The following is a 144,179-nucleotide window of genomic DNA, read 5'->3' as shown; positions in this document are numbered from 1 at the left end:
CTGCACGCCCTCCACCAGGGATTGAGCCCGAAACCTGGGCATGTGCCCTGACCAACAATCGAAACCTTACCTCTAGGTTCATAGGTCAATGCTCAACCACTGAGCCACCCTGGCAGGGCTCCCCCACTTTCTTTGAAAACAAAAAGGGGGGAGGACTTAGCTTTGATTTTCTCAGAAAAAAAAATACTACACAAACTACTATTGATTAGGAAAACAAATGTGCATGAAATTTACAGTATTCCTTTCACTGCTTGCTTGCTTTTTTTTTTTTTTTTAATGTAGAAAAGACCCTGCTGCTTGAAATTGCTGCCAGGTGGGAACAAGAGTCTCCTGGATGGCCAGCAACTCTCCCCCCTCACAGCACAGACTCTGAAGCCATTCTTCTGAGTGCTGCTGCTCTTTGCAGCTGCGCCCCTTCTTCCAGGATAGTGTGCCTGCTGTTCTCCATGCTGTTAAATCAGCATGTCCCAGGCTGATTAGCTGTTCCAGGCCAGCCATCAGCTTCTATTGCTTTAGGGTTGGTTTTTGTTTTTGTTGTTGCTGCTGCTGTTGCTGCTCCCTTGGTGTAATTAAATCCTATCAATCACCCAAGTCTTTCCAGTGTTTGTGAAATAGCGGTATTAGTTTTAGGAATGAGAACCTAGAGGAATTTACTGTAAGTAATAAAAGAACGAAATTTTAGGAAAATATGTAAAGAAAATTTAGGAAGCATGGATCGCAATAGAATTAACTTAAGTCATCCTATCCCTCTTAAGTAGCTATGTGTGTAGTTTAATAACACCCTATAGAATGAAAAGCTATGGGTGATATTTATAGGCAAAAAAACAATCCAATTTAAGTTCTATTTATTATTTTAAATAAATAAAATCTATTCAACAGTAAACAACATAAATGTTTAAAGCAAGATAACAGCACATTCAGAATCATTCTACTGTTTCATTTGAGCATGACAAGCAAATCATTATTGAGTGTAGTTTTCACACCACCAGAGGGTCCATCACTTCTGGGAACCAAATATCATGTGACATGTGCACAGAAATCTGGGCACCATCTTGGCTGAAATTTCAATGAAAAGGCTGTTTTTAATAAGCACAATCTTTTCTTTAGAAAGTTTTATTCACTGATCCATTCATAATTCTTCACGGTCTGAGATTGAGATAGTCATTCACTAGAAAATATTGCAACTGATTAACAGATACATCAGAAATTGTAATTTTACTTTTTGATAATTCCCAAGGGAGTTATTTTTAGTAAGACAAAACTTTGGAGCAACATCACCTTTATATTTGATTTCATATTAAAAAAATAAAAACTTGTATTAGAGAAATGGTTAACTAAGCTTATTGTGGTAAACATTTCACTATTATATGTGTGTCACATCATCTATTGTATACTTTAATTTACACAATGTTATATTTCAATTATGTCTCAATAAAGCTGAGATAAAAGTAAATGGTTTCAGAAGTAAATTAATTCTATTGAACAAAACATCTCATCATTCCATAGCTGCAGTTTAAATTTTATTTAAGAATGCATAATTGAATGAATACAAAATAAACATCAACATGCTGTAAATTTTTTTATAACACTAGGTTTTTTTATTCAGTAGATGGACTTCAATGTGAATAATATAGGAAGATTTAAAAGAAAATACAGTAGAGGCGATAAACTGCAACTTTTTAAAAAATTCCCTAAATGATGGAGAGTTATAGACCCTGGAATATTTATTCTAAAAACAAAATGATGTGAGTTGGAAAGGAAGAAATTGAGGCTTTAATAATCTTCCAAATAAAATAAGACAACCATGCTGTACAAACTGAGATTGGAGGAGATAAACACCACCATTCCTTTAATGTGGAAACAACAGAGTATAAAAACATTTGTTACACAGTTTGCGACACAGCTGGTCAAGTATTAGGTATCTCTGGATAGCTCTAATAGCATCGAAGACATGGGGAGTAAGGATAATCTCAAAAAAAGATGGCTTAGGAGATACTATATTCCCTTTCTTTTCCTTCCTTTCTTCCTCCCTCCCTCCTATCCTCCCTCCCTCCTTTCCTTCCTTCCATCCTTCCTCCACTCCCTTCCTATTTCTTTATTTTTTCCCCACCTACCTACTTCTCATCCTTTCTCTCTTTCTTTTCCAGTGCCTTTTACCAAGTGCTATGGGTCTTATGAGCAAAGTCAGGTCTTCAGACACTCAGATCTTGTGTCTAGGAAGGAGCTTTTCCAGTAAAGGGATATGATTGTCTGTCAGTTGAAATCTGAACATTTTAAATCACATTATTACCTAAGAACTGGTTGTTTAACTGAGCATGTTTAAAAAATGAATTTGGTACAATATGATGACATTTAAGTATGTGTTGTTGTCAATTATTATTTGTTAAATGCCATGTAATTATTTATTGTAATTTAAAATAAAATCTCTTAAAATTTATTCTTTCTTATTTTACTTGTATCAGATTAAATTCTTTTATAGTCTTTCTGACATAGCAAAATAAGCATTTTGAATGTTTCTAATCCCTAATAAATGATATTTTAAAGGATCTCTTGCTATTTCACTGTTATTCTTGGGCTTGGTCCACTGATTTCCAAATGTAACATTTCATTATTGTTTATTTTTCATTCCTACCATGACTTTCTAATACTATTTGTGCCTACTGAAAAAATGCTCTAAAATACTGTTTGGTTCTTCTTTAAGGAAAAACATTTTCTTTTCTTAACTCATGGTTCCATAACCCATACCAGCTTATTTTGGTAAAGTTCTGTGATATTAGTTTTGAGATTTAGCAGAATCTCTCTCTCTATTTTTTATCATATCTTGGTACTTTTAGTAATGTCTAACTGCTTGCAAGGTGTCTCATTTTCCATTTTGCTGATGTTTCAAAAGCTACTTATTATCAAGCAATACCTCAGTAAAATATATTAAAAATATCATCTACCATTAAATCATTCAGATTATTAAAATCCATTTAAAAATCTTGCCTACCAAAATGTACATTCCACGAGAGCAGGGATCTTTGTTTTATTCATCTATATAACCCAAATGCCTAGTATTTGGCACATAAGAGATGCTCAAAAAGTATTGACTGAATGAATCGTATGTATTCTTTTTCACAGTAATGTTCAAAATTGTTTTCTTATTACTGTGGACTGAATTTCATCCCTGTAAAATTTGTGTTTTGAAGCCCTGGTCCCCAACCTAATTGCATTTGGAGATAGGGCTTTAAGATATAATTAATGTTAAATAAGGTCATTGGGGTGGGATCCTAATCCAATAGAATTGGTGACCTTATAAGATTAGGAAGAGAGATCTCTCTTAATATCTATCTTTGTCTCTCTCTCTTTCTGCCCACCCTTCATGTGTGTAAAAGGAAAGGCCATATAAGGACACAACAAGAAGGTGGCCATCTGCAGCCCATAGAAAGAGTCCTCACCAGACACTGATTCTGCTGGCACTTTAATCTTGGATTTTCTGGGTTCTTTTCTTTTTTTAATTGAATTTATTGGGTTTTACATTGGTTAATAAAATTATATATGTTTCAGGGGTACAATTCTATTACATCATCTGTATATTGCACTATGTGTTCACCAACCCCAATCCAAGTCTCCTTTTATTACCCTTTACCTTTTCTATCTCCTCCTACCTCCTTTTCCCTCTGGTAATCACCATACTGCTGTCTGTGTTTATGAGGTGTGTGGGATTTGTTTTTCTTAATCCTTGCATCTTTTTCACCCAGTTCTCCGTCGCCCTCCCCTCTGACAGCTGTCAGTATGTTCTCTGTATCTGTGAATCTGTTTCTATTTTGTTAGTTTATTTTCTTCATTATATTCCACATATAAGTGAAATCATGTTCTCTGACTGACTTATTTCATTCAGCATAATATTCTATATTCTCTAGATCCATCCATAATGTCACAAAAGGTAAGATTACCTTCTTTTTAAAGACAAGTAGTATTTATTGTGTAAATGTAGCACAGCTTTTTATCTACTGACTAGTGGCCTGGTGCATGGATTTGTGCACATTGAAAGGAAAATCATTAGAAGAAATATTTTAATGTTGCTATTTGCCCTTTCTCTGTAATGGAAGTTTCAGAGCCACTGCTGGTTGCCGTCTGCAGGGTCATCTGCAGGGCGACTGGCAGGGCAAATCAGGACTCATGCCTGGCAGCCGGGCGGCAGCCCTGCTCCCTGCTGCAGCAGCTGGGAGCCATCTGGGGGGCTATCCACCTTGACCTGGCGCTGCCTGCTCACCTGCTCCACCATCCAGTCGCAGTCCCGCTCTTGTCAGGGCCCACTGGGGCTGGCAGTGCCTCCACTGCTGCCCACTGCCAGCGCCCTGTCGGCGCCACCCACCAAGTTCCGCACTGCCCCCTGGTGGTCAGTGCATGTCATAGCGAGTGGTCGAACCCTCGGTTGACCTCCTGCCCGAGGGGACAATTTGCATATTAGGCTTTTATTATATAGGATAGACACTTGGGCTGCTTCCAAACCTTGGCTATTATAATTAACACTGCAATGAACATAGAGGTACATATATTCTTTCAAATTAGTGTCATTTAATTTTATTTGTTAAAATATTTTTATTGAATTTATTGGAGTTACATTGGTTAATAAAATTATTTAGGTTTTAGGAGAACAATTCTATAATAAATCATCTGTATATTGTATTGTGTCTTTACCACCCAAAGTCAAGTCTCCTTCCATCACCATTTATCCCCCCTTTACCCTCTTCTACCTCCCTCCTTTCCCTCTGGTAAGCACCATACTGTTGTCTTTGTCTATAAAGCTTTTTTTCCCTAATCCCTTCACTTATTTCAACCAGCCCCCAAACCCCCTCCCCACTGACAGCCGTCAGTCTGTTCTGTATCTGTCAGTTGGATTTTTTAGCTTCTGTGTCAAAGTAGCTTTCAAATGATTAACTCATGCCTTCTTACTTGCCTTGTGTGGCTACCTTTCATTGAAGAATTTATCTTTCATCCCTTGTTCTTGCTTATCCCTACCTTCAACTGCGTGTTCTTTTAAATTCTATGAGAAAGAGTCCCACACCTATAGGTCTAACTCTCAACTATTGTATGACCTATATATTCACATTTCCAGCTTCCTGCTAGAAGTCTCCACTGGAACATTCCATCAACACTTCAGGCACACAACTGATGCATTGTTTGCATTTGGACATATAAATAACTATGTTATGTGTGGAGTTCTAAGAACACAGGGTGAGGGATGTAAAGGTGTAGGTTAAGGAAACAACTTCTAAGGCTTTGTACTAATAGTTTTTTATTCTATGTCCAAAACAAAATCCCCCCTATAGACTACTTCTATTCCTATCTCTTTTATCTCAGACTTATAACACTGATCCTATGAAAACAGGGTCAGAAATCTTATTTGTCACTGTCATACTTAGAGTGCTTCAGTCATTTCTCATTACCTGAAGAAAACAGGTCCCACTTTAGTCTGACCCTGACCTACTGAAAGGAGTTTTTAGGGGTAAAATAGGCAGGTTTAGGGAGTTTTTAGGGATGAGGGGGTCCATGGGGAAGGAAGGCATAGTTGGTTGGGTAATTGGAGCTGCCAAAAGGCATACATTCACAGGAAAAAAAAAAAAAGAGGTGCCAAAGGATAAGGGGAGAGGAAGACACCCATTCACAGAAGATAGGGAAAAGCCACAGGGTATGGGGAGAAAGAGGAAACAAACTTTCACAGAGGATACAGAAATGCTAACAAATGGGAGAAAGGGGAAAACAGATTTTCATAGGAGATAGAGAATTCTACCACTGAAGGGGGAGCAAAAAAGGAAGGCACTATGTGGGGTTTGAGCTTTGAAGCTGATATTCTGCAAAAGAGTGACCAATAAGAAAGGAGCATCAAGAAACAAAGAACTGCAGCCTTTATAAACCTTAGGAAAAAGGACCTTAGTGGGTTACTCCCTTTGGGACCCCCTCCCAGTGTGGGAGTCTGTACTTGTTTCCAATAAGTTTCTACCCTTCTCATCTACCACCTTTTGTCCGTGGCTTCATTCTTCAAATCCAACTTGACAAGAACATGGGAAAGAAACCACCCTTGCATCCTGCTCAGGATAAAACCACCCGACTCACTACCTTTCTGGCAATTCATTAGCATTATTTTATTACCCTCTAAATTTACTTCCTCAGAAATAGACGTGGGAAATCCTAAATACAGTACATTTCAAAATCTGGATCAATTGACCTTTATAAAGCCAATCATAGATAATTATTTCCTCTTCAGTCTCCTGAAGTGGCTTGCCCTCCTTTAGAGCTCTTTAGCACATAATATCTGGTCAATGTTAGACCCATTCATTAGTTTTATTTCCCCATTAATTCTAACACTTCAAGGCAGCAGCCACATTTTATTTACATAACCTAGAATTCACACTATTTAAAAAATTTTATTATATCTTATATATTAAAATGTAAATGCTGTGGAAAGGAACAACATGAAAAACGTGTATAATATTCAAATTTACATGCAGTTTTGTTCATATATTTGATTTAACTGGGTCACTGAGATGCTTTTAAACCCTAAAAAAATTATTTTAGGTGTTTTCCCTTTCAACAATTTATATATATATATATATATATATATATATATATATATATACATATATATATATATATTGTGTGTGTGTGTGTGTGTGTGTGTGTGTGTTCAAGTATAATTTAGATGCTTTTAAAATTTGTAAAGGAGGAAAATAACACTGCCTACTCATTTAATAGATAATAAATTTGTAATACATTTTGAGCTCTTTGAACTAAAATCTGTAGAGATGCTAAGTATTTTTATTTCATATCATTAGCATTTTGTCTGGAAACCTCTCCCCCCAGGCACATATGGGATTTTTATTTTTATACATAAATTTGCATACATAACTGCTTCATGATCTTTCACAGACTATAGTCTTTCGACATTAACTTGACAAATATAATCAAGTCATCAGTTTCAGTCTGGCTTAATGATTTTGAAACTTCTTAATGGAGATATTTCCATATCTACTGAGTCTTCAGTTCTCTCTTTCTCTCTACCCTCCCCCTGAACTCCAAATAGGTACTTAGTCAGTAGGAACTGTAGATTGGCACAATGAACACAATGGTTTTCAAAAATAATTTACATGATTTTGTTTAGCATTTTTACATAACTCCATGCGAGCATTAAAACATTCAGAAATTAGTTTATTTGGAAAAGAAATCTATGATGAAAAAAAGAAAGAAACTAAGCAAAACACCACGGGCATATTTCTTAAAAGAGTGACACCTCCTCAATCAGAGCCTCAGGCAGATCCTTCAGGAGGTACTCCCAAAGAAGGCATTGGTATCACAGGAGATGACAGCTCCATGTTGTTATTACCCGGAAGACCTTCCAGTGGGAAGAGAGGTAGAGGTGGAAGACAGTGATATTGATGATCCTGACCCTGGGTAGGTCTAGAATAATGTGTGTGTGTGTGTGTGTGTGTGTGTGTGTGTGTGTGTGTGTGTGTGTGTGTCTTACTTGGTAACAAAATGGTTTTAAAATTTTTTTTTAATTAAATAGTAAAAAGCTCATAGAAAAAAAGATATAAAGAAAAAATATTTTCATACAACTGGACATTGTGTTTCTCTTTTAAGCTAAGTGCTATTACAAAAGAGTCAAAGCTTTAAAAGTTAAAAAGTTTATAAAGTGAAAAAGTTAGAATAAGCTAAGATCCATTTATTACTAATAAAAGAAAAAGTTTAAGTAAATGTATTGTACCCTAATGCACAGTGTTTATAAAGTCCACAGTGGTGTACAGTAATGTCCTAGGGCTTCACATGTACTCAGCACTCACTTGCTGACTCATCCAGAGCAACTTCCAGTCCTGCAAGATCTATTCATAGTAAGTACCCTATATAGATATACTGGGTTTTTTTTTAATCTTTTATACCATTTTTTACTGTACCATTTCTATGCTTCAACATGTTTAAATATATAAGTACTTGCCATTGTGTTAAAATTGCCTACTGTATTCAGTACAGAAACTGTACAGGCTTGTAGCCTAAGAACAATAGGATGTACCATATAGCCTAGGTGTGTAGTTGGCTAGACCACCTAGGTTTGTGTAAGTGCACTCTGTGATGTTCACACAATGACAAAATCACCTAGGGATGCATTTTTCAGTCTACATCATCATTATTAAGCAATGCATGACTGTATATAGAAAATCCTAAGGTATCTACTAAAAAACTATTAGAACTAATAAATGGGTTTAGCAAAGTTGCAGGATATAAAGCCAATATATTAAAATCAATTGTGTTTCTATGTATTGGCAATGTGCAATACAAAAAAATCAAATTGAGGGGAAATTCCATTTATAATAATAACAAAGAATAAAGTACTTAAAAATAAATTTAACAAAAGAAGTGCAAAACTTACATATGGAAAACTATAAAATGATGCTAAAAAATGAAAAGAAGACCTATATAAGTAGAAAGACATCACATGATCATGGAACAGAAGACTTAATGTTAAGATGCAATACTTCCCAATCCAATCTACAAATTCAATGCAATCTCTATCAAAATACTTGCTGCACCTTTGCAGAAAATGAAAAGCTGATACTAAAATGTTTACGAAAACAAATGCAAAGGACCTCAAGTAATAAAAATATTGAAAATAAAATAAAGTTGGAGGGCTCACTATTTCAGATTTCAAAATTTAATGCAAAGCAACAGTAATAAAGATTGTGATATTGACATAAGGCTAGTCCTATAAAGCAATGGAATTGAGTTGAACATCCAGAAAACAAAAAAAGAACCCTTAAATTTATTGTCAATTTTTTACAAGGCTGCAGAGATAATCCAATGGGGAAAGATAGCCTTTTTAATAAATTGTGCTGCAATAACTAGATATCCACATGCAAAAGAATGAAGTTGGACACTTACCTACACCATACATAAAAATTATCTCAGATGGATCATAGATATAAATATAAGAGCAAAAGCTATGAAATTCCTAGAAGAAAACATAAGAATAAGTATATGTGATCTTGAATTAGATAATAGTTTCTTACATATAACATCAAAAGTACAAAGAAAAAAAGATAAATTATCAAGATGAAAAACTTTTCAAAGGACATCATTAAGAAAGTAAAAAGGATAACCCATGAAATTAGAGAAAGTATTTGAAAATCATATATCTTACAAGGAACTTGTATCCAGAATATAGAAATCACACTTACAATTCAAAAATAAAGACAAATAACTGAAAACTTATGTCCACACTAAAACCTGTGCACAGCAGTTTATGGAAGCTTTATTTATAATTACCGAATTTGAAAGTACCCAAGATGTCTTTCAGTATGTGAATGGATAAATAAACTTTGGTATAAGCATACAATGGAATATTATTCAGCACTAAAATAAATAAATAAACAAACAAACTATCAAGCCATGAAAAAAACATGGGAGAACCTTACTATCCCCAAGTGAAAGAAGCCAATCCAAGGCTACATACTGTATGATTCCAACTACACAACACTCTGAAAAATGCAAAACTATAGAGAGAGTAAAAAGATACACAGTTGTCAGGGGATTGTGGGTGGTGGGGAGTGGGGGTAAGAAGGATTAACCGGTGAAACACAGGTGATTTTTAGGATAGTGAAAATACTCTGTCTGATATCATAATGATGGATACATGCCATTATATATTTTTCAAACTCATTAAATGTAAACACTAAAGCAAACTATTGACTTTGGGTGATTATGATGTTCCCATATACTAGCAGATTCAAAAATTTGAATAAATGTGTCACTCCAGTGGGGGAATGTTGACAATTGGGGAAGGTATGCATATGTAGGGCAGGAGATAATATGGGAAATCTCTGCACCTTCCCTTCAATTTTGCTGTGAACCTAAAACTGCTTTAAAAAGTAGTCAGCCCTAACTGGTTGGCTCAGTTGATAAAGCATTGGCCTGTGGACTGAAGGGTCCCAGGTTCGATTTTGGTCAAGGGTACATGCCCAGGTTGCGGGCTTGATCCCCAGTAGAGGGTGCGCAAGGAGGCAGTTGATCAATGATTCTCTCTCATCCTTGATATTTTTCTCTCTCTCTCTATCTCCCTTCCTCTCTGAAATCAATAAAGATATATTTTTAAAAATAAAGTCAATGAAAAAAATAAAGTCAAAGAAGAAAAGGATAAGTAACCCAATTTTAAAAATTGAATCGAAGAGGCATTTTTATAAAAAATATATACAAAGGTCCAATAATCACATCAAAAGATGCTCAATAATATTAATCACTAGAGAAATGTAAGTCCAACCACAATGAGATACTGCTTCACACCCATAGGGTGGCTAAAATTAAAAAAAAAATACAGACAATAAAAAGTGTGGGTAAGGCTGTATAAAAATGGAAACCTCCTAATTGCTGATAGAAATGTAAAATAGTGTGGACACTTTGATAAATACTTTACATGTTCCGCAAAATGTTAAACGCAGAGTTACCATAAGATCCAGCAAGACCCACTCCTAGAAATATGCCAAAAGAATGGAAACATATGCCCATACAAAATCTTATACTTAATGTTCATAGCAGCATTATTCATAATAGCCAAATGGTGGAAATAATACAAATATCCATCAACTCAGTAGTGAATAAACAAAATATAAACAGTATATCCATATACTGGAATATTACTTGTCAATAAAGGAATCATTTGGTGATAAAAAAAAGGAATTACTGATATGATACATGCTACAATAAAACTGCTATTAAAATTGAATTGTAGAATGTAGAATAGTTCTAAAGAGGAAGGGAAACTTTTATATCTTTTTTTGGCTTAATACTACAAGTTTTTTAACATCTAAGATGTCAGACATTTATTCATTGCAGATTATCCCATTTACTGTTTGCCCTTATAATTATATCTAAGTAATTTTAAAATAAATAATTTAATTAATTCTCTTAATTCTATTGTATCAAAACCAGTCATGCCTGTCAAATTTGTCAAACCACGATCAAATATATTAACATTAGCAAAAAGTGCAAGAAATTCCTATTAATTACTGGAACTACAGTTCCCTTAAACTTAGAAATACTATATTAACCAAGTTATATAGCTTATATAAAATAGAATACAGTCACTCTAAATTTCAAAATAAACCATTTGCTTTGCCAATGGTAAAAGAAAATTAACAGCGGCAGCAACAAAAATGATATAAATTGTTTTTCCTCCTCTCACATTAGATTACTTTCTTTCTTTTAACATAATTTCACTAAAGTCTTTATGCAAATGTCAAAAAATAAGCTCCTAGATGTTTCTAAACTTGGAAAAGTAGCCACAGACAGTTTGTTTCCAATATCATAAAATCTGCTAGCCTATCCAGTAATGATCTATTTATTTGTTAGCCACCTGGGAAGTGTGGGTGATGTGGGCTGTCCAACTATCTTTTTATTCAGTCCTTGGAAAGGAATAGTAGGTGCCATGCCAAGGTTCCTGTGGTATTCTCCTAATACCAAATAGTGTTTTGACTCCCCATCAGCCTCATCTCTTAAAGCTGACAATTTCAGACCACAGTCATTAAATAATACTATGACACATAAGAGTAGTTACTGCAGTCTTCACAGAACTGTGGCCAGAACAATAAAAATGTGAAACAGATGACAGCAAGCTCTAGTTTTCTCTTTTAAGTTGCACAGTATCCTATATAATAAAAGCTTAACCTTTTGCACTCGGATGTTGAGTGTGACTCAACACGGTTAGCATGGGTAGCAGCTCAATGAAAAAAGCAAACGAGTGCAAAGGGTTAATATACTAAGTGTCCAGTTGTCTGTTCAACCAATCAAAGCGTAACATGCTAATGATATGCTAAGGACTCTCAACCGCTTGCTATGATGTGCAATGACCACCAGGGGGCAGACAGTCAACCGGCTGACCAGTCACTATGACATGCACTGACCACCAGGGGGCAGATGCTCCGACCGGTAGGTTAGCTTGCTGCTGGGGTCTAGCTGATGGGGACTGAGCGAGACGGGCTGGACACACTTTGGAGCTCTCCTGCAGTTCCTCCCCAGCTGGCCAACCTCCCAGAACCCTCCTGGCCCCCATCATGCATCGGTGGGGTCCCTTGGCCTGGCCTACAACCTCTCGCAATCTGGAACCTCTCAGGGGATGTCAGAGAGCTGGTTTCGGCCCGATCCTGCAGGCCAGGCTGAGGGACCCCACTGGTGCATGAATTCGTGCACTGGGCCTCTAATATCTATATAATCAAGCCATAGGCAGCAACATGCTTCAACTCATCCTTTCCTAGGGTTCCATTAAGAATTCCCTGAATGAATCAGATTGATGAATTATTTAAGCTATTAAACTACAATATAGGACTCATAATACAGTCTCATTTATTTTTTTAAAACCTTTCTGGTTAATCACAAGTCAGCATATCTCATGTTGATTAATTTAATTAGGTACTTTTAAAATGTCACAGTCATCCAGAGGCTTTTGAATTATGAGGTTAGCCTAAAAAGCTAAACTAAATGGAATAATCAAATCAGTCACCCAATCAGAATTTTAAAAAATGTCTTTGATATCTTTTAATTTTATTTATGTAGTCCTAGAATAAGGTTGAGAGTAATTATATTGAAATACATACATAATTTAATTTTGAGTAAGACAATAACAGATTAATATGGGGAAATGTTTTTCTTCCTAATCTAGGTATATTAAAAACTCAAATGTAAATTTATTTCCAAATTTTATAGTAGACTAACTTCTAGAGAAAGGCTTAGAAGAGCCTGAGATTTCAAATTAAAAATAATAGTTCAGTCTCAGTGATTACTAGTAAATCAATAATCATTTGTCAAATGCCTGTATGTGAGATATTATTCATGGGTAACTGAATATTAACTGAATAAATCCATTCAATACTGATAAAATCAACACTTGAGTGTTTCTACATGGCAGTACTTTCTAGTACTATTCCCATTTTACAAATAAAACTAAAACACAGACAGGCTAAGTCACTTGCCCAAGTCCATACTGTTGGAAATGCAAAGCTGAGATTTGAATAGAGGCAGTCTGATTCTGAAGACCTCATACTTCACCATTAGGCTATTCTGGCCATCCTGCCCTTAAACTAAACCCAGTGTTGCATTTTCTCTCCACCCTCCCCTTCTTCTCCTCTCTATTCAGTTATAGCACTATATAGCACTTGGCTTCACAATTTTCTTTCCTTTCTTTATAGTTTCAGATGTTTCCTTTCTATTTTTCCTCTCAATCCTTTTTTGTTGGCTGAGGCATTACTATTTTCAGGTCATCTATATACATAAAAGCCTAAGCGACTGCCCAACTGTTCAATTGTTCAACCGTCCGACTGGTAGCTATGACACACACTGACCACCAGGGGGCAGACACTCAACGCAGGAGTGGAAACCACAGTCATGGAAACATGGAACAGACTGATGAATCTCAGAGGGAAGGTGGGAGGGTGGGAAGAGATTAACCAAAAATCTTATATGCATACTAGAGGCTCAGTGCATGGATCATGCACTGGTGGGTTCCCTCGGCCTGGCCTGCCGGAATTGGGCCAAAACTGGATCTCCCATCTCCCCTGAGGGGTCCCGGATTGCAAGAGAGTGCGGGCCAGACCGAGGGACCCCACCAGTGCACGAATCCATGCACCGGGCCTCTAGTTATAATATAAGATACATTACAGGGCCCTGAATCTGGGTGGTGCCTTCATAACCAGATCCTGTTTCTTCATTTTTCAGATTGCTCCTGAGGCCCCAGAATGGCAAGAGGCTTATACAATTGGCAGATGTGTCTACTGACTCATCAGTGAATTGCCCAGGTTGAGCAACTAGTAAAAGATTCTCATCTTAGTGTTTGTTCATTTCGACAGTTTGCAGCCTTGGTGTTTAGAGCAATTCATATGTCAGACAGGAATAGTATCAGTCAGTATTTTTTATTGATGTCTCCAGAAAACCATCTAATTTCCCAAGGGTTGTGATCATATTAGTCACACATGTTAGGCTAAGTCATACTTCTTTTCTAAAATAAAAAAGCAAGAGATACAGTAATCCCCAAGGCATACATGCTTTAACAACAAAAGAAGATGTTCTGGGACTTGGTAAAAACTCAATTGTACCAAAAAGCAGGCAATGCTTATGCTGTGAAACTTATCCCTTTTTAATCAATGAAAGCAAACAACGCTGATATTTAATGTTGCCATAAATTTACAAAAAGTTATTATTTATTTGTTCCCTTCCTTGTTTTTCTTTTAAATTACAGTTTACATTCAATATTATTTTGTATTAGTTTTGGGTATACCTCTTCTTCATTTTTATTCTTTCTATTTCTGTTAGAAATGAATTTTATTTTAAAAAAATTTTTTATTCATTTCAGAGAGGAAGGGAAAAGGAGAAACATCAATGAGACATGGATCAGCTGCCTCCCACATGCCCCCTACTGGGGATCAAGCCTGCACTCGGGCAATGCCCTGACTGGGAATCAAGCCTGGGACCTCTTGTTCCATGGGACAGCGTTCAGTCCACTGAGCTACCCCAGCCAGGCATATATTATTCTTTAACCTATTCTGAGAGAATGGGATTAACACTATTAATGACATAAATTTTTTATGGCAGAAAATGACCCCATAGTAACCCAAAGGAAGAGGAGGACTCTGGGGTTCAAAGAAATCTGTTCAGTGACCCATACAAGTTCAGTCTGCAAGGAAATAGCAGAACCAGGCATAGAAAATATTTTTCCGTCTTAAATTGGTGTACTCTCTATCCACTGGTTTGTCTCCAAGTGCACGAGGGAAGACAGAAGTCACTGATAATCCCTGTAGTTTCCTACTTACAGGATTGGTGCTAGGGAATCTGCATTTTGATAGTTAAATCTGTTGCTTCAATTGCCAGTTCAAAGGCCAAAAATGTAAACATTATCCTGTGCCCTAATTCTACCTAAATTTTTTTATTTTATGTTGGCAAATTACAGGTGTCATTGGATAAGGAATATGATGCCCAAATGTTGAAGGCTTAGGAGTAAATTTTAAGGCAGCTGCAGGCCAAGAGTGAGAGGAGTAATTGAATCACCAAGACTACATTTTGGCTGTAAGTGCCCACTACAAACTATGTTTTCTATTCTTACTACAACTGTCTTAACATTTCAAACTAGGCTGGAAAATTAAAAGCAGGTTTCTTTATAACGTTTCCTATTCCTACAGAAATCCCAACATTTAAAAGAAATGTCTGTTACCTGCTATTCTTGACACTTCTAATCACTGTCCCTGAAGGAAATTGGCAGTGAAAAAGAATAAAATGGGAATTTTCAAAATCTAATAGTCAATTTAAACTTATTCTCTGTCTTAGAATCAGACAAACAATTTTCAGGATTTTTCCCAAGGCATTTATTTGCTTGCTACTAGTTTCAAATTCTCCTCTGTTGGAAGAGTTTCTAGCTGTAATTACTGATTTAGAGATGTTTCCTAGTTTGCCTCTAAGAAGTGCTCATCTTTGAAATTTAGCTGTTAAGCTTATACCCTACTGTGATCACATCAGAAGCAGCTTTGAAGTTTTATTAGATGTTATAATTACCACTTTTTAAATCTGGCACTCTTTAGTTAAATTATGTAGCTTCAAATTGAGAATATGATTTTAAACTGTAATTTCTGTGTAGACATGAACACCTGTTTACTGACTTGTCAGTCACTGTGTGAAATCTATAATTGACTTATTTTTACTCAAAAAATGATCAGGCTGTTTTTACACTTACAATCAGTTCCTTAGGTGAGAGGATGTTGCACACATATAGGTTATCAATGAACATCTATGTAATTATTTGTTGTTATGAGTTTTGGAGATACATAGACCAGCAATCAGACTCTGACTCTCTCTCTTAGACATTTTCTCACATTAGGCAAATTAGTCAACCTCTCATTCCCTGTATTAACTAGGAATAAAAAAAAAGCACTACCTTCATAGAGTTAGCTTGAGAATTGAATGAGATAATTTATGTAAAGCATGTCTTATGGTGACAAAATCATACTAAGTGCTCAACTTAAGTTAGCTATTAATAGATGAAGGAAAGATAATAAAATATATTTTCATGGTGGTGATGTACATTTGAATGGCAAGCTATTGAAAACAACTTAAATGTGCACCTAGAGGAAATTGGTTAAAAAGTATATATGGAATATTACTACAATGAAATATTATACCATCATTAAAAAGGGTAAGAAAATATTTTAGGTACTGAAATGGAATTCACTATAAGAAATGCTGTTACCTAAAAAAAAAAAAAAAAAAAAAAAGCCCTGGCTGGTATGGCTCAATTAGTTGGGTGTCATCCCATGCACTAAAGGGTTTCTGGTTCCATTCCTGGGCAGGACACATGCCCGGGTTGCAGGCTCAGTCCTGGTAGAGGATGTGTAGGAGGCAGCTGGTTGATATTTTCCTATCACAATGATGTTTCTCTCTTTCTCCCTCTTTCTCTCTAAAAAAAAAAAAAAAAAATCAATAAAAAAATACAAGAAACAAAATATAGGGCAGAAGGGGAATAATATATTTTGGAGAGATCGCACAGATGAATCAAACACAGACTTTCATCTTAAGGAGCTTATTGTCTACCAGTGGCCCTGTGCATGAAATTTGTGCATGGGGGTGGGCGTGTCCCTCAGCCTGGCCTGCACCCTCTCCAATCTAGGGCACCTTGGGGGATGTCTGACTGCTGGTTTAGGCCCGATCCCTGTGGGATTCAAGTCCACTGGCTCCTAACTGCTCACCTGCCTGCCTGCCTGATTGTCCCTAACCACACCACCTGCTGGCCTGCTTGCCCCCAACTTCCCCTGCCCCCCGCTGGCCTGATCACCCCCAACTGCACCCCCTGCCAGCTTACTCACCCCTAACTGCCTCCCATGCTGGTCTGATCGCCCCCAACTGCCCCCCCCCCCTGATGGCCTGCTCACCCCCAACTGCCTCCCCGCCTGCCTGCTCATCCCAAACTGCCCCCCCCCACCGCCCCGCTGGCCTGCTCACCTCCAACTGCCCTCCTCTGCTGGCCTGATCACCCCTAACTGCCTCTGCCCTGGCCCCGCCACCATGGCTTTGTCTGGAAGGACTTCTGGAAGGTCTCCCAGTCTAATTAGCATATTACCCTTTTATTAGTATAGATAAATATTAAATCAGCCTGCTCATTTCTTAGTAACAGGAAATCTATATCTATAGCTATCTATCTTTTATATATTTTATAAAAAATATATAATTTGTACATAATTCCTTTTACGCACACAAAGACTTTGTACTTATCTTGAAAAACAGAGTATATAAAATTAATTCTCATTTGTAGGAAACACTTTTTTTTACTTGTTCCTAGAAAAACTTCATTCAATTATACATTGATTTCACCCTAAAATCATTACAGGGTAGGGAAGATTCTTAAACAAGATACAAGTATGCACCAAAGTGTAAGTATTTTTACATCTGAATATATCAAATTAACAGATTTCTATATTCAGAATATATTAAAAAGGAACTAAAACCAAAATTAAAATATAAAAATATGTTAAGTTAATTGATATGAAGTCCTTGGAAACATGCTAGCTCAATATGTTAATAGTATCAGGCATTTTTAGGCAATGGAATCAGAAATATAAACGCATAGGAAAGCTAAATCATATATTTCTTCAATGATATTTAATTGAACTGTACCTTCAGAAAATTACATAAGTCCTTCATGTACAGCTTAATGGATTCCCACAAACTGAGCACCCATGCTCAGATAAAGAAATAGAGTATTATCTGATTCCAGAAGCCCCTCATTTCCCCACCCAATTATAACCGCTCCTTATTGCCCCGAGATAGCTCCCATCTAACATCACACATATAGTTCAGTTTTGCCTAGTTTTCAACTCTATATAAATGGAATCATGCTGTATGTATTTACATTTGTTTTATATTCTGTACAAAAATACACCACAAACTTAGTGACTTAAAACAACACATTTTATCACCTCCGAGTTTCCATGGGTGAAAGTCCTACATTGTGTGGCTGGATGTTCTGATCAGGGTCTCACACGATTGAAATCTGTCTGGATTTTGAGGTTCTGAAGTTGACCTACATTATGATTAAAGTTAGAAGAGCTCCAGGAGCCCATAGAGCTGTGCCATACATAACAGCTGATGGAGAGTTGATGGGTGTGGAAAGCTCCCCACATATTTGGTTGCCAGAAGCATAGTAGAGGGGAAAAAAACAGTTTTCCTTTCATTGGTATAGAGAAATTTTCACAAACACTCCCTTTTTCAGAATGTAAGCTTTTGTTGTTGTTGTTGTTGTTGTTGGGGTTTTTATTTGGTCCCTGCCTCATCACTGTCTATTGGATGTTGTCAGGGAGGGGGACTAACTGGACAGATAACTTTTCTTTTAGCCAGAACCATACCCACCTCTGCTGGAGAGAAGATTCATTGCCCAGCTGGATGCAGTAGCTGGATGAAACTGTTGTTTTTACTCCTCAGAAAGAGGATGCTTATATTTTGTGTAGGCAAAGAAGGGTTTGGATGCTGATTTGGTGGCAAGAAAGGCAGAATGTGGCCAAGATGGCTAGCTATATATCAAAGATTCATACTCCCCTTAGCACAGTATAATCGTTGCTGGTGAGCAGCCTTTCAGCCAGAGATCATATTTCCTAGATCATAGTGCATCCAGAAGGAACCATCTAATTAGTTCTTACCAGTGGACCAAAGGAGAACATGTCCTATTATTCCGGGGAGAGAAGACCAAGGTATGCATATGTTTTATTTATTCCTGCTTCCCATCCACTGAATGCAGATACCCTCAGGCCTCAGATAACAGTGGAAACATAAGGGAGGAGTCTGGGAACTTCCTCAGCACCAAGAGAAAAGATGCCTTTGGAGCCCCCAAATCGCGCTCTTTATGTGAAAGAGAAATGCATTGTTATCATTGCAACTAGTAGCCCATTTGCAGGAAAAATCCTGCAAGCGGCCACTGCGGTTGCATTCGCTGCCGCTGCTGTTGCGGCCACCTCGCCCGCACCCGCGCACCACTGCCACCTGCCCCGCCCCCCCCCCACCCCGCCCGGGCTTTCCTTCTGGCAGCCATCTTGCTTTCCACTTTTCTTCCGTCTTCCTTCTAAGTTGTCTTCGGTCTTCACTCCTCCCTCCCTCCACATATGCAAATTAACCACCATCTTTGTTGGGTAATTTGCATACTCACCCTGATTGGCTGGTGGGCGTGGCTTTGGATGGTGGGCGTGGCTTGGGCATAGCAAAGGTGTGGTCAATTTGCAGATTACTATTTTATTAGGTAGGATGAGCAACTGAAATTTGGAAAGTTTGTTCAAGCATATAGTGTTGTCCCTGCTAATACAATACACATATGAAGATTCCAGGGAGGTAGATATGAGTCTAGAGCTCCGTGGAGAGGTCAAGACAAGAAAAGTTAATATGCTTGTGAAAACATAAAGCTAGAGATCAGAAGGAGTGATGAGAACTAGGATCAAGGGTCAGCTCTTAGAATCCCAATATTAGAGGACAGTTAGAGAACCTGATGTCTGTAAAGGATTCTGAAACTACCTGTGAGGTAGAAAACAAAAGAGAGGTATATTCCAGAGACAGACACTAAATTATTTCTAGAAGCAGAAAGTGATTAATGATGTCCACAACTGCAGAGAACCCAATAAACATAAGACTAATAATGAATGACCCATTGAATTTACTCACTTGAAACCTGTTTGAGACCTTAACAAAAACAATGTTAGTAAATTTGATGGGAACCAAAGCTTGATTTGAGTAGGCTCAAGAATTGGGAAGGGGGAAAATAAAAAAGATAAAGGGAGGGCGCAGACAGGATGGAAGGCAGAGAAGGATGTGGAGTCAAGGAAGCTAGTGCCGAGATAGTATACCTCCGAAAGGATCTAAAAGATAGGAAGAAGTTACTGCAGGAGAAGGCTTGAAAGGAAGAAGAGACAGGATCCAGAGCATCATGGTAGGGTAGCCTTGTGGCAAGAAGGAAGGCACAGACAATATGAATATGGATGGATAAGGCTTTATTGATGTATTGATTATATCTAGTTTTGACTATTTTTTAAAAAATAGATTTTATTAATTTCTTACAGAGAAGACGGGAAAGGGATAGAGAGTTAGAAACATCGATCAGCTGCCTCCTGCACACCCTCCACTGGGAATGTGCCCACAAGGTACATGCCCTTGACTGGAATCGAACCTGGAACCCTTCAGTCTGCAGGCTAACACTCTATCCACTGAGCCAAAAACTGTTAGGGCTAGTTTTGACTATTTTTACAATAAAGTAAGAAATGAGGGTATCATTAAAGGGAGTGAAGAAAGGAGTACTAGAAATTGGAAGAGAGAAGGTATAAAAGTGTCATCTCAGAAAGTGTAAAAGTGAAACTTCTAGTCCAGTGGTCGGCAAACTCATTAGTCAACAGAGCCAAATATCAACAGTACAACGATTGAAATTTCTTTTGAGAGCCAAATTTTTTAAACTTAAAATTCTTCTAACGCCACTTCTTCAAAATAGACTCGCCCAGGCCATGGTATTTTGTGGAAGAGCCACACTCAAGGGCCAAAGAGCCGCATGTGGCTCGTGAGCTGCGTTTGCCGACCATGGTTCTAGTAAAATATAATAGTACTTCTGGGCAATTTTGAATACCAGTTTGAGGGCTTTATTCATGATTTTTATAGTGAAGGTAGATAGCTGGATTCAATAAAAGAATGGGATTTTTTGCTAGTGCATATAACAGAGGGACCAAAAATTCCTTGTATTGCTCCCTGTGGACCTTCCGCACAATCCCGGCTGCTTGTGGACTGCATTTTACTCATCTCCAAAAATGGATGCTGCCATAGTAACAGAGGACAGGGAAGCAATTCTTGGAATCTTTTTGTGACAGAATATATTTTACAAATCTGTGTATATAAATTACCTCAAAAGAACAGACTATTTATAAAAACTAAGCGTGTCAGAACAATAACAAAACAAAAAAACTGTAAGGTAATCTAACACCCTCATTTCTTCCTAAGACCTGGGGAAGACTTGCACATCCTTCTCTGCCTTCCATTCTGTCTGTGTCCTCCTTTTATCTTTTTCATTCTCTCTGTGGAAAATATCATCTAGAAATATGAGAGATAGAAAGATGAGAGACTTTTATTTCTGGCAATTAAGAGTTTAAATCTTCAGAAAAACCTTCTGAGTATAGCACATATAAAATGCTGGGTTATTTAAGGCATTCTTTTTGGAGCAAAAAGTAAAAAAAAAAAATTCTTATAGAATAGAAACAATAATAATACAAAAATTCATAGGAGCGCCTGAGAGTTAAAGTTGGCAATTGCCCTGAAATATTCCCTCCCTCCCTTCCCGCCCTTTCCTCCATCCTTTCATTCTTCACCTCTCCCCATCCCAAGTCTCCCAGTTTCTTTTTCACATTATCATCTATCCAGGTGGTGGTTGTGCTCTGCCATTGCTGCTTGTGACGTTTCAGCATCAATGATGCTTTGCCATTGTGGGTCAACCAAACCCATTGAAACCTTCATTGAGTCTGTTTTGTCCTTTCACAGTTACTAAAAAATACAATGTCATTTCCAGAAATTCCTTTTTTTCAGGTCTTCTTTTGTTTCTTTTGAAGTACCTATTATGAATTCCTTTTATCTGAAGGTATTAGGTAACAATGAAATTACCAGTGCTGATAACTGCTCCAATATTCTGCATCTTATCCTAGACTTTTAGTTTGCTACATATACTAGTATTCAATGGATTGGAGGCTTTTGTTTTAGTCATGCTCTTTTGGATATGTATCTTTCTCTTAGTCATCTTTAAGTTAGATGTTTCTTGTATGCAGAGGACTTATATTTGTGTTATTTATATTTGGCAAGCAGACACTATGATGCATCACTTGGAAGTGCCTTCATCTTAGACTCTATAAAATATTTTCAATAAATTGGGAGTTTGTTGTTTTTTCTAATATTAAAAATAATTGATTAAAGCATGCTAAAACCTATTATGTATCTGAATAAATTTCAAAATAGCATATTTCAGACTATAATTGCAAGAAGCTAAAGATCAAGAACAGATTCCTACATTTAATGGAACCTAGCTGAAATTGCCTACCAAAATAGATGTTTATTGTAACTGAAGAGCACTACAGAAGTCCCTGTTGTGGGGGGAGAAGGGGAGTGAGTTGACCATCTTATATGATTTTTTTTCAAGTTCTAAAATATATGGTAGGCTATTGCAAGCTGGTTTTATAAAGAAAGGACCCATCTGCTTCCCAGACATCATTTAAAGAGTCATAAAGATGAAAATAAGAAGGTACAATAGTCCAAGGATGATGTTTTTATGTTGCATGAGCAAAAAGCACAGAAAAAAAAATTATGGATGCTTTAAAAGCATTTTCTAGCAAGTCAACTGAGGCCAATTATATTATTGTTCAGCAAATACTTATTCCTTATCCCCCTACTTCCTTAGGAGGAAGATACCTCCTTGTACTTTTGATGTTGATCTTCTCCATATGACTTGTTTTGGTCAATGGAACATGGGTGGAAGTGAATGTGCACAAATCCAGATATTAAATGTAATTACCTATTTAAACTTAATCAGTGGGTGAGTTTGACATTTCCCAAAATAGCCACTGACCCTCCTTCCTGGGCCTCAGAATGAACACCCATACAGTACAATCAACTCTGAGGCAGAGTCATATAAGTTGATTTATACACTCTTGAGGGTGAGAATAGGAACTTATCTATATCCTGGTATAATAAAAGGCTAATATGCAAATCGACCAAATGGCAGAATGACCGGTTGCTATGATGCTTACTGACCACCAGGGGGTAAACACTCAATGCAGGAGCTGCCCCATGGTGGTCAGTGCACTCCCACAGAGGGAGCGCCACTCAGCCAGAAGCCAGGCTGACGGCTGGTGAACGCAGTGGCGGTGGAGGGAGCCTCTCCTGCCTCCATGGCAGCACTAAGGATATCCGACTGTGGGGAATGGGCCTGAGCCATCAGTTGTACATCCCCCGAGGGCTCCCAGGCTGTGAGAGGGCGAACTGAGGGACCCCCACCCCGAGTGCACAAATTTTGTGCACCAGGTCTCTAGTATATACATAAAGCTAATATGCTAAGTGTCCGACCATCCAACTGGTCACTATGATGCACACTGACCACCACGGGGCAGATGCTCAATGCAGGAGCTGTCGTGATGTGCCCTGACACTGTGGACCTGGAAACCACAAAACAATACTCAGCTTCCCCCAAGTGGGACACAGGTCCTGCCATCCTCCTGGAGCGATAGCCCACCAAATCACAGCCAACACTGCTGAGACCCCATGGTGCAAAATACGGCCCACAGCCCAGCCTAGCCTGGAAATGGTCACTGTGGATGCTGGGTAATGACATCATGTAGCAACGCCCGACTTCCTCTCCCTAGCAACTAGCCTCCTTGCAGTTTCTTCAGCCCAGGAACATGACTTGCTTTATGGCCAGATGAAAACATTTCACACTTTAACCAAATGTCTGTGAAGTGTTTTCCCATGCCTCATCTCATTTGATCTTCACAGAAGTCCTAGAGTAGTTAGATAGGAGACTTAGTGGAATCCTATTTGTTTATCATTAACTAGAAAACGGAGATTTAGAAAGTTTAAAAACTTGACCTGACTGAAAATAAGTAAGAAATGGTGGACCTTGAAAATGACTTCAGGTTTCCTCACTGCACAGAATATAGTCAAATACTGCTGCAGTTAAATATTTTACCCTTTGTTCTCCTTGAGTGACCTACAATAATAATCTGCTTCATGTTGATATTTACTGCTGTGTTGCTGACAGTTACCTGAAAGAGAAGTTGGGGTGCTTCACTGGGCTGGAAAAAGTTTAGCTACATCAGAAAGCAGGTCTAACTACGCAAGTTTATTCTATACTTATAAAAGGCTAGTTGACTTACACATGCACTATACATATAAAGCTCTCGCTGGCACCAATTGCACACGTGTGTTTCGATCTGTCATTGTTGATCGTGAATTTTGTTGACACTTCTGTTATAGAGAAAGGGTGAATAGCGATATTAAAATATGTCTTCTAATTAATTTCCTTTCAATGTGCACGAATCTGTGCACCGGGACACTAGTTGTTATAAATGCTTTCTATGCAGACAAGATGGACTAATACAAGTACCTGTTGACAATAGAACTTCTCTGTGTTTACTCACTACACCCTTGATCCTTAGACGCTTTTCTAGTTATAACTTAGGTCCCTGCAATACTGGGATTAAATCAATGGAAAGTTTCTCTTACGACTTACTATGTCTACTTGAAGACTGCTTACCAATTGTTTCTCCAATTCTGGCCTCCTCAGACCTCTGACTTTTCATTTTATATCTTGCCTTATTCAAGGTATAATTTTATACTAGTTAAAAGTTCTCTATTTCTGAGGATATTTTTATCTTAGTGTAAGTATCTTGCCAATATAACTTAAGTCATATATATTTTGAGCAACTGATTAACCTAAATGAGAGAAAAGAAATATAGAGTAAACAAGATAAATACTTAACCATTAGCAAAGTGATAGGTTAAACTCGAACATATCAGATATTAATAAAAATAAACTAATTTATCCAATTAAAATATTTTCATATTGGACAACAACAACAAAGCTAACTGTATGCTACTTTCAAGAGACTCACATAAAATATAAGGATACTGGAAAATAAAGAAAAAAAGATGTATTGTATAAACATAGCCTAAAATAAACATTTTTCTAATATATTTTTATTTTTATTTTTCTAATATATTTTCCTAATATTCTTACTGATTTCAGAGCAGAAGAGAGGGGGATAGAGAGAGATAGAAACATCAATGATGTGAGAGAATCATTGATTGGCTGTCTCCTGTATGGCCCCCACTGGGGATTGAGCCTGCAACCCTGTCATGTATCCATACTGGGAATTGAACCGTGACCTCCTGATTCATAGATCAATGTTCAACCACTGAACCCCGCCAGTCAGACATAAGTTTGAGTTTCTTATTTTCAGGGGAACATTGAAAATCTAGAGAATGCCTCTGTTTTCATTATTCAGGAACATATTAAATTCTTTTGAGCATTTGCATGGTCAAGGAGGCATAAAAGGCATTAAAGTGAAGGGACATCATTTTTAGGAGTTTGGAATATACCTAAGACAACTTTGGAAAGCTTGCTCATTTTCCCTTAGGATGACCTCTAAAATATGTGAAATCATAAAGGCTATTATCAAAATGTATAATCACAAAATGTAATAAACCAACTATAGAACCTTCAAGAGAAAACTGTCATCCACAGAGTTTGGTTAACCATAGAATTCCCAGAGAACTTTACTTAACCTCACAGTCTAGTTTGTAGTTGGTATATGCCATAAAATGCTATTTCCTTATCCAAAACTGGTGTTTGCAAAAAAACTTATGAAAAGAAATGTTGTACATAGTGTACTGACTAGGTATTTCTGGTGAAATTTAAAAAAATACATTATAAAACTTGAGTTAGATCCCTAGTATTTTATCAAAAACAAGCATATATACCATTTCTGGACCAGACCTTAGTTGATACTTTAATTGATATGGGACCAAAATTTCAGATCACTAAGATACAGAGAAAAAACAAATTATTTTATTCTCTATGGTCCTATTTATTTTTTTAAAGTATTTTCAGTTATAATAATTCTAACTAAGAAGTAGAAGTTCTGGACAAAAGTAAAATAAAACAAAAAAAAATCTATTTGAAGGCATAAGAAAGCTGCCAAACAGCAAAGATTTGTCAGACCAATGCCCTAGAGAGAATGGAATTTCAGAAAGATGAATCTAGGACCTGTCAACTCCAAAAGCAACTGCTGAAGCTACAAAAGTAAGCACAGGCTGTGATAGACTCCTAAAGTTCCAATGACAGAAACTAAGTTTTAAGGACCATGTAGAAGGAGAAAGCCAAGTAAATATTGCAGGTTTTATGGGAGAACACTGGAGGGTCCCACCCCAGGAATCAAGAGTGAATCAGACATAAGGCTCAAATCAGAATTATTTCAAACCCTGACTAGATTAAAATGACCTGAGAATTCTGGTACCTTAGTAAAGGAAGTGAAAGTAAATTCTCTCTGTGGAAAATATCATCTAGCAATATGAGAGATAGAAACGTAGAAAATACATTTTTTAAAATATATATTTTATTGATTTTCTACAGAGAGGAAGGGAGAGGGATAGAGATTCAGAAACATCGATGGGAGAGAAACATTGATCAGCTGTCTCCTGCACACCCCCTACTGGGGATGTGCCCGCAACCAAGGTACATGCCCTTGACCGGAATCAAACCTGGGACCTTTCAGTCCGCAGGCCGATGCTCTATCCACTGAGCCAAACCGGTTAGGGCAGAAAATACATTTTTATTTAATTTTTTATTTTTTGTTATTTTATTTAATAAATAATAAAATAAAATAAACAACAACAAATATAGAAAATACATAAAAGAGCACAAGAAACCTGTGACAAGGTAACATGGTGTATCACATGTGAAATTGCAATCCCAGAAAGAGAGAATAGAGGCAATTGTATAATAGCAATATTTGAAGAAATAACACCTGAGTTTTTTCCAAAACTGGTTCTCATGATTGTGGATGAAAAGTGGCAACATGCTAACCAGAAAAGCTCAGGGAAGGCTTGTATGGTGGCCTTGCAAACTCAGAGACCTAAAGTAACCACAAAGGATGGTCTGAAATTAAAACCTTTTAACTAAAAGAATTTTATGGCAGGCAGTCATTTCCTAGGCTAGAATCTTCCTTAACAAAGGTCAATCTTTACCTTAACTAAGCCTGTCTATTGTCTTTTGCAGCTATGATAACATTCCTTTGTAATGTCAGGATAACTCCCCTTTTCACAGACCCCTCAGGGTACAACAATGCACCGTGTCTGAGACCATACATCCTCATTGTTGTTGTTATCACGTTATTTATTACTGGTAACTATACTGTACCCACCTATGTAAAAAATGTATGTGTCTATCATTTTGTTTTTCATCCAATCCCAGAAGTTTCCCTGCTTTGCTTTCTCCCACCTCCCTAATCTATCACCAGTGGATTTCATGTAACCCACTTGTGTCTTCTCTTTCGATTGCAATCTTACCTAATAATAGAGAAATATGTAAATTGACCATACCTCTGCCACGCCCACAGCCAATCAGAGTGGGTATGCAAATTAACCCAACAAAGATGGCAGTTAATTTGCATACATACCTGGGTCCCGGGAACCTCCTTGGCACCCAGGACACTCCCAGCTGGCCATAGGAGGGGTGAGGGAGGGGCCCTTCCCAAGCCTAAAGCCTGGGGCGGAGGCTTTAGGCTTATGAAGGGACCGAGCCTGCAATCGAAGTGGCCCCCTGCCCAAGCCTAAAGCTTGGGAAGCCCGAGCCCGAAATTGGAGGGGCAGGGGGGACCCCCTGCCCAAGCCTAAAGCCTCGGGTGGAGGCTTTAGGCTTGGGAAGGGGGCAAGCCTGCGATGGGAGGGACAGGGCACCGGGGTGGGTGCCTGCCCAAGCCTAAAGCCTCAGGCAGAGGCTTTAGGCTTGGGCAGGGGCCGAGCCTGGGATCGAAGGGAAGGGGAAAAAATCAATGGAAACATATTCTCAGGTGAGGATACAAAGAAAAATAAATAAGGAAATGTCATATCCTAGGAAAGACACATCTTGAAAATGCCTAAAGAAAGTTGTCATTTTTTCATGGTGAAGGGACTGGAGTCCGTGTTGATGAAAATATCTTGGCAACTCTGGTGACTGACAGTGGCTGCAGCAGAGGGGTGATGGGGCTGGCGCCTTCCCTGATCAGCCCAGTCACCTCCCGCAAAGGGAGGCCAGACTGCGGCTTAGATCTGCCCACAATGGGGAGTGGGCCTAAGCCATCAGTAGGACATCCCCTGAGGGCTCCCAGTATGTGAGAGGGGGCAGGCTGGGCTGAGAGACCCCTCCCCAGTGCACGAATTTCGTGCACCGGGCCCCTAGTGAATAAAATAAAGTGCAAAACTGACATTCTCTGGAGCATTATCTCAATCCATTGAGATTATGCTTCCCAGCAATTGTCTATAGTTTAACTCAAATAAACTCACAAAAAAATCTCTATAGGTTTCATTGTTTCTTACAATGCCATGATCAAAAGCTGAGAAAAATCCCCTTGTGGATCTGAGAGGGAGAAGGAAAGAGTAATCTTTGTGAAAAACACCCAGAGCCGCACTCCTTAACAAAGACCTACTTTGGGTGTTGGGAGAAATCTTAGCACAGTCTTATCCCAAATGGGGGAATGCCGGAAACCGAACATTGAGACATTGGAAGTTAAATGTGAAAAGGGAATCCGGAATGCTTTGGTCAACCTTAATCGCTCTGAATGGTCAGAGCTAGTCATTCATTGTTTAGCTGAGACATTGGTAGTTAAAGCAACTCTCACCTGTTAATCATATGTAAATTTTTGCTGATTGTCTATTATTGGAATTTCCTGCCTAAAGGATATGGGTATATCTCAGAACCCCAATAAAAGGGATGGCAAAGGCCAGAGCAGTAGTAGTCCTCCCACTAGAGGTGGGCTCTCGCCTGGCCCCCCATTTATCCAAATTGATTCTTTTCTAGCTTCTTTTCATTTTGATTGTGGCCTTCTCCAGAAACCGGACCTGAACAGGAACCCTGAAACACGCGGGATGTGACAAGGGATTCCACAGGGGAAGGGCATTTCACTTTAGTCTCCTAGTCTTCCTATCTCACTCAAAGGGAAAAACACTTGAAAAGGTAACAGTCCAAGGAAACAAGTCCACTAAAAGACTGAGATTTAATCCTACACGTTGCTACATGCCAACAGTACTTCAGCATAATTGACACCATTGTAACTAACCTAGTTCTTAAGGAGCAAAGGGAAGACCAAATATTATAGGCATGTCATTTGTAAAGCTTTTCCAGGAAACTGTGGATTAACACTCCCCAAGGAGCCACCAGTTTATTCCCCACAGACATTGGGGGAAGTGACTGGACTGGGAGAGAACAGACATGGTAAGGTCAGGTTAAAAGAGGGAAGGTACTTGTCTATCAGTCACACCTGGGAGCAGATCATTGGCCAGAGTAGAAGTGGCCACTGCAAGCATGGGAAGATTTGGAATATTTAATCTCCTAAACAAAGAAGTTCGCTATCTTGGTATCTCTTGGTTTCTCTTGGTTGACTCCTGGCTTGAGGGCTCTCAGGCTCCTGCATTTGCACACATGGCTCATAAATATTGCAGGTTTTATGGGAGAACCCTGGAGGGTCCCACCCAGGAATCAAGGGTGAACTAGACATAAGGCTCAAATCAGAATTATTTCAAATCCTGATTAGATTACGCACACAATGGACTAGTGGACTGCCACTAGCCTAATGCTGTACTGGACCCAATTCCAACATGGAATAGAAACTCTAGACACTGGCTTTGCTTTTAGCTGTACTGAATCCTTGCACTTCTTCCAAGGCTGGATTAAGGGAAATGGGACTTTGGAAACCCAGGAATGTAATGCCATGCAAAATAAAAATCACTTATACTCCTGGGCAAGTCTCAGAAAATTATTTTTCTTGGAGATATTGTCAGGACCCCACCCACAGCACTCAGTGTGGAAAGGGATACCCCACTTCCACTGGTAACATAATAACGACGGGCTATTGCTGAAAGAGCTTTGAAACAGACTCTCCCTCAAGAGGAGTACTTAGGGAAGCCTAAAGTCAACAGGGAAGAAATAAAGAGGACATTCAAGGCATTGGAAGCTCTGGTACATACAGCTACAGAGACATTAAACACAACTGGATTCCTAACCAGATTAACATAAAAATTTCACACTGAAGACTATGTATCTGTCTTATTAACTTCTATATTATATCCAGCTATTAACAACAACAACAAAAATTACTAAGATATGCTAAAAGGTAAGGAAAGCCCTAGCTGGTATGGCTCAGTGGATAGAGCGGCCTGCACACTGAAGGGTCCCAGGTTCGATTTTGGTCAAGGGCACATGCCCGGGTTGTGAGCTCGATCTTCAGGAGGGGGCATGCAGGAGGCAGCCGATCAATGATTCTCTCTCATCATTAATGTTTCTATCTCTCTCTCTCCCTCTCCCTTCCTCTCTGAAATCAATAAAAATGTAAAATAATAATAATAAAAATAAAAGGTAAGGAAAAAATCTGAAAAGACAAAACAAGCATCAGAAGCAGACTTAACTATAATAAAGATGTTAAAATTATGAGACAGGGAATTTAGAATACTATGATTAACATTAAGTTCTTAAAAGGAAAAAGTAGACAACATGCAAGAACAGATGGGTCATATAAACAGAGATGGAAACTCTAAGAAAGAATCAAAAGGAAATGTTAGGAATACAAAACACAACATAAATGAAGGATGTCTTTGGTGGGCACATCGGTAGCCTGGACATGAGAAGGTCAATAAGCTTGAGATAGGTTGACAGAGACTTCCCTGAAGGAAATGCACACAAAAATAAACAATAAAAAGAACAGAATAAAATATCTAAAAACTGTAGGACAATTTAAAAGGTTGTAACACGTCTAATTGGAATACCAAATGGAGAAGAAAGAGATAATGGAGCAGAATAAATATTTAGATTAATAATGACTAAAAACCTCCCAAAAGTACTGACAGAGAGCAATTCACAGATCTAGAAAGCTCAGTAAACACAAAGTAGGTGTTCACTCAAAAGAGTACATGGGTCAATCCAGTAGTAGGAAGAACATGCATTTATATTTATTATTTTAATTAAATTTTTTTTTGGAAAAAATAAGCTTTACTAATATTGAATATATAGCTTGACATGGGTGCCCTCGTTTTACCTTAAGATATGTCTTGAATTCTATATAATAAGAGCAGAATTTTGGGTGGATTGGAATGATGGTTCCAGAACACAGAGGGCTTGATAGAAGAGTCTTCCCTTGTCCCTTTATTTGAAGTACTAGGAGCCCCTTGCAGGAAGATTCCTGCAAGCGGTTGCTGTGGCTGCGCACGCACACCACCGCCGGCCCGCTCGCCACCACCGCTGCCATTGAGGCCGCCGTGGCCTCACGCGCCCCGCCCTGCCCTGCCTGCCACCACCACCGCCATTGAGGCCACTATGGCCTCGCACGCCATCAGCACCCGCCTGCCACCGCTGCCACTGCCGTTGTGGCTGCGCATGCCGCCCGCGCTTTCCCTCTGGCAGCCGCCTTGCTTTCCGCTTTTCCTCCCTCTTCCTTCTATGGTGTCTTCAGTCTTCACTCCTCCCTCCCTCAGTGTATGCCAATTAACCGCCATCTTTGTTGGGTTAATTTGCATACTTGCTCTGATTGGCTGTGGGCGTAGCGAAGGTACGGTCAATTAGCATTTTTCTCTTTTATTAGTGTAGATATGGTAATATATCAAATGTTAAGTGTGATATAAGTAGATTTATGGCTTATATATCATTTTATGATATACTAGAGGCCCGATGCATGAAATTCATGTCGGGAGCGGGGGGACCCCCTCAGTCCTCTCCAATCAGGGACTCCACGGGGGATATCCCACTGTCGGTTTAGGCCCAATCCTGAACCAGCAGTCAGACATTCCTCTCGCAATCTGGGACCGCTAGCTCCTAACTGCTTGCCTGCCTGCCTGCCTGCCTGATTGCCCCCCTGTGGGCCTGGTTGCCCCCTAACTGCCCCCCTTCTGGCCTGACTGCCCCCCAACTGACCCCCTACTGGCCTGGTCGCCCCCTAACTGTCCAGAAAAAAGTCGGACGTCTGGAAGATGTCTGGTCACCCAGTCTAATTAGCATATTACCCTTTTATTCGTATAGATGATATCTACACTAATAAAAGAGAAAGATGCAAATTGACCATACCTTTGTGATGCCTACCAGCCAATCAGGAGTGAGTATGCAAATCAACCCAACAAAGATGGTGGATTAATTTGCATACACAGGCACCGAGTGGCCGGGGGTGGGACGCAGGCATTTTGCACCACCCCAGCCGCTCCTGGCCTCTGTGCAGCGTGGGAAGGCAGAAAGGCGGCTCCGGCCGGAGCAAAGGCGGTGCCGGCAGCCAGGGGAAGGAAGGCCCATTCTTGCATGAATCTTCGTGCATCGGGCTTCTAGTATGATATATGGTTTTAACTAAAGTAGTTCTCATAATATGTATAAATGGCTTTATAATTATTCCAAAGAAATCAGTGCTGGATAGTGATACTAGCAAAGCACACAAGGAAACAAGAAGACAGTGGAGCTGAACTTTCTGTTTCCTGATAAGAGCTCTTTTTATAGTTAACAATACTGTATTATATACTGCAAAGTTGCTAAGATACTAGATCTTAAATGCCCTCACTACAGAAAAAGAAATGATAATTATATGACACAGTGGAGATGTTAGCTAAGGCTATGGTGGTAATCATATGGTAATAGATAAATGTAACAAATTAACATGCAGTACACTTTAAACTTACAAAATGTTATATGTCACTCATATCTCAATTTTTTTAAAAAAGAGCTCTTTTGTCAAATGTATTACAAGATGAAAACAATGGCAGCCTAATCAGATCTTAAAAGGTTGGGCAAAAATGTTCAAAATTGTCAAGGTGATTCTTTGAAATATACTTTCACATCCACTATCATCCACAATTTAACTTAACTCTAAATGTTTAATGCATATTGATTTATTATGTTTTTGTGATACTTCTTTTTCAGCTATCACCATCATCAAAATCAATCCTATATAATAAAACCCTAATATGCAAATAGACCAAAGGACAGAATGACCGGTCGCTATAATGCGCACTGACCACCAGGGGGTAGACACTCAACACAGGAGCTGCCTCCTGGTGGTCAGTGCGCTCCCACAGGGGGAGCGCCGCTCAGCCAGAAGCTGGGCTCACTGCTGGCGAGCACCACGGTGGTAGAGGGACCCTCCCCCGCCTCCGTTGCAGGTGGGCAGTAAGGAGCGAGGGGTCCTGGACTGTGAGAGGGATGTCTGACTGCCAGCTTAGGCCCAATACCAGGTGGCATCGGGCCTAAGACGGTAGATGGACATCCCCCGAGGAGTCCTGGACTGTGAGAGGGCACAGGCCAGGCTGAGGGACCCCTCATTCCCAGGGAACTTCTTGTACCAGGCCTCTAGTTTTCAATATAAGCTTCATTGGCTGTAAAATACTCGGCGAAATGTGAATAGTCCTGGATATTGACTATATTAAGGAATTTTCTTGTTATTTTTTTCTGTGATAATAGGTTGTGGCTTATTTTTAAAAATACATATTTTAAAGAAATATATATTGAAGCATTTACAGATGAATTAATTATATGAAATCTTGAATTTGTTTCAAAATAATCCAGGGCAATGGTCAGGAGGAGTGTGAGGTATGGATAAACCAAGATTACTATGAACTTATAAGGACTTAAATAGATGACAAATGCAAAGGGGTGTGTTGTAATATTCATCCTACTTTTCTATCTATTAACCCTTTGCACTCGCTTGCTTTTTTTCGATTCCTTTATTCTAATGCTAACCATGTCGAGTCACATTCGACATCCGAGTGCAAAAGGTTAAACATTTCCATGTTAAAAAGGTAAAAATTTTTAATTTAGAAACTCATCTTTAATTTATTGTATCACATAGAGCTAACAATATTTTCAAATAATAAACTATATTCAATAGCATTGGTCTCACTAAATTATTATTAAAACAAATATATATTCAACCACAACAACATTTTGGTGCCATTAATGCTCCAGGGCTAGCCATTTTAGAGATAGCAAAGGCTCAGCAGAATTCTGACAGGTGGCTCAGTTGGTTAGAGCAGTGGTCGGCAAACCGCAGCTTGGAGCCACATGTGGCTCTTTGGCCCCTTGAGTGTTCTAACGCCACTTCTTCAAAATAGACTCGCCCAGGCCAAAAACTGACTTCTGCGCATGGGTCATGAAGTTTCAATTGCACTGTACATGCGTTGCCCGCACGTGGTATTTTGTGGAAGAGCCACACTCAAGGGGCCAAAGAGCCGCATGTGGCTCGCAAGCCATGATTTGCCGACCACTGGGTTAGAGCATCATCCTGATACTCCAAAGCTGTGGATTTTTTCCCCAGTCAAGGCACATACAAGAATCAACCAATGTATGCATCAATAGGTAGAACAACAAATTGATGTCTCTCTCTCCTCTCTCATTATTAAATAAACTAGAGGCCCAGTGCACGAAATTCATGCACGGGGTGCGGGGGAGTCCCCTCAGCCCAGCCTGCACCCTTTCCAATCTGGGACCCCTTGGGGGATGTCCTACTGACGGTATAGGCCCTATCCGGGGATCAGGCCTAAACCGGCAGTCAGACATCCCTCTAACAATCCTGGACCACTGGCTCCTAATTGCTCACCTGCCTGCCTGCCTGGTTGCCCCTTACTTCCCCCCCTACCAGCCTGGTCACCCCTAACTGCCTCCCCCCCCCCAACCCCCCCGCCTGCCAGCCTGGTCGCCCCACGCAGCCTGCTTGTTCAGTCATTTGCTCGTCCCTCACTAACCCCCCTGCCGACCTGGTCGCCCCATGCAGCCTGCTTCTTTAGTCATTTGGTCATCCCTCACTAACCACCCTGCCGGCCTGGTCATAGGCAGCCATCTTGTGAGGGCATGAGGGTCAATTTGCAAATTACCTCTTTATTATATAGGATAAATAGAAAATTTAAAAGGCTCAATAGAGCAGTCTTTGATATGCCAACTAACCAAGCCAAAACCAAACCTTCTCTATCTGGTTTATACACCCCGGAAGCAATATTATTCTGCCTTAGCCATAGTAGAACCAGGTGCCAGAACACTAGGGACCACTCCTATAGCTCAAAACCTGAATAAAAATATTCCAATTAGGCAGTCATAAACTGTCCACTCAGCATAGCTTTGCCTTCCCCATGGAAACTTCAATTCTGGCAATGGCCTAAATCTTTCCCAGCTTTAGTCTCCTATCTATGCGTCACCCTAATGGCTTTCCTATGTGGTCCTGTGTGGCATACCATGACATCAGGGCCTAGGACCTCTGAGTATAATTCACTTTGGTGTTTCTTGAGCCTCACCTCTGTGGCTTCTAGTACAGCATCTGTCTGACCATCTCATAAAAGAACACGAAACAGGAGCACATACAAAAAAAAAAAAAATGTGGAGGTCTTAGAAGTCATATAATCCCCAGTCAACAAGCCCAATGTAAGACTTCCTTCAATAGTGTCTTGCCCTGTGCTTGAAGAATTCTATTATGGTTTTAAACTCATCACACCCCAAAGAAGCTGACTGCATTGTTGGATTATGCTACTTGCAATAAACAATCCTTAAATTGGCACTTGTCAGTGAAAGAAGAGGAATGAAGACAGGTAGTATCACATAATTAACTTACTTTTTCAGCAGTTCTGAATTATATTCACCTTACTTTTATATTTAGAAGTGCTGAAAAGTGAGTTAATTTCTTTTTTATTTTTTTAAATTTCTTTATTGATTAAGGTATTACATGTGTCCTCATCCCTCTATTAACCCCTTAACGCCCACCCCCCACTCATGCCCTCACCCCCCTGGTGTTCGTGTCCATTGGTTAGGCTTATATGCATACATATAAGTCCTTTGGTTGATCTCTCCTCCTTACCCCCACCGTCCCCTACCTTACCTCTGAAGTTCTTTTTAAAAAAATATATTTTTATCGAGGAAGGGAGTGGGAGAGAGAGATAGATTCATCAATGATGAGAGAGAATCATTGATTGGCTGCCTCTTGCATGCCCCACACTGGGATCAAGCCCACAACCTGGGCATGTGCCCTGACTGAGAATTGAACCGTGACTTCCTGGTTCCTAGGTCGACGCTCAACCACTGAGCCACACCAGCTGGGCAAGTGAGTTAATTTCTTGATCCCTGAAACATACTGAAATGATCTTGCCTAACTTCTATCAGTGCTCCTGAGTAGATTGTCTTTGATAAAAAGACTCCAGGGCCAATTAGTCCAGAGCAACTTTTCCTCACTCTGTCATTCATATCACCTACCCCATGATATATGCACTGATCTCCATAACCATTTAATTCAGAGAACTGAGCAAAAACTTGATATATTTGATTGAATTTGGAATCTAGGGGAAAATAAAGTATTTCCTGTAAAAACCTTCCCTCCATTATTAGCAAATCTGAACAGGGCAATGTGAAAATAATTTTCTCTGACCGAACCAACAACCACAAAACATCTGTTTTTACTGCTTCTTTCCCAAATTGGAAATGGTGACAGCTGTTGCATTCTAATTCTCTGGTTCATGAAACCATTCAACTATTGATTGACCTCTGTTTGACTTTCATATTGCTCTATTGAAAAGAAAATATGCTTCTTGGAAGAATAACATCAGTTTTAGTCACTTCAAGATTGAATTATAGGCAACAAATAGAAATATTCAAATTGGTCTGTAAACTAAAATTTAGAGAAAAAGGGGGAATGGAATGTAATGCCTGGCTTCACACAGAACTGAAAATAAAAATAAATATAAGACATCTGTTGAATGTGTTACACGTACATCCACCCTGTATCACAGCAGCAGTTCTAAAAATACTCACCGTTTTGTGCTGGTTTGTTTTTAAATTTCAGCTCTATTGAGGCATAATGGGCATCTATTATTGACTCGCAGTTCTTGTTGCCATCCTCTCTTATGCCCCTGTGCCTCCTATCCTGCCTGACCCATTCAGATGCTCAAGCATTGGTGAGCCACGTGGGTGGCAGCACTGCTCATCGTTATGTACCCATGGGCTAGAGGTTATTTGAAGTTGAGTAGAGATTCTGTAGCAGTATCAGCCAAAGTGGTTCAGAGAGGTGTTGGTAGGATGAAGAGACAGCATTTAATAGGGTCAAAAGTGTAATGGATATATCAAAGTGAATGCGAAGTCTGATGAGATGGGATTGAAAAATACTAAGAGATTACTAGAAGAAGAAACAGTTGAAGATAGTTGTAGAGTCTAGTTTATATTTAATGGTTCAGTAGGTCTCACAGACCTCTTTTAACCTGGAGCACTGAGCCTGCTGTGGAATCTGGCTTGCCAGGAAGGATACAGTCACTCAACTCACCCCTTCCTCCTTGCTCCATCCGTCATAACCACAGACATGCCTGCCCTGGAGTGTGGGTGTGAGGTGAGAGGCCTTTGAGTGCCCCTCGGGCCCATACTCTAGTCAGGCCCTGGAGCTGAGTGTCAGGACTGGTTTGGGACAGAAGGCAATGTCCAAAAGCTAGGCAGAATTAAGAGTGAAGATTAATTACAAAGTGCAAGAAAGTGAAGAGATTGATAACAATGAATCCCTGGTATGAGCCAACTAGTCTTCCACTTTGTAGCAGTTTCTGTCTTCTTGAATTACCCTCTGCTCTCAGCAGAGCATGCTTTAATGCAAGGTGTTGAGGGGTGCTTGGCCTTGGCTATATAAAAGAGTACACTGCCGTGGGGAGTGCTTCCAGGTTTGGGTGGGCAGATGGCTGGGAAAATTTGGGGATTATGATTATGTACAAGGGATTCAAGCCATGTGATTCAAAATACAGCTTTGCTTCTGTCTCCCACTGTCCCATCAAATCTGCCCCGTAAGAGTAATCCTGCTCCTGCCTGTGTGAAAACTCAATCCCTCTGACTTCACTGGTCACTCTTCAGGAAGAGTAAGCCCTATGACCTTCTAACGCGGCAAATATAGTCACAGCTCAGAAATGCAGTATGTCTTAGGTTATAATCCAAACTTGAAATTTTATTTTAACATAAAATCTTCTCACTTACCTTCAGCTGAAGCCTTCTTTGAGCTGCTCACCTACAGTGGGAAGTGGGGCCTGGTCTTCCCTTTCTCTTTGATGGTGTCCTACTGTCTCTTCTATTTTACAGCTTGTTGTCATTCCCAGTTTCTCAGTCCTTCCTGTGTTGAAGGGAGATGGTGGGGAGAACAGGAGGACAGATTGAGGGAGGCAGGGGGATCATAATAATCCATGACATTTCCTTCCAAAATCTTCTTCATGAAATTCTTGGAAAGCCCCTCCCCCTTATTTTTCATTTTTTTTTTTTTCTGATGTGAGGGTCTTATAAATAAGTATTGGTTAGTTCCTTTGAAATTCTACATTCCAGGAAGTCTAGTACCTCATGTGTTCCAGTGCTTCCTTCAAAAGTTGGAATTCAATATAGTGTTAACAACTATGTCATGGGGTGTTGGTGTCTTCATCAGTGGAGATGCTGTAACAAAGTACCATAGATGGCGTGGTTTACAAACAACAGAAATTTATTTCTCACAGCTCTGAAGGGTTGAAGTCTGGGATTGGGGTGCCAGGATGAGTGGATTCTGATGAGAGCACCCTTCCTGTTTGCAGACTGCTGGCTTCTTTTAATATCACTGGCAGAAAAGCAAGGAAGCTCCCTCAAGCCTCTTTTATAAGAGCACTAACCCCTTCTATGAGGGAGTGAAAGAATTATACAAAGGAAGTTTAGAAGAATGATGAAGGCTTGAAATGGCACACTGTCCATTATGGTAGCAATGGCAGCAAAATGGACTTTTGGGTATAGACAGACTTACCCATCCAGTCATTGGAAACTTTAGGCCTCTTCTTAAGGAACATTTAAATTTTCAATTAACAAACATAAGTAAAAGTAAAAATTCAGTTCCTCAGTTGCCTTAGCCACATTTCAAATGCTCAGTATCTAAATGTGGCTAGTGGTGCCCTAGACCCGTGGTCGGCAAACTGCGGCTCACGAGCCACATGCGGCTCTTTGGCCCCTTGAGTGTGGCTCTTCCACAAAATACCACGGCCTGGCCGAGGCTATTTTGAAGAAGTGGCGTTAGAAGAAGTTTAAGTTTAAAAAATTTGGCTCTCAAAAGAAATTTCAATCGCTGTACTGTTGATATTTGGCTCTGTTGACTGAGTTTGCTGACCACTGCCCTAGGCAACTTGGCTTAGTGGATAGAGCATCGGCTTGCAGACTGAAGGATCCTGGGTTTGATTCCGATCAAGGTCAAGTACCTAGGTTGCCAGCTAGACCCCTAACCCTGGTCGGGTGCATGTGGGAGGCAACCAATCGATGGGTGTCTCACATCAATGTTTCTCTCTCTGTCTCTACTCCGCCTTTCCACTCTTTCTAAAAAATAATGGAAAAGTATCCTCAGGTGATTAACAAAAATAAAATAAAATAAAATAAAATAAAATAAAATAAAATAAAATAAAATAAAATAAAATAAAATAAAATAAATGTGTCTAGTGGCTACTATATTAAACAGCACAGATAGAACATTTCAATCATGTAGATATTCCTATAGAAAAGCACAGGTCTAGAATACACTCTTTGGAAAGTGGGGCATTTGTGTAGGTCATTTGTTTTTGTGAAGGCAAGGTGTTGCTACTCGAAATTGAAAACTCATTTTCTAGGTATACTGCTCTTCCTGAACTCTGGCCTCTGGAGGCTGGACTTTTGGGTGGCCAATAAAGAACACCCCTTTCTTCTCCTCCTAAGTACACAGCAGTTTAGAAATAAGACCCAAGAGACAGTTGCATGCAGAGAAGAAATTACCTTAATTACTGATAAAATTAATTAGAGAACATGGCTTTAGATCTTTAGCAAAATGAACTTTTGAAACTAGACAGACTTCATTCACTGTATTCATTGGGAATCCAGGCCTCTGGAGGAACAGGAACATTTACCAGCTTATAACCTTGCCAAACTCACTAATCCTCTTTGAGCCTTAGTTTATTTATCTATAAAATGGGAATTATATCTACTTCAACATTTTGTGGAAAAAACTAAATAGATTGCTATAGTGCTTAGAATAGTGGCTGGCACACAGTTCAGTGCAATGTATGTGTTTGCATTTATTATTATTGCACAATGGAGGATAGCTCAGGATGCACCCTCTCTGCCAATAGGATCCACAGGTACTTCATCAAACATGCTTAGCTCATATTCCCTAGTTCATCAGTTAGGTAAGTGAGAGGAGAAGGGATGGCTAGAAGTGATCCTTTCATATTCTCAGTCCTGAGTCATAGAGCCAAAATCTTCACTCTATCAAAACAAGAGGAGTGGAGTATAGGTGTTTCCCCTAACAACAGGCGCATTCTTGGTATATATTTTTTCTTTCTGTCCTCACTCAAATAAATCTAGAAAATGTTGTATTCCCTTCTTTTCCTTATGTCTGCAATGCCAAAATCAAACCCATGACCCAGTCTTAGATTTTAGTATATGAAAATGGGAATAATAGCTTGTCTAAACAGTCACATATCTATTTCTAATCATTATGTGACAAATCTTAGAAAATCTCATTTCTATTTAACAAGGGCACCATAGGCTTCTAACTGAACTGAACTGTACATGTGTCTATTCATGTCTTTTAAAACACTGAAATAAACTAAGATCAATCAGTGTGTCATCTATAAAAAATCCTGAGTTAAATTTTGGAAACAAAAAACAAAGACTTTATAAAATGTCATTTCCAGAAAAGGTCTTAAGTTTCAACTTACTGCGTTTTTTATTGTTGTTGTTTTGTGATCTTGTTGTTGTTGTTTGTTGTTTTTTGTTTTGCCACTGAATCCTTTCTTCAAATGAAATCTTACTTGAAATCTAACATGTATAAGAGACCTGGCATGACAATCGCCCCAACTTCCCCATTCTCTCCCCCTCATCTTGATTGGCTGATGCACTCAGAGGATCTATCAAGGTCTACTGTGGTGACCATTCATATTTAAAACCGAAATTTTATATTGTGAGTTCCATGACCTTAACAGCCTTTTCGTTTTGTTATTGTTGTTTTTGCCACTTTATTTCCAGTGCCTGGCATCTGACACAAACTTTGTGCTTGTTAAATATTTATCGAATGAATAAGTGAGTGAATAGGACTTGGACTAAGTCACACACAGCAAATTGGTGAGGCTGAGACTTAGTATATAGTGAGTGACTAGATAGACATTGGTGATATTACCAGGATAGGAGATAAAGAAGGACAAGTATGGAGAAAAAGATGCCGAGATCACTTTTGGATATGAGAGCTTGAGGTACTTATGGGGCATCCAAGTAGAGGTATGAACAGACAATGAGCTATTCAGTTTATGCAGCTTAGTCTTGTCCAGCACTTCAATGCCTCTCTCTCTTAAAAATATTTATTTATTCATATTTTATTAGATTTACTGAGGTGACATTGGTTAATAAGATATAGGTTTCAAGTGTGCAATTATTCTATGATACATCATCTGTGTCTTTAAAAAAAGGCTTTCACTCATTTTACTCTCAAGCACTATGCTACTCTGGAGATGTTTCCAGCCTTCGCATAGTCACCAGGGCAGAGTTTCTTAAACTTTAATGTGTAGCAAATCACACAGGGAATCTTGTTAAAATGCAAATTCAGAAGGTAGGGCCTGAGCTTCTACATTTTTAACAAGTTTCCAAGTGATGCACCACCTTTTCTGAGTAGTGAGGCATTGCAAATCCGTGAAAATGGCACTAAGAGCTGGTTAGCATTTTATTTTTTATTTTTGAAAAATTTCACAATCTTTATAAGTAAAGACTGGGGAACTTGCAAAATTCTGTTCTTTCTTAAAATAAATTTCTTCTCATAAACTTTGTTTTTGCACTTTGAAGAATGTTTAGATTTTTTTACATGTTAGTTTTGAAATATAATATGGTTTTTAATTCATAATTTAAGATAAGATCTTTTTAAAAATGTTTTTATTGATTTTAGAGAGAGGAAGGGAGAGATAGATACATCAATGGGAGAGAATCAACATCAATCTGCTGGGATCTAGCCCACAACCTGGTCATGAGCCCTGACCAGGAATTGAACTGGAGATCTCTTGGTGCATGGGTTGACTCTAAACCACTGAGTGACACTGGCCAGCCTCGAGATTAAACCCTTAATTTTAATAGTAATCCTATAAATTTCTTATTCTTTCAAAGATGTGTGTGTGTGTGTGTGTGTGTGTGTGTGTGTGTGTGTTTTAGGATTTAACCTTAGGTTAAAGCTAAGTTTAGCAGCTGTTATAAATAATGCAACTGACAGGCAGGCTCTGGAAGTAGGTAAATTCAAGACATTTTGATACATTCAAACACTTAGAAAAAGTAGCAATCGCAAAATAGTGACCTAGTTTAAAGCTAGGCAGAGGTATTGCTATTCAGCTATTCTTATCCTGCATTATAGAGATGATCCCATTCTAAAACAATAGAGATTTTTATTGGAAATCAGTAGCCTTTCTTAGCTATCATTAGATTCATTTAAACTGAATGAGTAACTTAGGTATCAGCTGTACCTTTATCTGTAAATAATTTTCCCTTTACTATGATGTTTTATAAAAATCTATTATTTGTTTTCCTTTTTTTTATTCAAAAAAATCTTTAGTCAATAATCTATAGTAATAAAAGGGTAATATGCTAATCAGACAGGACATCTTCCAGATGTCATTCTGGATGTCCTTCCTAATGAAGCCGGGGCTGGAGGGAAGCCAGCCCGGGTCCCGGGTGCCTGTGGGCAGCCCAAGGGAAGCCAGCCAGGGTCCTGGGTGCCAAAGGAAGCCGGTGCCAGCAGCCAGGGGAAGGAAGGTCTACTCTTGCACAAATTTTCGTGCATCAGGCCTCTAGTATGGTAATACTATCAGCTCTACAGCAGCGGTTCTCAACCTGTGGGTTGCAACCCACAGGTTGAGAACCGCTAGCAGGGTCGCCTAAGACCATCGGAAAACACAGATATTTACATTACGATTCATAACAGTAGCAAAATTACAGTTATGAAGTAGCAACGAAAATAATTTTTGTGGTTGGGGGTCACCACAACATGAGGAACTGTTATTAAAGGGTCGCGGCATTAGAAAGGTTGAGAACCACTGGTCTAACCACTGTGATGTATACCTGAAATTAATACAAAATAATATTGAATGTAAAGTGTAACTGAAAAATAAAAATTTTAATTTTTTTTTTTAGGATTTGTTATAGTTCTTGATACTGAGAGACACCTGTGAATTAGAAAAAGATCTTGAGTTCATGAAACTTAATTTGTGGGACAACAGAGACAATAAAGAAGTAAATAAATATGATATTTTCATGTCAAGATATGTACTAGTTAAAATAAAAAAGAGCAATGAGCTAGAGCAGCGGTCACCAACCAGTGGTCCATGTACTACTGGTTGTCCGTGAGGTCTGAAAGGTTGGCGACCGCTGAGCTAGAGATTATATTGTGGTAGGGGGCACTCTTAGATTGTGTGGTATGGAAAGCTCTATTTAGGGTATAATATCTGTGTAGAAATGTAAGTAAAATGAGGAAGTGAACCATAATAATAAGAAAAGAGAGAACAGCAAAGTGAGAACACCATATGTAAAGAATAAGCTTGGTGAGTTAAAGGAGATCAAAGTCAGTGAGATCAATGGCACAAGGGAGGGGAAAGTGGGAGGAGATGGAAATTGAACTACGGTAAGTAGTAGCTAGATCAGGCAGAGTTTTGAAGACCAAAAGCAGGGAGTCTGGATTTTATTCTAAGCATGATGGCAAACATAGGGTGTTCCTCCCCAAAATGTATATGCACTTTGAATGATTATAGAGTCACTGTTTATTAACATACTGTTAATTTTCAAAATTTAAAAGAATCTATAGAAATGAATAATATTTTTTTTGTCAATGCCTGTTTTCAAACTGATGACCATTCTGGTCCAGGCACTGCTGATAACCAGAAGCAATGGAATTGCAAACATCAAGAATCATTTCATTCGATATTTGTGGGCCCCCAATTCGTCAACTGTAGTTATCATTTATGTATCCCCATAAAAAAGTCTAGAAGATAAATTTTCTTTGTTCAAAGCTTAGTCTGGTTTCACCCATTATTTCAAATCAGTTAAACCTGAAAAGGAGCGAAAATTCATGTATATATAGTTTGGATAATTATACATAAATGCAGTGTTTGTACTTCAACTGTGTTTTCAAACTTCCAGTAGTATTTTAGGATGAATTTCCTTTGTTCAAAGCTTAGTCTGGCTGAAAAGAAAGAAACATCAATTGAGCTATCAGCTGTTAAAGTGTGTATACATGTTCTTGGGACACCTTGTATTTATGGTTTTAAACAGAAAATAACATGATCTTATTTATTCTCCCCTATGAAGTTCTCCTATATTTTCAGATTAAGAAATTCATGTTTCTCTTTAAAGGCACAACTCAAATGTCATACTCATTATAAAGCCTTCCTTAACGTTCCCAATACTTTTTCTCTTTAGTGTTTCCATTTGTACATTCCACTACCATAGTACATGCTTCTACTATAATACATTTCCTTAATAAGGTATTTATCACCTGTTTCCCACTTGACTTTTCCACTAAATTGTTAGTTCCTGTATGCCTAGTTCATAGTGCAGTACATAGCACACATTAGTAAGCAAATGATTACCAATGAACAAATGAGTATTTGAATTGTTTCCAAACCTATGCTTCTCGTCTTAATCTTTCTATCAAATTCCATTTTCAAATGCCTATTGGCATTGCCAACTGACTGTCCAGTTTTCCCTCAAACTCAACATTGCAAACTCATTATCTCATTCCAATTTCATATTTTTGTGTAATAACATCTTTCTAATTTCCTTGGTTAGAAAATTTAGAGTACTATGATTCTTCTGATGCTGGGATTTATTTCCTTTATTTCATTTACTCTAGCCAAGGTTCAAACTTTCATCACTTAATTTTTGAAAAAATGCAATGGATTTTTGGCTGGCTAGAGGTTATTCTGACTCATTTATTTTCTATTCAAATTCATACTGCATATCTCTGCAAGGAAATTGTCATTGAAGTCTTATTTTATTCATAAGGTCATGCATTGTTCTATTTATAAAGTATTTTGGCACACTTATTATGTGTATGATATGTGCCCTTCTGTTGTATAAAACTTTAATTAATGTTCATGAGAACTAAGTGAGATAGTATTTTTATCTCCATTTTACAGGTAAGGAAAATAAGATTTAGGTATCTTAGGCCACCTGCCCACAATCACAGTTACACCAACAAGGAAATCGTAGAGCTGAGATTTGATCACAGTTCTATTAGTTGGGGATACTGAGCTCTGCTTAATCACTTAATTAGTGAGTAGTATCTCAAGTTTAATTCCTGCTTCTCTTTACAGGATTTCCATGATACGGCCCACCAATCTTACTTAATTTCCTATTATTACTGAACTTGCATCCTCTACTCCACATTTCAAATATCTTTCTAGTTATCTCCTGTGCATTGACCTTTTCACTTCAATTAGATTGTAAGCTCCCTAAAACCACTCTTGTTTTAAATTTCTTTGAAGGGCACAATAAATTCTCATTGAATACAGCAGACCCTCAGTATCTACAGGTTCTGTATCCAAAGATTCCAGGAACCCGGATGGAAAATATTTTTATAATGCTATATTGTTGCTGACATATACTATGTAGTTAGGCCTATGATGGTTGTGTCTACACTGAACATGTACAAACTTTTTTTTCTTGTCATTATTCCTTACATGATAAAGTGTAACAACTATTTACATAGCATTTACATTGTATTAAGTATTATAAGTACCCTATAGATGAATTTTAGTATACAGGAGGATATGTGTAGGTTGCATGCAAAAACTATGTCATTTCATATAAGGGCCTTGAGCATTCCTGGATTTGATATGGGGAGGGGCTGGAGTGGGGGCTCCTGGAATAAATCCCCTTCCAGAGGGCTGTTATTGATAAAGTCGTTAGCACAGTCCTTGACACATATGCATGCTTACTAAATGGTAACAATGATTACTACTGTGGGAGGTTCTGATGCATCAAATTGAAGTTCCATAGGAAACCATAGAATTCTGACCCCTACCTCAACCCTAAGAATTTTTTGCTTGTTTTTCTTATGATAGAGTAATGTTTTTCCAAGCTAAGTTAGTACACTTCAGTCTCTTCTCACCCTTTTTACCAAGCAGTGTCAACAAGATAGACATCAGTAAGCAGCAACATTTTATCCACCCTTACTGAGTTCTTTCATTGGAGGCTGCTTTAGAGGACATAAAAAAAGGAATCACTGTAATTTTTTTGAGGTGAATGGTCAACGTGCTTGCTATCTATCAACCAATTTAACTTAATTTTATGGAGTGTACTAAGTGTCCAAGATTTCCTGGCTCGAGTTTCTGAAGTACAGAGCCTCACACAATCACATCTTCGCTTCGAATAGAATTGCCCCAGATCCAGCGACAGGACTACGAGTCTAGCCATCTGACCTTGCAGTTTGAGCTGCAGATACTTCCAAAGCGGCAGAGAAAAGAGGTAGCTCAGCTGCGCCCAAAGCCTCCACTCCAAAGGTCCCGCGTTCGGCCCCGCCCCCAGCGAGCGCGGCCGCGTCACGTGACGTCAGACGCTCTCTCCCGGAAGTGCGGCTGCGGAAACGGTGGGGGCGTGTCTCCGGGCAACCCCGCGTGTGGTTACCGGAGAAACGCGGGAAGTGGGGCCCTGGCGCGGTTCTCTCCACGCTTAAGGTTGTTTTAGTTCCTGCGCGAGCGGGTAGCCGGGCCGAGGCGTCTGGTGCGACGCCATGGAAGTAGTGGAGGCCGCCGCTGCTCAGCTGGAGACTCTGAAATTCGGCGGCCTCGGCTTCGGGGGTGGGCAAGGTGAGGCGGCGCCGTCCCCGGACACCGTTCCTGTCTCAGAGCCACCGCCGCCGCCGCCGCCGCCACCGTCGGATGAGGGGGCCCCCGACACTGGGCAGGACGCGGAGGCTCAACTAGCCGGGGAGCAGCCGCCTGAACTCGCGCTGAGCACCGCCGTCGGCGGGCCCGAACCGCCTCCTGGAGGGACGTGCGTCACCGGCCCGGGCGCTGCGGAGCTGGTGCCGACGCCAGACTCCCTGGAGACCTCGGACTCGGATTCGGACAGGTCGGGTGTCCACGGGTCCCGAAGCTGCTGGGAGAGGGCCCGTGTGACCGGCGGGAGGAGCCGGGGCCCGCGTGGGCCGGGGCGGGAGGGGAGGTCCCTGCAGTTCCCTGCACACGTGTTGACAAGTCGCTCGGACCGCCCATTTCTGGTTGTTCACTGCAGATCCCTTGGTGAATCTGAGCCTAATAATCTGCTCTCTCTTCCCTAAGTTCGGTAGTGTAAAAGGTGCTATGCATAAACCGTAGCATTTTCCGTTAAAATAGGGAAACCTGAGGATATTGGATTATTTCCTTAATATTTAGCTCGGCGTGTGCCCTTGGTGGTTATGACTTGAGTTTCGTGTCAGAGCTGACTTTTATTCTTCCATCAAGTTTAACGTGTGTGCTTGTTTTTGAACCAGATGAATGGAAAGAGTAGTTAAAAGGATTTTATGTTTCCAGATTGGCTCCTTGGCAATTTTGTTAATTCTGACAAGCCTTGTGGGGAGCTTCGTGAAATTAGCAAGACACTGTTATTTAGTAGTAGTATATGCTCTGATTCGGTTTCTTAAGACACCCCCCCTTCCCCGCCCCACCCCTTCGTGTGTTTTAAAGATGAAACTTCGGTGGTGGGAGAGGATTTAAGTATGTGGGATGTTCCTTGCCCACACTGAACATGGTCTACAAGTATTTTGAGGGTGTGGTGTGGGATGCCGAACACAGGTGAAGAAAATAGACATGATCCCTGCCCCACATCCTATTGAGAGGGATGACAAATATGAATAATCATCAATAAATAGAGTTGATGAAAATTATCGTGAAGGAACAAGCAAGGCACCGAGAAAGTCTTCGGAGTGCCCAATCCTGTAGGACACAATGGGCGTGTTAAAGTTTTAATTCTAAGTGCTGGCGAAGCTGTTGAAGGATTTTAGGCAGAGCAGTGGAACACTCAGGTTAACATTCTAGTAAGCTTTGCTCTGCAGAGGAACAGTTGAACTGGGTTCCAGAGTAAAAGCTGAGAAGCAAGAGTGGAGCTAGTTGAAAGGTGTTGCATTGAGTCCATGAGGCGACCATGATTGTGTCTGGATTAAATCACATTGATCAGGCTTGCTAATAGATGTGTCACTGGGCTAGACAAAGAGCTATCAACTGGGTGAACTGTGGTACTGTTTACTAAGATAGGAGTCGGACACCAATGGGAATGTTTACTTTGGACAGTTAATTTAAGATTTTTCTGACAGTCAATTGGAGATGTCAGGCAAGCAGTAGTAGTATCATGAATTTAGAGTTTGAAGGACAGTTCTGGGCTGGAGATGTACATTTAAGCATCATGATTTCAGGTAAGACTAACTTTTTTTTTTTTAATATATTTTATTGATTTTTTTACAGAGAGGAAGAGAGAGGGATAGAGAGTTCGAAACATCGATCACCTGCCTCCTGCACACTTCCCACTGGGGATGTGCCCGCAACCAAGGTATATGCCCTTGACCGGAATCGAACCTGGGACCCTTGAGTCCGCAGGCCGACGCTCCATCCACTGAGCCAAACCGGTTTCAGCAAGACTAACTTTTTATTATGGACATTTTCAAACTTGAAAAAAAGTAGAGAGTGATATAATGATTGCACATACAGTCATCACTGGACTTAACAGCTTCCAATATTTATCTAACATTTCTAACTTTTTTTAACCTAGTAGATTTAAAGCAAATCTCAGTGTGAATTTTCTACTGTGCATCTCTAATTGATAAAACACTTTTTACATAACCACTATGTCATTATCAACCTTAGTAAACTTAATTCTAATTCCTTAATATCATCTAATGCTTGGTTTGTATTTAGATTTTTCTGGTTGTCTGAAGGATGTCTTTTAACAATTGATTTTTTGAATTAGAATTCAAACAAGGTTCAAACTGTGCATTTGAGTGTTATGCCTTTCAGGTCTTTTTTAAGTGAAGGTCATATTTAAAGCCATGAAGACAAAAGACTGTACATGAGAGTGGAATACCCCTGTAGCATAGTGCATAACAAAAAATGGGAAATTTTTGAGGAAGTGAGTGGAGAACCATGTTAGATGTTGCTGAGAAGTTAAAATGACAGAAAGGTGTCTACTGGACTTGGCAACGTGGAGAATATTGGTGACCTTTTAAGGAGTGATGATGATGGAAGCCAATTTTGGGGTAAAGATGGAGTGAGAAATAAAGGATTAGAGACAGCATGTGTTAACAGTTCTTTTAAGACATTTTAAGTGGAGAAATGAGTCCATAGCTGGAGGGATTAAACAGAGGTACTACAGAATGTTGGTATGCTGATGGGACTGCTCTGGGATAGAGGGAAAAATTCATAATACAGTAATAATAGGAAGGAGTTCAGTTGCAAATGGGATGTATTCCAGAGCCTATGTGGTAAAATTGGCCTTTGCCCTTTCCCCCTTTAACAGGAGAAAAGACAACATTTGCCAAAGCTAATGTTTTGTTTTCAAGCCCTTTCTAATCCATCTGGGAAGACATGGTTTTCAATGAACTATGGTATAATATTGGACTGGCTCTAGTGGGCAGTTTGAAAAAAGTGCCACGAGAGATAGGGAAGGAAGTATATAATTGTACTTTGGGTGAGGAGTGGCTTCAGAAGAGGTAATATTGGGTTGAGCCTATAAAGAAAAAATAATTTCTCTACATTGAGTGCATTGTAGTCAAAGGAAATAGCACAAATAAAGGGAAAGTTGTATGAGCTTTTTTGCTAGGTGTGTATGAGAAGTGATAATGAGATGGGATTATGTAGGTTACCAGGAACCTGATTGCAGGGGGCTCTGAGGTGTCATAATAAGGAGTATGGCCTTTAGCTTGTACACAGTGTAGATTATGGGAAAAAATTTAAGGTTTTTCTCAGTTTTAATATTTTCTCAATAAAAAATAGGAAGAATAGTCCAAACCTTTAAAGCCATTACCTTGATTTAACAATTATTAACATTTCAGAACTATTATATTCACATGTATATGTTCTTGAGCCATTTTAAAGTCATTTACACGTGATACTTTATCCCTAAATAGTTTAGCACACATTCTCTAAGAGGACACTCTTACATAATCATTATCACATGTAACATAATCTTACCTTATAATAGACAAATATGCAAATTGACCGCACCTTCGCTATGCCCAAGCCATGCCTACCAACCAAGCCACGCCCACCAACCACGCCCACCGGGAAATGGTTGCAGGGACGTTGGGGTGTGGCAGAGCCCAAGGCCGGGAAAGCTTCGGGTGGAGGCTTTCCCGGCCTTGGGCACCAGCGGGGAGCCTTCATGGATCGCAGGAAACCACTGGGGGTTGGCTCCTTCGATCCTTAGCAGGGATGTTGGGTGCGGCCGAGCACAAGGCCATCGCCCGGGGCCAAGCCCCGACCCTGTAAGAAGGCAGAAGGCGGTGGCCACAGCCAAGGCCTGGGTCCCCGGTGCCGGCAGAAAACTGGTGCAGGCAGCCAGGTGAATGAAGGTCTATTGCACAAATCTTCGTGCAAACGGGCTACTAGTCCTATATAATAAAGAGGTAATATGCAAATGGTTGTTATGCTGTGACGCTACAGGAGGGCGGGGCAGCGAGCTATGTGTGGCGGTGAGCTATAAGCGGCAGTGGGCGGGGCAACCAGCTGAGGCACGTGGTAGCAAGCTACTTGCGCACAGATTTGTGCGCAGGGCCACTAGTTAATAATAGTTTTCTCATATCTAATGTCCAGTCATGAATGGTTATTTATTTTTATTAAATTATTGGATGACATTGGTTAAGATTATATAGGTTTCAAGTGTACAGTTCTGTGATACACAATCATTATATTGCATTGTGTGCCCACCACTCAAAGTCAGCTCATCTGTCACCATATATTTGATCCCATTACCCTTTACTATCCTCCAAACCCCCTTCTCTTTGGTAACCACCATACTGTTGTCTGTGTTTATGAGTTTTGTTTTTCTTGTTTGTTCATTTATTGCTTTAAGTTTTATATCCCACATATGAGTGAAATTATATGTTTCTTAACTTTGTCTTAAGTTACTTCTCTTACCAAGATATTCTCAAGGTCCATGCATGTTGTTACAAATCACAGTATTTCATCTTTTCTTATGGCTGAGTAGTTTTCCATTGTATGTATGTACCACATCTTCTTTATCCAATCATCTATTGAAGGACACTTCGGTTGCTTCCCTATCTTGGCCACTGTGAATAAGTCTGCAGTGAACATAGGGGTTACATGAATGTTTGTTTTAAATAAAAATTTATTCTTAAGGGAGAGGGAGGGAGGGATAGAAACATGAATGATAAGAGAGAAGCATCCCTAACCGGTTTGGCTCAGTGAATAGAGTGTCAGCCTGCGGACTGAAGAGTCCCAGGTTCGATACTGGTCAAGGGCATGTACCTTGGTTGCGGACACATCCCCAGTAGGGGGTGTGCAGGAGGCAGCTGATGGATGTTTCTCTCTCATCGATGTTTCTAACTATCCCTCTCCCTTCCTCTCTGTAAAAAATCAATAAAATATATTTTAGAAAAAAAAAAAAAAAAGAGAGAGAATCATTGCTTGGCTGCCTTCTGCACGCCCCCTACTGGAGATCGAGCCCTGACTAGGAATCCAACCTGGTCATGGGTCCAGGCTCAACCATTGAGCCACACCAACTGAGCATAAATGACTTTTTTAAAGCAAGAGTGTGAACTGATTAAGATGGAAAGTCATGAAATGCTAAGGGTAACAGCAAAGCATCAATAGGGTGAAGGGGTGATTGTTGTGGGAAGAGACTAGTATTTACATCATTTATACAATTATTACAGAAAAGCAGGTGAGAAATAAGCACTTGAAATAGAGGAGTAGCAGTGGAAATGGGATGAAGTGGAATAGGAGTGATGTTTACTAATCTGAAGATAGGGTTTTATCATTGACTGAGAATGTAATAGCTCAGAATGATTCCAAGGTTTCTACCGATAGTGACTGGATTAAAGACTAAGCAATAAATAAAATGGAAGCTCAAAGAGAAGAGATTTAGTAAGGAGAATACACTTTTTTTTTTTTCTTTTAACTTGTTGCTAGTGTGAGGTAACTGTAGGTCATTCATACAGAGGTGGTCAGTATGTGCCAGAGATTAGGGATGAAGCTTAGAGATATCAGTGCTGAAGATTTAGGAGTTATCTTCACATGGATGATAATTGGAAACATTGTAGGGCATGAGATTATCCATAGGAAGAGTAGAGAGAGAGAAGAGAGTAAGTATGAAACTTTTAGAAACAGCATATAAAAGGGAATGCAGGAGCCCTGGTTGGCATTGCTCAGTGTTAGAATGTCAGCCTGCGTACCCAAGGGGGGGTGGGTCTGATTCCTGCCACCACCCCCCAAACCCTAGGACACATGTGGGAAGCAACCAAAAGATGTGACAGAGACATATCAATGTTTTTCCTTCTCCCTCCCTTCCACTCTCACTAAAAAATCAATGGAAACAAATATCCTTATTTCTTGGGTGAGGGTTAAAAAAACAAAAGGGAGTGAAGGGGGTAGTCAGCAAACAAACTTTAAACTTAGAGTAGGTTTACTGGTAACAAGAATTGCTGTGGAAGTCATGGGCTAAAGGAGTTTACAAAGAATAGAATGGTCAGCATGGTTCGTAACTTGAGTTTCCAAGTTGTCTGAAGACTGAGAAGAAACTATTGGCAATTAAATGGTCTGGTGACCAATGAGAGAAGTGCATTGCCCAGAGTTCTCTTTGTCAGTGATTTGGCACATGCTTAATTATATTATGACAGATGTGTGATGTGTGAGACTATTGTAATTGGGTTGCAGTCATAGCAGGGGTTTTGAAATGTTATCAGTGGATTAAGGACTACTTTCCCAATACCACAATCAACTTCAAAATGCTAGCTTTTGAATTGTATCAGTAACAGTAAACATGTAGTAAAGTAGATATTTCCTAGTTGAATAAATATATGTTAATGCCATCATATTACTGTTTTACTAAGTTTAAACTTTTCCTTTCCTACAGTGAAACAGATTCAGATAGTTCAAGCTCTTCCTCTTCCTCATCATCATCCTCTTCTTCCTCTTCCTCTCGAATATTAGTTCCTCCAGTGCTGTCAGATGGAGAAGACGATATACAAGTTGAGAAGGAAAATAAGAATTTTCCTCTTATTAAAACAAAAGATGAATTACTTCTTAACGTAAGTACTTAGATTTGTTAATAAACCTAATTTGGATATTCTAAAATATACTGTGGTACTAATATTGATCTCATTTGCTCTGTATCTGACCCATACATTTGAAAACTTCTCAATTTTATTGGGCATACTTTTGCCATGCCTTACTTTTCTTAACTAAAAGAGAGGATTGTCAGACGATTGATCTGGATAATTTATTTCTAAGGTTGCTTCTAACTTTAGCATTTGGTAATTGTTCTTCTGGGGTGTTAACTTTAGCTTGCTACTTTCCATTTTTTTCATCTTCTCTAGAAGATATTTCTTATGTAAATTTACAACCTTGCTTTTTTTTTTTTTCTTCTTCTTCTTTTTTGATCCATAAGTCAGGACATTTTGCTCAGTTACAATTAAAATCAATCTTTTAATTGACTTGCACTAAGAAACATAGAAATTGAAATTAAATGGGTGAGCTTATTAGGATTTCTACTGGAGTTTTTGAAGTGTTTTTGTTATTACAGTAAGAGAAAACTTGTTTATTATAGAATGATGTTTTTTGGCACTTAATAGGTTTTGTTTTTAAGGTCAGCTCTTGTGTGGTTATTTTCTCTTAAACTGTAAGCTCTCCCAAGGAGGAGGATAGTAGTCTGGTGGTGGGAACCTCAAGAGGGACATCTTCTCAGAATTTTAGAACATAGGCTACATTGTCACATATTTATTCTCTCTACTCTCACATGTCCTTTGTTATTATTAGAGCTTTTTCAGTATTTAATGATTACTAATTATAATTATTACATAACAAGTGATTGAAATAGTTTACTGCAAAATTTGAGGGGAAAAAATTGAAAATCCTAGAGGCTCTTGGGCACCTTTTCATGACTTAATTCAACTAATATTGTTTCTTTTTCTCCACACACAATAAAAATGATCATCTTACTTATGCTTATATATTTAAAACTCTTGGGTGCTTATGCAGCTTCATTAGTGGTTCATGTTTTAATCCTGCAGTCATTGACATCAGTGGTCTTTTTACACAAAGGCTCTCCCAACTGACTATTTTCTGAAAGTATCGGGAGAATTGTGTGATCTTTCCCCTGTATCTTGCTCTTCTTTACACCTATGTTTTCTCTTAGAGTACAAAAATCAACAAATAAAAGACCGCGGTACTTTTGTATATGTATGTATATTGTCTTAATTTTCTTACTAGATCTGTAATACTTGCCTTGGGACTGTCTTGAAATTTAATACAAAATCTTAGTCTACTTATTATTTTTCTAGATAGAATGACCATGTTTTCATCAGAAATTCAAAAAGCGTCCAGGGCCACAAAGAGGCTGGGAACCATGTTCTTTGACAGATTAAGTTTATATCTGATCTTTAGAGCTTCTGTGGTGCCCAGTAGAGTGCTATACAGGTAATGGGTTCTCAGTCAGTATTAATAGAATGAATTATGAGTGGATAGGTATCTTTCATTCATTCTTAAACTATTATATCACACCTGCCATATGCTAGGAGAGCTATAATTAAGACCTATCCAGTTTCTGCTTTCATAGTGTTTAGTGGAGAGAAACAGACAATAAATAAAGAAGAGACAAATGAATTTAATTATGGAAAGTGTTAATGAATTGTGTGAGTGTATGTTTGGCTCATATCAGAAAATTACATTTTTCATGGGAATATATGTTAGCTTTTAAAACTTGGAACATTGGCTTGTTCTTTCCTTACTGTGCCAGTACTGAGGGATTTTTTGGGACGGATGAAAGAGCAATTACAGTCTTTACTTTTCAATTTTGTATTATTATTATTTTTTTAACATCACAGTATACTTTTAAAGGCATTTTGCATTGTGCTCACATTCCCTTAAATGTTGTCCCCAAGGGTTCTCAAACTCCAATCCAACCAAAATCTCTGGGTAGAGGCTAACAGTTTGGCGAAAAAACACAGGTGGGGGTAGGAGGCAGCGAAAGGAGAAAGTAGCCTTCCAGTTAAAGATCAGCCCTCAGTTTAAAGTAACATATTTTGCTCAAGAGCTTTTTATTTTATTTATTTGTATATATTTTTATTGATTTCAGAGAGGGAGAGAGATAGAAATATCAATGATGAGAGAAAATCATTGATTGGCTGCCTTCTGCACGTCCCCCTACTGGGGATCGAGCCTGCAACCCGGGCATGTGCCCTTGACTGGAATCAAACGTGGACCCTTCAGTCTGCAGGCCGACACTCTACCCACAGAGCCAAACCAGCTAGGGCCAGCCCTCAGTTTAAAGGTTAGCTTCGGGCAGGTTGGCCTGAGGTGGAATCATGGTCAGAAGGAGAAGCAATTTTGTATCTTGACTAGCTGTTCACTTTATATTTACACAAATAAACTTACTAGAAGTTCTTGGTCCTTTAGACCACTCTGTTGCTACAGATAGGTAGAGGAATGAGTTCCCTGGTATGCCCTAAATTACTTGACTTAGAGCTCTAAAAGAGTGTGTTAGGAACTCTCAAGTTTAAGGGAAGAGAAAGACTTAGACCCTATTACCAAGGATGGTTTGGCTACAGTATTCAGTATCCTTAAGACTGTTTTCTCTATTGCTCAGTAGGTGTTTTTCCGTGGGCCTGGCAGTTTGGCCACTGATTCTCCTGTATGAAAGTCATGGGAAGGACTTGTACTGGTTTACCTGGGGCCTGGTACACAGCCCTGAACAAATTACTGAGGCTAGTGGAATGATTATCTCCACTGCTTGGGCATGATTCATAAGTCCTGTTTTGTGGGAGAGTGTGTAGGAAAGCGTGTGCTTGAGAGAAAGCACATGGGCGAGTGTGTGGGCTGGAGTGAATAAGAGCAGTTGATAGGAAGGGAGTATGAATGTGTGTATATTTTGAGGAGGGTAGGGGTTGAGTGGTGGTATCAACCCCAGGCAGACCACAGGAATGGGTTCTCTGTCACAGGAAAGGGAGGATTAAATCCATTTCAGAAGGGGATCTGTCAGGCAGTAATAGTAGTTATCCTCTATAGAGGGAAAAAGGGAAACATTTGGAAGAAGTTATCACATATGACTTAAGTTGCAGATTTATAGTTGTGAACAAGAGACTCAAATTACTTTGAGAGAGGAAGGATTTGCTATAAACTTGCATTGGAGAGCCATTAAGAATAAGGGCAGCTGTGGATAATGCCCTAGGAAGAGTTTCCTGTTTTGTTATAACTCTAGCTGGTGTTGCATGTGCTCTTTTGTTCAGGTCTCGTGGTATAGTAAACACCAGCTAGAGTTAGTGCTAACAAAATATACTTTCTACAGAAAAGTAATGAAATATTCTATCCATGTTGTCTTTGCTTAAAGGTAATCATAAATTAAAATGGGCCAAGAAGTTATGCAATTTTAGCGCTTGTGCTGGATCTTTAGAGATATCTAGAACATAGATATGCCCAATTTAACCCAGTTTTATGTCCTGCCTCTTTATAAAGTGTCTCATTCTATGCAGGTGTCTATTGTTCTTCAGACATGCTGAGCTTAATTTTTACCTCCATTTAGTCTGTTTCTCAAGCAGGAATATTGCCTCCTTGGATCAGGTTTATTAAACTTTTTCTGTTGGAAATTTATATGCTGCTGATTTGCTACTAACTCTTGCAATATTCAAGTGTAAGTATGTGGAAATATATGGGCAAAATAGCCTCGAGATTGTTCATTTAGAATTAAACTTTAGGTAGTTACAACAGTCCCTTGGCAAGATTTGGTTATAACTTGAATGAAGAGCAGGGGTAAGGAGAAGAGGAAATGAGGGATTAGTCACTTAGGGTAGTAAACACATAATGCAATATGGAAATCATGTATTATAGAATTATATACCTGAAACTTGTATAATTTTATTAACCAGTGTAATCCAGTAAATTTTGTTTGAAAAAAAAGGAGTAGTTAACTATAGAAGCAGTGGCGAGGAAGAGTCCTAATTGGCTCTTTTCATAGTGCTATAATTATATAATATACTAGAGGCCCGGTGCACGAAATTCATGCACGGAGGGGCGTTGTCCCTCAGCCCAGCCTGTACCTTCTCCAATATGGGACCCCTCGAGGGATGTCCGACTGCCCATTTAGGCCCGATCCCGGTGGGCAGTTGGACATCCCTCTCACAATCCAGGACTGCTGGCTCCCAACTGCTTGCCTGCCTGCCTTCCTGATTGCCCCTAACCGCTTCTGCCTGCCAGTCTGATCACCCCCTAACCACTCTGTTTGCCCCCAACTTCCCTCCTCTGCCAGCCTGGTCACCCCTAACTGCCCTCTCCTGCAGGATTGATCACCTCCAACTGCCCTCCCTTACAGGCTTGGTCCCTCACAACTGCCCTCCCTTGCAGGCCGGGTGCCTCCCAACTGCCCTCTTCTGCTGGCCATCTTGTGGTGGCCATCTTGTGTCCACATGGGGGCAGGATCTTTGACCACAAGGGGGCAGCTATATTGTGTGTTGTAGTGATGATCAATCTACATATTACTCTTTTTTTTAAAAATATATATTTTATTGATTTTTTACAGAGAGGAAGGGAGAGGGATAGAAAGTTAGAAACATAGATCAGCTGCCTCTTGCACACCCCCTACCTACTAGGGATGTGCCCGCAACCAAGGTACATGCCGTTGACTGGAATCGAACCTGGGACCCTCCAGTTCAAAAGCCGACGCTCTATCCACTGAGCCAAACCGGCCAGGGCTACATATTACTCTTTTATTAGATAGGATAGAGGCCTGGTGCAGGGGTGGGGGCCAGCTGGTTTGCCCTGAAGGGTGTCCCGGATCAGGTGGGTGTTCTCTTGGGGTGTGGGGCAGCCTGAGCGAGAGGCCTGTGGTGGTTTGCAGGCCAGCCATGCCCCCTGGCAACCCAAGGGGAGGCCCTGGTATCTGGAATTTATTTTCCTTCTACAATGGAAACTTTGTAGCCTGGAGCGGAGCCAAGCCTGCTGCTCCCTCGGCCGGCAGCCATTTGTGTTGGGGTTATAATTGAAACTTTGTTGCCTTAAGCGGGTGGGCCCGGCCAGGGTGTGCGGAAAACTTTGCTTCCCCTGTTGCCGCCGGAAACCCTGGCCTGCTCTCTCAAGTTCCATTCTGCCGCCATTTGTTTGAATTTGTTTACCTTCTATAATTGAAACTTTGTAGCTTGAGTGGAGGCTTAGGCCTGCAACGGCTATGGAAAGCTTGGCTTGCTCTGTTACCTGGGAAACCTTGCTCTCTGTGGCTGTATCCATCTTGGATGGGGTTAATTTGCATACTCACCCTGATTGGCTGGTGGGCGTGGCTTGGCTGACGGGCGTGGCTTATGTAGCGAGTGATGGTTAATTTACATATTACCATTTTATTAGAGAGGATTATCATGCATACGGTTAAAGTGCGACTAAGAATTGATGACATTTTTACAATTATTTGGTAGAGCTTTTATCTTCATCCTATCTAATAAAAGAGTAATATGCAGATTGACCATCACTGCAACACACAATATAGCTGCCCCCGTGTGGTCAAAGATCCTGCCCCCATGTGGACACAAGATGGCCAGCAGGGGAGGGCAGTTGGGAGGCACAGGCCTGCAAGGGAGGGCAGTTTGAGGCGATCAGCCCTGAATGGGAGGGCAGTTAAGGGTGACCAGGCTGGCAGAGGAGGGAAGTTGGTGGCAAACAGGCTGGCTGGGGAGCAGTTAGGCATCAATCAGGCTGGCAGGGGAGTGGTTAGGGGGTGATCAGGCTGGCAGGCAGAAGTGGTTAGGGGCAATCAGGAAGGCAGGCAGGTGATCAGTTGGAGCCAGCAGTCCTGGATTGTGAGAGGGATGTCCCAGATTGGAGAGGGTACAGGCTGGGCTGAGGGACATGTCCTCCCCTCCCTGCACGAATTTTGTGTACCGGGCCTCTAGTGGTATATAAAATCATTCTTAGATTTGATGAAATATGGCCTCCTTGTTAGTATCCTATATAATAAAAGCGTGGTATGCAAATTGTCCGACCAGGGGGCGGGGCGGGGCCGGACAGGGGAAGGGAGGGAGGCCCTGGCTGGCAGCTGCGGCAAGCAACCAGGGGAAGGGAAGGAGGCCACAGCCAGCAGCTGACAGCCAGTAGGGACCCTACCAGTGTATGAATTTCATGCACTGGGCCTCTAGTCAAATATAATACTAGAATTAATCGTTTTATTGAAATGAATTATAATTATATTTTACTTTTATATTTATGTGTCAATATTTGGAGGTATTATGAAATTTTTTTCTGTGACAGTAATTTTGGAAAAAAACAGGACAAGAGCATTGTATTTATTTTTAAAAAGAAAAATATAAAGACGCTACAAAGAAGTGTTGACTTTATTTATTTTTGTTGACAGTTATTATAGATGTCCCCCAATTTCTCCCCCTTCCTTTGCCCCCCTCCTCCCAACCCCCGCCTCACCCCAGGCCTTTACCACACTATTGTCTGTGTCCATTGGCTACCATGCATATCCTATATAATAAAAGCCTAATATGCTAAATGTCCAGTCGTCCATTCATCCAATCAAAGCGTAATATGCTAATGATATGCTAAGGCCACTCAACTGCTCGCTGTGACGTGCACTGACCACCAGGGGGCATATAGTCTACCATTTGCTATAATGTACACTGACCATCAGGGGGCAGACACTCTGACCAGTAGTTTAGCTTGCTGCTGGGGTCCGGCCAATTGGGACTGAGCTAGACAAGCCAGAAATGCCCTGGAGCCCTCCTGCGGTCCCTCCCCAGCTGGCCAACCTCCCACATCCCTCCCTGGTCCAGATCGTGCACCTGTGGGGTCCCTCGGCCTGGCACCCTGGTGCATCCTCTCGCAATCCGGAATGCCACGGAAGATGTCGGAGAGCCGGTTTCGGACCAATCCCACAGGGCGGGCCGAGGGATCCCACTGGTGCACGAATTCGTGCACTGGGCCTCTAGTATGTATATAAGTTCTTGATTGATCTCTTACTTTCTCCCCATTCCTCCCCTCTGAGATATGTCAGTCTGTTCCACACACTCATGCCTCTGGACCTATTTTGTTAGGCAGTGTATTATGTTCATTAGATTTCACATATAAGTGAGATCATGTGATAGTTGTCTTTTTCTAGGTGGCTTCACTCAGCATAATATTCTTCGGGTCCATTCATGTTGTCAGCAAAGGATAAGAAATCAGTCTTTTTTACAGCTGCATAGTATTCCATTGTGTAAATGTACCACAGCTTTTTTTATCCACTCATCTACTAATGGGCACTTGGGATGTTTCCAGATCTTACTAGTAGCTATTATAAGTAACGCTGCTATGAACATAGGGGTATATATATTCTTTCTGATTGGTGTTTCGGGCTTCTTAGTATATATTCATAGAAGTGGGATTGTTGGGTCAAATGGTAGTTCCACTTTTAATTTTTTGAGTAAATTCCATACTGTTTTCCATAGTGACCACACCAATCTTTATTCTCACCAGCAATGTACTAGCGTTCCCTTTTTTCCGCATCTTTGCCAGCACTTGTTTGTTGATATATTGATTATGGCCATTCTGGTAGAACAGAGGTGATAGCTCATTGTAGTTTTAATTTGCATCTCCCTGATGATTAGTGATACTGAGCATTTTTCTTATGTCTATTGGTCATCTGTATGTCCTCTTTGGAGAAGTGCTTATTTTTAAATTGGGTTGTCTTCCTTTTGTTGAGTTGTATGAGTTCTTTATATGTTTTTGGAAATTAATCTCTTATCAGATGTGGCAAGTATGTTTTCCCATCCAGTGGGTTCCCTTTTCATTTTGATGATGGTTTCTTTTGCTGTGCAAAAGCTGTTTTGTTGATGTAGTCCCACTTGTTTATCTTGCCCAACTTTTATTTTTTAGATGAAAATATTTAATGGGCTAGTCTTAATCTGAGTTTAGTGTTATACACAATAGAGTAATTAATGGGGGCAATTAATTACTTAGCTAAAGAAATAGCTGAGTTCCATGAAATGTTGTAAAGGTATTTTTCTGAAGAAGCTGATGAGTTAGACTGTTATATGTGATCATAGTAATCCATTCTTTTATCCAATATGCTTTATCAGTTATAGGGGAAAAACATGTTTCTAATAATGGCTCTCAGTACTCCAGGGATTGTATTCTACTTTCCAACCATATCTGAAAAGTGAAGGCATACCTAATAGCATCAGGTAATTGGCAGCTACATCCATGTCCTTTATTCTTAAGTAATATGAGAAAAGTGGTCAAATAATTTCATTCTGCTTTCCTCACTTTTAAAAATTCTCCCCAAACTTGGGGGGTGAGGGCATGTACGGGTGTGGGGTGGGGGTGGGGGGTAATGGTAAGATATGTACACATATAATACCTCAATTAAAAAAAAAAAAAAGAATGAAAAAAAAAAATTCTCCCCAAACTAGCAACCTAGTTGCCATTTGGAGTGATTCCTTTCCCAATACCCCCTGCTGCTGCCCTTTTTTATATTTGTGAGTGAAAACCCAAATCAAGGTTCTTTAAATAATTTTGCCTTAGATTACTGATTTTTTTCCCCTCGCCTAATAATATGCCTTCAGAGAGCTAGGGAAGTATGAATGTCATCTTTTCAGAAAGCCACTTTTGACCCATTAGCATTAGCTCCTTCAATTTTTGTGCTGGAAGATGTAGGTACCCATTTTTTGATGGGTGTATCTACAATTTAATTTTTAATAGGGTGGAATTTTAATGTTATTTGCTACTACTCATTTGAATATATTGCTTAACTGAATGATCTTGTAGACCATGCAGATGTTGAGAATCAGGATACACTAGTATTATAATTACACAGGCAATAATTGGTCTTTCATGGATATTTCAGAAGTGTAGGTTGGATCTTGCATTTCTTTAGTACTATAGATATCAGTATCTATTATTACAGAATCATAGTCATTTTGTTGGGGTCTCATATATAATTATATTTATATACTCTTATTACATGCTATTAAATTTTTAAATTTCATTATTAGCCATTTTTATGAACTATTCAGAAAATAGTTCATAAACTATTTTTTGCTTAGTTTCTTCACTATTTATAAGAAAACTGATATCCAGAAGGTGACTTGTCTAAGTGAGGAGGAGCAGAACTCTAGTAATATCGAGGTTCCAGTCTGTTATATTTTTAGTACTTGGGGAGTTGTGCTCAGTAATATTGTCATTTGATCATTTAAATTTCTGATTATTTGGTTTCTGACTAATCTACACTGATAAAAGGGTAATATGCTAATTAGACCGGGAAACCTTCCGGTTGTCCTTCTGGACAAAGCCATGGTGGCGGGGCCAAGGCAGAGGTGGTTGGGGCGATCAGGCCAGCAGAGGAGGCCAATTGGGGGCAATCGGGCTAGCGGGGGTTTGGGGGGAAAGGCAGTTGGGGGTGAGCAGGCTGGTAGGGGATGCAGTTGGGGGCGATCAGGCCTGCAGGCAGAGTGGTTAGGGGCGATCAGGCAGACAGGCAGGTGAGTCGTTAGGAGCCAGCGGTCCCGGATTGTGAGAGTGATGTCTGACTGCCAGTTTAGGCCCAATCCTTGCAGTCAGACATCCCCCAAGGAGTCCCAGATTGGAGAGGGTGCAGGCCAGGCTGAGGGACACCCCCCCCCCCCAACACACACACACACCCCGTGCACAAATTTCGTGCACCGGGTCACTAGTAATGTATATTTTGCATATCTTATCATGTGAAGGATGATTGTATCATCTAATAAAAGCGTTCTAAAATTCTATTTGCTTGGGCTGTATTGCCTCTTAATAAAGCCTTTGACTTGGAACTATAGAGCATCTAGGAAAATTAATTGGATTGCTTTACTATGTTGAATTCCAGTAGTTCATTTGCCAAATGCTATGATGTGTCTGGGATTTTTGTTTCCATATGGCCTTTTCTTTTGCTAATGATATGAATGAAATATTTTTCTTCTTTTAGTTGCCTACTCTTTGTTATTATTGTATATAGAAGTGTTGAATATGTCCAGAAAAATTATTCCTACTCTTGATGCTTGAGTCTGTAAACATATTAATTGTATTTAAATGATAGCATAGATATTTATCCATGCAGGTACTATACATCAAAAACATATTTAGTTTCATTTTAATTTTGGGAAATAACAATTATGAAAATAGATGTTTATCACAAATCTTTGTTTCCCAAGTGGAATAATCAGGTTAGCATTAAGACTTCATAGTCATATGGTGTATACTGTTATAATGTGGTCTTAAAATTATACCTGTATTAATGACTGAAAATAGATTGGTGCTATTCATACCTGGTTATGTTTTGTAATAGAGGACTTTTGGATGTGTGACAGTATAAAGCAGTGCTGTCCAATAGGTAGGTATTCCTGCAATGATAGAAATCCACTCTGACTTAATGTGTTCTTAAGCCTTTGTCTTACGCTACTGAGTACTTGAAATGTGGCTAGTGTGACTGGAGAGTGCATTTTAAATTTTATTTAATTTTAATTAATTAAATTTAAATAAATATAGTGTCTAGTATTGGATAAGCAGAATAAAATTAGTTTTTCCCACCCACTCATCCATCTTTCCATGAGGCTAGTAGGTTCATATTTTAAACTTCACCTGCAGTAAGTAGACTTCTTCTGTTATTTTCAGTAGGTTTGATTTTTACTTATTATATGATGAAGGACCTTTTTCTATCCTAAGTTTTCCTCATCACCTCTACCTGTAATTTTTTAGTTCATCTGTGTGCATTTTATTTCTGATTCTTTGTTATATTTTATGTGCATTGTCAAAATGGTAGTGTTCTTGCCAAATTTTTTTCCGTATTGAAGTGTATCTGTTTCTCCTTTTCTCTTCTGTTACACATACACATCCTTTCCTCACTCACAGAAAATCGAAGTGATTGCTTTTTTTATTTCCTTAAGGAGACTATGAGACCTATGAGACTGAGGCAATTTATTTATTATCTTACCTGAGGCAGCTGCTGTGTTATCAGGGAACCAGGTGTTAATCTGATAATTATAATAAAGTTTGCTGCTGTAAACCTGAGGTATCTATCAGTTCTGGGCATTGAAGCTTCTTTCCAAGCCTGCCTTTTTTACTTTATTTTTGAGATGTTGGTTTGAGGTTCTTTTTGTTCCTCAAGAATTCTCTTGAATTCTAAGAATTATATTTTCCATATCTGATTTTTGCTTTGATTGAAAAAGACTGATCTCTTTGAGATTTTGTTTAGCATGGACTAATGAAATAAGTCCATTTATTTAGTAAATATATACCACATACCTCTTCTGTGCTAGTCATTGTCCTGGATCCTATAGCAAGGCGCAAGACTGGCCAGGTTATGTTTTTGTTGGATTTGTTGTCTAGTTAGGAAAATTGATTTTAAGAAGTAAACAAATAGTATGTTAGACAATAATGTCTAACAAGAAAAGCAGCAGGATAATTTGATAGAGTGACCAGTCTTATTGGTGTAGTAGTTCAGATTTAGCAATTAGGGAAGAGAAGGTAATATTTGACATCCAAACATCAATACAAGATCTTTTATTGCCCATTTTGACATGGCAATCAAGGAACTTTCCCTTTGAATCTTCTGAAGTTCTACCTCTAAACCTGCCATAAATCTTTATAGAAAGCACATCGCTTGGGTGATTTCTTGATGGAGTTTGGGATATTTTTCCTCTTTTGTCCTACTTTTCTGGCATGCTCATTTAAAAGAAACAAATGTATCTTTTCTCCCTTGGTTGGTCCCAAAATGTCTGCCATTTTCAAAGCAGATACAATATACTGCTTGATTTAACTGGACTTTCAAGGGCAAACTCTGTAACAGGCTTTCAACCTGGAATTGTACAGGCTTCGTTTCACTTATTAATCCCACTCAAGTTGGACATGTTTCATGTATAATATGTAGTTCTTTATATAGCTTTTGTGTTGTCCAGATATTTTGGATAGAGATTTTATGCACAACACTTTTATAGGTAGGTCGTTACTATTAAAAGGCAACATAATGCCTTCATTGGCTTCTTTTAGAAATGCTCAGGAAAGTGTATATACATGTGTTAAGAACGTACTGGGATAATTGAACTGGATTAAGAGTATGGTGGTGATCACAGATCACAGTGCCTGTGTTTTCCCCCCTAAGTTTGGTTCTATATGAAATCAGATATCTTCCTCGTTTGTAGGCAAAACTTTTATTCCTGTTCATACATCGGTCAAAATAGGATAGAAACAGGAATTAAGGGGGCCTGCCAGTTTGTTTTTGACCATAAGTATTGAAAGGGCAGAGCAGGACAGCACAAAATGTACTGTACCCTCCACCCTGTGTAACTATGTATATAACTCCTTTTTCTTAGAAAACCGCGAGAATGTAACAATTGCATGAACCTGCCAATAGGAATGTAGAGAGGTGGACTCAGTCCACCTTAAGCAAGCTGCCCAGTGTGCCTTTGTGTAACTGGACCCCTCACCCTACCCCTGACCAATCATAAACACTCTCCCTGCCCACTGCTTGAGACCCCCTTAAAGCCTTTGTGTTGGCGAGAGAAGCTCTCTTGGTCCCCGGTGAGCGCTGGAGATGAGAGCTCGTGCTAGCACGAATAAAGGTTCTCTTGCAGTTACAGCGGGTCTTGGCTCCTTCCTGGGGGGTTTTTGGGGATTCTGAACACTGGGCATTACAGTATCAGTCCCTACACACTACAGATACTCTGGCTTTGTGCATTTTCCCTGTATTCCTCGTGCTGGATGTTTCATAGACATCCTTAGAGCAGAGACTTCATCAGACCGTATAGACTGACCTGCTCAGCTCAAAGTAAATTATAATGATCTCAAAAGATGACATAAAAGCATTTGATAAACATAAAACTTATAAGATAGGAATAAATAGATGAATACTTTCTTAATCTTATTAAAAAAGAAATTCCAATAAAAATGCATCTTTATGCTAACCATTTGAAAAGTTTCTAATAAAGAGTTGGACATCACCATTGCTTGGTACTTGACATTCTGGAAATACCAACCAATGCTGAAAAGCGAAAAATATTATTTATTAATACTGGAAAGAAGGAGGAGTACTTATATTTTTAAAATACGGTAATATAGCCCTAACTGGTTTGGCTCAGTAGATAGAGCGTTGGCCTGCAGACTCAAAGGGTCCCAAGTTCGATTCCAGTCAAGGGCATTCCAGTCAAGGGTATGTTGCAGGCACATACCCAGTAGGGGAGTGTGCAGGAGGCAGCTGATCGATGTTTCTCTCTCATCGATGTTTCTAACTCTCTATTCCTCTCCCTTCCTCTCTGTAAAAAGTCAATAAAATATATTTAAAATACGGTAATATAGTGAATACATAAGAAAATCACTAGACACAATTTTCAGCATGATGTTTTCTGGTGTTTAAACAGTACTTTATAAAGAATCCATTTATAATAGCAGTAAAAAATATTAAAAACCTAGTAGTTTGTAATAGCAAATAAGGTACAAAATGGCTTTGAATAAACCTAAGGACTATGTAGGACCTGTAGGAAGACAACTGTAATTAAATATAATTTTAATCGATACTAACAACACTAATATAACAAACTGGTTTTAAAGTTTATTGAAGTAAATATGTGCAAATACCTAGAAAAATTCCAAGGAGAAAAATATTGATGTGAAGGTGGATAGGGAAACTAGTCCTTATTCCCAAATATTAAAACATAATATGAAAGGCAGAGTTGTTAAAATAGTTTAGTACTGACACTGAAATAGATCAGTAGAACCAAATGGAGACCAAAAAACCCAAATGTAGCCCTAGCTGGTTTGGGTCAGTGGATACAGTGTCGGCCTGCTGACTGAAAGGTCCCAGGTTCGGTTCCAGTCAAGGGCACATGCCCGGGTTGCAGGCTAGATCCCTAGTAGGGGGAGTGCAGGAGGCAGCCAATCAGTGATTCTCTCTCATCATGGATGTTTCTATCTCTCTCTCCCTCTTCCTTCCTCTCTGAACTCAATAAAAAATATATTAAAAAAAACAAACAAACAAGTGATAAGTACATTTAGTATATGTTAAAATTTGTTTTTCTGATCAGTAGGGAAAAAAGATGAATGGATTATTCTTCAATGTGTGGGGATAACTGGCTAATAATTTGGATAAAGATAAATCTAATCTCTGCCTTGCTTTTATACAAGAATAAAATCACAAATGGACCAAATATGCAAATATTAAAAATGAAACTAGAAGAACAATGAAAACCAATGAATTTAAAAAATTAATTTCATCAAGGGCAGGTCTTTCTAAATGTAATTTACACAAATCTCAAAAAGCTAAGAAAAGAAAAGATTGATATACTAAAGTTCATTAAATAACAAATGCTAAAGAGTATACTGGGAGGTGAGTGGGTATTTGCTACATCTATTCTATATATATACTAAAAACCTAAACGACCATCTGACTGGTATCTATGATGCACAATGACCATCAGTGGCCAGATGCTCAGCACAGGAGCTGCTGAGCTGCAGTGACTTGGCAGCTGCGATTCTCTGGTGATGCACCTGGAACCAATAGGGAACCTGATTCTGGGGTGTCACCCGAGAACCACCCTCTCGCCATCCAGGACCCTTTGGGGGATGTCAGAGAGCTGGTTTTGGCCCAATCCCCACAGGCCAGGCCGAGGGACCCCACCAGTGCATGAATCTGTGCACCAGGCCTCTAGTATTTGTATAAAGGGGAGGCATTCTTAAAAACTTAGAGTTACCTTATAAATTAATAAAAAGATAAGACAACTGTGTAAAATATACAAACAATCCATAAATACATAAAATTAGCCAGAAAGCATACAAAAATGTTCAGTTTTCTTGATTAATGAAGAAATTCCAATTAAAACAAGATACTATTTAGACCCATCAGACTGGAAAATATTCGTTTATTAGTGATGGCAAGCTGTAGGAAAATCTCATATATATAATCTGTGGAAGTGTAAATTGATTTAACCTTTTTGGAATGAGCCTGTCAAAATTAAAAATGCTCATGACTTTGGATTTAGCAGTTACTACACTTAGAAGAATTTATCACAGGGCTTATTTAAAGATAATATGTGAGAGAGTATGTATTGTTTGCGTGTATTGGTAAAAATTTGAAAAAGGCAGGTGTTTCATTATGTGACAAGTGTACTAAATTATGGTATATATCTATATAGTGGAATACCATAAGAATGTTTAAATAAAATTAGATAGATATTTATGTTTTGGTGTAGAAGGATGTGTAAGAAGTGATAGGTGAAAAGGATAGCTTATGTCACAATGTCTATTTTATTTAAGTGAAACATTTAAAGTTAGTAATGTGAAGTTTATATCTGCATAATAAATATATTTGAAAGACTTTAACAACTACAATCTATGGAGAGGATTTGGGAGATTGAAAGGAATAGGGGAATTATTTTCTTTTTACTTTGCATCCTTCTTTACTACTTGTTTCCTTTTTTAAAAAACAGATACTTGTATTAGTTTTATGCTTTAAAGTTTTAAAAAGCCAAAAACAGTATGAAGTATAATCTTGTACCAAAACATAATTACATTGCATGGGATTCTATTCTTCCTAACAGAAAAAACAGAATGAGGAACCTTTCATTTTGTGGTTGAGTAACATTTATTTAGTATTTGAGAATAGTATTGATTTTTTTGTCTCGGAAGTGTTCATGGCATGTGGTTTGCACTTCTATGGAGTTCAGATATTTTATTAAAGATCTAACAGCACTTCTTTCAGAGATTTCCCTATCCTTTCTTCTACTAGCACCCTCCTTATTTTATTTAACTAGTAGGTTCTGTCACAGTCCAAAAGTAATGACAGTTTTTCCTCTAGATCTTACCGTAATTTGGGTGGGCAACAGGGCAGATTTCATCATTGTACTTCTGCATTAGAAATACCATTGGCCAATTGTAAGAGGTGCCACTTCCTGAACCAGAATCAGTGTGAGACCCATATCACAGTTTGCCCTCTAAAATATCATTAAAGCCTTGCTGTCTGCAGTCTCTTGACATTATAGTTTTCCAGTCTTATATTTCACAGGGTGTGGGGTTTCTTTAGCTAAGAACTTCATAAACAAGGTTATTTCATATCACATGTCCTTTACCAGTTCTAATAACTGAACTATCTTCACTATTCTGATACACACATGGACCACTTTCAAGTAATGGTCTTGCCAAGAAAAGGCTCTCCGTATTTAATATGATAAAATGACAAGTGGTTGTCCTCTTCCTTAAAGTACAGAAAAGTTCTGATATACAAAACACAATCATTCCTTCCACAACCATTCCTCTAGAGCAGCGGTTCTCAACCTTCCTAATGCCGCGACCCTTTAATACAGTTCCTCATGTCGTGGTGACCCCCAACCATAAAATTATTTTCGTTGCTACATCATAACTGTAATTTTGCTACTGTTATGAATCATAATGTAAATATCTGTGTTTTCCGATGGTCTTAGGCGTTTATAGTATTTATGGTCTTAGGCGTCCCTGCTAGTGGTTCTCAACCTGTTGAGAACCGCTAGCGTAGAGGTAAGTCTACTGCATTGAGTTGGTTAAGACCCTTAGTGAGGCTCTTTATAAGTAATCCTTGATCAAAAAATAGCACCTCCCAGAAGCAAGTTATATTTAATACTGGTTAAGTGGTTTTGTTAAAAACTTTTTTTGAGTCCCTGTAGAGGAAAATCATTACTGATGATGCATTCATCTGCAATAACTGTATTATTTAGGTTTCTAACCTTTTTCAGCATTTATCCAGAAGTTATCTTTCTCCTCCCAAACTAACTCCTAACATGCCATTAATTGTGATCTTTTGGCAAACATCAAGAATAGAAAGAAAGCTATGTTTATTTAATTTAAAGACTATGGCCTGTTTTAGTTTTAGATTTCTCTTGAATTTCATCTCTAATGCAATTTCTAGTTTCTATAGCAACTGAATTAGGTGCTGGGTCAGAAAAGAGAAATCTTTTGATGTTAAAAATTTGGTTTTTAACCTAGGGAGGGAAGAAAACAAGCAATACTCTCACACTTTTCCCTGGGCTGATGCCTACTAGTACATTTGGTTTCCAGGAATTCTGTATTTTTTCCTGAAGAAGCCAGACATTTAACTCTTCTTTCACAAAACCCCATAAAAGACTGCTGCATCTCTGTTCAACAACTTAATCACAGTAAATTTAATGAATTAATCAAATCAAGTCAGCTAAGAGAGAGAACTCTTCCTCTGTGGAGAAACTAGTGAGTGACCAGTGGAACTATCTTTTTTTTTTCAAATGGAATGTCTCTGAGAATTGCGTGAATTGTCTCTTTTCTTAATCTTAGATTCCTTAACAATAACTATTTCTTTTTTATTGGTCTCTCGTTCAAGTGTGATTGGAAAAATCTCGATGGTACTTCTGTCTATATTCTCAGTCTATCTGAGTTAGGGAGTGGACACGACATATTATGTCACTTAAATGGGGAGATGGAGGTGGGAGAAATGCTGTCGGACACGAAAACGGATTACACCAAGGGGATGGTATAAGTACTTAATGTTGCATCTTCATAAGTGTTTATAGTATTTAAATGGAAGCTAATTTTTTCTTTTTAAGTTAAGTTGAAGCTGGAGGAAGATTAATGTGTTTTTTTAATATAATAGGAACTACCTTCAGTTGAAGAACTCACTATTATTCTGCCTGAAGATATTGAGTTAAAGCCTCTTGGGATGGTTTCAAGTATTATTGAACAACTAGGTATGTAAATAATTTTATTAATAAAAATGATATATAAGCAATGTATTAATAATCAAATCCGACACTTTATGACTAGTGAATTTTGAACAGATAAATTTAGTTTTACTTATGTAAGTAATTCATAAATATATTTTCTTTATAAAAATTTAAAATCTGCTTTTACGGACATGTTTTTCCAGAATTTTCTTTGATGTGTACCATTATTCATTTTCTATTGCTATTAAATTACTACAAGTTTAGTGCCTCAAAGTAATACAAAGTTATTATTTTGCAGTTCTTTGGGCCAGAAATCTGACATGGATCTTATTGAGTTAAAATCAAGTGGCCCATCAGGGCTTAATTTTTTTTGTAGAGTACTTAGGGGAGGATTCATTTCCTTTTCCCATTCATCTTCTAGAGCTACCTGCACTTCTTGGTTCCAGACTGCCTTCCTTCATCCTCAAAACCAATAATGTAACTTCTCTCTGAACAGAGCCTGGAAAGGTTCTCTGCTTTTACAGACTCCTTAGATTAGGCCTCATGTGTACTAGGATAATTGCTCCATCTCAAGGTTCTTAACACTAATCACAACTGCAAGGAAAAAAAAACTTTTTTTTTTTTAATGTAAAGTAACATTCACAGGTTTAGGGTTTAGGGTGTGGTTATCTTTTTTTGTGGAGAGGGCATTATTCTGCTTACTGCCTTTGATTTTATTTTATAAACATGTAAATAAAAATGTCTGTGATGTAATACTGATATTAATGGCATGAAATCTGAAACTATTGGATATGAGATAACTAGACCTTAGGATTTCCTTTTAGCTCTAAGAGGTAGGTATCAAAAGGTCTTGAAATTAACATAGCTACCATTAACTCTCATAGTGAGATACATTTGAGAATTAGAAGTCAGCATTGACAGTCATAGGATTTTTGAACTGGGAAAAAGAAGTAGATCGCCCACCAGCTTCCTTAGTTTATAGTACTTAAAGGACCCAGAAAAATGTGTCACTTGCATTTATAATCAGTTGTATAACGAGTCATTGGTAGAAATGAGACTTTATCTTTTGACCTTTATCTAAAGTATACATATCGGTATTTTTTTTTAAATTAATATAAATTTAGATAAACCTGACTTTTGTAATTTATTAAAATTTTGGTTAAAGTGGAACATTTTTAATAAAAAGTATAGTTATTAAAACTCTTTACATGATTCTGAAGTTATTACATTAGTTTTTGAGTTATGTTATTGATAACCGGAACGATGAGCCAAGGTTTTTCCCCTGGGGTCATGTCTTGTGATTCTGAAGAATGGACCAGAAGATTTAAGCAAAAGTGTGGAAAAATTATTACAGGCAGATTCAGACTCCCCGCAAGGGAAGGGGGACTCACTAATGGACTGCCCCTTAAAGCCTTGTAGTCCAGGGGTATATATTTGCTATAAGCCTATCTGTGTCATCAATTGATTCTTTCAATTGTTTTGCCCAGCAACGGACCTGAGCTTTCCCTGTTTCTGTGTGTTCTTTCTCTGTTCCTATGCTGAACTTTCTCATTTTCTATGCGTTTGTACACCTTGTGACTGCAGGCTCTCCCTTGTTTTCCAATGCCTCCTGCTTTGAATCCAGAAACATTTTATTATTTCTACTTCGTTGGTTTCTGTGATTAGGCTTGCTAACACTCCCATGTCTGCCCCTACGTGCCTTTGTTTTCCATGGACCCCTACCCTATCTGCCTGCATTTTAAGCTAACTTCTCTCATCATGGTATTTAATAATATGCATAAGTAAGTGAAACAGGTAATTACTTGATTATATAGTATGAGTTGAACATTTAGTAGATTTGATGTATATAGGAAAAAGGTAGGAGATGATTGAGAATGAAGTCTATTAGTGCTCACTATCCTTATCTTTATTCCAGAAGCAGATCTAACTCAAAGAATGTTGACTCATGATTGGTTACTTATACTAGTACTAGAGGCCCTGTGTACAAAATTCGTGCATGGGGGTAAGGGGGGTTCCTCAGCCCAGCCTGCCCCCTCTCACAGTCCGGGAGCCCTCAGGGGATGTCCTACCGATGGCTTAAGCCTGCTCCCCACATCAGTAGGGCCTCCCTCTGCAGGAGACAACCTGGCTGATTAGGGGAAGGCTGCTGCTGCCGCTGCAGCCGCTAAGGTGTTTTCATCAACACAGACTCCGGTCCCTTCACCACGAAAAAATGAGAACTTGCTTTAGGCATTTTCAAGATGTCTGTTTCATAGGATATGACATTTCTTTTTTTTTTATCCTCACCTGAGGATATTTTTCCAATGATATTTAGAGAGCATGGAAGAGAGAGGGGAAGACAGAGAGACACATCAATGTGAGAGGCACATTTAGATTGGTTGCCTCCTGCATAAGCCCTGACCTGGGCCCCAGCCAGGGAGGAGCCTGCAACCTAGGTACATGCCCTCGAGCAGAATCGAACCCAGACCCTGTGGTCCACAGGCCGAGGCTCTATCCAATGAGCCAAACCGGCTAGGGCAGGATATGGCATTCCTTAGTCCCTCCAGCAGTGGACCTTCATTTTTCCTCCAGGAGTGAGGTAGAAAAACCCTAGATCACCTTCTTGGATTCTTATTAGGCAAGTTACCAAAGACACTGCGAGTAGTGTATGGGGAGCTTAGCCAATGAGCTGTCAGAAAAGGTGTTTCCTCTGCAGCTCACAAGTAGAGGCAGGACTGCTGGAGAGGACCTTCCCTTGGCCGCGAGCAGGCCCTCTATCCCTCTTCCTCTTTTTCTCCCTCTCCCTCTCCCTCCAGTCCACTCTCTCTAAAAAGCAGTGAAAAAATATCCTCTGGTGAGTATTAAAAAACAAAACAAAACACAGAATAACAGGCCTCCTCCTTGGAGATGCTGAATATGTAGGCCTGAAAGAGAGAATTCTTGGCTCTGTGAAGATCCCTACATGAATTTTATTAACAATATTTGGAAAATTAGCCTAAGCCACACCAATGATTCAAGTTTGTGCTTTTCTGTCTTTCAGAGAAGAGTCAAATGATCTTTTGTTTTATTGTGTCAAAACAAAATTTTGCATGCATTTAAATACTTAATTCTTATTAAAATACATAATAGCAGATGCAAAAGTTCTGTTTATCTCAGTGAAGGGACTGGCAGGATGATAATGCTGTTCAAAGGAGATTGCCAAAGATGAAAGCCTGAAGTAAAACTGCTAAATTAGATACAATCTGGTTAATGTCCTATAGGACAATAAAACCATCATTTTTTTTTTAAATATATTTTATTGATTTTTTACAGAGAGGAAGAGAGAGGGATAGAGAGCTAGAAACATCAATGAGAGAGAAACATTGATCAGCTGCCTCTTGCACACCCCCTACTGGGGACGTGCCCGCAACCAAGGTACATGCCCTTGACCGGAATCGAACCTGGGACCTTGAGTCCGCAGGCCGACGCTCTATCCACTGAGCCAAACCGGTTTCGGCAAAACCATCATTTTTTGAATTGGTTTGCTTCTAGAGAGAAATTAGTTACATCTTTAAAAGCCTAAACATTATTTTCATCTTCTCACTTTGCTGATCATTAGATGTAACTTTCCAGGGCTGTAGAATGTCAAAATACACTGAGTGGCCAGATTATTTTGACCACCTGACGTTTGTAGGCAAATTAGCCATACACTGCATCATATGGGATATGAAAGCCAAAGGCCTGTTCAAACACCTTTGCTGACTGCAGTTACCAAGATAAAACGTCTCCAATTTGCACAGGAACACAAGGATTGGACAGTCGAGCATTGGAAAAAAGTCCTGTGGTCCGATGAATCACGTTTCCAGTTGCATCATGCAGATGGCAGAGTGAGAATTTGGCGGAAACAGCATGAAAGCATGCACCCCACATGCATGAGTACAGCCCTTTGAACTGGTGGGGGTAGTGTTATGGTTTGGGGCATGTTTTCCTGGCATGATTTGGGCCCTTTAATTCGTGTGGAACAACGTTGAATAGCACAACATACCTAAGTATTGTTGCTGATCAACTTCATTCTATCATGTTGATGGCGTATGCCAATGGAGATGGCTTCTTCCAACAAGACAATGCGCCATGCCACGGTGCTCGTATTGTGCAGGAGTGGTTTCAAGAACATGAGGGAGACTTTACCTTGCTTAAGTGGCCCCCACAATCACCAGATCTCAATCCAATTGAGCATTTGTGGGATGAAGTTAAAAGAACCATCAGGCAGCTGGTTCCACAACCATCAAATCTCACAGAACTGGACAGTGCTATTCATCAGGCATGGTGTCAGATTCCTTGCATCACCTTTCAACATCTCGTGGAGTCAATGCCAAGAAGGATCGCCGCAGTATTGAAGGCAAAAGGTGGCCCAATGGAGTAATGATGGGGTGGTCATAATAATCTGGCCACTCAGTGTATATGGAATTTATTTAATTGTAAATAGTGCGTCAGAGTTATGTGTTTCATAGAAAAGGAAATGATCATACCCCAGTTATACTGAAAGGACTTGCTTGTCAACGTTTTACTCTTGGCCTGTGATAGGCCTGGGAGGCTGCGGGTAGGCCCGCCCTTTCCTCTCAGGGCCCGTGATTAGCTGGGGAGACTGCGGGGCCTGCTGCCCTTTCCTCTCTGGGCAGCCCTGCCCTTTCCTCTCTTGGCCTGCAATCCACCGGGGGAGGCTGTGGGCAGCCCGCCCTTTCCTCTCTGGGCCTGCGATCTGCTGCGGGGGGGGTGGGGGGGGGGGGGAGGGTTCCGGCTGGCCCCTGTTTCCCTGTCCATGTCCGCTCTGGCTCCAGGGGGCTGGCCCGAGCCACTGTACAGCGGCTCAGGTGGCCCCCCTGTCTCTGTCTCTGTCTCTGCAGGCCCTCACCTGCGTGAGCAACCTCCTCCTGTCCTGTTGTGACCCATTACAGCATCCCAACCTAATTTGCATATTACTCTCTCTCTCTCTCTCTCTCTCTCTCTCTCATATATATATGAGAGAGAGAGAGAGAGAGAGAGAGAGTAATATGCAAATTAGGTTGGGAAATATATATACACACACACACACATATACACATTCAGAATTTAGAAGCACTAGTTGCTGCCCCCCCCCTCCCCCCCCCCCACACACGCTCCAATCCCCATTGCCATCTTGCCCCTGGTTTGGGGTCTCCGTAGTCCCTCCAAGATTATCTCACCCCCACCCTCATATTTAGGGTGGATGCGGGCTTACAGATACAAAGGCCCTGCTCCCACCCCTGTAGTCCACCTAGCAGTTTCCCCCTTCCTGCCCCGGGCGCCCGAGATGTAGATATTGTACAAAGGTTTCTAAATCCCCTTTTTATCTGTGCACTGTTTTATTTAAGAAAGTGGGATCCAAGGTGGGAGCCCTCTACAATAAAGTCTGTTGGTGTTTAGGAAGAAAAATTAGCTGAAATACTTTGAATGAGTTTTCATAATCTGGAACTAATATGTTTTTTCTAAGTGGAGATGGCATTATCTATATAATGTGACAAAGTAGTCTTGCTTGTTGCTCTAATTTTCTAAGAACCTGTCGTTCCCTCCCCCCCACCCCTTTGCTATAATAGATTGTTTAATATTTGTGGCAGTAGAGTATGCTAGACTAGTGGAATAATGCTTTTGCTTTTTGAGAAAAAGTGATAAAAATTACTGTGTGCTTTCTCATTCTTGATCTGTTCAGAGGAAGACATTTTTGTGGTTAATTTTTTTCATATAGCAGTAAGTAATCAGTGCTCATAGAAAAGAATTTCTAGAGTGAGAAAGAAAACTAATTTCTTCTAAAACAGGAGTTTTGTGACTAATTTATACATTTTGGGGGTAAAAATTGCTTGAGAAAATGTACATGGCTTGAATTTGTTGATTTTATTGGGTGAGTCAAATTTTCTACGAGATTTTATACTTTAATTTTCTTTCTTAGAATTTTAGCTTTTTATATTAAATAAAAATATGTAGAATCTATTTCTCTGTGCTGTGTTTAATAAATAGAGTTTGTTTACCTGCGAGGAATAGTTACTGTGGATTATTTCACCTTAAATTTCATATTAAAGCCTAAATTTTCATTTAAATCTATATTACCTCCTGATTAAATTTTGAAATAATCTGTTTTGTTTCATTTTTCAGTAATAATTGAATCTATGCCTAAACTACCTCCAGTTAATGAGGAGACTGTAATTTTTAAAAGCGATCGGCAGACAGCAGGGAAGGTTTGTAAAAAATTTCAAATCCTACAAATTATTGTTTCCTTGTGGCTTAGTGTTTTTGACTTTCTTTATCTGCCCTAAAAACAATTTATTAATTTTAGTAGATGAGCAGTCTATAGCTCTCAGATTGTATATTCCATTGCTTATTTGGGAAATACTAAGCTCCAGAGAGTTTTCATCAGTACTTTGTCTTTATATTGGTTTAATACTGCTTATTACTCTTTGCTGATTGAGTCATTAAATAGGCATATATAGGTACTTTGCTAGGCAGTAGCTCTTCATATTGAATAAGACACAGTTCCCTACTCTCCATGTACTCACTATTAAGTGCAGAAGATTATTTCCACCATGCAGTAGGTTTGAAACATTTTTGGTTTGTGAGTCCCATTGAGAGTAGTGGCTCTCAAATTATGGATTATTAGTATATATAATGAAGTAGTGTCCTTAAGGTGAGGTTTCTTTTAACATCTTAATAATGGAACAAACTTGTGTGTTCATCCTTGATATGGAAGACCTCAAATTTTACCCAGCAGTTATGCAATTCTGAGGAGTCAGTAGAAGACATAAAACTTTCTTAGATTAATCCTGTGTGGCTCAGTTGGTTGAATGTTGTCCTGTGCACCAAGAGGTCGCTGGTTCAATTCCCAGTCAGGGCACATGCCCAAGTTGAGGCTCTTATCACCAGTTAGGGTGCATGTAAGAAGCAGCCGATCAATGTTTCTCTGTCACATTAATGTTTTTCTCTCTTCCACTCTCCCTCTCTCTTAAAAATCAATAAAAACAGATTTTAAAAACACACAAAACAAACTCAGATCAAATCTGTAAATACCCATCAAGTGTTTCTTTTCTGGGAATGAGTTTTATTCACCTCAGTATTCCTTCACTGTATGTAATACAGTCTTTCATAAATTATATGTGCTAAGTAAATGTATCTTGAGTTGAAAACCAAATAAGAAACCAGCTGCTATTCTTTGTAGAAGCAACTCTGGAGCTTAGTATTTCCCAAATAAACAACAGTTGGCTTCTATTTTGTTTTAGGAAATATAATTTACAGTTAATCAGAAAAAAAAGGGCATATTTTGAATTGTATTATTGGGTCATTCATATAACCTTTTCTTTTCTCTGCCTTTGCCTTTTTATTCCATTCTAGCACATAAGTTGACAGGTTCTATACCAAATAGAAATAAGTCACTTAGGAATGCAAAGCAATCAGTGGCAGAATTAATTGAAGTCTAGAGCTAATATATTTTGGCAATTCTTGAGAAGGTTTGTGAGCGGAACAGAGACTTTTAAATGTCTGAAGGATAATGCTCTACCTTCTTCCCCTTTATAAAACTAGGCTTTATACTTTTGCTTCAATTATGGGTACTGCTGGTATCTTGTAAGGAGTTAAAAATACATTAGGGGCTTAACCTCAGAGAAGGTTGAGAGAGGAAAGGAATGGGAAATGAGTAGATGACTGTGCTGTGACTAACTCTCCCTGCCAATTGGTATAGTACAGTGGTCAGCAAACTCATTAGTCAACAGAGCCAAATATCAACAGTACAACGATTGACATTTCTTTTTAAACTTAAACTTCTTCTAACGCCACTTCTTCAAAATAGACTCGCCTAGGCCGTGGTATTTTGTGGAAGAGCCACACTAAAGGGGCCAAAGAGCCACATGTGGCTCGCGAGCCGCAGTTTGCCGACTACGGGTATATTGCATTCTGCCCTGGTGAAAAAACAAAACATGTCTTTCTGTCCTCAAGAAAGTAGTAGAAGAGGGGAAAGGGAAAAGAAGCAAGGGAAAACTTACTTCTTTATTTTTCTCTCTGTGAATTGAGCAGATTATTTCCATGATTCCTTTTATTTATGATTTTTATGATAGTTGTCCATTTTTCTAAGCAGATAACTTAGATAATTTCAATTTCAATGTACCTCTGAATTCTCATTTCTTATATCTTCCAATACATTTGAATTCTCATTCCTATAATTGTGACTAGTAATGTTAATATTCAGCTTTTCTGTCATTGACTTTGAAAGAAATCAGATAAAAATGCAATATTTACACCAAGCATGTCAAACTCGCAGCCCATGGGCTGTATGTGGCCCCCAATAAATATTTTTGCAGCCCAACCAATATAATGGTATGTAAGAAATGTTTTAATAAAAATTTTGTAACTTAATTATTACAATATCCTGTTATACATAATTATTAATAACGAACTGCAACGTTCGCTAATGACTGATTACTATAATCATGTTGCATTCATTTCCCTTATGTGCAGGTGCACCATTTCTCTCCATTAATAATAGCAGTAAATATTTTAGCAGCCGATTGCCATGTCATTAGTCTTTTTTTATTGTGTAAAGTATTAATTATGGCTCCTTTTTTCCTGATTGAGCTCCCTCTACCCCCCCGCCATTACTACCCCCCCAGGACAATCCCCTATCACTCCAGTGTCTGTGTCCATTGGTTATGCTAATATGCATGCACACAAGGCCTTTGGTTGATCTCTAACCCCCCTTCCCTTGCCTTCTCTCTGAGGTTGGACAGTATGTTCAGTGTTACTTTGTTTCTGGATCTATTTTTGTTCATCAGTTTATGTTGTTCATTATATCCCACATATGAGTGAGATCATGTGATATTTATCTTTCTCCGACTGGCTTATTTGCTTAGCATAATGCTCTCCAGTTCCATCCATGCTATTGCAAATGGTAAAAGTTTTTCCATTTTTATAGCAGCATAGTATTCCATTGTGTATAGGTACCAGTTTTCTAATCCACTCATCTGCTGATGGGCACTTAGACTATTTCCAAATCTTAGCTATTGTAAATTGTGCTGCTATGAACATAGGGGTGCATGTATCCTTTCTGATTGGTGTTTCTGGTTTCTTGGGATATATTCCTAGAAATGGGGTTACTAGGTCAAATGGGAGTTCTATTTTTAACTTTTTGAGGAAATTCCATGGTTTTCCACGATGCTGCACCAGTCTGCATTCCCACCAGCAGTGCAGGAGGTTTCCTTTTTCTCCACATCCTCGCCAGCACTTGTCGTTTGTTCATTTGTTGATGATAGCCATTCTGACAGGTGTGAGATGGTACCTCATTGTTTTGATTTGCATCTCTCGGATGATTAGTGACTTTGAGCATTTTTTCATATGTCTCTTGGCCTTCTGTATGTCCACTTTCAAAAGGTGTCTATTTAGGTCCTTTGCCCACTTTTTGATTATATTATCTTCCTCTTGTTAAGTTGTATGAGTTCCCTGTAAATTTTGAAGATTACACCCTTATCTGAGATAACATTGGCAAATATGTTCTCCCATGCAGTGTGCTTTCTTGTTGTTTTGTTGATGGTTTCTTTTGCTGTGCAGAAGCTTTTTATTTTGATGTAGTCCCATTTGTTTATTTTCTCCTTAGTTTCTATTGCTGTAGGAGCTGTATTGGTAAAGATATTGCTACGACCTATGTCTGATATTTTGCTGCCTATGTAATCTAAGATTTTTATGGTTTCCCATCTTACATTTAAGTCCTTTAACCATTTTGAGTTTATTTTTGCGTATGGTGTAAGTTGGTGACCCTAGTTTCATTTTTTTCTCATGTATCTGACCAATTTTCCCAACACCATTTATTGAAGAGACTGTCTTGACTCCATTGTATGCTCTTTCCTCCTTTGCCAAATATTAATTGAGCATAATGGCTTGGGTCTATTTCTTTCTGTTCTATTGGTCTATATGTCTGTTCTTGTGGACCAGGCAGTTTTGAGAACCGTGGCTTTGAAATACAGCTTGATATCTGGTATTGTGATCCCTCCAACTTTGTTTTTCTTTCTCAGGATTGCTGTGGCTATTCGGGGTCTTTTTTTTATTCCAGATGAATTTTTGGAAAGTTTGTTCTAGGTTTGTGAAATATGCCATTGGTATTTTAATGGGGATTGCATTGAACCTATAAATTGCTTTGGGTAGTATGGACATTTTAATGATGTTGAGTCTACCAATCCATGAACATGGTATGTTCTTCCATTTGTTATTTCTTCCTCTATCTCTTTTGTCAATGTCCTGTAGTTTTTCAAGTATAGGTCTTTTACCTCCTTACTTAAGTTTATTCCTAGGTATCTTAATTTTTTTGGAGCAGTGGTAAATGGGATTTTTTGTTGTTGTTTCTGTTTCTGTGAGTTCATTTGGTGTGTAAAAAAGCCATAGATTTCTGGGTATTTTTGTATCCTGCTACATTGCTAAATTCATTTATTAAGTCTAGTAGTTTTTTGATAGAGTCTTTGGGGTTCTCTTTGTATAATATCATGTCATCTGCGAATAATGAGTTTTACTTCTTTTCCAATTTGGATGCCTTTTATTTCTTCTTGTCTGATCACTATGGCTGGTACTTCCAGTACTATGTTGAACAGGAGTGGTGAAAATGGGCATCCTTGTCTGTTCCTACTCTTAGGGGAAATGGTTTTAGATTTTGCCTGTTGAGTATGATGTTGGCTATAGGTTTGTCATATAAGGCTTTTATTATGTTGAGGTATGATCCCTTGATTCTCACTTTGCTGAGAATTTTTATCAAGAAAGGGTGTTGGATTTTGTCAGATGCTTTTTCTGCATCAATTGATATGATTATGTGATTTTTGTCTCTCAGTTTATGTGATATATCACATTTATTGATTTGCGGATATTGTACCATCCTTGCATCCCCAGAATAAATTCTACTTGGTCATGATGTTGATCTTTCTTATGTAATGCTGGATCTGATTTGCTAGAATTTTGTCGAGGATTTTAGCATCTATGTTCATCAAGGGTATTGGCCTGTAGTTCTCTTTCTTTGTGGTATCTTTATCTGGTTTTGGAATTAGGATAAACGTCATTCGTCTTGTACTAACTTGTTTGATGTGCGCAACAGGAAATATTTCGCTTTTGGAGAACAAGAAAAATAGGTTTATTTGCAGAATGCTTATTAATTGGTGCAGTTTTTCAGTGTCTGGTAAGTTAATGTTCAAGAAAAAATACTAATTTTTATTAAAATATTCTATTTTATGTTAACGATTACTCATTTATTTCAACCCTTTGTATTCAGCATGTCTCTATCAAAATAAACCTACATTTCTATGAAAATTGAAGGTTTGGGGTTTTTTGTGGCCCACATAAACTTATTAAACCTTGTTTATTTGGCCCATGTTAGCCTCTTAGTTTGACATGCTTGATTCACACCTCTAACTCTAGCTTTGTGTAAGTCCAGAGAGAAAAATTAAATCTATTTCTAAATTTTACATAGAAAGCGTTGTAAATTCAAGAAAGTTACAAGTCTTCCAAAAATATTTGACTATAAGTCAGCACCTTGAAATGATTCCCTCAAATAATGGCGGGAGTTGGGGAAGAGTGTTGAAAGTATTGTTAGTTCTACCAGTGTATTTTTAAAAATTCACTGATTCTGTAAGGAGGTTGAATTATCCCCAGTTACTCGAAAATTTAAAGTTAAAAAAGGAACAAAATTGATTTTACCACCCAGTTGGTTTGACTTATTTCCCTTCTATTACCCTCCCCATTCCCACTGACCTAAGGAGAGCAACTTCAGATTTGTTATTCCTACCTTTTGCCTTTTAATAATGATTTGATAATAATTTTTATAAATAATGAATGAAATTCCATTTTTAATATTTAGTTTTTTAATATCAGGGGATTTTTAAATAAAGGCCAACCTGTGCCACATATTATCCCTTTATAATATGAATTTTGGTTATTTGTTTTGCATTTTGGTTTTCAGTGTTTGTTAGAGCAAGTTTTGTTTTTGTTGTTGTTTTACTTTTTAATAAATCAAAACCATGAAATCTATTTTTTTGTCAAATATCATTGGGTAGGAATTTTTACTGATTTTTTAAAACTATTTTAAGTATAACAATTTTACATGCAGTAAACATTAATATTTTAAGAAAAATATTTTAAATATAATAATACCAAAACTGTATAACATAGTATAATAACACAAAAGTTGTAGGAAATATTTAAAAAATATGCAGATAACAAGATTGCTTTTATTCTAAAATAAATTTTTTTACTGATATTTTTTGAAGTAATATTTTTATTACTTGTTTGCTTGGTAGTATGTGATGATATTTTGGAAGTCTCCGTATTATACTGACGCAGTGTTTTTTCCCTCCCTTAGTAACTTGTGTAATATACACGGTGATTGAAATAATTATTTGACTTAGTCAATGAAGTACAATACTATTCCTTCATTTTTATTATTTTTATACTTGCTTCATTTTTATTAATGGGAAGTTAAATAGTATACAGTGATTAATAAGACACAATTCTGGATGACTGTGGAGGTTCATCTCCCTTTTTCCCCGTTTGGTAGTTTAGTGAAAAGCTGCATCAGCTGAAAACACAGTAAGGCCTTTGGCTAACGGCACTCTTTGAAGGCTGTTCTCTGAGCTGCAGCATGCAGATCTTGACCCCTCATGTGCACAACTTTCTGGCATTGTTCTGGGGGCCTGGAGATTCCTTGATATGTTTCTTGTTTCCCAGAGAAACTGGGAGTTAACTAGTCCCTCTTAGGCTAAAAGGTAAGCATGGTGTGTGTGGAGAGGGGCGGGCAATGTGGCTTACTCACTCTTGGAGTGCTTTCTGTGCATGTCCAGCCAAGCCGACTCAGGCAGGCCCCCAACTGCAGGAACTATGTTCATGTTGCATGCACAGCATCTAAGCCCAGCCTGTGCAGTGGAATGAATTTGGGTGCCTGAGCCTATCTTATGCTGTATCTGTACTATGTGGTAGTAGAGTGTGTGTCTGTGACCCCTTTTTGGGACAGGAATCCTTTGAGGTCTTTTAGCAGAAAGGTACTACTTTGAATAAGAGCTGGCAAGTATTAGATGCTATAGCCAAGTGGAAGGACACTTGGAATACCACCTCTGAAATGACAGGGCAAGTATAAAACATTAGGTAGGTTACATTTTTGTATGAGTATTTCCACAGAATATATACTGTTATTTAAGATATAAAGAAGGCTGCTTGCCTAGTTTAAAGTAAATATCTTATAATGAATTATCCTAAGTTCTGTTCCTCAAACTGCCCTTGCAGCCTATTCCTTCCTTTTCTGTCTCTGGTTAGATAGTGTGGAAGTTACAAAATATCCAAAGTCAGGTGGAAAGACTGAGCAGGGAGTCAAGGTTTAATGGAACTTTGAGATGAAATAGGTTGTCCTGAGCCTTGCTTTGTCTAAAATTATCCTTCACATTTTACCACTCAGGTATTAACCAGTCTAAAATCTATACTTTGAAGCTGATAGTTTTTTAAAATATTGTTAAATCCTTTTTTATAACTCCAGATTAGTTAAATTGCTTTTGTGTACACAGTCAAGTTTTCCTGTGATTGTTTGGGGTAGGATCATAAATACCCCTTGCATTATCATGAGTGATTTTTAATTGAAAACTAGACAGATTACTGGTTGCCAGGAGTTGAGGAGGAGGTGGGAGGGAGGAAAGTGTGAGTGACTATAAAAAGGCAACATGAGGGATCTTTTTCTGTTTTGGAAATGTTCTTTATCTTGATTGTATCATTGTCAATATCCTGGTTATAATATTTTACTGTATCATTTTATTCCTTTGACATTAACAAAATTACCTTTTATAACAATTATCAGTGCTTTCCATTATAAATATTGCTTTTTGAGTCATTATTTACATATTAAAGGAGGGCTTTGTATTCTATTCTACAGATATTTGAGATATTTGGACCTGTTGCACATCCATTTTATGTATTACGGTTTAATTCTTCAGAACACATTGAGAGTAAAGGTATTAAAATGAAGGACACTATGTATTTTGCTCCATCAATGAAAGACTTCACCCAATATGTATTCACAGGAAAACAGTAAGTAATTTTTCCCACCATCACCAGTAAATATATTTTAATTGCTGTTTGCTTATCTACTATTTATATTTTAGGAATAATTCTCAGCAGTGGTAGTTTTAAATAGTATCTGTCTCTTTTAGTTCATTTATCTTCCTAATAGCACCTCTGAAAGCTACAATTATCAAAATTTATAGCTAGAGATCACTGTGTGTTGGAGTGACCATCAATTTGCATATTACCTCTTTATTATATAGGACTAGAAGCCCGGTACACGAAATTCGTGCACGGCGGGGGGTTGTCCCTCAGCCCAGCCTGTACCCTCTCCAATCTGGGACTCCTGGAGGGATGTCCGACTGCCCGTTTAGGCCCGATCCTGGTGGATCGGGCCTAAACGGGCAGTCGGACATCCCTCTCACAATCCAGGACTGCTGGCTCCCAACTGCTCACCTGCCTGCCTTCCTGATTGCCCTTAACCGCTTCTGCCTGCCAGCCTGATCACCCCCTAACCACTCTGCTGCCAGCCTGGTTGATGCTTAACTGCTCCCCTGCCAGCCTGTTTGCCCCCAACTTTCCCTCCTCTGCCAGCCTGGTCACCCCTAACTGCCCTCTCCTGCAGGGTTGATCACCTCCAACTGCCCTCCCTTGCAAGCCTGGTCCCTCTCAACTGCCCTCCCTTGCAGGCCTGGTCCCTCACAACTGCCCTCCCTTGCAGGCCGGGTGCCTCCCAACTGCCCTCTCCTGCTGGCTATCTTGTAGTGGCCATCTTGTGTCCACATGGGGGCAGGATCTTTGACCACATGGGGGCAGCTATATTGTGTGTTGCAGTAATGATCAATCTGCATATTACTCTTTTATTAGATAGGATAGAGGCCTGGTACAGGGGTGGGGGCCAGCTGGTTTGCCCTGAAGGGTGTCCCTGATCAGGGTGGGGTTCCCTTGGGGCGTGGGGCGGCCTGAGCGAGGGGCCTGTGGTGGTTTGCAGGCCGGCCACGCCCTCTGGCAACCCAAGGGGAGGCCCTGGTATCTGGAATTTATTTTCCTTCTACAATTGAAACTTTGTAGCCTGGAGCAGAGCCAAGCCTCCTGCATGCTCCACCGGCAGCCATTTCTGTGGCAGTTAATTCACTTCTACAATTGAAACTTTGTAGCCTTAAGCGGGTGAGCCCGGCCAGGTTGTGCGGAAAGCTTTGCTTCCCCTGTTGCCGGCGGAAACCCTGGCCTGCTCTCTCAAGCTCCATTCTGCCGCCCTTTGTTTGAATTCGTTTACCTTCTATAATTGAAACTTTGTAGCTTGAGTGGAGGCTTAGGCCTGCAACGGCTATGGGAAAGCTTGGCTTCCTCTGTTACCTGGGAAACCTTGCTCTCTGTGGCTGTAGCCATCTTGGATGGGGTTAATTTGCATACTCGCCCTGATTGGCTGGTGGGCGTGGCTTGGCTGGTGGGCGTGGCTTATGTAGCAGAGTGATGGTTAATTTGCATATTACCATTTTATTAGAGAGGATGCTACTTTTTAAAAAATTCTTTCCCATTTTAAATAAAATTTTCATTGGATTAAATTCTACATTTATTTTGTAATTTTTAAGAAACTTTGTAATTCTCAAGGAAAAAAAGAAAATAAGGAGATTTCAGGTTGCTTGTAAATTGTAAACTTATAGAAGAGACAACTAAAATGTGTCCCTGGAAAGTTGTGTGTCAAGTGCTGATAAACAGAATTTACTTAAGTAATAATTTATTATTCCCATTTTGTCTGTAACTTATGCTAAATGATGCCTATAGTATGTGGTTAGTAGTATTTCTGCATATTTATGCTCCTGCTGGTTGTGTACTTTTCTTGTGTTAATTGTGTTGCCAAGTGTTAGCTGTAAAGCTGCTTATATCATTCAAACTTATTATGTAATTTAATTTTTATATAAACTAATGGCATATAGTTCAAGTAGAATAGCTTTTTCTATAAAAATTAGTTGAATGCTTCATAAAGCTGTAATGAATATGATCTACTAAAAATGCTGTCAAATTAGAAGTGAAAGAAAAGGCCACAGAACATTGGGAGGGGGAATGGGGATCTTTAATCCAAAAAGACTGCACTCAGTTTGACACACAAGTATCTTTCATAGGTGAAACATTAGGGATATGGTTTTTGCAAGAAATAGAAAGGCAACTTCAAGCAGTGAATAGTATTAGTGCTATGACAAAAGTACTAGGCATAAGAAAGTCTCTGTACTACTTCCATATTAAATCAAGTCTCTGAATTTCATTCATTATTTCAGAAATGAAAATTTTGTTCCTGATAATTAATTCAGCTGATGTTTAAGAATCCACATAATTATCTAAAGGACCATTTTATAAAACCTATCTTATTCTTTAGGCTATGTAAAGTTAATTTTTGTAAATGACTGCTGATAAGACAGGTGAATTAAATAGATAGCAAAGTCGTAAAGATTATGTAATATATTTTAAAATCATGCCTTAAATAATTAGCATTTCATTCTGCTTTGAATATTAGGGTGTTGCTGTGGATATGCCATATATTTTTCTTTTGCCATATAAAATTCTTTAGCTTAAAACAGATAAACCTAAAAAAAAAAATCTGAAATATTTATTAAATAGATTTTAAGTAATAGGAGCAGTCTTTGTTCTTTATTTGTAAGAACAAGAATTTTGTCCTGGAAAGAAATAATAAACTAAAGAGTTGGAGAATTAGGCCTACTCTGCAGAGGCACCACTTTGACCTCAGAAGAGATCAGAGCCTGTTCTGTTCAAGATTGCATTTTGGGATCTGTCATAGGAACTCAGTGGAATACTTTGCCTTTGAGGTAGATAGAGAGGGTCAGCTCCGCTCCAGCTAACTTTAACTTGCCTCAGGGAAGGCTCTTTAAATCTTAGCTACCTACGCATGAACTTTCTGTGAAAAGTGGTTTTTAAAATGTTGCTTAATATTTTCTTTAGTAGATTTTGATTTTCAAAACTAAATGCACTATTTGTGGCACTTTCCCATTAGTGTCATTAAAGTCCAAACTAAAAGCACTGCAGGCCATGAGATGGCATATATGGAAAAAAGGAGTATTAGAGCTATATTAAATGTATAGGTGTACGATGATAATTATTTTAAGTGGTGGAAAAATCAGTTAATGCCTCATGTATAATGTCAAAGTTCTGAATCAAAATTTCAGAACAAACATGTTCATTTCCATATCGTGCCAGATTAACATCTGTCAATTGATTTTTATGGATTTAAGATTAATGAATTATTTTAATGAATTAATTCTTAAGAACTCCATTTATTTTTGAGGTGTAGTTTAAAGCAGAGAGGGACTAATACTTTGTAATCCTATATAATAAAAGTAGAGTATGCAAATTGTCCCCTCGACTAAGAGTTCTTCAGTGAGTTCGACTAGGGGGCAGGGCCAGCCAGGGGAAGGGAGGGAGGCCCTGGCTGGCAGCAGGTGGCCAGAAGAAGGGAGGGAAGCTCTGGCCAGCAGCAGTCGGCCAGGGTAGAAAAGAGGGAGGCCCTGGCCAGCAGGCACCAAGAGAAGGGAGGGAGTACCCGGCTGGCTGCCACCAGCCATTAGCAATCCTACCAGTGCACTGGGCCTCTAGCCCTATATAATAAAAACCTACTATGCAAATCGACCAAACGGCAGAATGACCTGTCGCTATGATGCTCACTGATCACTATTGGGCAGACACTCAATGCAAGAGCTGCCCCCAGGCCCCAGGCTAGCCAAGGCGGTTCCAGCCCCCACCCCCATCGCCCCTCCAGTCACCCCGCAGATGGGCCCTGATCACCGGCCAGGCCTAGGGACCTTACCCTTTACCCATGCACGAATTTTGTGCATCAGGCCTCTAGTATTTTAATATAATCAAATAATAAGATACTGTCAAACTATTAAATGAAAAAGATTACTAAGATTTAAAATGAGCTTTCTTAAATTATAATTATACTCATAGTGTGTATATGAGTAAAAATATATATACTTTTGTTGGTCATGGAGTGTAAAACTTTCCACTAAAAGTAATTAATGCTTGTGATTATACTGTCCTTCAGAATCTTCAAAACTCCTCCTCCTCCTCCCCAAACTAGAAAGCCTTTACCCTCTCTGCTTTGACAATCACTGTTTGAATAAACATTGGTTACTCATGGAGTATTGATATTCCTCAGGTAAATTGAGGAAAAGGAATTTCATGTTATCACTGCCATTAAATTCATAAATCTTAAGACAAGGAAATGCCTCATATTTGTTTTTCTGTCCTTAGCACCTGGAACAGTGTATCACCTATAGTTTGTATAGAATAAGCATTTATTGAAGTGAGTTTTTATCAACTGAGCTCAGGTATCATGAAAGCATTAATCAAAGTCATAGCATCTGGAGATGCTTGAGAACTGCAAAAGCACTTTTCTCTGCATACCACAGCCTTCACTTCTTATTCTGACCTCCCCACCCCCAATCCTAAAATGTCCAAATGATGTGTTTTTCTTATGAGCTACCCACATCTTCAGAAACAAGGTAAAGGACATAAAAACGTTTTTTTTTATTTTTAGCTTTTATTTTCATATATGTTGCAAAATTAAGAGTTGAGCTCATGTCTTCTACTTTTATCATTATCATTATTATTTTGGTTAAGCCTCACCTGAGGTTATTTTCTCCATTGATTTTTAGAGAGAGTGGTGGAAGGGAGGGGGAGAAAAGAAAAACATCAATGTGAGAGAGAGACAAATCCAAATCGATTGGTTGCTTCCTGCATGCGCCCGGACCAGGACAGGTTTCAAACCTGCAGCCCATTAGACTGGGAATTGAATCTAATTCAATTTTAAAGCAAGTAATTATATTGTAAAAATGGAGGGGTAGGTAGATGCTCCCTTCGGTGCATAGGCTGATGCTCTAACAATTGACCCAGAGCCACGCCTGCCAGGGGATACTTTTATTATTTTTAATACTGTAAAATTATATGTGCTTAACAGTATCAGCAAGTACTTCTTTTACTTTTTGTTTTCTCTTCCTAGGGAGAAGGGATCGGATGCATCATGGGAAAATGATCAAGAACCACCACCAGATGTAAGGATAAGTCTTTTTGCACAATATTTTAGAAAGTAAGGCAGGACTTAATCTTACAAATTCATCATTCTTGACCTTAATGCTCTTTATATGCCTTCTGTGAGCCTATGCATTCTCCTGTCTCCCATATGACTGCTGTGTGCCTTTCAATAAGAATTTTTTATTGATCATTTAAAAGATACTTTCAGTCACCTTTTAATAATTATTAGCATATCATTTCATTTATAATCTTCTGTCTTTAATCAGTTTAATACCTGGTAAAGGCACAATTGCCATTTTTAAAAATTTTATTCTTCAATTTACTGATTTTGCCATGTGAGACATGAAAATATTTATTAAAGGCGTGTATAATAAGCTGCCTTTCTTTTGGAGGTACAAAATTATTAGAATCTACCTACCCCTCCATTTTTACAATATAGTTACTTGCTTTAAAAGAATTTTTTGCCTGGCTGGTGTTGCTCAGTAGTTAAGCATCAACCTGCGAACCAGGAGGTCATGGTTTGATTCCCGGTTAGAGCACTTGCCCCAGTGCCAGCTCGATCCCCAGTAGGTGGTGTGGAGGAGGCAGCTGATCAATAATTTTCTCTCTAGTCATTAATATTTCTGTCTCTGAAATATCTCTATTCCTCTCCCTTCCTCTCTCTGAAATCAGTAAAAATAAATTTCTTTTTAAAAAGAGTTTTTTATTTTATTTTTTGAGTCTGTGCCAACCAGACTAGTTTTATGTTCCAAAGTAGCTTGATATTAGTCTTTCTAGAGATGTGAAATAGCGTCAGTGATAATCTGTAGAATTAATTTGATTTCACTTTCCATGGAGATGTTTAAGCATATTTTTAAGTTATTAAAATACAGAAATTACAGCAATGCATGTATACATTTCGTGAAAATAGTCTGAATTTATATAGTATAAAATTATTATTATTATTGAGAGTCTTTTTATGTGCTCAGTACTCATGAATTTTCTCAGTATTATAAATTCTAGGTATTTGTAGATTTAACCTTGTTTATTTTACATATCCTCAATGTTGAAGATTCATGGTCTATGTTAATGGTTAATGTCTAATTTTGCTGAGACATGAATTAGGCAATGCTCACTCAGAGGGTCACTTTACCACCATGAGTCATTTGACAAGTGAGTAATCTTCGTTTAGTATCCAAATTACCATGGGGTTTTATTTTCTAGTTTATGTTGTATGTACATGTGATTTCCATTAAGGCCCTGAAGAATCACTTAATGTTCTTAATTATGTATAGGGCATTTTATTATTGAAACTAGAGGCCCATTGCAGGAAGATTCCTGCAATAGGGCTTCCTGCTGCGGTCGCCGCCCCACCTGCTTCCCTCCCTTCTCCCCCGGCCCGCCTGCTTCCCTTCCTTCTCCACAGCCCCGCCTGCTTGCTTCTCTGCAGCTTCGCTCCCTTCTGCAGTGCTTGGCTTCTTTCTACGCTGTCTTCAGTCTTTGCTCTGGCCTGGATATGCAAATTAACCACCATCTTGGTTGGGTTGGTTTGCATACTTTCCCTGATTGGCTGGTGGGCGTGGCTTGTGGGTGTAGCAAAGGTACGGTCAATTTGCATGTTTCTCTTTTATTAGAAAGGATTACATGTTTAAAGTATTCAAGACTTCACAAAAGTCTTAAAAGGTGTTTCTTGAGAAGTGTATATATTCTTATACATCCCTGTTGTTTCAGACTTAAGCATTAAAGTTGCTAATTATGGTAATGCTCACGGTTTATAAAATTGTTTGATTAGGTTAATTATGAAATTAAATCTGAGCATACTTCATGCAGTTTTTTTTCTAAATAGTTGACTTCATTATTTTTATAATATGGAAAACTCTGAAATTCTAAAGTTTATTTTATTATGTTGACATTTTATAGTTTAGAATATGGCTTGATGTTAAATACTAGCAGCCCATTTGCATGAAGATTCGTGCAATAGACCTTCATTCACCTGGCTGCCTGCACCAGTTTTCTGCCGGCACCGGGGACCCAGGCCTTGGCTGTGGCCACTGCCTTCTGCCTTCTTTCAGGGTCGGGGCTTGGCCCCAGGCGGCGGCCTTGGGCTCTGCTGCACCCCAGTGTCCCTGCTAAGGATCGTAGGAGCTGACCCCCTGGTCATTGCCTGCGATCCGTGCAGGCTCCCCACTGGTGCCCAAGGCCGGGAAAGCCTCGGGCGGAGGCTTTCTCGGCCTTGGGCTCGGCCGCACCCAGCGTCCCTGCTACGGATCTTAGGAGCCGACCCCCTGGTCGTTGCCTGCGATCCGTGTAGGCTCCCCACTGGTGCCCAAGGTCCCTGCAACGGTTTCCTGGTGGGCGTGGCTGGGGGCGTGGCTTGTGGGTGTAGCGAAGGTATGGTCGATTTGCATATTACTCTATTATGTAGGATAGGTTAAAATTTTGAATATCTGGGTTTTAAACTTTTTTTAAAAAATCATGCTGTGCAAATAGAAAATGTTAGGCTTGCATAAAGAAGCTAAAATGTTTAGAGAATGCATCTTAACCTTTTGCACTCGGATGTCGAGTGTGACTCGACACAGTTAACATTAGAATAAAGGAATCGAGAAAAAAGCAAGCGAGTGCAAAAGGTTAATCATCTTCATATTCATTTCTAATATATAAATACTTATAAATGAATGTGTTTAATAAATGCAAATTTAAATTAATTTGGGTTTAAGGAAAATGTGAAGTTTTACCTGATTGTAGGGAGGTGATAGTAAAATATTGGCAAAATTATCTTTCTAAAATAGCCTATTACTAATTAAAATCCTTTAATATCTCCCTCCTGCTTTTAAGTTATTTAAAATAGCACAATAAGTTTTTTTTTGTTTCTAATTTCAGTGTCTGATTTTTCTCTTGAAGAAGCTTTCAGTTTGTCTTACAGAACCATTCTCATTTCTTGAATTTACTGAGCCTCTTACACATATTCTCAGTCCTTGGAAATTCCTTTCCCTTATTTTCACTGTTAACTCATCATTAGAGATTTATCTTGTGTTACCCATACCAAGAAATCTTCCTTGCCCTTTTTCTTTTCCTTCAGCCTCATATTGCCATAACACTAAATAAAGCATAGCACTTGCTCATTGGTTTATGTGTCTGCCTTCACATTTGACTGTACAATTTCAGAGAAAGAAATGTTTTCCATCTGATTTCAATGCTTTCTACTGCCTGGCAGATATCAGATTTCACATGAGCTTAAAAATCTTATCACATTAAGATCAGTAAAGGTATGTGAAGGTGCTAATATCCATTGTTTTTCCGAATTTGATCATGGATTCTGAGGTTGTGGACTCTTGGTTTCTGGAAGATTTGATCTAGAATATATTTCAGCAAGACTGAACTGAAAATCCTATACATTATATTTCTTCCTTTTAAATGTACATACATGCATACACAGTGAGCCTGCTTTTATGTTTTCTAACAAACATAATATGTTTTCTGATATTAATAGAATAATAAATGCCTGAACTCTAAGAAAGCATAGAAGTCATAATATATAAAGTTTCTAAGTTTTGTTTTTTTGGTGGGTTATAACAGTGAATCTCAATTCTTAGTTACTTATTACTTGCTCTCTTATAATCTAAAATGATTTCCTCTTGGAAGTTGCATCATGTATCTGCTTATCAAAGCCTTTTTCTGAAATCCTCTCTAAATAACATCCCTCGAGATTTTCTCCACCCTTATTTTGCCTTGTTTATTTATAATCTTTACTATCCCTGACATTATATTAGTAAAAAATGAATAACTGTATGATGTTTAGAACAGTGCTTGGTTTATACTGGGTATGTGTAAAATTTTGAATAAAAAGTATAACATTCCCTATTTTTTAAAACATGTTTTTATTTATTTTAGAGAGACAGGAAAGGAGAGAGAGAGAGAGAGAGAGAGAGAGAGAGAGAGAGAGAGAGAGAGAACAAGAGAGAACCATCAATGTGAGAGAGAAGCATCGATCAGTTGCCTCCTGCAGGCATCCTACTGGGGATCGAACCTGCAACCTGGATATGTGCCCTGACCACGAATCCAACCAGTGAGCTTTTGGTGCATAGGACAACTCTCAGCCAACTGAGCCAGGGCCCATTCTCCTATATTTATATTAGATCTGATACTTTGTCATTTGCATATTCCTAACTAATCCTTTCTTTAGCATTTTTGGCAGTTGGTACTATGATGAATCTTGACTCTAAACTGGAAGTCAAACTTCTAGCTAGGAAGTAGCCGTATCTCTAGGTTGGTAAAATCGGCATCTTAAAATTACCTATCAGAAACTTCCTAGGAATTAAAATACCAAAAAGCCTTGAGTACTCATCTGCTCACTGGCCTGTGTCTATTAAGAGCTTTAGACAGTTATTAAAAAAAAAGACTTTATTTTTCTATGATGTGTAATTTATTCAGATATTGCTGCAACTACTAAGTATCAAAAGAGTATCTTTTAGTGACAGTGTTAAATAATAGGCTTATTCTTCTCATCTCTAAGTTTGTACTATTGAATTGGTAAATTCATGTGGTGTAAATCTATATATTTTTCTCTGTCAGGCCTTAGATTTCAGTGATGATGAAAAGGAAAAAGAAGCCAAACACAGAAAAAAAAATCGCATTCAAGGCCGGAAAAAATTTAAATCTCAATTTAATGAGTCAGGTGAGTAAATACAACATATAGCAATTTTTAAAAAATCTTTACTTACATTTATATGTTCATTAGTAATAAAACTGAAAAAAATATCCGGGTTTTATTTTTTATCTCCTGCCATCCAACTAGCATTGGAGGCATTTTAAAGCAAGGAATGTTCAGTGGTGGTTTTTCAAACTTGAGGATGTAAAAATGACTCCTGGGGGGAAATGACAAACTAAATCTTGTTAGAGTTATTTGTACTCATTAGCACTTTTTCTTAAAAAAACTAGTGGCTTCCATTTTTAGAATTAAATGATATGATACCTAATATCTTACTCAAGATACTTTATTTTTAACATTCATTTCATTTTATTACACCTTTTCTATTTTCTATTTTTTTAAACTAAACTTTTTATAGATTGAAATGGAATTGTAAGAAATAATAAAGAGATCTTATATGCCCATTGCCCCATTTCCTTCAATAGTAATATCTTGCAAAACTATAAAGTAAAAGATCGCAACCAAGATATTGACAATGATATAATCAAGATTCAGAACATTTCCAAAACAGGAAAAGATCCCTCATGTTGCCTTTTTATATAGTCACTCACACTTTCCTCCCTCCCACCTCCTCCTCAACTCCTGGCAACCAGTAATCTATTCTCTACCAGGTGTACCGGTTAATAATGCGGATTTTTTTCAATAGATAGAGTTACACATATGTTGATATATATGCGATTTGATATGTTTGCTATTTTGTTGTATCGACAGCAAGCTTCAAAATGTCATATGTCAAATTTTCTGAAGGTGTTAACATCATAGATATTTTTACACTTAAAAATGTCGAATTTCGTGCCCAAAAAAAAAGAGCATTTGCAGGAAGTTTTAATTCATTACTTTATTTTGAAGAAAAGTGCTACTGAAAGTTATCGTATACTTCGGGAAGCTTATGGTGAACATGCTCCATCTCAAGATACTTGTGAATGCTGGTTTAATCGCTTTAAAAGTGATGATTTCGATGTGAAAGACAAATAACGTCCAGGTCAACCAAAAAAGTTTGAAGACCAACAATTACAAGCATTATTGGATGAAGATGCTTGTCAAACTCAAAAACAACTTTCAGAAAGATTAAACGTTGCTCACCAAACCATTTCCAATCATTTACAAGCAATGGGAAAGATTTTAAAGGAAGGAAAATGGGTGCCACATCAACTGAACGAAAGACAAATGGAAAACCGAAAAGTCATCAGTAAAATGTTGCTTCAACGGCACAAAAGAAAGTCTTTTTTGTGACTGGTGATGAAAAGTGGATTTATTTTGAGAATCCCAAACTCACAAAATCATGGGTTGATCCAGGTCAGCTATCAACATCGACTGCAAGGCCTAATCGCTTTGGAAAGAAGACAATGCTCTGCATTTGGTGGGATCAGGAAGGTGTGGTGTATTATGAACTTCTAAAGCCAGGTGAAACCTTTAATACTGATCGCTACTGACAAGAAATAATCAATTTGAACCACGCTTTGATCATAAAATGACCAGAATGTGCCAGAAGACATTGCAAAGTAATTTTGCTTCATGATAACACACACTTCAAAACCAGTTAAAGACATGTTAAAAGATCTTGCCTGGGAAGTATTAACCAACCCGCCATATTCACCAGACCTTGCTCCTTCAGATTACCACTTGTTCTGATGGATGGCACACGCACTTTTTGAGCAGCACTTCAAAACGTACGAAGAAGTGGAAAATTGGGTCTCTTAATGGTTTGCCTCAAAACAAGAAAAGTTCTATTGGGACGGTATCCATAAATTACCTGAAAGATGGAGAAATGTGTAGCTAGCGATGGACATTACTTTGAATAAAGCACTTTTGATGTTTCTCTTGAAATTATCGTGTTTTCTTTGATTACAAAGTCCGCATTATTAACCAGTACACTTAGTATTTCTATAATATAATTTGTCATGTCAAGAATGCTTATATAGCCGAAACCGGTTTGGCTCAGTGGATAGAGCGTCAGTCAGCCTGCGGACTCAAGGGTCCCAGGTTCAATTCCGGTCAAGGGGCATGTACCTTGGTTGCGGGCACATCCCCAGTAGGGAGTGTGCAGGAGGCAGCTGATCGATGTTTCTCTCTCATCGATGTTTCTAACTCTCTATCCCTCTCTCTTCCTCTCTGTAAAAAAAAATCAATAAAATATATATATATTTTTTAAAAAGAATGCTTATATAAATGAAGTAACACAATAGGTTACCATTCAGAATTGGACTTTGTCACGGAGCATAATATTCTGGAGATAGATCAAGCATGTCAAACTCCCAGCCAGTGGAGCGCATGCCTCATTTAAATAAGAGTTTGACATGCTTGATCTAGACTGTTGTATGTGTCAAGTTTGTTTCTTTTCATTCCAGAGTGGCATGTGAATATGCCACAGCTTGTTTAACCACTCATGCATTGAAGGACATCTGGGTTGTTAACAGCTTTGGGTTATATTAATGAAGTTGCTTTATACACTTGTGCACAGGTTTTTGAAAACACAAATTTTCGTTTCTTTGGGCTGAATGTCTAACAGTGCATTTGTTGGATAATATGAAGTTTGTATGTGTAGTTTCTCAAGAACTTGCCATACTGTTTTTCAGTGTGGCTGTACCACTTTACATTCCCATCACCAGTGTGTGAGTGACTGTTTTTCTGCATCCTCACCAACATTTGGTGTTGTCACTGTTTTTTCTTTTAGCCATTCATGTAGGTAGGTAGTGATATCTGTGATTTTAACTTGCATTTTCCTAATGGCTAATGATATTGAACATTTTTCCATCTCTTCAATGATGTGTTTTTTTTATGTCTTTTAACCATTATCTAATTGTATTTCTGTTTAACTCTTGAATTATGAGTTTGTACATATTTCTTCCAGTCTTTAGCCTGTGTTTTTATCCTCTTGAAAAGGTCATTTGCAGAGCTAAGTTTTTAATTTTGGTGAACCAAATTTATCAGTTCTTCTTTTATGGAGTCTGAGAATTTCTTGCCTAGACCTATTTCCAAAGATTTTCTCCGATTTTCTTTTCTAAAAGTTTGCAAATTTATTTTAGGTATTCTAGTTCCTTTGCCTTTTCATATAAATTGTAGAATAATCTTTATATTGACAAAAAGTCTTGCTGGGATTTTGTTAGGAATTACATTAAACCTGTATGTATATTAATTTGGAGAGAATTGACATATTAACTATATTAATAAGTTTTCATTTCTAACATTTCTATTTGTTTCTTTGTATTTTGTTTTTGCTTTTTTCTACTTGTTTTAGTATGTTCATAATTTCTCATTGAAGCATTTTTTTACTATTCTAAAATATTTCTCAGATAATTCTAACATTTTGTCATGGTATTGGCCTTGATTAATTTTCCCTTTTCATTGAATTTAGAATCTTCTTGGCTCTTGATATGATGAGTTATTTTTAATTGAAACATGGACATTTTGGGTATTATTTTATAAGACTCTGTATGTCTATATGTTACTTAAATCTTTTGTTTTAAAAGTCTTGGTTTTAAAACTGCTCTGGCAGGGAAAGGAAGTAGGGTGTCACATTACTCTACCTACCAGATAGGGATACAAGTCTAGGTTTTCTTCTCAGTCTCTGTTGACACCTGAGGCCAGGAGGTGCCTTTTACTACTGGGCAAGTGTAGGCCTCCTCTTGTGCCCGGTGGGGTAGGGCTACAGCATTACTGTTCCCCTGACAACAATGGGGGATGGCCTCGCTACCGCTGGGTTGTGATTAAAGTCCTGCCTCTCCTGTAGGGCTTTTCTGACATCAGGCAGTGCAGGAGGTGGAGGAGGTCTGTGTTGTTGCAGTGGAGGCATAGGTCCGGGTTCCCCATGTGATCTCCAGGGTCACTGCAGGAGGCCTGTAACTGGCTCCTTGTTCAACCTGCTCTGACATGACCTGGTGGGAGGTCATCTCACTAAACCTATTAAGGGAGGAAGTCTAGGCTCCCTACTCAGCTTCTGAGAGTGTGGGTGATACTTGGTTAGAGTCCAGTGAGTGGGAAGTCTAGGCTCCCCAGTCAGCTTCTGAGAGTGTGGGTGATGTTTGGTTAGAGTCCAGTTCTCTCTGCTGTTTGGTTAGAGTCCAGTGATCATTGTCTAAAATTTTTTTACCTTGCTAGGTTTTCCCTTTTCTGATTTTCTGGCTATTTGGATGCTTTAAAATTGATCATTTTAAGTCATGCATTTTTAACTGCCATAAGATATACTGGAAGTTAAATAAAAGACTTGATTGAAATTTTAAACAGTATTTTTTATGTGTTAAAATTAATTTTGTTTTTATGCTTTTTTTTTTTTTTTTACCCTGCTCAAAGGTGAAGATTTTGCAGAAGTACATCAGAATTGGAATGCTCATAGCTCTGCTTCAGAGCATTCACAAGGATATCGCAACAGAGAATTCACACAAGGATTTTCCCAGGGTAGATATCCTCGACCTTGCCATGGCAGGCCCCCACCTCCACAGTTTTATAACTCAGAGCATATGGTACCTCAGGAGACTTCAGGATTTCCACCTCAGAGACAAGATAATCTTATGCCACAGTATCCCTTTCCTCCTCCAGTGTTTGACATGCATAATTTTTCACTCCCTCCTCCACTACCACCACCACCTCCACCTCCACCACCTGCATTTGTAAACATGGGTTGGCCTGCACCTAACATGCCACCTCATCCATTATTTCCCATACCATACTCCATCCCTCCACCTCCTCCCCCTCCACCCTTGCCTCCGTCCTCCTCTTCTGGAGATAGTAATTCTCATTTTGGATCTTACTATTAGGTAAATATGTGCATTAACAGAGAAATGTATAGGTTTTTTTATTTTATATGGGAAGGGATTTTTTTTTTTTAAGAGAGATGATGGATCTAGATTTTTAAGACATTGCGAAAAACTGAATGTTTCCTTTAGTTGTAAGTTGATAAATATTTATAACCTTTGTGAAATTGTATCCATATGAAAATTTCACTTTTGATTTATAAGGAAAATTACAATATGTAATATTTAATTAAAACTTTTAATCCATGCTTTTCCCATCCCTGTCTAAAAAACAATATATATGGGTTTAAGAATAGATTCTGGAGCAACTTTCATCATGGATGAAAATATACTGAACATACTGATTTTCTTGTTGGTATATCTGAAAATATGATGTTGAAGTCTTATTGAAAGCCTTTAAAATAAACTATTTTTATAAATTTAGACTTTGGAAATTATTTTGATTATAAGTGCAAATTACCAGTAACTTTGAGTGTTCTGATGAAAACAAACAAGTGAAGGATACAGAGAAGGAAAGCCTTATATGTTGATGAAGCTGTGACTAGGGACCCTACCCGAGGGGTCCCAGATTGTGAGAGGGTGCAGGCTGGGCTGAGGGACACCCCCCCTCCCCCCCCCAGTGCATGAATTTTCATGCACTGGGCCTCTAGTTTAATAAATAAGAGCCTAGCTAAGGGTTCAAAAGGATTAAGTATCTTAACTCAGTGAGGTAGCAAGGAGTTGAACCTAGTTTTATTCATTCTCAGATCAACACTTTGTGCAAAGTTGATGCTTCACAAATTCCTTGACAGTCTTAGAAAATAATATTGGCATACACATCGGGGTAATCTGGAAACCATTTTCAACACAAGCCCGTAGACTCTGGTTGCACCAGACACCTTTTCACCTCCCCCTGGGACAAGGGGTCTCTGCAGGGTTCTTCACAAGCTGAGAAGCTCTTGCTCTGGTACACACTGACTTCATCATGTGTCATACTTGATTACTCTTTCTTGAAATGTAGTTCTCTTTAGGAGTTACCTTCATAGGTTATGACACAGTCTTTCTTATTGATAGGATATTGTCAGAGTTAAATGAAATTACATCTGAAAGCACTAAAAAAACAAAACAAAACAAAAAACAACCTTTTGTATGAGAAGAATAATGTTACAATCCAGGGATGATAAATCAAGTTGTTTTAATCATGATATTGGACAGTAGATATTTAATATCTAAAGAAACAGCTGAATTATACCATTTAATATCTGCATTCAATGAAGTTGCTACCTAAGCACTTAGATTCAATTTGCCTTCTTCCTTATACTTAATTCAGGGCTTTTGAAACATTGGGGTACCTAGAAATCACCTATAATTATCACCTAAATTGTGGATAGCTTATAAAAAATGCATATTCTTGGACTTTATCCCAAATTCAAATCCAGTAGATCTGAGATGAGTCTTAGTAAACTATTTAACAGGTACCCCCCTTGAGTGATTAACTTCAGGATTTATTCTTAGTCTGTATAGATTTCAGGATAAATATACTACTCCGGTTTCTTGACCATTGATTGGAACTTCAGGGAGTGCTATGTGGAGTAGTGGTGAGGATGAGTGAGTTATAGGGAAGAAGAGAGAAATAAAACCATAGCTTCTTAAATTTTATCTGTATCATCTCACTTGGTTCTCAGAGCGGTATTTTGTCAGCTACGTCTGTCTTTGGAGATTAGGAGGAATACACCATTGTCTCTCTTATGGAAAAGAGAAATACTGTTTTCATATCCCTACCTTGATCTTAGAGTGCTGCTTTTAAAATTGTGTGACCCTAGATCTTTGAAAGTGCTAGTTGGTATAAAGATAAATACAACATTCTACTCAGTTTCTTACCTCAGAGAATTATTTATATTAGCCTTTTCCTATGATAGATTAACATTCACATGATTGAATGTGGATAAAGCCTTGCATGTCTGCAGTTGTAAATGTGTGAAATTAAAATTATTGCCTAATCTAATACTTGTTTTATTGAATTGAGTAACACTGTTTTCTATTTTACAGAAAAGATAGGTCCATAGTAGCTGGATACTTGCCACTTACTAGAAATAGGTATTGAAAGAACTAGATTGAGACTGTCCAGTGGAAACGAATAGAATGTGTACTTTCAGAACTTACCAAAGAACATTTCTTAAAAGCCGTGGAGTTAAGTTGTAGGGTAGATACCAAATGCAACCATCTCTTCTTTAATTGTCAATACTAACTGGACACAGGGGAGATGGCAGGGCCCTGTGTGCAGAGGTCTTCCTTGTTTGGGGGCAAAGAAGAGTATAGAAATTTTCTCTTTCTCATCCCACCCACATTCTGATATGTTACTCCCCGTCTTCTACCCCCACTACTTTTTTCTTATTTTTTACAATCTATATTTATTGTTGAAAGTATTACAGATGTCCCCTTTCTCCCACTTCATCCACCCCCCCCCCCCCGCCCACCCTGCTCCCATTACCCCTATTACTTGTTTGCTATTTTTTTGGTTGCTTGCTTTGAGTTGGTGAACACTATGTATATTAAAAAATTCAGGACATTTGATGAATATGAGATGAGTAGAATCTGAGTTCTGGTCTACTGTAATGTAAAACAAATAAGTGGCATTTTAAATCCCCAGGTGCTAAAGGCAAGATTTCTTAAGATAACAGTCCTAATGATTTGGGAAGAGATAGAATCTCAGGCATAATGTGTCATTTATATATATTCTCTTTCAGCAGTAATGTTGCCATTTGCATTCAATTTTATCAATTTACATAAATTTTAGGATAATATGAGCTACTGGTTTTATTGCTTTCTACTAGTTCTTTTACACAGTATCCCATCATTGAGTTATTTTCGGTTACAGGAAAGGCAACCCAACCCTTTGGATGACATAATTCTGGGAATTTAAGAGGAAGATAAGTTATTCCTTATGTGTTTACTTGTCACTCTTTCCCCGGTTGGTTTGGCAAAGGCTTGAGAAAATTTTTTACTTAGGAACTCTTGACATGCTCAAGGTATTCAAAATAGCTTTGTACTTCTATAATTAAGTACTAGGGGAAATACATTAGTATATTGTTGAATACTAGAATCTTTTAAAACTAGATTAACACTTCATAGAGTGAATTTGTGCTCTTACAAAATACACGTTAATAAAATCTGCATTCTGATATCTGCAAATTTGATACAACGTTAAGCTTTGAGGTATAACTATAAAAAAGGATACTTTAATAGAATGCAAGCTGGAAGATGAAAATTACTTATGAAAAATCATTTTCAGGTAATGTTGCACCTACACTATGATTTAATACACATTTGTGTCCTTTTCTGCAGATAAATTGCCAATATTCTAAAAGCTTTTCTCTACTTCTTATTGTGTGACCTAGTCTGATCCCAAATTTATGTAGCTATTATGTTCCAGAAAACCAATGAAACAATTATTAGAGTGTGCCTGAAATTAATGTTGAGAAATATCTTCTTAATACCATCTATCAAACCAAAGTATTTGTTTTGAGCTACTAGCAGCAATGAAATTACATCTCATTTTGCCTCAGTTGTGTGCTGTGTACCAAAATTGTTATCATTGGTGGATTAGATATGTACAATTACTTAGTATCTTGGAAGTGAGGTACAAATTCGTGTTTCAAATGGTAAAATAATGAGAATAACAAATGAAGAAAAATATCAAAACTTCCTTCTGCACATTCAATATAAAAGTATATGTATATTTTTATATATTATATATACTTATATATGTATATATACATACAGATATTTGAAGGCTAGTATAAAAAAACCTGATTGTTACGCATATTAATTGGTTAGTACCTTTAACTTCTACTCATAATGTTGGTGAAATGGGAATAAATATTACATTGGCTTATTTTGTAGTTGGTCATATTAAACCATCTTCCAAACAGAACAAACTGATCTTATGTGTTAAAAGCTTTTTATTTATATTGAGGCTAGATGGGCTAAACATTGTTTCTAGTGAGAGATGTGACCCAAATAATAATAAGGACAACACACAACAAAAACAACAGAATAAGATCTGTTAGCATAGACTCCCTATTAAAATGTGATATATACATGATGGTAGCCTGTAATATTTGAATGGTAAAGATGAACTTCTAAAATACTCTCTATCAATAGCCACTACAGTGTGCAAAACCATCATTGCAGCTCTTAAGCCTTTCATTGTGTGGTCCCCTGACATTCAGGAGTTCTGGGAAAGCATTTGTTCTCTTCCTCATCCCACTGCTCTTGCAGGTATCTGTTTGCACATCATGCAGTGTTTCATCTCAGGTAGGACTTAGGACCGTCAGGCTTAGTTATGCAAGCTGTCTTAGTAGCTGACTGATTTATGCAAATTAAATGATTAATTTTCTTTAATATCAGTTTTTTAGAATTTTATTTTTCAAATACAGTTTACATTCAATATTAGTTTGTATTAGTTTCAGGTGTACGTATAAGGGTTAGACAGATAATTTACAAAATGATTCCCCCAATATTTTAGTTAAGCACCTGGCACAATACATAGTTGTTAAATACTATTTTGACTTTATTCCTTATGCTGTACTTCACATGCTCGTGATGATTGTGTAACTACCAATTTGTACTTCTTAATTGTTCACCTTTTTCACCCAACTCCCCAACCCCCGCTCTCAGCTGGAAACTGTTAGTCTGTTCTCTGTGAAGCTGTTTCTGTTTTGTTTTTACATTTATTTTGTTCTCAGTTTGGTTTGTGACCAAGTATAATTATTATATTTATTGGCAATAACATAAGCTAATGAATTTTGTTTAACAAGATTATGACTGAAGAATGTTTAAGGACAGAAGAAAAACATAGGCTTTAACTTTGTTGATCAAATATTGTTAGTTTGAACCATATGAAATCTTCTACAAATGGAATATTCATATGATTCAGTTTACTATATGGACTATAAAACATATTCCCATAGTTATTTTTTTTCTTAGAACGTTTCCCTGTACCATTACTCCCCAGAACATATTTTGGGGAAAAACTGTCATAGATGATAACTGGCAGAAATTCATGCATATTTCTAAGAGATACCTCATCTTGCTAAGATCACAGGGACTGGGAGTACTATTAAAATATTTTGTCTTAGGCTAGGAAACTGCTTATCAAAACTAGAGTCTCCGGTTCTTAACCTGGGTTTGTTTTTGTTTTAATATGTATTTTTTTTGATTTTAGAGAGGAAGGGCGAGGGAGGGAGAAATAGAAACATCAATTATGAGAGAGAATCATTGATTGGGTATCTCCTGCACAACACCCCATACTGGGGATCAAGCCTGCAACCCGGGCATGTGCTCTGACTGGGAATTCAACCATGACCTCCTGGTTCATAGGTTGATGCTCAACCACTGAACCACGCCAGCTGGGCAACTTGAGGATTTTTTCCCCAATGTTGTAGCCATTAAAAACCTGTAAGATACACATTGTTTTCTAGGAGAAGAGGCCCATGGCTTTCATCTTTTTTAAAATGTAATACCTGGAGAGAGTCTCAAGGTTTGCTTCTTTGGGAGCAAGTATAACAATATAAATGTTTCTGAAATTTCATAATGCACAAATCCTTTAAAAATGTTTTATTATGGACACCTAGGAACAAATCCACAGACCACAGTTTGGAAAACATTGAGTTAAGAAATAAAATTTCATTCTATGAAAATGTTTTTTTTCCCCAGGTCCAGGTGAGGCCATGTGTCCCTGGATCCGGGTGAGGCCACGTGCCCCTGGGTCTGGGAGAGGCCATGCGCCCCCGGGTCCAGGTGAGGCCATGTGTCCCTGGATCCGGGTGAGGCTGGGTCCCGGGTCCGGGTGAAGCCTCGAGCACCTAGCTCCGGGTGAGGCCATGTGTCCCTGGATCCGGGTGAGGTCTCGCGCACCTAGGTCCGGGTGAGGCCACGCGCCCCTGGGTCTGGGTGAGGCCACGTGCCCGAGTCTGGGTGAAGCCGTACCCCTGGGTCCGGCCGAGACCAAACCAGAGGGAGTCGGACCTCCGTTACCACCATTTGTCCACCATCTAGAGCTGAGGGGTCAGTGCTGACATGTACACATAAGGAACTGGTGGACATTGAAATTGGGTCTCTAAAGAACTGTTGGTCCAGAAAGAAACTCACTACAGACTGATTCATTTGCCTGTCAGCATAACTATTATTGCTCATCTCACATTCAGTTCTTATATCTCTCTTGACACATGATCATTTCTTATGCAATGTTTATACCTGTAAGAATATGTGATCCTAAAGAAACATTATTCTAAAGGATGTTGGATTTTAAATAGCTATGTAGGAAAAACTTCTGAGTGATTATAGCCAGGAATAAAGGAAATGTTTAATGGTCTTAAACATCTAGAAAATATCTGGCATGCATGATTCTGCACAGTGGGGAATGTCTTTGTCATTTTGACTATAAACAGGAACTCATTCTTCCACTAAAAGGGGCACTGTCTTTAGCCTAACAAATCTAGTCGTCTGTCTCTGCTTTACAGAGCTCATTCCTGGCATATTGTGATGAAGGGTGAAATTTGAGTAAATTCACAAGGTCCAAGGATATCCTATCAATACTAGAATGCTGATACACAGAGCTTTAGAAAAGAGACGACCCAGTGGAACACAACATGATCCAGAAAAGATTCCGGAAGGAGAAATGGAGACTAGGCCAGAATGTGACCCTCCTTTTTAGGCATAACCAGCGTAAGCATCTCTTCATGTCCTAAGGATGGAAGACCTGAAGGATTGAATATAACTCCCTTGTAATTGCCTGATTAATTTTGGTTATAGAATGGCAAAATAAGCAGATTGCTCTTACAAAGTGGGTTCAATTGTGTTAGTTAATACAGTTTTGGTTTCCATAAATTTCCAGTCAAAGAATACATCTAGACACTCTTGTACAGTATATAGCCATCGGAACTGGATGGACACTTAGGCTGTTCCCAGTGTGGGCAAGCAGCATTACCCCTTACAAACATGAAATATAAGATTTCATTTCTCAGGAAGTGCTCCTCTTATATGGTCATAGTACTCATTACATCTTAATGTAACTGATCTTCCCTATAGATCTATGCAATAATATAGATGGTATAACTTCCTTGAGGACCAGCACTGTCAGATATCATGTTTCCTTACTGCTAGCACACAAAAGGTACTTCACAGATAGTAATCATAAACTTGTTTACCCATGCTTTTTGCTGATTCATAACCTGTGGGATTCTCTTACATTTCTAGAATTTAATGGTCTTTATTTGCTGATTTCGGATGAATTCCACAAGCATTGGTGGAATGCTTCTTTTTAATAACTTGACAGTATTTTTCAGGGCATCAAATACCTGAATTTTCGGGGTTGTGCCTCGAAAAATAGGTCAGAGAGATCAATAGAAAGTAGATTCACCTTTTTTGGAAACTGGTTTTGAGACTACCCTATCAACACTAATGGGGAAAGTATAGCATTATGGAACAGCAAAATTATTTTTTTCTGAGGATAATAAAATTTGCTTAAAAATGCAAACTTTAGGTATCAAAATAGGGCTATCAAGTATCAAGTATTTAAGAATGACAAAATGCTATTGTGGTGTGTGTTTTTTTTGCTTCATCTCCATATTGGTCATCTAATAAGTTATTATCCATCCTGCTGTATCCATAAGCATACCTTTCAGAGAGCTAACTTTATAGATAGAGTAGAGTAATGGATGATATATGTATACATATAAAAAATAAGGTTTCCAAGGAATTTAAAGAATAAGAAAAGACTGTGTTCCTGGAGACATTTGTTTTCTCCATTTTTTCCTTTGTTTTGAAAAATAGTTTTAGGATGAGGAAATCACTTGAGGCCATGCACTAGATTTACCTGTAAGCATGGAAAATAATAATAATAAAAGCACAAATCTGTAAACCTTTTGTAGCAACTGACAACGGAAGTACATGCAATTTGCTGTTCTATTTCTATTGATTAACCACCCTAGTGAAATTGAGGTTGGAGAGGCCATTGAACTTTCATCCATTCGTTTGTTCAACAATGAACATTTGTTTGGTGCTTTTTATTGGCCATGCATTTTGTGCTGAAGATACAACCTTTAGAGTGCATTAGTAGGAAATACACAAACAAGGGCACCAAGTGCTAGCATACAATGCATGTTTGTACAGAGTATAGTGGGAGCAGAGATGAGAGAGGTCAAGTCAGCCTCAGCTAGGCATGGGGAAAGGAAGGAGATAAGGAATAATTCACAGAGGACCTGTTCTGGAGCTGGTTCTTCAAAAATAAGGAGTAAGAAAAAATGTGGAAATGTGAAACAGCTAAGCTATTTCTAGAACTCAGCAGGCAGATAGATTTAATAGATATAGAGAGGAGTTAATCAATCCAGAAGCTAGAAACTGAAGGTCAAATGACAACTTTGGGGGCTCAAATAGGGCTATCATAAGAATGACAAAACTGCGGTGTTGTTTTGTGTGTTTTTTTTTTTGGGGGGGGGCGGGGGCGGGGTTGATCTCCATATTGGTCACCCTAGTATCCATCCTGTTGTATCCATAAGTATACCTTTTAGAGAGCTAACTTTATAGATAGTAGAGAATAATGGATGATACATGGTTTCACACTGGGTTAGTTTCCTGTTTGGGAAATATCACTATCTGGAAGAATGAGTGGAAGGGGGGAAATGGAAGGAGGCAATTTAGGAAATCACTGATGAAAGCAATGCAGGAGAGTGATGGAAGAGGATTTACAGTGGTTGAGGTGGGAGATGATTTTGATGATAGAAATTTCAGGAACATGAACTGACTGACAAGACTTGGAGTTAGGGAGTGGGGCAGAGAAGGGAAGTCATTCAGAATGACTCAGGCTAGGGTTTGAATTGACTAAAGTGTCAGTCCCTGAGAAAAAGGATATATTTTGCATGAGTTGTCTTTTAATTGCCACAACAATTTTGTGAAGTAGGAAATACTATTATTATAATCTTATAAAGAAGGAAAACGAGGCCTTCCAGTGGTTAAGGATGTTATCCAATTTTTTACAGCTCATAATTATGAAGTAATTTTGAATATACCCATCTGATTCTAGAGTCTGAGCTTGGAACCGCTCTTCACAAGGCCATGCTAAACTGCAAAATTTTCTGAAGCTGGAATTAGGGAATAGAAAAAGAACTGTTACAACAAAAACTAAGAAAACTATTATATTTATGCTTACGGAGGCATTAGTGCTAAGAAATTCTTTTAGAAAATGATCAGCACATATTAATACCCACACATGCCCTCGTATAAGGCAAAGAGATAAACACTTGAACAAAAATAATATAAGGTTAATGCAATGATATACTTTTCTATTCACTTACAATTTTTATTTCTCTAAGGATTTCATAATAAGAATACTTGTTAGAGCAGTTACATAATTAAGCTACAATATACCCAAGAGTTTTATGTATATACACTCCATGGGGTAATACTTCATAACATTCCTGTACCTATTAATTAGTTGGAAATGTGGATTGCTTTTTAAATTAGTTGTAAATCAGTTCTTTTAAAAATTGGTATAAAGTAATGAGTAAAAAATTATAGATTGTTTTAAAAATCAGTATATGTTTTTCGGGTTATAAATATTCACTTAATAGCAATCAATAACTGATGTTTTATCTGTTGCTGTATTTTGTATCAATTTTAGGAGTTTATTTTGGATATTTTTAGCAACAAAGACTTCTAAGATCTGTTGAGTTCATCGGTCTCATCTTAATTTTATTAATTTGTTTATTATACAAGCAATTTTGTTTCAAGAGACAATTTGATACATAATGATGATACTAATTTACATGATAATTTGGCAAACATTTATATGTCTTGTTTTATCTTGAAAATTAAGCATAGAAATAGATCTCCACAAATAAAGTTGACAGAAAAGAGTTATGTAAAATAGCTAGTTGTAAAATTTTATTGCACACATACACATAAAAAGTACAACTTGTAGTATTTTAAATATAAAACAATACCATACTACTAGTAACATTCTTTGGTCAGTAGTCATATTGAAGAGTTTGACTTTTTTATTGTTTGTAGAAACAAGTTTAATCTTAAAAATGTAACTCACAGCATGTGGACAATTAACAAAGAAATATGTATGACCAATAAAATTTTAGGAAAAAAATGCTCTGCCTTCAAATAAATTTAAGAAATGCAAGTAAAATTTAGTAGAAGAATATTCTTTTTAGTATATCAAATAGACAAAAAATAGATAAAAAGGAACATGATTATTATAAATATGGTTGAGGCTACAAAAAATGTGCATTGTTCTATACTATTGATAGTATCAAACTTTATGAAGGTTAAATTTAGTAAAATGTACAAGGAGTCTTTCACTAGCCTTTGGTCCTAGTGTTTCTGCTTTTTGAAATTTATGATGATTATATTATGGAGAAATTTGCTTGAACATTATATTCATACAGTTAAAATACCATAATGCTAAAATTAGGAAAATAAAAGAATATTACGAACAATGCTATGCTAATACATTTAAAAATGTAGGTTTGGAAGTAGACAATTTCTAGAAAAATAAACATAATAATAGACACAGGAAAAATAAAATATTAGAATTGTTCTTTAGCTACTAATTAGAATCCATATTTAAAAAAAAAAGAACCTAGCTTTCTACAGAGAAGACTCCAGGCCCAGGTAATTTTGTTAGTCAATTCTACTAGATTTTTTTTTTTTTGGGGGGGGGGAGAGGGGGAGTAATTTCACATAAATTTTACTAGGAAATAGAAAAATAAGAAACAATGCAACCTAATTTTATGAGGCCAACAGGAACTGGATGCCAAAATCTGATAAGGACATTACAAAAAAGAAAAGAAAAATTACAGGCAGATCTCACTTATAGGTACAAAAATATTCACAAAGTATATTAGCAACATGAATTCAGCAAATATTAAAAAAAAAGAAAAAAGGATACTATAACACTGCCAAATAGGATTTCCAGGAATGCAAGGGTGGTTTAATACATGAAAATCAATCATAACATAAACAATATACAGAACTGGTCAGCTTGGTACTACCATGTCTGTCTAAGCCTGGGGAATATATTTTCTAGGATCATTTCTGTTCTGTATGGTTCTGGATTAGAGTTGAAAGGGGGGCACTGCTGCAAGATTACAAATGTCAAATGTCGTTGTAAAGGAGAAGTAAGTACCCTTGAAAACTGGTCTCAGATACAGTGACTGACAGACACTAGAGGTAGGGCCCAGCTCTGGCCCTGCTGAGCGCCAAGTGCTTTATTGCAGTTTTCTCAGAGGTGGCAGCTTCCACAGGACTCTCCACAAATCCTCACGTTATGTTCCAATTTTTGTGGCCAGACATACCCGACTTGCATTTTCCTGCATGCTCTTACCTACCCACTCACTGTCATGTTAGCGACTCGCTGTTATTTCTCAACTTTCCTCCTCCTGCCTTCCCTTTTCCAACTCCTCCTACATTTGTGTGTGATCCAATGCCTATAGTAACCTTTTTATTCACATAATACTTTTAATGGTTCTATTTTCCTGATTGAACCTTGACTGGTAGAGTTTTTGGTAATGGAAGTGCTTTAGAGGAAAAAGCAATGGAATTTTAAAGACACGAATCTGTATCCAATTAGATTTAAAGGTATCACTGACTCTATTATCATGGTAAATAAAACACAAGTAGTCCATGGCATGCAGTAACTAAACAGCTAGTGTCTACAGAAGACAAAGTAAGTGATCAAGTAGTTGCTGCCATGAAACATGATTGTGGGGATGAAGAATAAGGTGTTCCCATTGGGTCAGTGACTTTGAGTGTCCTGCAGGGTTTGGAGAAAGGAGAAGATGAGCTCAGGGTGTTAAGAGAATTTACCAGTGGATCAAAAAATATACAGGAGTACTTGGAGATTCAGGATAAACCCGTTTATTTTCAGATGTTTCACATGTACTAGTACAGTGACTCAGGGGAGCCTGTTTCCAAATCCTGAGCCCCAGAATATGGAGGAAGCTTTCCCTTTATATCCTTTTGGTTTCTTTGTCCCCCAAATATGGATCAGACTTCCGGACCTTTCCCGGGCTTTGCAAAAAGCCCCATGTGTTGGGATGGGGCACATGAGACCATACCTCAAGGCCTGGCCTAACACCAGCGCTGATAACCCCCTCTGGGGGCTGTGTATGGTTTATGGTTTATGGCCTTTGTAAAATGGGAGTATTTAGGTAAACAGGTCTTGCAAGACCAGATAATTAAGGAAGCAACAGTGACTTGATTATAGGCTAACAAGAATGTGCATTAGGGATACTGATTAACTAAGTACAGAGTCAGGCTGCTAGCCTCCTATATTATCACAAATGGAGTTACCGGCAAGCAAGAGTGTGTGCTAGAAGGTAGGTTACTGGCACAGATTCAGATTGCTAGCCACCTCCCCCCCCCCCCCCGCAAAAAAAAAAAGTCTCATTTTCCCCATCAAGGGCTTTAAATTCCAATCTCACAACCTGGGTAAGGACCCAGAAAATTTCTGTATTATTCTGAAATAAACATAAACAAAAACAACTCCCTCCACAAAATTACCTCCTGTAGTTACAGGGTTAACATTTCTGAAAACCAAACCCAGGTTGGCTGAACTTAGAAATACAACATGAATGAATCTCAAAACCATAATGTAGAACAAAAGTGCCAGCCACAAAAAGTATATGTTGTTTCATTCCATTAATGAAAAGCTTAAAAAAAGAAAAAGGTAAAACTAATCTTTAGTTTTTAGGGATACAGGCTTTGATGGCACAAGTATGAAAAAAACTAAGAAAGAAATTAGCATAAATGTCAGCAGCATAAATACCATTAACAGTGAGGAAGATAATAACAATTGAGAGGGTAAGAGGAGAATTTTCACAGTGCGGGCATTGCTCCCTTCCTTGGCCTGGATAGAGTTATATGGATGATCACTTTCTGAAAATATATTGAGCTGCACATTCATGTTCTATGCAATTTTCTATATGTGTATTATTTTTCAAAATCAAAAGGATTAAAATAACCTGAAATGGCTTCTCATCCTGTTCAGAATAAAAAGACAAGGTCCTTAAATGGCCTGCAAGTCCCTCAATGATCTGGCCCCCTTTTAACTGTTTGATTTCTCAGATCTTCCTCTCTCACTGTTCCTGCATCTATACATATACAGGAAAATGTGATCCATATTGTCTGATGTCACTTGGGATTTATAACTCTTAAACCTAAAATGCACCCGTGAAGCTGTACAGAGAGTACATTCACAGACCTTTCACCCTAGGTGACAATTCCATTCCTTTCCTCTATCTTTGAGCCCTGCACTTCCCCACCCCTAATTTCACTGTCCTTCTTCACTCTCAAGTACCAATTTTATGTGCCTCTTTGTAAAGAAAGACATAGAGATGTATCACCCACATTCCCCTTCAAGGAAAGAGCCATTACCCCCGCTGCTGGGAGAGCTAGCTGTCAGGAGATGTATTCTGCAATCTGCTCCTGCGAAGTCCCTCAGGAGCAAGAGTACACCCCTCCAGAGGAAGCTCAAATCCAATGTCTGTTTAGGAGGGATGGGGGTGGTGGCGGCATAAAGGCACCCGACTTCTCTTTGGGGTTGGTTAAGGCTTTGTCATGCATTCACTGTAGTTTGAATTTTCCTTCCACCAAATCCTGCTTCCTCCCTCTCTTTTCCATCTGTGTAGATCCCTAATAAATATTCAATATTTCAAACTCCATCTCAGCTTTGCTTCAAGACAACCCAATCTGTGACATCTCAGAAAGCGTTCAGACTCCCATCACCATGTCCATCTACCGACCCACTTCTTTTCCAGGAACCCATGGCTGTCTTCTTTAGATAGTGCTATCCGTTAAAACTTGTTGCTTCACTTGTGCACCACATTGACAACACTCTAGTGATTCTGCCCTCTCCCCATTTCATCATCAGTCTTCACTTCCTGGAGAAATTGCTATTATTTGTTCCATCCTCTAATTTAAAATAATAATAATTTTTTTTGGCCCACTTTCCCAGCTACTGCCATATTTCTCTGCTCTCTCTTGCAAAAACAAAAACAAAAATAAATTTAAAACCTACTTTAAAATTGATCTATAATCACAATCTCCATTCATGTTCTCCCATTTCTCTTGAGCTTATTCTCTTCAGTCTTTTGCCCCTATGGATCAGCGAAAACTACTCTTGTCAGTCATCAATGACCTCAGCAATGCACACTATGATGGTCAAATCTCAGCCTTCATCATACTTCCTTTCATGGGTGATAATTAACTACCCTCGACACTTTTTCTACTTGGCTTCTAGGATACCAAACTCTCTTGTTTATCCTACCTCACATCACACTTTCTCAGATGGGCCACTAATTGCATGATTCTAAGAGATGTCGTTTACTGAAACAAAAATACAAGTGGTGTCTCCCGGAGTGATGCAGGGAGGTGGCTCCTCAGTCTCTTTCTCCAGTTTGTTCTCTCTCTTGGATTCCATGCAGTGGTCCCACAGGGCTGTGTGCTTTCTAAGTACACTCATCTCTTTTCCAGACTTTGTAGACTCTGAATGAAATCCACAGGCTACCTGACATCTTTACTTAGATGACTACAATATCTTCACATGTTCAAACCTGAGCTTTAAACTTCTACTCCAAGCTTGCTCCACTGCAGTTTCTGCATTTTCAGTTGATGACAACTCCATTCTTCCAGTTGCTCAAGCCTCAGAAACCTGATTCACAACAAAACAAAATAGAAAAACAAGGGTTGCATATTACTTTTCTCTTATGCTAAGTGGTGGTTAAAAGAAAGAATTAACCTACTTTTCAGTTTTCTTGGATTATCTTTTTGAATTTGAATATTTTAAATGGGTTGACAATGACCAAAGAAATACACCATCTGCTTCCTCCCTCTCACTGAGAGTCACTCCTCCTTCCCTTGACTCAGACATTCATCAGTTTGTTTAACACCAAATCAATCTTTCAGCTTTATATTTGGAAGAATATATTCAATACTTGTCACTTTGAAAAACAACAAATGGTAGGTATGCAATACCGGAATCACATCTAGAAATTAAAAAACAAAAAAACAAAAAATGGGGGGTGGAGGGTAATTTTTGCAAGATACACTTAGATTAAGGAATTTTCCAAGGAGCCTTTGAAAAGTAATTTCTGTGATTTAAACTTATAATATGTGAAAAGAAACACAATTTCTAGTTATTGTAGAAGGGAGAAACAAACTTGGGCAGCTCTATCGTAATCTTTTTATCTATTTTCTACATGCAAATGAATTTCTAGAAGTGTGGTTTCTGATTACTGGGACTACAAATATTAATTTCTGTATTATAAAAAAATCTGCATTATAAAAAATAAATATATATTTAAAAAATCCATACTAGAGTTTAAGTTAATGGAAACAAAAGTAGAAAAAGCAAAACTAAAATCACCTTAGAATCTGTAGAAATTCACTAAAACACATATGAATGACTTTTGCTTGATCTTAGATTTCCAGAGCAGTGAGAGGAGAGGAGAGACAAAACCCATTTATCATGCAAGTCACTTTTAAAGTTTAGTTGCTTGAATTTGCAAATGTTACCATGGCTGGTGATGGCTACTGCAATCTGCTGGCCTACCCAGGCATTCTTTCATATAGGATAGTTTCCATGGAAACCCCTTGTGCACCCCACAGAATTCAAGTACTGTATGTTCTGGCTAAATAAATAATGAAAAGCTATCTTCTTTCTTCTTTAATGATCTCCTGATTTACATACATATTTGCAATGAAGAAAGACAAAATGAGAGATGTGAAAAAGTAAAGATTCCATCTTTGGGTTTAAAAGCACAGTCTGTGTTAAGAAATTATATTTTCATTTCACCTCAGATCAGATGATCACTGGTCATCATATTCCATCTTGACCCTATTTATAGGCCATTCTCACACCGAGGTGACAGTAACCTCTAAACATATACAAGAGGAACACCTTTCTACCCAATGATGTCAGGTTTTAGGTCAATGTGAGAGATAAACATTGATCGGTTGCCTTATGTTTGTGCCCCAATTGGGGATCCAAATGGCAACCTTTCAGTGCACAGGACGATACTCAACCAACTGACATACAATATCAAAGGTCAAGGTTCTGTGCCTTCAGACACTGTGACTTCTCAGAAAGTCCAAAGAGGCTATTTCTTTACTAAATTACTAATGTATGCAAATTATGATGTATGCAGGTGGAAAAGATAATTCCTAGTCTTCACATTCAAGCAACCTATAAGCTTTGAAGTGTACATGACAGTGTACTGCAACATAGGTAAAGGATCTTGAAAATAGTATCTATTTCTGATATTTCAATTCCTGATTATCAGGCATTATCAAAGGTTGAAATATTGTCTCCAAGGTGGTAAAATTTGATTTTTGGAAAGTGAAATTTTCTTACTCTTTTTATGTACAAAGCACAGGTACACGTACAGTAATTAGATATACAGTATAACTGAGGTATTAAAATTTCATGATGAGGGGGACTAGGAAATAGTATTTAGAAAAGATTTTTATGGGGCCAGTAGTGGAAAACAATGGTTAAGAAGCACTATTATAGTGTTACAGAGAACTGGAATAATCAATCAATGCCGGAGAGTTTGGAGTCACACTTTATTCACCATGGTGGGCTTAGAGAAAATGAATTCAAATTCTAAGCAAGGCTACAAGCAGAACTTCCCTTTTATTAAGGAGCCAGCCCTATGTGCACTTAGTGGTTATCTCACTGCTGGCCTTGAAAACAACACAGTTCTATCCAATTAAAAAATGCACCTGGCATGGCATTGAAATTATGGGCATATCTATTTTCATGGCATTGAAATTATGGGCATATCTATTTTTTGGCCTAAGGTCAGACAGCTAGGTTTATCTTCCTCATTATTCAAGCAGGCTAGAAAACAAAGTTATTTTTTTAGAATAAAAGTCCGTCTAAAACAACAGCAGAGAATCCCAAACAGTAGTTTTACAAAATAGGGGTTAGCCTTCTCATTACCCCCCACCCCCCCTTGTCCCACAAGCTTTTCAGCCTGTGGTACAATAACCATGGGATGTTACAGTGAACAGGGGTGATGAAACTCTTTTACTACTTCCTGCTGGAAAGGAGCGACGTCCAAGGGGTTAACATCCCGTTTCTTCCTCTTGGAGAGGTTTGTAGGGAATTCTTCTGGCTTGTAGGATCATTTGAAGTTTAAAGGCATCTAGACGGGATGAGATAAAGCGAGTTAACAGATTTAGAAGACATGGTCCTAGGGTTATGGCTATGAGTAGCATTAACAGTGGTCCTGTCAATGGAAGGAGCCATTTTCAGATTCCCCCCCCCCCCCCCCAAAGCAGCCCAGGTCTCAGATAACTCCTGTCTTATTTTTGAAGCTTGATCAACTAGTTTCTTGGCTCCATCCCTTACAATACCAGACTGGTTAGCATAAAAACAGCATTCTTCCTCAAGGAACAGGCACAGCCCCCCTTTCTCCGCTGTGAGAAGGTCTAGTCCTCTTCGATTCTGGAGAGTAACAGCTGCCAGTGAGTCAATCTGATCCTGTACTGCAACAATACTTTGAGCTATTTCGTCTAAACTGTCAGCAAGTCTTTGGATAGGCTCTGATAGTAGGAGAGGGAAGTTGCCAGTCCCCCTATTCCAGTGCTAATCCCTATTGAAGTGCCAAGTGTTATAAGGAGAGGAATTAGCTGGACTGCTCTTTTAAGAGGGAAAGGGTGAGGTTATGCATTCGGTAGAGATAGTGAGGACTCAGGAAGCTCTCAAGAAGCAGAGTGTAGACCTGAGAGTGGTTGAGATTAAGAGAGTTCAGTAACAGTAAAAGAATTAGCCTTAGCTTCATCTTGTTCCTTTGCTGTGTAGGAAGCAGTAATTTTATGGTGCCTCGGTGTTCCATCAAGGGCAGAAGAGTTCTCCTCCTGGGACTAGCCTCGGGTTCTGGCGGCACTCATAAAAAGACAAAATGAGAATTATTAGAAAGATAAAAACAATAATTATCCAGAAATACCAGAGCATTTTGCATTTAAGAGAAGAAAGATTAGTGTAAGGAAGAATTCAGCAGGGCATTTCTGAATTCCTTGGAGCAGGTTGATCAGCCAGGTCCGTTGTCTTCTTGAGGGTGATCCGCAGGGGGTGTTTCTGGTCAGAGGTCACCTTCCACTCAGGCTGGGCATCACTGGCTCATGGGCTGCCTTCACCTGGGAGTGGTGAATCCAGTTGTTCAGTCCTGCAACCTTGAGAGCTCTGGGGGTGGTTAATATGACTGGATAGGGTCCTTTCTTAATTGGCTTAAAGGGACTCTTTTTTTTTCTAGTCTTTTACCCAAACCTGGTCTCCAGGTTTATAAGGATGTACAGCTGTTCCTAGAGAGATGGGTAGTCGGTCAGTAACCCATCTGTGGACCTCAAAGACAGTTTTTCCAAGTCCTTGTAGTTGCTTCTGAATTTCTAAGTTTCCTATTTCCCCTAAATCTCCCTTTGGCCGAATTAAGGGAAGGGGTCTACCATATAGAATTTCAAAGGGAGAGAAACCTACCCTGGCCCTCGGGGCACAGCGTACCTGCAGGAGTACAAAAGGCAAGATATCTGTCCAGGGTAAGGTTGTCTCTTGGCATAGCTTAGCCATAGTCTGCTTTAGAGTCCGGTTCATGCACTCTACTTTCCCTGAACTCTGAGGCCTGTAAGCTGTATGTAGGTTCCATCTAATTCCTAAAGCCTTAGTTACCTGTTGTAGCATTTCTGCTACAAAGGCTGGGCCATTATCAGACCCTGTGGTCAGAGGCATTCCATACCACAGAATTATGTCCTTTAGCAATGCCTTAGTGACTTCTCTTGCCTTTTCTGTGTGAGTGGGATATGCCTCGACCCAGCCTGAAAAGGTGCAAACAAAAACTAGCAAGTATTTATTCCCTCTGCTAGGCCCTACTTCTGTAAAGTCTACTTCTAAGTCCTCAAAGGGAGCTTGCCCACAGCGCTGAACTCCTATTGGTCCCACAGGACCCTGTTTGGCATTGTTCTGTGCACAGAGGAGGCAATGCTGAGAAACTGAGGCACACAAGGAGGGAAGACGGGCAATTAGGTAGTATCTGCCTAACAAAGCTTCTAGAGCAGTCTTTCCTAAATGAGTGAGTTCATGCTGCTGGAGGACTACCTTATGGGCTAACTGTTGTGGGACATAGACCCTATGATCTGGGAGTATCCACCAACCTTCTTTTGTTCTTTAGCCCCCTTCTTGCTGAGCCCATTCCTCCTCCTGCGGAGTGTACTTTGGAGGTTCAGGTAATTCGGGGGCCAACATGATCCGTGCCGGTGCTGCTTGTTCTTTAGCAGCCAGCTTTGCTGCGGCGTCAGCACGCTGGTTTCCTTCTGACACTGAGTCTTTCCCTTTCTGGTGACCTTTGCACTGGATGATGGCTATTTCTTTGGGCTCCCAAACTGCTTCTAGTAACTTTAAAATCTCATTTTGATTTTTGATTCATTTTCCTCCCGCCATCAGGAGCCCCCTTTCCTTGTATGTAGCCCCATGAATATGCAGGGTAGTGAAGGCATAGTGCGAGTCAGTGTAGATGTTGGCACGCTTATCCTTACTGAGTTCTAGGGCTCTGGCGAGGGCCCAAAGTTCTGCCCTCTGTGCTGACCATCCTTCAGGCAGGGCCTGTGCTCCAATTGTCTCAAAGTTTGATACCACTGCATATCCGGCTCGTCTTTTTCCTTCATCTAAGAAGCTGCTGCCATCTGTGAACAATACTAAGTCTGGATTCTTTAGGGGCTTATCTGTTAGATCTGGCCGGCTAGAGTAAACCTCCTCTAGGACTTCCAGACAATCATGCTCAGGGGCCCCCTCAGCAACGGGTAGAAAGGTGGCAGGATTAAGAGTTCTCACTGCTTCTAATCGTACCTGTGGGTTCTCACTTAACAGTCCTTGGTATTGAGTCATCTGAGCATGAGTTAGCCAGTGCTGCCCCTTAGCTTCCATTAGAGTAATAACAGAATGAGGTACTTGTACATTTAAGTTTTGTCCCAGGGTAAGCTTATCTGCTTCTTTGGCTAATAATGCCATGGCTGCAAGGGCCCTGAGACACAGGGGCCACCCGGAGGCAACTGGGTCAATCTGCTTGGAGAGATAGGCTACTGGTCTTTGCCAAGGTCCAAATTCCTGGTTTAGAACTCCTAGGGCTACCCAGTTCTCATGGACAAAGAGATTAAAGTCCCGTGTCACATCTGGTAGCCCTAGTGCTGGGGCCTCAGTGAGCTTTGCCTTTATGCTGATGAAGGCTTTCTCCTGCTCAGGGCCCCATACAATGGGTGCCTTCTCTTCCCCTTTTAAAGCTTCATAGAGAGGCTTGGCCGGATCTAAAAACCCTGGCATCCAGATTCAGCAGAACCCTGCTGCTCCCAGAATTCCCGAATCTGCCGCCGGGTGCTAGGGACTGGGATGGCACATACTGCCTGCTTCCTTTCAGTCCCTAGCCTTCGTTTCCCTTGGGTGATTCGGAAGCCTAGATACTTGACTTCCTTCTGACAAATCTGTGCCTTTTTCTTGGACACTTTATAACCTGTTTCAGTTAACAGTCTCAGGAGGGCTCGAGTCCCTTCCCAGCACTGAGCTTGTGTGGAGCTGGCTAGTAGGAGGTCGTCTACATACTGGAGTAGAACACACCCCAAGTCCTGTCCTGGGAACTTAGATAAATCAGATGCTAGTGCTCCACTAAAGAGAGTAGGGGAGTTCTTGAACCCTTGTGGCAGTCTGGTCCAGGTGAACTCCTTAGCTCCTGTATTTGGGTTTTCCCACTCAAAAGCAAAAAGCAGCTGGCTGATGGGGGCTAATCGGAGGCAGAAAAGGCATCTTTCAGATCTAGGCATGTAAACCATTCCGCTTCTGTTGGAATAAGTCCTAGAAGTGTGTAGGGGTTTGGCAGCCTCGCATGCAAGGTTATAACAGCCTCATTAGCAGCCCATAAATCCTGTACTGGGCGGTAGTCATTAGTCCCAGGCTTTTTGACAGGCAAGAGGGGAGTATTCCATGGTGACTGGCATCTTTTAAGGAGTCCCCACTGAAGTAGCCGGTCTAAGTGGATTTGAATTCCTAGGTGTGCCTCCTGTGGAATTGGATATTTTGAAAGGCTGGGCCCCAGGCTTTAAGTCAATCAGCACCGGGGTGTGGTACTTAGCCAGGCCTGGAGGATTTCCTTCAGCCCAGACCAGCGGGAATTCTTTTTCTAATTCAGGTTCTAATGGTGAGGACTTTGACTGGGGGGTATAAAGTCTCCATTCTTCCTCCCTTTGCACGGCTAAGGACAGGATCATTGGGGAAGTCTCCTCACTTAGGCGAAGCTATGCTGAGCCATTTGGAGCAAAAGTGATTTCTGTCCCCATTTTGGCTAAAAGGTCTCTACCCATCAGAGGTACTGGACAGTCTGGCAAGTACAGGAATTCATGAATTACTCGGTGGCCGCCAAGTTGGCATCGGCGAGGCCGGCAGAATGGTCTACGGGTCTGCTCCCCAGTAGCTCCAATAATGGTGACCTCTTTTTCCGAGAGAGGCGCTATTTTCTGTGTGACTACTGAGTGCTCTGCTCCCGTATCAACCATAAAGTCCACAGTCTGGCCCCCAATTTTCATTCTGACCATGGGCTCGTGGGGGCCCAGCTGAAAAGAGCCCGGTCTGTCCTAGTCAGAGTCAGCGGCTGCCAGCCCAATAAGGTCTGCTTCAGGTGGTTCTGATTGACAGCGACTGGGTGGAAAAGGGGGCCCTATTTTCTTGCTCTGCCGTTTGGGACATTCATTCTTCCAGTGCCCTGTTTCCTTACAATAGGCGCACTGGTCCCGTCTCAGGCTCGCTCTTCCTTTCCCTCCTGATCTGTCTTCTTGCTTCCCTTTTTGGGCTGTCTGGGGGCCCGAACCTCTGAAAGCCGCTGCTATCACATTGGCCCTTCTTTGTATTCTCTTTTCTTCCTCCTTTTTTGCTGCCCTGTCTCGGTTGATGAAAACCTTGTTGGCTATCTCTAGCAGTTCACTAGCATTTTTTCCTGCAAACCCTTCCAGCTTCTGTAATTTTCTCCTGATATCAGCCTGGGCTTGGCTTACAAAAGCAGCATTTACCATGGCATAATGGTCACTCACCCCCACGTGGAGGTGACCAGGCCCGGGGTTTATATGGGTGCACAGATCCTCACTCAGATGCCCGCCTGGCCACGTCCCTTGGGAGCATAGATTCGTCTTAGCTAAGGTGCACCCATATAAACCCCGGGCCTGGTCACCTCCACGTGGGGGTGAGTCACCATTAGGCCATACGACAAATCGCGGAACCGCAGGTTGGGGCCCACTCGGACTCCATAACCAAAGTCGTGGAGCCACACAAAGGAGAGGAGAGGGCATGCCCTCTCCCTCCACACTCACACACTTTCACCAGACATTCACTCAGAGTTTAAACAACAATCCACCCAATTCCTGATTCCTGATTAATTTGTCTGAGGAAGCCGTATGGCTTCCGGGGAGGTGATCAAGCTCCCCCTTCCACTCACTTGGAGTGGGCTGAACTGACGGGGCCCCTACCGTACCGATTCTGTCGACAGGTCCAGAAGTGTCTGTCCGCTCTCTACAGATGCTGGCTGGGTCTTGGGCTGAGGTCCGGGAGCACCCAGAGTCCCCCAGTTTAATTCTGCTAATTCAGCAGAGCGGCGCCTCCCGGAGGCCTGTCCAACGCCCCCGGGCCCCAAACCCGGTCCACTCACCAGAGGCTAAAAAGCCAAGCATGGGTTGGTTTTCTCGGCCAATGCACCAAATAATGTTACAGAGAACTGGAATAATCAAACAATGCCGGAGAGTTTGGAGTCACACTTTATTCACTGGTGGGCTTAGAGAAAATGAATTCAAATTCTAAGCAAGGCTACAAGCAGAACTTCCCTTTTTATTAAGGAGCCAGCCCTATGTGCACTTAGTGGTTATCTCACTGCTGGCCTTGAAAACAACACAGTTCTATCCAATTAAAAAATGCACCTGGCATGGCATTGAAATTATGGGCATATCTAGTTTCTGGCCTACAAGGTCAGACAGCTAAGTTTATCTTCCTCAGTATTCAAGCAGGCTAAAGCAGGCTAGAAAGCAAAGTTATTTTTTTTAGAATAAGAGTCTGTCTAAAACAACAGCAGAGAATTCCAAACAGTAGTTTTACAAAATAGGGGTTAGCCTTCTCAGTATATTGTACTTTTAGTTCACTAAAGCTTTTTCTCCTCCCCCAGTTTCTGGTGAATGGAACAAATGGTATAGAGCTAATAGCCAGCCCTATGAGAACCAATTTTTAAAATAGTTGAATCAGTGCAGGACTTCCAGATAAAAGCTTATTTGTAGACTGTTCCTAGATCAAAGTGAGATCACTTTCCTCTGAACTGAAGTCAGTTCCCTCTTGAAAGATGGTCTAAACTTGAAGGAGACTAGAAAAGCCGTGTCCTGGGGAGAAAAAGGCCCTGGGAGAGCGTGATGTACATGGACTCACAGTGCAGGTGCTGGCAAAGGAACCCGTTGTACCTGAGCACAGACTGGCCACCACAAGTGGGAGCAGAGTGTTCTGCTCTTGGGGTGTTATGCCCAGAATTCGGGGTCCCCAAGAAAAACCACCAGGGAACCAGACGAGTCCGATGCAAAAGCAAAGAGCCTGTATTCAAGCTAGCTTGAGCTCAGTCCCACACACGCACACACACCGGCCCAGCGGTGAGGTGGAGAGAGGAGGAGCCTTGGGAGAACAAAGGCTTAAAAAGGGGGTCCAAAAGCAGTGGGCGGGGGGAATGTTCGTGGCCCCATTGATTGGTCAGGGGGCAGGGTCAGGGGCCTGGTTACACGGTGGGGGGGGGGGGGGGGTACTGTGCAGCTTGCCTAATTTGGACTGAGTCTACTTCTCTACATTCCTATTGGCAGGTTTATGCAACTGTTACATTCTCGCGGTTTTCTAAGAAAAAGAAGTCATATAGATAGTTACACGGGATGGAGGGTACAGTACATTCTGTGCTGTCCTGCTCTGCCCTTTCAGGGGCTCAGGGACCCCTACTTCTTGCAAAATGGCCCAGAGAGTATCAGGATTGCCCACTTTTCTTAAGAAAGTTAGGTATGGATAATCCTCTCTAGCATATAGCACTGGAAATCAAAATGAGGTTTGTCTCCTAATTTTGCCTAATTTACTGATGAATAGATCTTTATTTTGGAGTTACATTTATAAATATTCATCCATCACAGAGTGTTTACAATGTGCTTTTTTTTATATTGTTCTTTAAATTTCTCAGGAAATGTAAGATTTAATTTGTTTTTCTAAATTAACCTTTATGTCATTATAAATTATTTTAGTCTATTTTGTAACTGAAATCATATTGTTTGATACTGATTTGAGGAACAAACAGAGGAAAAGAAAAACCCCCACAAAGGAATGAAAACGAGGGGGGAAATGAATATTTACTCTTCATGCTTTTTTCAGTAATTCTTTTTAGCTTTAGTTTTTATTACTACAGAAAATGGAAACTCTAGCGCAATGCTGCCCAGTGGAACTTTCGGCTGCAGTGGACATGACCTCTATTGGCTTTTTCTAACTGTAGCCACCAGTGCCATGGGGATATTGAGCAATTTAAGTGTGGCCAGTGGGACTGAGGAATTGCATTTAAAGTTTAGTTCATTTCAATTCATTTAAATTCAATTCATTGTTTGGGACTAGGGCCTAGCACACTGGTCAATGAAGCAGCTAGACTATGAGGATGTTTGTATATGTAACTGTAGGAATCCCTTTCCACGTCCCGCGTGGTCCAGGGTTCTGGTTCAGGGTTCGAGTTCTGGAGAAGGGCCGCGCACAAATGAATGGAGACGAAGAAATTCAATTTGGCGAAATGGGGGGCCAGGCAGTAGTCCACCTCTAGTGGGAGAACTACTCACTGCTCTGGCTCTGCCATACCTTTTATTGAGGCTTTGGGGAAAACATCTTAGTCAAGATAAACAGAAATATACATGTAGCCCTTAGGCAGGAAATAACAAAAACTTAATGGGACAAACCAAGGTGGAAGCTGCTTCAGCTAACAATATCTCAACTAAAGGGTGAGTGGTTAGAGCAATTAAGGTTGTTGACCAGCCTTCCTGGCTTCCTGTCAACATCTCTCTTTTAGTGAAACTGATTTGTTTCCGGCATGTAACTTAAATTTACACAATCAAACTACTTAGTTTGAAATCCTATAAGAACACTGGCAACTCATTGTGAGTTTTCCTCATTTCCTAGATTGAGGAAACCAGGCTAATACCATATCTTTTACTAGGATAGCTGTCAATAGCAGGGCCCTGGTTCCCAGGCCAGAGCTTCCCGCCGGTGTTGTTAATGAAAATGCATTGATTAACTGTGTATTTCTTAAGTAAACACTGAAATCCTATAAATGGTTAAGCTTAATATTAGAGAATATTATTATTATTATACTTACATGAAATATGCAATTTAGAACAAAACATGAACAAATAAACATTTCAAGGTATAATTGGCAAGTTGTTTATTATAACTTTTCTTGTTCACAATCATTACTTAAGCTAACTTCTCAACAGGAACTGAATCAAAGTTTGTATTCAGTGACAAAACCTAGCAGGCAATTACTGAACACTGAAAAATATGCATGTTTTCCACATCTACTAAAGGACTTAAAAAATAAATACAAACCAGACATGTGCATGTATTTTATTTATAAAATGAAATATATTTGCTTGGCCTAAGACAAGTACATTTTTAGTTTTTTTTCATTTTCATTTTTAGTTTTTATTTCATATATATATATATATATATATATATATATATATATATATATATATCACTAAGCTGCCTGGGAGCTTGGGATCATTTTAAGTTGTGGGAGATTCATGTTAGGTTCTTTGACCTCTCAGTACTGAGGCAGAACCAGGGAGCTTGTTTTCTTCCTTTCCCTTCACCTCTGTCTGCTTCCCTCCTCTGTGGAAGGTAAAAACAACAGGAGAAAAGTTATTTTCTTTTCTCCTTTGGTAGTTTGTCCTCTGATAGATGAAAAGGGAAGAAACTGAGCTTGGAGTCACAGCTTGCAGCAGGAAATAAAGCCTGGAGGAGTTGACTCCTAAAGAAATCTCAGAAGACTGATCTAGTTTTTTCAAGTCTTGATTTCAGAACTGAAGCATGCAAAAAAAAAAAAAAAAAAAAGTGCTGAGTGCCTCTCTGTAGGGAGTGGCTATAGGGTTAAGCCTTGGATTGACCCTTGGCAAAGCCACAAACAAGTCCCAGCTTAGAGGGCACAGTCCTCTTAGCATAATTAAGCTTGACCTTATGACACCCCCTAGATCCTTCCTGGATAGCTAATGGGCTGTGGGAGGTGCAGCAAGTGCTGCCCAAACAAGTGAAACTCACAAGAACATTGTAACTATGGTGACCACTACCTTGTTTACCTCTGGCTATAAAATAAAGGCTCAGCTTGCCATCTGGATCCCTCTCTGTGGCCTCAGGCAGCCAGGAGATCCACCTAGACCCAGCTTATTCTCTTTGTCTTTTCTTCAATCCTTCACCGCCCTCCCTCAGGGTCACCGAACCCTTGGCTGTGCTGGCACGGCACACCTCTCTGAACTAGAAAGAGAAGAAGTGGTAAACAATGAGAACCACCAACAAAAGTGTGGTGAGAAGGGCACCACTTTTTATTTAGGATTTTAGTTAACTGAAAGGCTTTTTCTATGTGATGATACATTTGACTGCGAATGTTTAAGCCGACTTACTTTAGCGAAGGGTTAGTTTTGAAAAATGGAGAAGGCCTGCTTAGCTTTCATGGAGACCAGCCTCTACAGTAACATAAATAGGCTCCACCTTTCTCTGGGGACCAGGACCAACGTACTGTTGCCAGCTAACGGGTAGCGCACCTCATTGTACCAAACGTTGTCCAAATTATAAATTCTTTTCAAGCAAAATACCTTGAAAGCTAGAACAAAATGACTCAAGAAAGCTAAACTTCAGGCCCTCTATTCGTCTGCTTGGGCTGCTGTAACCAAATACCGGACTGGGTGGTTTAAACAACAACATTTATGTTACTGTCAGGAGACTGGGAGTCCAAGATCAAAGTGCAGGCAAATTCAGTTTCTGGTGAGACCTCTCCTCCTGGCTTGTACGCAGTTGCCTTCTCGCTGTGCCCTCACATGGCCTTTCCTCTGGGCACATGTGAGAGAGTGAGGTCTCAGGTGATCTTCATCTTATAAGCACACCAGCCCTATTGGATTAGAGCCCCACCCTTATAGCACAATTAACCTTAACTATCTCCTTAAAGGTCCTATCTCTAAATACAGTCACATTGGGGGTTAGGACGTCAATATGGAATTTGAGGAGACACAGTTCAGTTTGTAACATCCTTCATCTACCTGATGACACTGTGCTGCCAAGTTTATTTTGATGAGGCTGTGCCCACCTATATAGTATGGGCAGCTGTGGAGATGCCTTCCCTAGAGCATTCCTTCTTCTTGGCCTTATCTCATAATAAGTCTCTTTCTCTCTCCCTTCCTACCTCCCCCACCCCCTCTCTATTTCAGAGTCTAGAGAGAACATAAAAATTGACACATATGAGCACTTCACTGTCTTCTCTTTCTCTCTTTCCTCCCCACAATACCAGGTAAAATGATTTTCTCCACATCATTTCTTCTGACCTTCTCTCCTCCTCCACTTTCTGACTCCAGCTAAACTTTAATGCCAGGTAGCAGTTAATCCTCTACACTATAAAAATGTCTGCCAACTAAGTTCTTCAAAATTGATTTTTGATCTGCCAGTGGGGAGAAAAATATTAACTTTTAAGGTTTTTCTCTCAAGTCTGTCAGTGTGGCTATTGTCTTGTTGCATAATCCTATTTTGGAATAATACATTTCAGCTTTCTTGACATATGTATAATATATGTAGGTGATTCATTTTGTATGTGTGGCTAAAAACAAGATTAACAATCATGAGAAGAAAAGAAAATATTTTATATGTGTACAAGGTAAAGTAGAAGTTGCAATGACATGAATCACTTTATTTGACTGTAGCAAGAAATGTTTCTCATTTAGGTTCTTCTTAAAAAAAGAAATCTTTATTGTTGTAAGTATTATATATGTCCCTTTTTTTCTCCCATTGACCCCTTCTAGCCTGCCCCTGCTCCTCCCTCCTGGCCTCCACCCACTTCATTTAAGTTCTTTACTCTCCTACTTTGGTAAGTGAGAGTGCTTGTCAGGGAATAGTTAAACCAAAAAGAGCAAGTTGAATGGGCTGCAGACAAACTGTTATGCAGAAATGCTGCTGCTTTTCTTCTTATATAGACATCTTTGATTGCCAGTAAGGCTTAGAGATGATTCAAAGAAAAAAGAAGATAGGGTTGTTAGAACCCTTATATACCTTGCTAGCAAATTGTTGAAACTCACTAAAAAGCACTGGAGCTAGTGCTCAGATGAATCCAGGAGATGGAAATCATTTCTTTCCTCCTAAGTTCTTCCTAGGTATCCAGAAGCCACTGATATTCCTGAAACTTTTATTCAGGCATCCGTTTTCACATTTTGTGAGCTCTCTATGCTATCCTTCCTCCAGGTGACCCTTTGACAGAGAAGGTACTGCTTAAGATAAGTTTCCTCGTCATTTCCAGTGCCAATTAATGAACCAGAAGCATTAGAAGAAGACTTCCATTTTCCTTTATTTATTTTATAAATATTTATTGAATACCCATGTTCCAGACATTGTGTTAAGTTCTGGAAACACACAATGACTATACCACAAATTACACTCTTTTAAAAATATATATATTTTTATTGATTTCCAACAGGAAGGGAGAGGGACAGAGAGATAGTAACATCAATGATGAGAGAGAATCATCGATCGGTTGCCTCCTGCATGCTCCCTATTAGGGATTGAACCCGCAATCCCTGGCATGTGCCCTTGACCAGAATCGAACCCTGGACCCTTCAGTCCACAGGCCGATGCTCTATCCACTGAGCCAAACCAGCTAGGGCAGAAATTACATGCTTGAGCTCACTACTGGGAGGGTGGGTGGGGGGGGGGGTGGGGACAGAGAAAAGAATAAATGATTTTCATTCAGTGAGATGAATGCCTAAGTAGAAATAATTACACTGTGAGATAACAAAGGAGAGAGTAGGGAAAAGGCACCACAGAGTAGGTGACACTTGTGCTGGATCCTGAAGGATAAATAGGAGTTTTCCAGGCTGAACAAGAGGGAATAACATGCAAAATTAGCTACAACATGTCCTAAGACAGTAGTGAAAACACATGAGTATAAAATAGTATCTTTGTTCTTGTTGTTAATCCTCACCTGAGGATATCTTTTCCATTGATTTTTGTTTTTTAGAGAGAGTGGAAGGGAGGGAGCAAGTGGGAGAGAGAGAGAGAGAGAGAGAGAGAGAGAGAGAGAGAGAGAGAAGTCAGTGTGAGAGGGATAGAGAGACACATGGATTGGTTGCCTCACAAACACAACCTGACCAGGGCAAGGGATTGAACCTCCAACCCAGGTACATGACCTTGACCTGGAATCGAACCTGTGACCCTTCAGTGTGCAAGCCGACACTAACCACTGAGCACCACTGGCAATAGTATTTTAATTATATTCTGCTTGACTCTAGGCAAAATCACAATCATTATATCTTTCATAAATCTTGCCAATTAATCTTTAAAAAACTGAAACCAGTAGCATATTTATACATTTCTGCACATTAGTCTTTAAGGGTGAAATTCATCCTTAAAATCAGAATGAAATTCAGTTTCATTCAAATATTTTACAATGTATTTTATTTCTCTGTAAAAAAAACAAAGATAAACTGCAGCTAAATGCCAGCAATGCATCAGGAAGGAGAGGTAATAGAGGTACGCCTTTCTTAGGCACTCCTTCAATGGGCCCGGAGAGAGACCGTTTCAGGGACATGGATTCTAGGCTGATGCAGCGTGGCTGTGTTTTTAGGTCACAGCTTGACAGCCGTGGGAGGACATTTCTGCTCTGTTCTTCCCACTTGCCTTCTAGCACCCATCTGACGAAGAGGAGGTGCTGCTCTGATCTGTAAGCCCGACATTCCACTTCCTTCACCAGGGGTGAGAGAGCTTTAAGTTGAAAATACACGATAGTTCAGAAATAGTCTCCTCTCTCCTTTTCCTGTTTGATGTGGCTGGATTCAAGGCTTCTCTGACGAGCGTAGCTGCTCTCTGCCTAGGTCTTGTACCTGATAGGCTATGTGGCGGTGAGATTCTCCCCAGAATTAGATGTGAATGGGGCCGGGGGCAGTGTGGGAAAAGGTCATGCTTGGCCAAAACCACAGAACCTCTGTCAGAAATCAGCCTTTGAGGTCACCGGTCTCTGACTCCATGGTGACTAAAGTGGGACTTTATTTTCCATGAAGCCGTGCTTCCTTTTATAGATCTACCTTGGGAAATGTGTGGACAGAAAGAGGAGGGAGGGATGACTGATAGGCTTGGAGCATTTTTCTATTTTTGGACTTAATACCACCAAATACTGTCAAAATATGCTCTCCACTCCTAACAGTCTCAGCAGGCTGGAAACTGAACTAATGCAATAAGCATTTGGGAACCAAAACTGCACATAGAAAGATCAGAGTAATGTTGGGTGAGCTGGTAATGAGCCAAGCTTGAGGTAACTAAGAGAAAACATTAAAAAAAAATTGATTTCAAAAAGGAAGGGAGAGATAGAAACATCAATGAGAGAGAATCATTGATCAGCTGCCTCCTGCACGCCTCCCACTGGGGATCAAGCCAGCAATCTAGACATGTGCCCTGACCGGGAATTGAACCGTGATCTCCTGGTTCATAGATCAATACTCAACCAGTGAGCAACACTGGTTGGGCAAGAAATTTATTTTGAAGTTAGGAAAAATGTGTCTGGTATCTGCTGAGGTTTTGGGCAATATGAACTTATATCCTATTGTGGGTATATTACTTCATGTTAATCTTTAAGTGAGTAATTATTAAAAGTTGGATACACAAAATTATTAATCTAGAAACTTCAGTCTGAGGAATTTACCTTTTATTTTTTAAATATATTTTATTGACTTTTTACAGAGAGGAAGGGAGAGGGATAGAGAGTTAGAAACATCGATGAGAGAGAAGCATCCATCAGCTGCCTCCTGCACGCCCCCTACTGGGGATGTGCCCGCAACCAACGTACATGCCCTTGACCGGGAATCAAACCTGGGACCTTTTAGTCCACAGGCCGATGCTCTATCCACTGAGCCAAACCGGCTAGGGCAGGAATTTATCTTTTAAATGTACTTGCACAGCTGTACAAAGATCTTGGAGCCCTGTTTGTATAATTGGAAACAACCCAGATGACCATAACAGAGAAATTATTAAAAATGGCATAATAGTAATATGGTATGTTATACAATAAGGCATCAAACATACATTGAAAAGAATATTTATATAGTCATATTTATTATGCATAAATTTATTTTAAAATAAAAAAGCAAGGTACAAAACACTATGTATAATATAATCTTATTTATGTAAAGACAAAAGTATATGTATTGCATATTTATAAAAGTTCCAGGAAAAATATCTCTTTCAAACACATAATACCACTAACAGTAATTATACTTAAGGAGTACATGTGTACATATTTTTTAAAAAATATGTGCATACATCACTTTTATGATAAAATAGTTTTAAGAGCTAGGTTAGGTAAGACACAAAAAATAATAAAAATGTAAGATACATTATTATACAGATTTGGTTAACTACTTTTCCTTGAAGTACTTTATTTATCTTCAGTAATATCACTCTTAAGTGATGTGCTTTTCTCCTAAGTGCTGGTCATTCCTGATTTTTTCTGTTATTGCCTTGTCTTCCACCATCTCCTAAAGAATTGTGTTGGAACTGTCCTCTGACTGCACAGCTCTCCTCCAGATAAACGTACCTGTCCCACTCCTTCTGGCTTCACTTATCGTCTCTGTGCTGCTGACTCACAGATGGATTTCTCAGCACAGACTCTTTCAGTGTCCCAGATCAATAAATCTAATTATCCTCAAAAATCTGTACCTTCCACTTCACATAACATGCAGAAAACAAAACTACCCTCTTATCTTCAAATAATCCTATCTCTCTTCAATATCTTTTCCATCAATATCACCAGTCAAAATTCTCCAGGGGACAGGTATAGTCAAATAAAGTTGGGTTTATCATTTGCTGCAGCAAAGGTGACTGACTGCTCACACGGGGAACATGGGACATCTCGGTGAGAGAGTGTTGGGAGGGATTGATACAAAAGATGGGCTTGTGTTAGATCTTTTTGGGGAGAGTTCACGTAATTGCTTTGGATTGGGTGTATTTATTGGGGACAATCCTATAATTGGGTATATTAATACTTTTTTATGTATTAGAATGGAATGAAGCAGGGTGAAGGCTGTGGGTGGTAGTGAAGCAACAGTTGCTTGTGTTTGCTGGAAGAATGTAATATTTGGTCATGTTAGTGGTTTGCATTGTCAAATGACAAAACAATTTAGTAATGAGTTTTATGTCCTTCATTTGCGGGAGAAGAGTCCATGGATTGGGGGAGCACAGTACATCACAAGCAGCAGATCACTCTTCCTGAGCAAGCTGTATGGAGTGTTAGAGTAGGCAATGCGAAACAGGGTGTGATTGGCTAGGAGGCTGGGGATTTCCTCGCAAGGCGAGCAGGTTGTATTTGCAGGGTAAGGTAAGTTAGCTAAAGCTGATTTGAAGAATTGTGAGTGGATGTTAAGTTTCCTTCAGAGGGGTTTCCCCAGTAGTATAGGCTGATAGGTTTAGATCTGTGACTTGGGCTGGGCCACTGGGGCAACCTACATTTTGTGGGTCCTGATACATGAATTACCTTTACAGCATGGTGTTCTTATTTTATTTGTGTTCCATCATAATTACAGAGGGTCTTGTTTTTGTCTTCCACCATCATGATCACAGAATGAACTTGTCTGATGTGGAATTGTTTATATTCAGCAGAACACTGTGGCCAGCTACTTGGCACCAGTAACAGGGCTGCTATTTCTTTTCCCAAGACCACACACCACAAATCTACTTGCCCATGCCAGAAACCGGGTGTCATCCTTGTACACTTTATCCAGCATATTCGGCCAATTGGTGAGCTCTCTTAATTGTCCCAGATGACTCTAAAATTTGTCAGCATCCCTTTCCCCTTGCTGCCATCACAATCATCGTTCATGTTTTCTACTGTTGAGATCCAAGCTGGTCTCAGTGCCTCTATTTTGCTCCTTCCTTGTTGATTTGTTTCATAATATCATTCCCCTCTTTTTTTCAGAGTGCAAAAATGCAAAGTTTACTTTCTTAAATAAAATACCATGTTCATATCTATACAAATAATTATTGCAACCATTAAAATGCTACATTTACCCCTAACTGGTTTGGCTCAGTGGATAGAGCGTCGGTCTGTGGACTCAAGGGTCCCAGGTTCGATTCCGGTCAAGGGCATGTACCTTGTTTGCAGGCACATCTCCAGGAGGGAGTGTGTAGGAAGCAGCTGATTGATGTTTCTCTCTCATCGATGTTTCTAACTCACTATCCCTCTCCCTTCCTCTCTGTAAAAAATCAATTATACACACACACACACACACACACACACACACACACTAGAGGCCTGGTGCATGAAAATTCATGCACTGGTGGGGTCTCTCAGTCTGGCCTGCTCATCTTGTTCATATATGAACAAGATGATGTTAGTGTAGAGGAAGCAAATAAGGTTTTTAAAAAAATGCTACATTTAACAATAAAAATGTCAAAACTTTAAGCAAGAGCATGGTTCAGAATATTCACACCCTAATATTATGGATTTGTAAAAAGATGTCAAAATAAACAGAACCTATTCTTATTTACAACTGCAGGACAACCCTGATTGTATTATATATACCTGCTCTGGATTCTATAACAAAGCAAGTTAGTTCTCTTTAGAATCACAAACCAGGTGATTTACAGTTAATAGGACACAGCGCCCAACAGACATTGCTTTATAAAGAGTACTTCTCAACCTTGGCTGCCAGTTGGGATCACCATTGGAGACTTTACCAAAACACTGCCACCATCCCCTTTCCTACGAGGAAACATTGTGCTAACATTAATCACATGCATTTTGTGTAGCCGTATCTTCTAATTAAGCAGAAGCCATATCATCTAACTGGATTTTGAAGGGAATGCTGAATAGCTGGAAAGGGGCCAGTGTAATGGCAGAGGGAGGTGTGTGAGAAGGAGAGATGGGCAGGGCTGAGAAATCCTGCAGCAGCTTGTGGGGTGTGTGATATTCTGATTTGTATCTTCCACGGAGTATCTGACTTACAACAGAAAAACAGTAAATGTTTCCCCGGAAGAGGACAAGAGCGTCTTTTCCATCTCTTCACTAAGTTACTGTTTCTATTATTATGATAAAAGAAGGAAGGGTAGGAGAAAAATTGTGACAGAAACTAGTGCTTAGTAAATCAATTGTCTCAAAAAAGTGCTTTGAATTTCATTTTCAGGATGACAGCCATGGTCTCTCATTCTAGATTAATTTCCACCCCTAGCTCTGCTATAAACAGAGAGGATGAAATATGTGCTTTTCTAGTGGAATATGGCATTATCACTTATTATTGACCACACAGAAAGTGAGGACAAAAAATAAGGGCGAGAATATTCTTAATTTTGTTAGAGGTGAGGAAAACATACTTCAAATGAGAATGAATGGAGTCTTAGCTTTCAAGTTTCAAGAATACACTTAGTCATCTGGTCATTTGGCTATTTATTGAACAAGTACTATTAAGACTTCTTATGTGCTCAAAACTGCTTTGAGAGTTTAGCACTCATGAGGACTGGGCAAGGTGCTTCCTTTTGTAATTGCAGGGGAGGAAATGTTGTTCTCAACTTTTCTGGGTTCCTTTGGCAGGTTTATAAATTAAATTGACATAAGAAAGAATAACAGAAGAAAGCCAGATTTAGTTTTGCAGTATGGGAGGCTCACAGAGACATGACAAGTTCAAAGACAGTCAGGCAGTTGAGGCTTCTATACCACCCTGGGCTAAGGAGAAGGAGGAAGGAGTGTGGGGCTCCAAGGAAGGAAAGACAATTTGCAGGAAGATGAGAAGAACCAGTGTTTGGTAAGTAGATGTTTGCCATGCCGTGAATAGGCAATCGTACACAGGGAGGAATTTGAACCAAAGGACCCAGTCCAGCTCTCCCCAGTCCATGACACCTAGCCCATAACTTTTTCTAGTTCTCTCTGATGATACTTTTCTTCCTGGACCAGAACTTGTATCTACTTCCTTTAGGCAGTTAAGGTGTTACAGAGATTCGGATCAATCAAACAATGCAGGAGGAGAGATTGGGGAGATTCACTTTAATCACCTCGGTGGGCCTACAGAAAATGAATTCAAATTCTAAGCAAAGCTACAAGCAGAACTTCCCTTTTTATTAAGGAGCCAGCCCTATGTGCGCTTAGTGGTTATCTCGCAGCTGGCCTTGAAAACAACACAGTTCTATCCAATTAAAAAATGCACCTGGCATGGCATTCAGATTATGGGCATATCTAGTGTCTGGCCTACAAGGTCAGGCAGCTAAGTTTATCTTCAAAGAATTCCAAACAGTAGTTTTACAAAATAGGAGTTTTCCTTCTCAAAGGGACAGGTATAAAGGTCTCCCTGAGTCTTTTGGGCCTTAATTATCTTCAGCTCAAGTACTCACATGCCAAAGTGGCACATTTCTGGGGGGACTTGTTCTGAGCTTCTTCATAATATACCTTCTTTTTAGAATTCAAAATACCTATCTGCTTCTCGCCTTGTAATTTGTGGAAGCCATCAAAGACAAATGAGTATGCTTGAAATATCAAAATGATTTCCTAAATGGATTTTATTATTTCTCTTTCCTGTTGGCAATGTCTGCTTTATGGCATAAGAAGTTTTAAAAGTTGTCTTGATAGAAAGAGACAGTAAAAAAATGAGTTCAGCTAGAAACGTTACTTAAGGGCTTACACCTCTCATTGGGAAATTAGCTAGAAAGAGGTTTCCCTCCCCCACCCCAGGAGTATGTGAAAAGAATAGTAAGAATAAATAGCCCAGAACCTGTCTTTAAAACAAATAAACAACAACAACAATGGACTGTAGCAATGCTCTAGAACTGATTAGGATAAATACAAAATTTAATTGTCTACGTCCCTTAATTTACCTGTTAAGTTCCTTATCTCTTTTGAAAAGGATAGTAAAATTAGGAAAACCAAGATGAGCAGACCTTAGGATTAGATATCATTTCCCTGATAAGAAACTGCTGCAGTCTCATGTGAGATTCCCTGGGAAGCCAACTGTAAGATAGTGATTGGCTTGGGTGAAGATAAGGGAGGTCTCAGGGTCAGAACCGATGGGGAGAGAAGGAAGCCAGATTGGGCCAAGAGAATCATTATGGAAGCATTAGTCAATCCTACAGGAAGCTCTGAGGATAAGAACTTTTCATTTATTTTTTATTTTTATTTTATTTATTTATTTTTTAATTTATTAAATCTTTATTGTTCAGATTATTACAGTTGTTCCTCTTTTTTTTTCCATAGCTCCCCTCCACCCAGTTCCCACCCCACCCTCTGCCCTTACCTGCCCCCCACTGTCCTCATCCATAGGTGTACGATTTTAGTCCAGTCTCTTCTTGCACCCCCCACATCCCTTTCCCCCTGATAATTATCAGTCCACTCCCTTTCTATGCCCCCGATTCTATTATATTCACCAGTTTATTCTGTTCTTCAGATTTTTAATTCACTTGATTTTTAGGTTCACTTGTTGATAGATATGTATTTGTTGTTCATAATTTTTATCTTTACTTTTTTCTTCTTCCTCTTCTTAAAGAATACCTTTCAGCATTTCATATAATACTGGTTTGGCAGTGATTAACTTCTTTAGCTTTTTCTTGTCTGTGAAGCTCTTTATCTGACCTTCCATTCTGAATAACTTTGCTGGGTAGAGTAATCTTGGTTGTAGGTTCTTGCCATTCATCATTTTGAATATTTCTTGCCACTCTTGTCTGGCCTGCATAGTTTCTGTTGAGAAATCAGCTGATAATTGTATGGGTGCTCCCTTGTAGGTAATTAACTGTTTTTCTCTTGCTGCTTTTAATATTCTCTCTTTGTCTTTTGCTCTTGGCATTTTAATTATGATGTGTCTTGGTGTGGTCCTCTTTGTATTCCTTTTGTTTGGGGTTCTGTGCGCTTCTTATACTTGTAAGTCTATTTCTTTCACCAGGTGGGGGAAGTTTTCAGTCATTATTTCTTCAAATATGTTTTCAGTATCTTGCTCTCTCTCTTCTTCTGGCACCCCCATTATTCTGATGTTGGTATGCTTGAAGTTGTCCCAGAGGCTTCTTACACCATCTTCAACTTTTTGGATTCTTTTTTCTTTTTGCTTTTCCGGTTGATTGTTCTTTGCTTCTCTGTATTTCAAATCTTTGACTTGATTCTTGCGTTCCTCTAGTCTGCTGTTGGGTCTCTGTATATTTTTTTATTTCAGTCAGTGTATGTTTAATTTCTAGTTGGTCCTTTTTCATATCCTCTAGCGTCTTGTTAAATTTATCAGCCTTTTCTAGGAAATGCTTGAAAAACCTTATAACTGTGGTTTTGAACTCTATATCCAGTCGTTTGTTTTCCTCCATTTCTTTTGTTTGTGATCTGTATCCTTGTCTCCACATTTTCGCTGCTTCCCTGAGTTGGTAGGGTGGCTTTGTGTGCTAGGTGTCCTATAGGGTCCAGTGGCTCAGCCTCCCCAGTTACCTGAGGTGGACACTCTTGGTGCTCCCTTTTGTGGACTGTGTGTACAGCCTTGTTTTAGTTAAGTCTTGATTGTTGTTGGCATCACTGGGAGTAATTGACCTTTGGGCCAATTGGCTGTGAGTATCAGCTATGTCTACACTGGGAGACCTTCTGTATTGGAGACAGCCTTGTAGGACCAGACTTGCAAAATTGCAAAAGCCTCTGTCCTCAGCTTGGATGGGGCGGAGTCTCAGGGCTGAGCTGACAGTCTTGGCTTCCTGTCAGCCCTGCCCTTGCACACACGCCTCCTTCCGCAGCTCCCCTGAGTTTCCGCCTGACAGTCCAGAATCCCCCTGTAAGAGCGTGGGTCCCCCAGGGGCTCACCTGGAACTGGGGTTCAGTGCAGAGGGAGGCTTCCTTTCCCCTCCTGCCAGCCAGGCACTCGGCCACCCTTCCTCTCCACGCACGCGTCTCCAGACCCCTGCCTGCCGTGGCTCCCCCAAGTCTCCGAGTCTCTGATTCTCTGTGTGCCTTTCTCTACAGTCCAAACTCCACCAATATGAGCGTGTGTCCATAGGGTTTTGGCCGGAACTGGGGTTCAGTGCAGTCAGAGGCTTCCTTTCCCCTCCCGCCAGCCAGGCACTCGGCTGCCCTTTCTCTCTGCGCGCGCGTCTCCGTACCTCAGAGCTTTTCAGCTCCTCTGATCCGTGAGCTTTTCTCTTTCCTTCTAGTTGTAGAATTTCCACTCAGCCAGCTTTCCTGTGGTTTTGGATGATGTCCGTTCTGTCTTTTAGTTGTTGTTTTGAAATTGTTGTGCAAGGCAGCAGTTTAGGTGCTTACCTAGGCCGCCATCTTGGTTTCTCCTTTTATTTTTATTTTAATATACTTTTATTGATTTCAGGGAGAGGTAGAAAGAGAAACATCAATGATGAGAGAAAATCATTGATCAGCTGCCTCCTGCACACTCCCTCCTGGGGATTGAGCCTGCAACCGGTGCATGTGCCCTGACCAGGAATCAAACCCTGACCTCCTGGTTTATGGGTCGACATTCAACCACTGAGCCACACTGGCCAGGCATTAAGAGAACTTTTTAGAGTGATCCCAAATTCAGGTCTGGGGTCTGGGTCTTTCTAGCACTTTCCCGTGCTCACAGACCAATCTGAGGGCTGCCCTGGGAAGGGGTAGTTTCCTTTTATGTGGGCAGTCGCCTGGAAGGGGGATCCTGTGACCTGACAGTGTAAACCTTCGGAGAAGCTAGAAAAAGATTGCTTCCATCTTGAAAGTGGGAGGTCTGAAAGGTGCGTCTTCGTATGCACTGTGCAGACACTGAGAGACCTTGGATTTGCATAGATAACTTCATAGACATTGAAGGTGGAAGAGAAGGAACAAAAATACCGGGTGTCTCCCAAAAATGTATACACACTTTAATAGCTCAATTTTGAACAGGGGATATATTTTAATACACAGTGCCTTTATAGTTATTCAAAGTGAGTGTACACATTTTTTGGACACTCTATATTTGCGTCACCAGGCAATTTAATAACAAAACTGGTGGGTTATTATGTTTGTGCTTGTGTATGTGTAAAGTTGTCACATGACATCTCTTAGTCTCTCCCCAACTGGCTGTCTTTATGCATTTTAATGTATTTATGTATTTATTTATTAATGAATTCATTCACTTCTCAAGCTATTATCCTGTGATGATTTCTGAGAACAGATTGTGGCGAATTCTTGCTGAGAGAGTTTGAGATTTTAAAATGGCTTTAGAAGATAGTCATAACTTAAAAAATTTCAGGTTATATGTAGTTAACCTCTCACTAAAAAGTTGATGGGAAAACACATGTTTATTGAATAAAATTATAGAACCTCAGGTTTGGAATTTTAAATTTATCGGGTCCTTCAGGATAAAGGGGGAAGTTGATTTCTTTGGATTAGTGAAAATAAAGTTGGAGGAAATTCTTTCCTCTGAACATAAAAATGCTGGTTCCACTAGCCCCCTGCCCCTTCATTCTGGAAGAAAGGGAAATTGAAGTCTGTGGGGAATCCTGCAGCAGCAAACTGTAAAGTTGGGTGGTCAGAGGACTTAACACCTCACAACCCACCAAATCCTTGACAAAGGCAAAAATAGGATTTTAACTCCATACTTTTCTGAAGCTCTGGGAACTCTCTCTGTTTCTCTCTCTCTGTTTCTCTCTCTCTCTCTCTCTCTCTCTCTCTCTCTCTCTCTTTCTCTCTCTCTCTCTCTCTCTCACACACACACACACACACACACACACACACACACACACACAAGGCTCTTGAGTTGTAAATGAACATCTAGAAGATTAGGGCTGGGATTGAGTGGATATGTGTTAAGTAATGAGAGAAGCAATTTTACCTGAGTGCTTTTCTTGGATAATTTTCAAGTATGAGCTGCTTTATTATGTAACTGCTAACATAATCATAAGGACTGATTTCATATTCATAGATTCTACCTGCACCTAGAGGGGAGGGGATCATATAAGGACCAAGGCCACTGGAGGTCTTAGAATTCTGCCTACTACAATGCATACGATTGTAAGTGTCAATTCCTGATAGTTCCCCAAATTCTTAGTCTTTAAATTCCAGTTCTTTTAATCCCCCTATTTTGCCCTTTAAGTGAATATTCATCATTAATTCCTCTTTATTTATGAATTTCTAGAGTCAAATAGAAATCTCAATATATTCTATATTTGCTTTACCTTTGAATCTTCAGTGTTGTGAAAGCAATCTAGATTTAGAAGAAATTTAGAAGGGAAATTTGGATGTTTTTGTTTTTTTAGTTTCAGAAATGTAACTCATAGGAGGCCCTTGAGGACATGATACTACTCTGAAACTAAAGGTTTGTATTTTCCCATTGCCTCTCCTTGTGTATGTGGTGAGAAAGTGGTCAATTTATTTTTCTTTTCTTTTTCTTTCATGAAATAAGTAGCTAGCTCAACAATATTTACCTAACAGTCTACTTTTCCTCACTGACCTGCAATTCCTGCTCTGTGGATTCTTTTTCACCAACAGTAAACTATCTTAATTAGTGTAGTTTTATAAGAAACATTGATATCTGGAAAGGTAACCCCCTCCCACTCCACTTGTTTAGCTTCTTCAGTGTTTGAGCTACGTTTTGGCCATTTGCACATTTATATGAATCTTGAGAATCAGTTTGTCAAGATCCACAAAAACTTTTTGCAATTGGTTTGATTCTCAATATTCATCTGGGGAAATTAAAGCTTTTATAATATGATCTTTCAAGCTCTGATCACAATATATTCTGCATATAATTTGATTTTCTTTCTTGTCATTGAATATTTCTAGAAACACCTTTAAAATATTTGTACTATTTTATTTATTTATTTTATATAAATGGTATGCTGATTAAAAGTATTTTTTCCAATTATTTGTGGTTTGGGTAAAAACAAAATTTTACATAATGACTGTATTCTGCAGATTTTTAAATTATTTTATTTTTATAATTTAGTAGTAGATTCCTTTGAATTTATATGAATATAATATTAAAATATTTAAATAGTGACAATTTTATTTCTTACTTTCTTATCCTTCTATCTATCTATCTATCTATCTATCTATCATTATTGCACTGTTTAGGATGTTTAGCATCATGTAGAATAAATATGGTGATGATAGGTAGATTAGTTTGCTGGGCTGCTATAACAAGATATCACAGACTGGGTGGCTTAAACAACAGAAATTTATTTTCTTACATACACACAAAAATCTGGAAGCTAGAAGTCCAAGATCAAGGTGTTGGTAGGGTGGGCTTCTTATAAGACCTCTCTCCTTGACTTGCAGGTGGACTTTTTCTAGTATCTTCACATGGTTTTTCCCTTTGTCTGTCTGTGTCCTAATCTCCTCTTCTCATAAGCACACTAGTCATAGTAGACTAAAGTGCATCCAGTAACCTCATTTTAACTTAGTCACCTCTTTAAAGACCATATCTCCAAACACAGTCACCTTCTGATATACTAGGGATTTGGACTTCAACATGGGAATTTTGTGGGGACAGAATTCAGCCAATAACCGGTATTCTTATTCCTGATTTGAAGACAATTGTTTTAATAATAAAAATATATATATATATATACACACACACACACAGTATATTGTATATAATAAAAATATAATAAAAGGCTAATATGCAAATTGTCCCCTCGACCAGGAGTTCGACCAGCAGGCAGGGCAGCCAACCGCCCATGTCCCCTCCCCCTGGCCAGGCTGGCTGGACCCCACCCATGCACGGATTCATGCACCCGGCCTCTAATATATGCTGAGTGGCCAGATTATTATGCATTCAGAGATCATAATAATCTGGCCACTCAGTGTATATATATATATATAGATTTCAGTGATATTAGCTGAAGGGCAGTTGGCTCTGTACCCAAAAGCACACTGATTTAGCAATAATTCATGGACACATTCCTATTGTCAAAAATCACAAACTAACTGAAGGACTTCTGTACCTGGGAGAATGGGAAATCAGACTTTCCAAACCCTGTAGGAAGATTTGGAACATACTCTTGCTGGAGACCAGCATCCAAGGCAGTGTCATATGATCAGGAAGAGACCCCTGCCCCTCAGCTCTCAGCTTCACCCAGGGGCGGGGGAAGGAATTGGTATGTATGTCCAGTCCACCAACTTTTCTGAAGGGGCTCCTCAGAATGACTTCTGTCTTGTTGATCTTGGAGCTCTGATGAGTTGGGCACAGTCTAGCTGACTGGGAGAGAAGAGAGGCAGTGACCTGGGCTGGTAGAGGCGATTGAACCTTGATCCTCGCTCTGCTCGGTACAGAGTGAGCAGACAAAAATCCCAGCCCTCAGCTTCCCTCTGGGGAGGGAAAGCATTGATCTGTGTGCCCAGTGCCTTTACTTCTCCAAGGCTGCTCAAAAAGTGAACATCTGTCTTGCCAGTCTTGAAGCTCTGACAAACCCAGCATGGTAGCAGTTGGGGTGAGGGGAGAATGGAAACAGTGTCTTGGGCTTGTGGATGCCATAGCTTCCCACCCGTCTCAGCACAGAGTGATCAGACAAAAACCAGAGCTGCTTGCTTCTCCCTGGAGAGAGAAAGAGTTGGCAGAGCCCCCCAGAATCTCTGGCGAGATGCTTGGTGAGGGTCTTCTTGTCCCAATTTCTCCTTCAGGGACGTAAGCACAGGTGACCAAGGGTGCCTCAGCCAGTCTCTAAACTGACACGTACTACCCAAGGTACTTACTTAATATTGACCGAGCATAAATTACACAGGAGACAGACATGCAATGCACGAATCACACACGGTTTATTTACCAGAGTCCTGGTGGTTTCCAGACCTAGGCAGGCCACCCGGGGATCCGCGCCGACAGACACACACACTGGACGTTGGACGTTGCAGCTGCGGCTCGGCGTCTTGTTTGAGGCCTCAGTTTCCGGCTCACTGTCTGGACTCACAGTCCACGGCAGAGCTTGGGCAGATTGCAGGAAGGGGGGTGGAGAGTGACCGTCTGTGCAGGAGCAGAGCAGCCTCTCTGATCTTCCTCTGGTGCTTCCTCTTTTTATGTGCCTAGATGGGTGTCTTCAGTGTGTCTTATCAGCGGGTCCCAGGAGCCTTGCATATCTGGTTTTACGTATGGGGAACAGATCACTTTTCTTTTTTTCTACATACAGACCACTCAGGGGTGTTTAATCAACCTGTTTACATTACATTCAATACTTTTTAACATCATACTTTAATATCACACTGTAATTCCACATTTTGATACTTATTCTATATTATTCTTATCATTATTACTATAACACTTCTGTACAAAGCTGGTTCATGAAGCCTGGGATAAGTGCCTGTTCTTGTCTAGTGCACAGATAACCAACACAGAGAGGCAAGGAAAAGGAAGAATCAGGCAAAGATGTTCCAAATGAAGAAACAAGATAAATCTTTAGAAACCAACTCTAATAAAAAGGAGTTATATGATTTATATAAGAGAGAATGAAAAAGAACTCTCATAAAGATGCTCACCAAGATTAAGAGAACAATGCATGTGCACTAGCCGGTTTGGCTCAGTGGATAGAGCGTAGGCCCTCAGACTGAAGGATGGTGGGTTGGATTCTTGTCAAGGGCACATACATATCTTGGTTGCAGGCTAGATCCTCAGCCCCAATTTGGGGTGTGTGCAGAAGGCAACCAAATGATGTGTCTCTTTCAAATCGATGTTTCTCTCCCTGTGTCTCTCCCCGTCCCTTCCACTCCCTCTAAAAATCAATGGGGAAAAAAAATCCTCAGTGAGGATTAACAAACAAAAACAACGCATGAAAAAAAAAATGATAACTACAACAAAGAGATAGAAAACATTAAAAATATACCAAATAGAAATTATGGAGATGAAGAATATAATTGAACTGAAAAAATTCACTGGATTAAAGAATACAGTGACTGTTGGTACAGTTTAGTGCCATAGCTATAATTCATGGCAAGATGTCAGCAGTTCTACCCACAATTTTTTTAAATCATCAGTGTAAATGTCAAGACAGTAAAAAAATAAATAACATATTAGATTATTATGATGATTTTGATCCTGTAAACTTCACAGAGGTTTCATAGGGACCAGGTATCTGTGAATTATACTTTGAGAACAGTTACTCCACAGATTACCAAGAAAGTTCTCAGTTTAACTTTATTTTGTGTAGATCACCACTGGATCCAAGGTTCTGTCAATCAATCCAGTAAAATGTTAGAGCTACTCCCAGTCACATGTTCAATTTTCAATCTCTCTTTCATGAGACCATATTAATAATTTGAGCTTGGACCAATATTATATTTGTTTCCCCAGAGGCAGCATCCTTAGGATTCATTCTCCTACATACCCCCTGATCCCCTCTTCCCCCCCTCCCAGATTTCTGTAGGCCATACTTTCAGTTTAACTTCTGGTATCTTCCAATAATTGTCTGGTTGTACAATGAAGGATGGTGGGGATAGGTTAAAGGAAGGGTTAGTTAGTAAGATAGCTGCCCCAGGAGGGGCTATAATAGTTGCTTCCCACAAGGGAAACTAATCTCCTCAGATGAGAATATTTTTTTAATTGGAAAAGTAGGGGGTAGAATTTACAGTTTCAAGGGTTTCTAGCTTCAGGAGAAATTTCCATGAACCTGCCCTGATATCTGGGGTCCAAGTGCTTCCTAATCAGTGCTTCAACTTTAGCAGAACAAACCTTGTGACCACAAAAAAATCAACGTGCATTGTAATTCAACCACCTGCAATTTTAGGTTTTGGGACCTGTTTTTAGAATCTGAGCTCTTCAGCCACAGGAAATAAGAGGGTTTTTGTTTTGTTTTTGTTT

At 39.2% G+C, this 144,179-nt stretch overlaps 1 protein-coding gene across 1 annotated transcript; it reads left to right on the top strand.

Moving 5' to 3' along the window:
* The first annotated feature begins 46,364 nt into the window (after positions 1–46,364).
* On the top strand, positions 46,365–99,548 carry NAF1 (nuclear assembly factor 1 ribonucleoprotein). The gene is made up of 8 exons (XM_008146682.3): positions 46,365–46,858; positions 52,850–53,024; positions 70,550–70,643; positions 76,743–76,825; positions 84,517–84,671; positions 89,656–89,707; positions 94,239–94,341; positions 98,665–99,548. Exons 1-8 carry the CDS (start codon positions 46,518–46,520, stop codon positions 99,126–99,128), a joined length of 1,467 nt encoding a protein of 488 aa, XP_008144904.2. The 5' UTR covers positions 46,365–46,517; the 3' UTR covers positions 99,129–99,548.
* The last annotated feature ends 44,631 nt before the right edge of the window (positions 99,549–144,179 follow it).

This window comes from Eptesicus fuscus, chromosome 6 (genome assembly GCF_027574615.1).
Source record: "Eptesicus fuscus isolate TK198812 chromosome 6, DD_ASM_mEF_20220401, whole genome shotgun sequence".
Classification (NCBI taxonomy): Eukaryota; Metazoa; Chordata; class Mammalia; order Chiroptera; family Vespertilionidae; genus Eptesicus; species Eptesicus fuscus.
Note: the sequence above shows the minus strand (reverse complement) of the source record. Positions and strands in the feature narration are given on the sequence as shown.

Bases quoted from the DNA above. Each gene is read 5' to 3' on its own strand.
- NAF1 (XM_008146682.3), top strand. From the start codon at position 46,518: ATGGAAGTAGTGGAGGCCGCCGCTGCTCAGCTGGAGACTCTGAAATTC. The intron at 53,025-70,549 runs GTAAGTACTTAG...TTAATATAATAG, and splicing joins AAGATGAATTACTTCTTAAC to GAACTACCTTCAGTTGAAGA. The intron at 94,342-98,664 runs GTGAGTAAATAC...CCCTGCTCAAAG, and splicing joins ATCTCAATTTAATGAGTCAG to GTGAAGATTTTGCAGAAGTA.